Genomic DNA, 144,179 nt, shown 5'->3' with positions numbered 1-144,179 from the left:
CGGAGTTCCCTGACGAGTTAGGCTTCAAGGCAAAAAATAATTTACAATTTTTTTTGAAATTCAAAAATTTAGACCGATCCCCAAAAAACACATCAGGAGTAGGGATCTTTGGTTCAGCAGCATGTGAATGAGCAAGGTAGGCGGAAATTCCCCGCACTTCCGCAGCGAGCAGCTCCACACGATCAGACACTTGCTTTATCTCCATTGAGAGAAAAAAAAAATTCCCCCTACGGCTTCAGAGATATAGAGGAAAAAATATACACACTTGTTTTTTAATTCTTTCCTGCTATTGAGTACCCTAGGATCCGCGGTATGGCTGGTGATTCTGTTATGAATGAGTCACCATAGGAGGCAAAAACAGAAATACTAGCTAAGTCCAGAAAACCAGAGAAGTTGGCAGCTATCGGATTGCAGACCCCTGGACCTATCAACAACAACTAGCAGTAGCCATGGGGGGTTCCTACAGAGCCATAGACCCCTCGATCACAGCCGGAGAACTAAATAGCCTAAAGACAGAAAGGGAAATATAAACTGCCCCAGAGCAGACCCCAAAGCAATAGGCAGCCCCCAACATATAATAACGGTGAAGCAAGATGAAAAAACACTCACACAGATAGAAAGATAGGCTGAGCAAATGATGGGGCCAAAGCTAACTAAATAGGACAGGATAAAAAAGCTGCTGTCTGCAATCCGCCAAAACCCTATCAAAACAAGAGCCAACAGACTGATAGGGAAAAAAGCCCTGAAGACGCTAGGCTTCAAAAAGACTATATCAGTACTCAGGTATTTTCTGAAGACAGAGCAAAAAGGAATTCAGCTCACCCCAGCAGGGAATGGCAGAAATCCAGAAAAACAAGGCAAAACAAAACCAAAACACAAATGCAAAAAGCAGAGCAGAAAAACTTAGCTTTTGAGGAAAAGGAATCAGACTGGTCTCCTAGAATCCCTCAGGGAAATCACCAGCAAGGCAGAAGGGCGTCGGCTTCCTTATATCCAGTCAGCAATTCCAGTCACCCAGTCATCATCATCCTGCTCAGGTGCTTGGTAATCAGCCTCACTACCTTCCTTCACCAGAAGAGGGAGTTCATCAGACCTCAATGGTGAAGGGGAAAATGAACTCACAACAGACGACATCCACAACATCTTGGCAGGTAGTTGTGCCCGGAGCCCAACTCGGTGAACTGGCTCGGGAAGCCCATGAAAAAGGAGCCCATTTTGGAGCTTAAAAGACCTTTCAGTGGTTGCAGCAAATGATCTACCACCCTCTCTTACAAACGGCAGTGGAAGAAGCCTGCCGGATGTGCCGCCTGTGCGAGCTAGCTAAACCACCGGCGCTACGGGCCCCGATACAGACGATAGTAACATCAGCTCCCCTCGAACTCTTGATGATGGACTATTTAACCATTGGCCCCGGGCACCAGGGGTATGAACATTGTCTCGTCATGGTGGATCATTTCACCAAATTCGCCGTGGTAACCCCCACCCGAGATCAAACTGCGGAGTCCGCTGCCTATGCGATTTGCAGAAACTTCATCCAAGTGTACGGCTGCCCCCAACAGATACATTCCGATCAGGGAGTGTGTTTTGTGGGGAAAGTCATGGAGGAATTACACCGTCTCTATGGCATCGACAAATCCCGAACCACGCCGTACCACCCGCAGGGAAACGGGGCCTGCAAACGATTTAATCGAATGCTAATCCAAATGTTGCACACCCTGGAGAGCGACCGGAAGGCCCGCTGGCCTGAGTACGTCCCTGAACTCATGTGGGTTTATAACAACCGGATCCACTGAGTCACCGGCTATACCCCCAACTCGCTACTATTTGGGCGGGAAGCAAAGGGATCACGGTGGTAGAACTGAACCCGGAAGAACCACAAACCTGGACAGGGGTCTCATCGTGGGTCCGGAACCACCGGCACCGACTACAAACCTTCCACCGAATCGTCCATACCAAACTCCAGGACCTAGAACATCCAGGGGGGACGCTGCCTCCACCCATCGACCTCCAGGCTGGAGATCGAGTACTCGTACTGGACCAACGCCCTCAGAACAAGTTGGAACCCCGGGGGGAAGAGGGCCCCTATTGAGTATTGCGCCGAATAAGCCCCGATAGGCCCGTATACGAAATACAACCTGAAAAAGACGGAGCCCACCCTACTCGCACTGTGCACCGTAATATGTTGTGACTCTGTACGTCCACTGAACCCATACGACCCAAGACCACTTCCAAGGCCCCCGAACCCCTGCCAACGGTTTGGGACCTGGACGACGAGGAAGACTTCCCAGCAGTATAAATGGGCTCTCCAAGGAACAATATCTCCGCAGGCCCAGTCAACCTGCCAGAACCGACCAGCCCACCACCTTCCACCACCCCAGAAAGCTCCACCGCAGTCGAACCAAGACGCTCTGAGCGGTCAACAGCCGGCAAACCCCCGAACGTTACGAACAAGATCAGTTCGTATGGCAACGAGAACTTCCGTCTCAGAAGGCCAACCCAGGCCCACTCAAGCCCTCGCCCGGGGACTGGCGAGCATACAGGATGGGGAAGTTTCGGAGGACTGCCCCCTGCCGCGTTTCCAGGCCAGAACCAAGGGGACCATCACCAAAGTTCCTAAGGGGTCTGTTTCCCGGGGACAGAATAAGAGGACGGATGGCAGAGACTTTCAGAATGGTTGGGGGAGGAGCTAATATAAAAGGGGCGGAGGATGCTAGCCAGAGTGAGTCAGCAGATCGGCAGAGGAGAAGCAGGAGACCTCAAGGGCGCCAGAGAGCGAGAGCCTTCAGCAGCCACCAGAGAGGAGAACAGCGGCAGGAGAAACAGAAGAGAGACTCGCTGTGGACCGTAGGTAGACGGTGAAGAGCCGACCGACGGAGGACCGCCGCTTCACTCCAGCCCGCAACTGCGGCTTGCCCGCTGCCGCCCGCGGCCGTTGCCGCTTCACTCCAGCCCACGGCTGCGGCCTGCCCGCTGCCGCCCGTGGCCGTTGCCGCTTCACTCCAGCCCGCGGCTGCAGCCTGCCCGCTGCCGCCCACGGCTATTGCCGCTTCACTCCAGCCCGTGGCTACGGCCTGCCCACTGCCGCCCGTGGCTGTTGCCGCTTCACTCTAGCCCGCGGCTGCGGACTATCCGCTGCCGCCCGCGGCTGTTGCCGCCTCACTCCAGCTCACGGCTGGAGCCTGCCCCTCGCCATCCGCGGGACTCCTAACACAGCCCCAGGCTGCACCAGCGGCCTACCAGCCACTACTCAGCATCACTGCTGCCCGTCCCTCCCGGGGGCTGCGGCCTCCATCCTCCCGCTAACAGGCGGTATCCCTCTGCCTCCGTGGGGAGCTATCCCTCCAAAGGACTCTCCTAGGGCCTGCTGTGCCCTCGCCTTGCCTTGGCGTAGGAACACCCGAAGCCTTCGCCAGATCCTCGGCGGCTTGGCCCAGCGGCTGCGACGCCAGAGCACCATCGTACAGCATGCCGTGGGACGTCAGGACAGCTAAGTGACACATAGTAACTAAGGATCCATAGTCGGCCATACCACGGCCCTATAGTGACCGGCAGCGAAAGCTTGTTTTGCCATACGAACTGATCCTGTTCGTAGCGTTCGGGGGGCTTTCCAGCTGTCGTTCACCGTGGTCCGACTGTGGCAGTCTTCTGGGGTGGCGGAAGGTGGAGGATCGACCGGGCCTGATGGGTCGACTGGGTCCGCCGGAGTATCATCTCCCGAAGTGTCCGTTTGTACAGTCTGGAGTTCTTCTTCGTCGTCTTCATCCCAAACTTCTGGTGGGGGTTCCGGGACCTGAGGAGGGGCCTCAGGTCGTGCAGGGTCTGCGGACATACAGGGTCGTAACATATTGCGATGTACGGTACGAGTGGAGAGGTCCTTGTCTTTTTCTGATTGTATCTCGTACACTGGCCCATCGGGGCTTACCCTGTGCAATACCCAATAGGGATCCTCTTCCCAGCGGGGTTCTAACTTGTGCTGAGGGCGCTGATCACACATGAGTGCTTGATCTCCGGTCCGGAAGTCAAGGAGTTGAGGCAGCGCACCCCCCCGGGGTGTTCCAGGTCCTGAAGTTTGGTGTGTACAATTCGGAGCAAGGTTTGCAACCGATGCCGATGGTTCCGGACCCACGAGGAGACCCCTGTCCATGGTTGTTTCTCTTCCGGATTCAACTCTACCTCCATAATTCCTTTGCCTTCCCAGCCGAATAGCAGCGAGTAAGGAGTGTACCCGGTGACTCGGTGCACCCAGTTGTTATAAACCCATTCCAGTTCAGGGACGTATTCAGGCCAGCGGGCCTTACGGTCACTCTCCAGGGTGCACAACATTTGAATCAATGTCCAATTAAATTGCTCGCAGGCCCCATTCCCTTGTGGGTGATACAGAGTGGTACGGGATTTGTCTATGCCATACAGTCGATGTAGTTCTTCCATGACTTTTCCCAGAAAGCACGTGCCTTGATTTGAATGAATCCGCTGGGGGCAGCCGTAAACTTGGATAAAGCTCCTGACTTCCCACCTCGGAGAAAGCCATACGCGGGTTCACCCGGACTTGCTCCCGTAATGCCTGCTTCGTCAGAGGGTCTCGAAGTCCTGTCACTAACAGGTCACGTAGGGTAATGTCGATGGGTCCTACACCTATGCCGTCCTTCCACTCGATGGCGGTGTATAGCTCCTGAAGGACATTCATATACTGGGTGATGGTATCTCCCTCTCCCTGCATGCGACTGAACAACCGGGTCCTCAACTCCCCCACATTCGTCAGATCCCCATGGGTCTCTTCCAGGATCCACAGGACCCTACCAAAGGTGTTGCGGTGTCCCAGGGGCCTCAACATTACGAGGCGAGGTGAGGGCACAACAGGCCCTAGGAGAGTCCTTTGGTGTGATAGCTCCCCACGGAGGCAGCGGGATACCGCCTGTTAGCGGGAGGATGGAGGCCGCAGCCCCCGGGAGGGACGGGCAGCAGTGATGCTGAGTAGTGGCTGGTAGGCCGCTGGCACAGCCTGGGGCTGTGTTAGGATTCCCGCAGATGGCGAGGGGCAGACTCCAGCCGCGAGCTGGAGTGAGGCGGCAACAGCCGCGGGCGGCAGCGGATAGTCCGCAGCCGCGGGCTAGAGTGAAGCGGCAACGGCCGTGGGCGGCAGCAGGCAGGCCGCAGCCGCGGGCTGGAGTGAAGCGGCAACGGCCGCGGGCGGCAGCGGGCAAGCCGCAGCCGTGGGCTGGAGTGAAACGGCAACGGCCGCAGGCGGCAGCGGGCAGACCGCAGTTGCGGGCTGGAGTGAAGCGGCGGTCCTCCGTCGGTTGGCTCGGCGCTGTCTCCCTACGGTCCACAGCGAGTCTCTCTCCTGTCTCTCCTGCCGCTGTTCTCCTCTCTGGTGGCTGCTGAAGGCTCTCACTCCTTGGCGCCCTTGAGGTCCCCTGCTCCTCCTCTGCCGATCTGCTGACTCACTCTGGCTAGCGTCCTCCGCCCTTTTATATTAGCTCCTCCCTCAACCATTCTGGAAGTCTCTGCTGTCCGTCCTCTTATTATGTCCCCTGGAAACAGACCCCCTAGGAATCTTGGTGATGGTCCCCTTGGTTCTGGCCCAGATACGCGGCGGGAGGCCATCTTCCTACACACATACTTACACTGGAGGGCCAAGCACTTGCATACACAGTGTCAATGAGTCAGGGACAGAGTTCTCATCCCCTTTTCCTGTGTGTAGCAGCCACTTGCTAAGCACAGGATAATAAAGCAACAGCAGTTGATGCTGACGGGAAGGGATGAGAACTATAAATAAAATTCAGTGTGCATGTGTTCTTATCTCTCTCCTGTATGTAGCGGTCTTTTATGCTGTGTGATCCTGTGTGCAGTGAGAGAGTACTATACAAAGGAGGCAGAAGAGAGCATGAACACCCTGATATGTAGGGTGTAAGGGCATGCACACTGTGTCAGTGTGCTCTTGCTCTCATCTCCTCCTGTTTATAGCAGCTGTTTGCTACACAGGAAAGGGAAATAAGAGTGCATTTACACTGACATTGTGCACGATCTCAGCCCTCTCCTGTGTATAATAGCTGCCCACTGAACGCATGATTACACAGCAGCAAGTGGCCGCTACACACAATAGACAACACACAAATTGACATTGTGCAAGTTGTCATCCCACTCCTCTGAATAATAACTGCTCACTGCATGCATGATCATACAGTAGAAAGTGGCCGTTACACACGTGACCGCACACAAACTGACATTGTGCTCATTCTCCAGGTGCTGTACAGATGCAGTGCATCGCCCAGTTTACAGGCCCGGCCATGTGACCGGGACATGTGATCGAATGACACAGCACCCCTTAAGCGCCGTCCCTTCTGTGATGTCTAATGGTGGACACGCAGCGGTAGACATGTCCGGCTAATTAACTAATTTACAACAGTATTTAATGTGACTGACCACCGCGCTATTTTACTCCCGGCAATGCTGCAGAGGCAGTGAAACGTGCATAAAGGTGCATGTCAGCAGGTCATATACCCTACATATTATGGCGACAAATACTTCAACTGATTTGTTTACATATGACTCCATGTGCCCTATTATTCCATTGTGACATGGTGGTAAACTTTCATGGTTGTCTCTGTTGTGAACTCCCTTGCTCGGATTTCTGAGCCGAAGCTCCCTCTGATCCCTCTGGTGGTTACTAAGAGTAGTAGAGCTGGCCAGGTGGATGGAGGTTCTCCACCTGACGATGATAATTGGGAATCTGGGATTGCTGGCTGGGAGCATATAATGGAGCTGGCTGCTCTTGAAGGTTGCTGGTGATTTTTTCCTCTGTGTGCATTTGGAGTTCTTTTGTCCCCTGCCAGATCTGCATGTTCAGCTAAGTTATTCTTTTGCTAATCCTATGCATCTAATCTGGTTGTGTCTTTTTTTGCTTTCTGTTTTGCTGCTAGGGGTCAGCCTGCTCCCTGCTGGGGTCAGCGCTGGGCCCTGCTTCATATGTTGCAGCTTGTTCAGTCCCCTGCTATGTTAGTATCTTTTTGCTTGCTGCCAGTTTATACCAGAGTGCTCATCTAGCGGGGGTCAGATCGTGTGATCTCATGTATTTTGTATTTCAGAAGTGTTGGACTTTTTCAGAGTTTTGTGCATGATTGCAGACAGTATCTTTTTCTCTCCTGTCCTGTCTAGAAAGCTTGGGCCTCACCGTTTGCTCAGTCTGTTCTCTGCCTGTGTTTGTGTTTCATCTTGTCTCACCGACAATATATGTTTGGATGCTGTTTATTCCTTTGAGGATCTGCTCCGGGGCAGTTTAGATTTCATCTTTCTGTCTCTAGGCTTAGTTAGTCCTCCAGCTGTGACGAAGCGTCTAGGGCATCGTAGGAACGCTCCACGGCTACTGCTAGTTGTGCGGATAGGATCAGGGGTCTGCAATCCGCTTAGTTACCAACCTCTCTGGTCTTCTGGTGGCTTAGCCTGTTCCGGCCATCCTCCTCGGTGACCCATTCATAACATGTCTCTATACCAGTGACTCTATATGTTTCACTGTTTGACTTTAATGATTTTGTAATTTCTATGAGTGTCTGAGCTACTACATCAGTATAATCTTTTACCTGCACCATATACCCTTTGTAAATACACTTATACTAGTGCTAAATACTTTTATGTCTAGTTATTTTTTGGTGATATGTCTGTTTTGCAGTTTTTTGTTTCTATGTCCCATTGTTATTTCATAGAAGACTGGGCACACTCTATTATATGCAGTGAAAAAGTTTTAATGTGCAATACATACAGTAGTCACAAACGTTTCGGTCTGTCAAGACCTTCATTAGTGTAGTAATGAATATAGTGCTGGAGTGTATGATAAACACATACTCAATGGTAGATAGCAATATAGCGGGTATGGTGATGGCATGACATGCCGTTTTCCCCAGATGAAGGATCAAAATAGTGCGGGACCATGTGTCTAGTGATCGACTAGCGGTGGATATTGCGTCCTGAGACACACAGTCCCACTTTTCCTCTGAGGTTACCTACAGACTTTGCTAAGTTGCATTCAATACCTACACTGCGTGTTTATAGACTTTGATGTTTTTCCTGCATCTGTTTGAAACACCGTGTTATATAATATAGACTTTACCACCTATAAACTGTGTCCTGTAGTTGTCTTATTCCATGCAAACAGACTCCTGAGTCATCCATTATAATTATTACATCCAGAGTGCTCTGAACCTCAGACTTGGCGAAGCTTCACCTTCCGACATGACAATGACCCTAAGCACATAGCTAACATAACAAAGGAGTGGCTTCGGAGCAACTCTGTGACCATTCTTGACCAGAGCCCTGACCTAAACCCAAATGGGCATCTCTGGCGAGACCTGAAAATGGCGGCCTCCAACGATCACTATCCAACCTGACGGAACTGGAGAGGATCTGCAAGGAAGAATGGCAGAGAATACCCAAATCCAGGTGTGAAAAAGTTGTTGCATCATTCACAAGAAGACTCATGGCTGCACTAACTCAAAAGGGTGCTTCTCCTCAATACTGAGCTACGGGTCTGGATATTTAAGACCATGTGATATTTTTGTTTTTCTTTTTTAACCCCTTAACCCCCAAGGGTGGTTTGCACGTTCAAGACCGGGCCAATTTTTACAATTCTGACCACTGTCCCTTTATGAGGTAATAACTCTGAAACACTTTCATGGATCCCGGGGTTTCTGACATCGTTTTATCGTGACATATTGTACTTCATGCTAGTGGTAAAATTTCATTAATATAACTTGCGTTTATTTGTGAAAAAAACAGAAATTTCGCGAAAATTTTGAAAATTTCGCAATTTTCCAACTTTGAATTTTTATGCCCTTAAATCACAGAGATACGGCACACAAAAAACTTAATAAGTAACATTTCCCACATGTTTACTTTACATCAGTACAATTTTGGAACCAAAATTTTTTTTTCGTTAGGAAGTTATAAGGGTTAAAAGTTGACCAGCGATTTCTCATTTTTGCAACAACATTTTATTTTTACGGACCACATCACATTTGAAGCCACTTTGAGGGGTCTATATGATAGAAAATACCCAAAAGTGACACCATTCTAAAAACTGCACCCCTTAAGGTGCTCAAAACCACATTCAAGAAGTTTATTAACCCTTCAGGTGCTTCACAGGAATTTTTTGAATATTTAAAAAAAATGAACATTTAACTTTTATTCACAAAAAAAATACTTCAGGTTCAATTTTTTTTATTTTACCAAGGCTAACAGGAGAAATTGGACTGCAAAAGTTATTGTGCAGTTTGTCCTGAGTACGCTGATACCTGATATGTGGGGGGCAACCACTGTTTCGGCGCATGGCAGAGCTCAGAAGGGAAGGAGCGCCGCTTGACTTTTTCAATGCAAAATTGGCTAGAATTCAGATCGGACGCCATGTCACGTTTGGAGAGCCCCTGATGTACCTAAACAGTGGAAACCTCCCACAAGTGACCCCATTTTGGAAACTAGACCCCCCCCCCCAAGGAAATTATCTAGATATGTGGTGAGAACTTTGAACCCACAAGGGCTTCACAGAAGTTTTTAACGTACAGCGGTACAATTAAAAAATCATATTTTTTCCACAAAAATGATCTTTTCACCCCCAATTTTTATTTTCTCAAGGGTAACAGGACCCTAAAAGTTATTTTGCAATTTGTCCTGAGTACGCTGATACCCCATATGTGGGTGTAAACGACTATTTGGGCGCATGGCAGAGCTCAGAAGGGAAGCAGCGCCATTTGACTTTTTTGGCTGGAATTGAGATCGGACACTATGTCGCGATTGGAAAACCCCTGATGTACCAAAACAGTGGAAACCCCCCACAAATGGCACCATTTTGGAAACTAGACCCCCCAAGGAACTTATCTAGATGTATGGTGAGCACTTTGAACCCCCCCAGTGCTTCACAGAAGTTTATAACGCCCGGGCGTGAAAATAAAAAAATCGTATTTTTTTCACAAACATGATATTTTAGTCACCAATTTTTTTATTTTCCCAAGGGTAACAGGAGAAATTGGACCCCAAAAGTTGTTGTCCAATTTGTCCTGATTACGCTCATACCCCATATGTGGGAGAAAACTACTGTATGGGCACACGTCGGGGCTCGGAAGGGAAGTAGTGACGTTTTGGAATGCAGACTTTGATGGAATGGTCTGCGGGTGTCATGTTGCTTTTGGAGAGCCCCTGATGTACCTAAACAGTGGAACCCCCCCAAGTGAACCCATTTTGGAAACTAGACCCCTAAGGAACTTATCTAGATGTGTGGTGAGCACTTTGAACCCCCAAGTGTTTCACAGAAGTTTATAACGCCCGGGCATGAAAATAAAAAAATCATTTTTTTCCACAAAAATTATATTTTTGCCCCCAATTTTTATTTTCCTAAGGGTAACAGGAGAAATTGGACCCCAAAAGTTGTTTTGCAATTTGTCCTGAGTAGGTTGATACCCTATATGTGGGGGTAAAACACTGTTTGGGCGCATGGCAGAGCTTGGAAGGGGAGGAGCACCATTTGACTTTTTCAACGCAGAATTGGCTGGAATTGAGATCAGACGCAATGTTGCATTTTGAGAGCCCCTGATGTGCCCAAACAGTGGAAACCCCCCAATTATAACTCCAACCCTAACCTCAACACACCCCTAACCCTAGCCCTAACCCTAGCCCTAACCCTAATGGTAAACTGGAAATAAATACATTTTCTTTTAATTTTATTATTTTTCCCTAACTAAGGGGGTGATAGCGGGTGGTTTGATTTACTATTTATGGCGGGTTTTTATTTTTGGCAGCTGTCGCACACTAAAAGATGCTTTTTATTGTAAAAATAGTTTTTGCATCACCACATATTGAGAGCTTTAATTTTTCCATATTTTGACCCACAGAGTCATGTGAGGTCTTATTTTTTGTGGGATGAGTTGACATTTTTATTGGTACCATTTTCGGGCACGTGACATCTTTTGATCGCTTTTTTTCCGATTTTTGGGACGCAGAAGGAACAAAAACCAGCGTTTCATGAATTTCTTTTGGGGGGTGCGTTTACACCGTTCCGCGTGCGATAAAATTGATAAACCGGCTTTATTCTTTGGGTCAGTATGGTTACAGTGATACCTCATTTAGGTCTTTTTTTATGTTTTGGTGCTTTTATGCAATGAAAACAATTTTATATAAAAAATAATTATTTTTGCATCGCTTCATTCTGCGAGCTATAACTTTTTTATTTTTTTGCTGATGATGCTGTATGGTGGCTCGTTTTCTGCAGGACAAGATGACGTTTTCAGCGGTACCATGGATATTTATATGCGTCTTTTTGATAGCGCGTTATTGCACTTTTTGTTTGGCAGTATGATAATAAATCATTATTTTTTTGCTTTGTTTTTTATTTTTATTTTTTCAGGGGTTTGCTAAAGGGGTTAACTAATGGGACAATTTTATAGGGCAGGTCGTTACGGACGCGGCAATATCAAATATGTGTACTTTTATTGTTTTGGGTTTTTTTATTTCCAAAAAATGAATTTATTAGGGAATATTTTTTTTTTTTATTTATTTAGCGATTTTTAAAAAATTATTTTTACACTTTTTTTTTAACTTTATTGCATTGTCCCAGGTGGGACATCACTGTCCTGTGACAGATCGCTGATCTGTCACATCACAGATCACTTTGACAGATGAGCAATCTGTCACAGGCACTGCACAAGGCTTCCTCCTTGCCTGTGCTCTGCGGGCAGTGAGGAAGCCAGCTCCCTGCAGGCCCCCAAATGTCCCCGTCGCCATCTTGGATTCGGGGACCTGCAGGGATGGAGCCCCCTGCAGCAGCGCTGCACATTGCGCTGCTGTGGGGGGCTCAGGGAAGCATGGAGGGAGCCCCCTCCCTGCCAATGCTTCCCTTTAACTCTCGGTACACCGCGATCATGTTTGATCGCAGTGTGCAAGGGGTTAACGTGTCGGGGGCGGTCCGTGACCGCCCCTGACACATTGTGTTGGGTGTCAGCTGTGATAATCAGCTGACACCCGGACACGATCAGCGGCGCTCACCACGTGGGCGCCGCTGATCGCTGTGACGTACTATCCCGTCCCTGGGGATTAAGTCCCAGGGCACATGGACGGGATAGTACGTCACATGACAGAAAGAAGTTAATACATTTGCAAAAATTTCTACATTTCTGTTTTTTTTTAAGTCAAGATGGGGTGCAGAGTGTATTAATGAGAAAAAAATGAACTTTTTTGAATTTACCAAACGGCTGCAATGAAACAAAGAGTGAAAAATGTAAAGGGGTCTGAATACTTTCCGCACCCACTGTACATAGTTTGGGTGGTGAATTCCTGCTGACAAATTTCCTTAAAAGAGGACCGGTCACTTGTGATAATTTTGTAATTTGTTTTACCAAATGTACATGCCATTCTTACACTGAATCTGATGTGGTTTTTGTTTTGTTACTACATCTCTCCACTCCTAAGATGTGGCAGCCTATTTTTTCTTTGTAAATGGAGCCATATTGGCCAAGGGAGGGGTTTTCCTTAAGAAGAAGTCCATACAGAAAAGGATCACGAGGATCACGTCCCCTTGATTAACAAGAATAGATATACATATAATGAAGCGGGGTCGTATCTCTGGAATGGAGAGGCACAAGCACAAAAGAAAACAACGCCAGACAAGGAAGAACAGCAACATTTATTCCAGGTAAAAAAAATACATATGTATGGCAAAGAATATCTTGCTTTCCATGTTGATAAAATCTGAAGATTGGTTTAGTCCAGGGACTTCAGGAAGGATTATACTGCTCTCTAAATAAATCTGTCAAATTAATGAGACGTTTCCCTCCTTGATAACTTTCTTCCTTTCTTCTTAGCCATGGATGATAATGTCTCCAACCTCTTTATAAATCTCAGGTGCATATAGCCCTTCATACACTATACATGAAGATATTTTGTACCAAGCCTCTCCTGATGTGCGGATTTGCAGCGGTTGGTTATGTGCTCATGATTTATTCAAGATCCGGATGGACCCCTGGACAAGAGTAAGAGCTTCTGGACACCCACATACACCTAGAGCCATTAGTGTGATGCTAATACTACTAACAGGCAGTAAGCAGGCACGTCAACTCAACCAGTTTTGCTGGGCCTGGGAGTTATCCTGTTTTCAGCCTCTTCCATCTGATCACATTGTTATCAATAACTGTCAACCTGTTCCTGGGGTCCTACAGTTAACAATAAATACATAAAAAAATTAACAATAATAAAAGTTCAGGGCAGGACCCTCACAAAGAGAGAAGAATTTTCATTACCGCAGAACTGTATGTTTAGTTTACAGAATGGGAGGGCAGGAAAAGAATGACAGATCCCGAACTACACATAACAGGTAAGTACAGAGTGACAGCCCCAGCATTACACATGGCGGGGGTAGGTAGAGAGTGACAGACCCCTCACTACACATGGAGGGTAGGTAGAGAGTGACAGACCCCTCACTACACATGGAGGGTAGGTAGAAAGTGACACACCCCACATTACACATGGAGGCATGGTAGAGAGTGACAGACCACACACTACACATGGAGGTGAAATAGAGAGTGACAGACCCTGCACTACATATGGAGGGTAGGTAGAGAGTGACAGACTACGCACTACACATGGAGGGTACGTAGAGAGTGACACAACCCACAATACACATGGAGGGTAGGTATAGAGTGACACACCCCACACTACACATGGAGGGTAGGTAGAGAATGACACAACCCACACTACACATGGAGGCTAGATAGAGAGTGACAGAACACACACTACACATGGAGGTGAGATAGAGAGTGGCAGACCCTGCACTACACATGAAGGGTAGGTAGCGAGTGACACACCCCACACTACACATGGAGGGTAGGTAGAGAATGGTACACCCCACACTACACATGGAGGCAAGGTAGAGAGTGACAGACCACACACTACACATGGAGGTGAGATAGTGACAGACCCTGCACTACACATGGAGGTGAGATAGAGAGTGACAGACCCTGCACTACACATGGAGGGTAGGTAGCGAGTGACACACCCCACACTACACATGGAGGGTAGGTAGAGAATGACACACACCACACTACACATGGAGGGTAGGTAGAGAATGGCACACCCCACACTACACATGGAGACTAGGTGGAGAGTGACAGACCACACACTACACATGGAGGTGAGATAGAGAGTGACAGACCCTGCACTACACATGGAGGGTAGGTAGAGAATGACACACCCCACACTACACATGGAGGGTAGGTAGAGAGTGACACACCCCACACTACACATGGAGGGTAGGTAGAGAATGGCACACCCAACACTACACATGGAGGCTTGGTAGAGAGTGACAGACCACACACACTACACATGAAGGTGAGATAGAGAGTGACAAGTCCTGCACTACACATGGAGGACAGGTAGAGAGAGATAGGCCTCTACTACACATGGAGGGTAGATAAAGAGTGCAGACTCTTCACTACACATGGAGGGAAGATAAAGAGAGACACATTCCACACTACACATGGATGGCAGATAACGAGTGACAGACCCTGCACTATATATGGAGGACAGGCAGAGAGTGACAGACCCTCACGCTACACATGGAGGGCAGGTAGAGAGTGACACGCCCCTCAATATACATGGAGGGGCAGGTAGAGAGTGATACACTGTTGCACTACATATGGAGGCAGGTAGTGAGTGCAAGACACCTCACTACACATAGAGGGCACCTACAGAGTATAATGGACCTCTCAATAAACATGGAGAGCAGGTAGAGAGTGCAGCCCTTTTGATGTAACTGTACGGAGAAGGACACATTGCCCATATTCCTCCTTGAAAAATGTGTATTGTTGCGTAATGTGAATTTTGCTATGCATTAGTGATGTTTGTTGTTTGACAGTAGCGAAATTAAGAGTTAATGGTTGGGACTAGCCCAGAGTGGGGGGGCTAAGCTGAAGGGACAGAGGTAGTTGCCTGTTAGAATGTCAGAAATGCCAGAGTGCATAGAAAAAGACCTAGGGTCTGATGGGAGCAATGCTGCATGACTTGGGTGTCATTAACGAGAGAGGAGACAAAGTCACAGGATAGTGAGATCCTAGTGGAGAGTAAGGCTATGTGCCCACGTTGCAGAAATGCTGTGGAATTGTCAGCATTTCCGCAACTCCCCGCCGCGGGTAAAACGCATGTGGAATTCGCATGCGTTTTCCCGCAAAATACAAGCATTATGGAAGCGATTTTAGCTTGCAGAATTCAAGCGCTTTTCCAAGCAATTTGAAGCATCGCTTGGAAAAGTGATTGACGGGTTGGTCACACTTGTCAAGGATAGTGCTTGACAAGTGTGACCAACTTTTTACTATTGATGCTGCCTATGCAGCATCAATAGTAAAAGATAGAATGTTAAAATAATAAAAAAATAAAAATTATGGATATACTCACCTTCTGTCGGTCCGTTCCGCTCCCAAGCGTGCTTGGCGAGAATGACCTTTGTGACGTCATGTGACCACGACGTTGCAAAGGTCATTTTCTCGCAAAGCACGCCTGGGAAGCACCGCTGAGGGCTGGGAGGACTCCGGGGGTTGACAGAAGGTGAGTATATCCCTATTTTTTATTTTAATTCTATTTTTAACAGGAATATGGTATCCAGGGCATGGAGGAGAGTCTCCTCTCCTTCAGACCCTGGGTACCATCTGCACATGAAACGCTCACTTTACGCATGGTGGGCACCCAGCCTGGTGCAGAGCTACAATTTTGTTTCTGGTGTCCTTCGACAGATCTTTGGTCTTCACCATAGTGGAGTTTAGAGTGTGACTGTTTGAGGGTGTGGACAGGTGTCTTTTATACTGATAACAAGTTCAAACAGGTGCCATTACTACAGGTAATGAGTGGAGGACAGAGGAGCCTCTTAAAGAAGAAGTTACAGGTCTGTGAGAGACAGAAATCTTGCATGTTTTTAGGTGACCAAATACTTGTTTTCCACCATAATTTGAAAAATAAATCTTGCCAAATAAGACAAAATGATTTTCTGGATTTGTTTTCTCATTGTGACTCTCATAGTTGTGGTCTACCTATGATGTCAATTACAGGCCTTTCTCACCTTTTTAAGCAGGAGAACTTGCACAATTGGTGGCTGACTAAATACTTTTCCCCCCCTCTGTATATACTGTATATATACAGTGGGGAAAAAAAGTATTTAGTCAGTCAGCAATAGTGCAAGTTCCACCACTTAAAAAGATGAGAGGCATCTGTAATTTACATCATAGGTAGACCTCAACTATGGGAGACAAACTGAGAAAAAAAATCCAGAAAATCACATTGTCTGTTTTTTTTTTCATTTTATTTGCATATTATGGTGGAAAATAAGTATTTGGTCAGAAACAAAATTTCATCTCAATACTTTGTGATATATCCTTTGTTGGCAATGACAGAAGTCAAACGTTTTCTGTAAGTCTTCACAAGGTTGCCACACACTGTTGTTGGTATGTTGGCCCATTCTTCCATGCAGATCTCCTCTAGAGCAGTGATGTTTTTGGCTTTTCGCTTGGCAACACGGACTTTCAACTCCCTCCAAAGGTATTCTATAGGGTTGAGATCTGGAGACTGGCTAGGCCACTCCAGGACCTTGAAATGCTTCTTACGAAGCCACTCCTTCGTTGCCCTGGCGGTGTGCTTTGGATCATTGTCATGTTGAAAGACCCAGCCACGTTTCATCTTCAATGCCCTTGCTGATGGAAGGAGGTTTGCACTCAAAATCTCACGATACATGGCCCCATTCATTCTTTCATGTACCCGGATCAGTCGTCCTGGCCCCTTTGCAGAGAAACAGCCCCAAAGCATGATGTTTCCACCACCATGCTTTACAGTAGGTATGGTGTTTGATGGATGCAACTCAGTATTCTTTTTCCTCCAAACACGACAAGTTGTGTTTCTACCAAACAGTTCCAGTTTGGTTTCATCAGACCATAGGACATTCTCCCAAAACTCCTCTGGATCATCCAAATGCTCTCTAGCAAACTTCAGACGGGCCCGGACATGTACAGGCTTAAGCAGTGGGACACGTCTGGCACTGCAGGATCTGAGTCCATGGTGGCGTAGTGTGTTACTTATGGTAGGCCTTGTTACATTGGTCCCAGCTCTCTGCAGTTCATTCACTAGGTCCCCCCGCGTGGTTCTGGGATTTTTGCTCACCGTTCTTGTGATCATTCTGACCCCACGGGGTGGGATTTTGCGTGGAGCACCAGATCGAGGGAGATTATCAGTGGTCTTGTATGTCTTCCATTTTCTAATTATTGCTCCCACAGTTGATTTCTTCACTCCAAGCTGGTTGGCTATTGCAGATTCAGTCTTCCCAGCCTGGTGCAGGGCTACAATTTTGTTTCTGGTGTCCTTTGACAGCTCTTTGGTCTTCACCATAGTGGAGTTTGGAGTCAGACTGTTTGAGGGTGTGCACAGGTGTCTTTTTATACTGATAACAAGTTTAAACAGGTGCCATTACTACAGGTAATGAGTGGAGGAAAGAGGAGACTCTTAAAGAAGAAGTTACAGGTCTGTGAGAGCCAGAAATCTTGATTGCTTGTTTCTGACCAAATACTTATTTTCCACCATAATATGCAAATAAAATGAAAAAAAAACAGATGTGATTTTCTGGATTTTTTTTTCTCAGTTTGTCTCCCATAGTTGAGGTCTACCTATGATGTAAATTACAGACGCCTCTCATCGTTTTAAGTGGTGGAACTTGCACTATTGCTGACTGACTAAATACTTTTTTTCCCCACTGTATATACCTTGGTACGGACATGGTACTGAGGAGTCATGCATTATAGGGGACAAAGCATCCACAAAATACTGGAATCAAGTTTTCACAGTGATACATGCATGTAAAATGTATAGAACCTTAAAGGGGCATTGTTAGCCAATATGTTTTTTTGCTCAATTCCTTGAGGTTTCTAAAGAGCATCAGAGTTTCTCTGCATATACTTAATGCACAGAGGAGCTACCAACTAGTAATTTTCTATTGGTATATTTGACAACAAGTTCCCGTCCGATTGTAGGAGCTGTATATACCGGATACACGCTGGACTTAGAAGTATTCTGATGCACAGTGAAATACCAGCCCCTGAGAAAAAATACAATATCACAGGGTAATGATATTAAGTCAGCAGCAGGGTTCATTTGTTATATGGTGGATTCAGTTATGAAGGTCAAAGTTCAGGAAGAATTCAGTCACACTCTCCTTAAAGAGCCAGGTGCTGCACATTTTGTTATTACTATGTGGTATTGCCATACTTATTAGAAATTGCGTAACAAATTGTACCATTCATTTTCTCCTATTATTTCTTTTGAAAATTAAAAACTTGGGGCTAAAGCAACATTTTAGTGGGAAAAATGGTAATTTTCCATTTACGCCAATGTTATACAAATATGTGAATTGCCTGATGATTAAAAATACTCACTATACCTCTAGATGAATTCCTTGAGAGGTGTAGTTTCTAAAATGGGGTTACTTGTGTGGGTTCCTTTTGTGTTGGCATGTCAGGGGCTCTTCAAATGTGACATGATCTGCAATCTATTCCAGCCAAAATTGCGCTCTAAAATTCAATTGTCGCTCCTTACCTTTCAATCCCTGCCGAGTGCCCAAACAGTCGTTATCCGCAATTTATGGGGTAGTATCAGTGTACTTAGGAGAAAATGAACTCCAAATTGTAAGGTCCATTTTCTCCTGTTACACTTGTGAAAATGAAAAATTTGGGGCTGAAGCAACATTTATGTGGGAAAAATTGTATTTTTTCATTTTCATGGCTCAACATTATAAAATTCTGTGAAGCAGGGTCAGACTGGCCTGGCACGATATTGGGAAAATCCTCGGTGGACCCTTGCTGTGGAAGAGAGAGATAGAGCAAAGAAAAAAAAAAAGCCTGCAGTTTTTAGGAGCATTGGCCCTTTAAAAGCGCTGGCAGACTATGTGCAGGGACTTGCACACACGGCGTTCATTAACTGAACTGAAGCACCACAAGTCACAATGAATGCTGACGTTGGTGTGTATGATGCTGCCGGAACATATGGGGGCCAGGATGGGCAAGGGACATATGGGGGAAGCGATGGACAAGTGGGGGTCAGAATGGACAAATGGGGGCCAGGATGGACAAGGGACAAATGAGGGCCATGCTGGACAAATGGGGACCAGAATAGACAAATGGGGGCCAGGATGGATTAGGGACAAATGGGGGCCAGGATAGACAAATGGTGGCTAGAATGGACAAGGGTCATATGGGGGCCAGGATGGACATGTGAAGGTCAGGCTGAATATGGGACATCTGGGGGCCAGACTGGACATATGGAGGCCGTATGCAAACCTTAATTGTACATCCCAGTTATAGTGTGCGCACAGCAGATATGCAGGAGCCACCTGTGTTTTACAGTCGATGCTTTACTACAACAGGGATAACAGCTTACAGATATTTGCATATACTGCAGCTTTAGGGTCTGCTTCTAGAGTCTATTCTCCCTGTGGACCCCAGACACGCCAATCCGACTCTGCTGTGAAGCACTTGTGGGTTCAAGTTGCTCATCACACCTCTAGATAAGTTCCTTGGGGGGTTTAGCTTCCAAAAAAGGGTCACCTGTGCAGGATTTACAGTGTTTAGGCACATCAGGGGTTCTGTAAACGCAACATGGCATCCACTATCTATTCCAGCACTATTTGACTTTTACCCTCCAAAAGTCAATTGGTGCTCCTTCCCTGCTGAGCCCTGCCTTGTGCCCAAGTAGTAGATTTCCATCACATATGGGGTATCGGTGTACTCAGGAGAAATTGTACAGCAAATTGTAAGGTTCATTCTCTCCTGTTACATTTGTGAAAAAGAAAAATTGGGAGCAAAAAAATTGTGGGGATATTTTTCTTTTATGTCCACGGCTCAAAGTTACAAAATTCTGTGAAGCACCTATAGGTTCAAAATGCTCAACAGACCTCTAAATAAATTCCTTGAGGTGTGTAGTTTCCAAAACGGGGTCACTGGTGGGGTATGTCCACTGTTTAGGCACATCAGGGGCTTTGCAAGCGTGACATGCCAATTTTGAACTCCAAAAGTCAATGGTGAATGGTGCTCCTTCCCTTCCGAGCTCTGTCGTGTGCCCAAACAGAAGTTTTCCACCACATATTGGGTATCGGCGTACTCAGGAGAAATTGCACAACAAATTTTGGGTTCCAATTTCTCCTGTTACCCATGTGAAAAGAAAAATGTGGGGCTAAAGCAACATTTCTGTGGGAAAAATTAAAATGCTGATTTTTTTCCGTCCCCATTGCTGTAATATATGAAGCCCATAAAGGGTTAATAAACTTCTTGAATATGTTTTTGAGCACCTTAAGGGTTCAGTTCTTAAAATAGTGTCACTTTTGGGTATTTTCTGTCACATAGGCCTCTCAATGAGAAGGCTGGCAGTGCAATAAGAGACTGCGCTGCTGTGGTAGAATTCAAGGTATCTTTATTGCCAACGCAATTTCCTGAGCCAGTCCCAGCTCACTTCATCAGGGCATGTTACAGAAGTTCATTGCAGGGGTATATACACATAAAAAAAAAAAAAAAGGGGGAGGCGCCAAGAATAGTGAGGTGACACGTCAGCATGGATACATATACATCAATCATACAAAACAATAAAACTTTATTACAACCATATTAAAAACGATGTTTAAAATGCCATAAAAAGAGTGTTGGTATAAAAAACGTGATTAAAAAATAAAAAGACACGGGGGGGATCACGAGGTAAAAGATTAAAAAATGGCTCTCGAGTCCTGGGGTGGATTAGAACTTGCCTCAGAGGATATAACTCATGGTATTAGTTCTAATCCACCCCAGGACTCGAGAGCCATTTTTTAATCTTTTACCTCGTGACCCCTGCAATGAACTTCTGTAACATGCCCTGATGAAGTGAGCTGGGACTGGCTCAGGAAACGCGTTGGCAATAAAGATACCTTGAATTCTACCACAGCAGCACAGTCTCTTATTGCACTACCAGCCTTCTCTTTGTACCAAGTCCTTGGACCTCGTGCAGACTGCTGCAGCTGTTTTATGCGATTATAGGTGTTGTGACTCTCACAACCCTATCAGGTGAGCCTAACACTTGCTGTGCACTCATCTACTTTCCATACAGACCTACGCATTGGAAGCGCCCTGTCTCCCCCTTTTTTTTTCATAGGCCTCTCAATGTCACTTGAAATGTGATGTGGTCCTTAAAAAAATTGGTTTTGTAACTTTTGTTGGAAAAATGAAAAATCGATGAAAATCTTTTAACCCTTCTAACTTCCTAGCAAAAAAAAAAATATGTTTAAAAAATGATGCTGATGTACAGTAGACATTTGGTAAATATGATTTATTTTGTGTGGTATAACTCTCTGGTTTAAGTGCATACAATTAAAAGTTTGAAAATTGCTAAATTTTCACATTTATTGTAAATATTTCGATATTTTCATAAACTGAAATCATATTGGCCAAAATTTACCAATGACATGAAATACAACATGTCACGAGAAAGCATTCTCGGTACCACTGGGATACATTGAAGTGTTCCAGAGTTAATACCTCTTAAAGTGACACTTGTCAGAATTGTACAATTTGGAATGGTCAGAAAGGTGAAAACAGGCTTGGGGTGAAGAGGTTAATAAACATTTCCGACTTATTTATCCATATAATTTTGTTGCTATCATTACTTATTCAAATGTTTATTTCCTTGTAGTTTATGGTGGCGTTTGTGTTTCCGTGTTTAGTCATTTAAAACTACAGGAATATTTAAAGGCACATCAGCGTATACGGTGACATTTTATGTAAAGTGGCTAGAGCCCCTTTATCTGACAGCTGGACATAAAAGGGCTTTTCTTATTAAGACAATCCCCATCTTTATTCCACATTAGGGGTGATTTGTCCTACAGGAGTGGCTCCCTTCCTGGTAGTTTTTGGCCATTAATGTATTTAATGGGCACCATTAAATTCCAAACGGCTGTGGCCTTCACCCATGCAAACTCAGCTGTTCTGGGACCTGGACCATAGTGATCTCCACCAAGGAGCATAGTTGTTAATAATTAAAATTGTTGTTAGTGGAGTTCCCCTTTACGAAAATTTTGAAACATTAGTGCACATTGTTGAATTGTGTACAAAGGAAGTGACTGTGGTTCCTTTGTATGTCCTGCCATATTATATCTTTAAAGTCATACTTCTTAAATTTGGGAAACCACATAAGAGATGAGAAGATTGCATAGCACTGGTCCCCAGTTACTCACAGCCATCTGTTGTACTGTGGTTGGGCACCGCCCTTTACTCTAATATTATCCATCGCTACATTGCTGGATCGTTCTGTATATCTGAAATAAAAAAAAATGAATAATTTATATCCAGTTTCATAGAATTAAGGAATCATCCATATAACATACCGTACATGTTTACCCTCAGTCTATAAACCAGAGTGGAAAGTGGCTTAAAGAAAACAAGCACATACATGGACGGCACAGTAAATTCAACGACAACACTGTGATAGTGTAATGCATCTTGTGATGATAGCTGTCTAGCTATCGCCCAATATCGCTGCTCCCATTCGCTTCCAAACTCCTGGAGCAGCACGTCCACGCTGAACTTTCCTCCCATCTCTCATCTAACAAGCTCTTTGACAATCTACAATCTGGTTTCCGCCCCCATCACTCCACTGAGACTTCCCTGACCAAAATTACTAACCACCTACTTACAGCCAAAGCGAACGAACAATACTCTATACTCCTCCTTCTAGACCTGTCCTCTGCCTTCGACACAGTTGACCATTGCCTCCTAATACAGATCATCTCAACCGTTGGCATCAAAGACCTTGCCCTATCCTGGATCTCCTCATACCTCTCCAACCGCACATTCAGCGTCTCCCACTCCCACACTACCTACTCATCCCACCCTCTCTTTGTTGGCGTCCCCCAAGGCTCTGTTCTAGGACCCCTACTCTTTTCAATCTATACACTTGGCCTGGGGCAACTCATAAAGTCCCATGGATTCCAGTACCACCTTTATGCCAATGATACTCAGATCTACCTCTCTGGCCCAGACGTCACCTCTCTGCTCTCCAAAATCCCGGAGTGTCTATCAGCAATATCCTCCTTCTTCTCCTCCCGCTTCCTCAAACTGAATGTGGACAAATCTGAACTGATCATCTTTCTCCCATTTCACAGATCTTCCTTACCTGACCTATGTATAACAATTGACGACATCACGCTTTCCCCCATACCGGAGGTCCGCTGCTTCGGAGTAACCCTTGACTCTGCACTGTCCTTCAAACCGCACATCCAAGCTCTCTCCACTTCCTGCCGCCTCCAGCTCAAAAATATTTCCAGAATCCGTCCCTTCATCAACCCTCACTCTACTAAAATGCTTGTGCATGCCCTCATCATCTCCCGTCTCGACAACTGCAACATCCTTTTCTGTGGCCTCCCTGCTAACACCCTCGCACCTCTCCAGTCCATCCTTAACTCTGCTGCCCGACTAATTCATCTCTCTCCTCGCTACTCCTCCGCTTCTCCCCTCTGCAAATCTCTTCACTGGCTCCCACTCCCTCAGCGTATCCAATTCAAATTACTAATACTGACCTACAAGGCCATCTATAACCTGTCTCCTCAATATATCTCTGAATTAATCTCCCGATATCTTCCCTCACGTAATCGCTGATCCTCCCAAGACCTCTTTCTCTCCTCCACACTTATTCGCTCCTCGCCCAAGCACCTCCAAGACTTCTCCCGAATAGCCCCCATCCTCTGGAATTCTTTGCCCCAACACGTCCGGCTATCAACCACACTCGGATCCTTCAGACGGAACCTGAAACCCATCTCTTCAGGAAAGCCTACAGCCTGCAATGATCCCAGCTGCCCCCTCACCACAACTGGAGCCACCACCTCACTATCACTGGAGCTGCTGCAACCCCCCAACCTACTTTCTCCTTCCCCACCATCCTGTAGAATGTAAGCCCAAAAGGACATGATCCTCTCTCCCCTCTATATCAGTCTGTGATTGTTAGTTTGTTTACTGTAAGTGATATCTGTAATTTGTATGTAACCCCTTCTCATGTACAGCACCATGGAATCAATGGTGCTATATAAATAAATATTAATAATAATAATAATCTTGTGCCTTGTCTTGGCATAGCAGTCCCTTTAAATAAATTAAAGAGGCTCGTTGGCAACTGAATTAAAAAAAACAAAAGCGAAATGTCATTATAAATAAATTCGTGCATACTTTTAATTAGCAAATCAAAATTGTTTTGCATAGGGAGGTAATCGCTAGAGAATTAAAATGGCTGCTGACAGATGCCTGTCCTACTGTCCTAGAATGTTAGGACAGGAGCCCGTGTACATAAGCAGTAGGAAGCTCCACTGCTGTGACCTGGATATACCTATACCATGAACTGTACTTAAGAAAGATAAGGTGGACAGGGACAGCATTGTGAGTTGCATCGAATTTCTGCACCCCTTGTATCTCCAGTATAAAATCAGATAGAAAGGGTGGACAGCAGTGTGAGCAGCCTCTTCTTACCTCAGCATCCCTCATATCTTCAGTATTAGTTCAGATAGACACAGTGGACAGCAGTGTGAGCAGCTTCTTCTTACTTCACCACCCCTGGTATCTCGCATATTAGATCAGATAGTGGTGGACAACAGTGTGAGCAGCCTCTTATTACCTCAGCATCCGTCGTATCTTCAGTATTAGATGAGATAGACATGGTGGACAGCAGTGTGAGCAGCCTCTTATTACCTCAGCATCCCTCATATCTTCAGTATTAGATCAGATAGGCATGGTGGACAGCAGTGTGAGCAGCCTCTTATTACCTCAGCATCCCTCATATCTTCAGTATTAGATCAGATAGACAGGGTGGACAGCAGTGTGAGCGGCCTCTATTTACCTCAGCACTCTGGTATCTCTAGTATTAGATAAAAAAAATAGGGCGTAGTGTTAGCAGCATCTTCTTACCTCAACAACCCCGGATATCTGGAGTATTAGATCAGACAGGGAGGACAGCAGTTCAAGCAGTCTCTTCTTACCTCAAATAGACAAACATAAACCCCCCTTCTCTACATATAGCATAAGGTGCAAAATGCCCCATCACTCTTACAAGTCCCTGGTCACAGACGGTGGTGTCCATGACTGTCTATTTGTCACTCTCTGACTAACCATCAGGGTGAGAATAGTGAGTGCACTGTTTGTTTATTTTTAGACTATTAATAATTGGTTAACCCCTTAACGACCGCCGATACGCCTTTTAACTGCAGTAGTTTAGGGTACTGTGGAAAAAGTGTATAGCGCCCCCCGAGTCGGAATTTCTCTGGGGTCTCAGCCCCGGTGGTAGCCGAGACCCCAGAGAACATGATTCGGGTAGGTTGTTACCGACCCCGGTGTTGCGATTGGCGTTATTAACAGTATAATAGCGACCACAAAAAAAAAGTCTGATGTTCCATTTCATTTCTCTCTCCTCTTATGTGATCGCACATCAGAGGAGAGAGAAATAGGGCCTCCGATCCCCCCCTTAGTTGTGGAAAAATAATGAAATAAAGAAAATATATTTATTTTCATTTTCCCATTAGGGTTAGAGGTATGCTAAAGTGAGTTGGGCTAAAGTTAGGGTTGGGATTAGGGTTAGGGTTGGGATTCAGGTTAGGGGTGTGGTTAGGGTTATGATTAGGGCTGGGATTAAGGTTAGGGTTGTGGTTAGGGTTATGGTTAGGGTTGGGATAAATGTTAGGGTGTGTTGGGGTTAGGGTTATGGTTAGGGTTATGGATAGGGTTGGGATTAGGGTTAGTGGTGTGTTGGGTTAGGGTTCGAGTTAGAATTGGGGGGTTTCCACTGTTTAGGCGCATCAGGGGGTCTCCAAACATGACATGGCGCCATTTATTCCAGCCAACATTTGCGTTCTAAAAGTCAAACAGTGCTCTCTCCCTTCTGAGCTTTACTGTGCGCCCAAACAGTGGTTTACTCCCACATATTGGGCCTCAGTGTACTCAGAACAAATTGCACAACAACTTTGGGGGTCTAATTTCTACTGTTACCCTTGGAAAAATTAAAAATTGTGAGCTAAATAATCATTTTTGTGGAAAAAAAAACTATTTTTTATTTTCATGGCTCTGTGTTATAAACTTCTGTGAAGCACTTGGGGGTTCAAAGTGCTCACAACATATCTAGATAAGCTCTTTGGGGGGTTTACTTTCCAAAATAGGGTCACTTGTGGGGGGTTTCTACTGTTTAGGCACAGGGGGCTCTGCAAATGCAATATGATGCCCGCAGACCTTTCCATCAGCAAGTCTGCATGCCAAAATGGCACTCCTTCCCTTCCAAACTCTGCCATGCGCCCAAACAGTCGTTCCCCCCACATATGGGGTATCAGCGTACTCAGAACAAATTGCACAACAACTTTTGGGGTCTAGTTTCTCCTGTTACCCTTGTAAAAATAAAAATTTGGGGGCGAAAAGATCATTTTTGTGGAAAAAATATGATTTTTTATTTTCACGGCTCTTCATTATAAACTTCTTTGAAGCATTTGGGGGTTCAAAGTGCTCACCACACATCTAGATAAGTTCCTTAAGGATCTAGTTTCCAAAACGATGTCACTTGTGCCAGGTTTCCACTGTTTAGGCACATCAGGGGATCTCCAAACGCGACATGGCTTCCGATCTCAATTCCAGCCAATTCTGCATTAAAAAAGGCAAACGGCGCTCCTTTCCTTCCAAGCTCTGCCATGCACCCAAACAGTGGTTTACCCCCACATATGGGGTATCGGCAAATTCAGGAAAAATTACACAACAAATTTTATGGTTCATTTTCTCTTTTTTCACTTGTGAAAACAAAAAAAATGGTTCCGAAGTAAAATGTTTGTAAAAAAAAGTTAAATGTTAATTTTTTCCTTCCACATTGCTTCAGTTCCTGTGAAGCACGTAAAGGGTTAATAAACTTCTTGAGTGTGGTTTTGAGCATCTTGAGGGGTGCAGTTTTTAGAATGGTGTCACTTTTGGGTATTTTCATGTACACCCATCAAAGTGACTTCAAATGTGATGTGGTCCCTTAAAAAAATGGTTTTGTAAATTTTGTTGTAAAAATGAGAAATCGCTGGTCAACTTTTAACCCTCATAAGTTCCTAACAAAAAAAAATTGTTTCCAAAATTGTGCTGATGTAAAGTAAATATGTGGGCAATGTTATTTATTAAGTATTTTGTGTGACATATCTCTCTGATTTAAGGGCATAAAAGCTGCAATTTGGCTCTGTCACTAAGGGGTTAATGAAGGTTATGTTTTATTCCTTTGTCAGTGAGAAGCGCATTCCTAGTCACATGTCAGGACATGCTGCAGTCTGAAGATACATAGCTCTGGAGATCTGTGTCTCAACTGTTAGTGGAGCTGTATCATAAGCACACACAGCTGTGAGTGGAGGGGAAGTGTGTGACAGGAGAAGAAATGTATCTCCTCCTTGGCTGACTGAGGACAAATGATTTTTTCTACAGCCTAAGTATTTTGTGCTCAGTCAGCCAAGGAGAAGATATATTTCTTCTCCTGTCACAGCATTTCTACTGCAGCTCTGGTATGTGTGCTTATAATGCAGCTCCTCTGACAGATGACACACAGGTCTCGGGAGCGGCAGCTCCTCTGACAGATGACACACAGGTCTCGGGAGCGGGACTACTTCAGATTCCATCCCATTCTGATAAAAGACTACGACTTGAATTACATGACAGGTGCCATTTTATATTCTTTTATCACCCCTTTAATGAGGTTTCCTCAACATCTTTTGTCGTAGCACAACACTCCCCTTACTTCTGGATTCCTTGTTGCTGGAGTGGAGGGTGGTGCACTCCTGCTTTACTGACAGTTCGGTCCAGCGGCATCTTCGCACTGCTGGCTCGAACTATGAGCTTACATATCAAAATGGTTGCACTCAATTGCATTAAGGCATGTCAATGTGAAATACATGAAGTGTGAATAGCATAATGGCTTTTGAAATTTAGGAAAAACACATGAGATACTTAGCACAATATTTGGCCAAAAAATATGAGCCCATTCACCAACGTCAAGGTGATCTCATGATCGAATGGGTCCCTAATCTAACTGCCTAATGTGAACACTTACCTCTGGCTAATAACATGGTCAAGCCTATATTTATAGGAAGGTCAGAACCAAATGTGATTGGATTTAATTAAAACCACAGCTTGGTGAAGGGCAGAGTGCTCAGTCAGAATGCTAGCATACAAATAACAGACTGACGGCACATCTGAATAGGTGCATACCAAAAAACAGCTTACATATCAAAATGCCATTATAGAATGCTGTAGATAAGCCCTGAAAGGCGGTGGCCGCATCTTATAGTGGCCAAAACAGGTGACGGGTGCACTTTAAATACCTTTCTTTTGCTTTCTGTGTGACATTTAACATGGCAATTTATAGGATGTTAATTATTTGGGACTTTGCATACCCAACACATTGCACCTACTGAACTTGACTATGTACCTCATTGCCTATGCATACTGTTAAATATCTTTATATATACTTATTGTTGTGTACTTTAGGTGCTTGACATTACTGCACCTGTCCCAGTTTACATGTGGTGTCCCCAGTTTCGCCTACCATCTAGCTTTTGGGACCTACAATAGCCATATTATAGGCTACTGTTGGTGTTTGGTTCTTGGTAACCATTTTTGGCTCTTTTATATGTTTTTAATTTGTTTGTTTCCCTATATGTCGTCCAGGATTTAATTAAAAAAATCTTTGTATTTTCTTGTTTTTTGCATACCTCTTTCTCTCTCACTTTTTCATGATCACTTTTGTATGCATAAGGCTGATCCCGTTTTCTTATTTTTTTTGGGTGGTGTCTGCTTTTTTTTTTTCTTTTTTACTGTCATCAAAGAAATAACCCTTGTTCTATGACCTTGAACAACCCCTTTAAAAGTATGGCCATACGCACAATAGGGACAATGTAATGGTCAGCCACATATCCCAAGCATGTTTTGGGGAAGGAAACAGGAATTACCAGAGGAAAGAGGAGGAAAGAGAAGCTCTATGGTCTGTTTCCATCTCTAAATATTGTATAAGAACCCAACTTTACTAAATGCTTTCAACCTAGGATCATGCATGTACAGCAAGAAAATATAAGTGGATGCTACAAAGTTTATTCTTCTCTGATTAGATATTTCTGGAGATCCACTTTAATGAGGATCTTCTACCAAATGTTTCATGTTGAGCTCGACACATGATTTAATAGTGGCTGCAGGGCAAAATAAAACTTTTTTAAAAATGTAATTTTTCTGTTCTGAAGATATTAGCAATCAAAGAAATTGACACTTAAATAAAATCCAAGTGGGTGTTATCAGATAGTTTTCACTGGGGGTGTGTACTTCTTCTTCCTGTGTGATGCTGACCAATCATAAGCAGGTATCTACAAAGCAGAAAAATAACACGCCCCCACCATAGCTTAGAGCAGGTTTCTCAGCATGTGAGATATATGACATAGCCTTATCTCCTGGTCTAACCTCCTGCATGATTAGATAGTACAGATGACTTACACCTGTTGGGGAGAAGCAGTGCAGCTGAGTTTAGTTGTTTCACATTACAAACCTTTCTATCAGGTCTCCTTCTCTTACAACACTGTCAAATTTTCTGTACTGCCTTCCCCCACACCACCAGCACACTGCCTGTCCAGAATGTGTCAGCAATCATACTTAAGACTATTGTGCTCAGGGCACCTTTGTTTTGAGCAGGGTGTCATTACATCGAACACAGGAATAGCCCAGAACAGGCTGCTCCTGTGTGAGATGTAACGACACCCTGCTCTCACTGTATAGCGAGTACAAGTTGCTTGAGCACAGCAGACATGAGTGTCATTATATCTCATACACTAAGAAACCTGCTCTGAGCTATGGTGTGATCTTTCCTTTGAATGTTGCTACCTGCTTATAATTAGTCAGCATCATGCAAGGATAAGCATAAAACCTCAGGAAAACAGCCTGATAACACCCACTTGAACTTAACAAAGATTAACTTATTAGGTGCCAATTGCTAATATGCTCGCAACATAGAGGTGAAATTTAAAGAGAAGCTGATAGTAGGATCCACCCTCCCAAGCCATCTATATGTGCATATAGCTCTTAGAAAATTGAATTAAATGATACTTTGATATCTGCAATCTAATATTGTATTCCGGAGAAATCCACATTTTTCTTGATATGTAAATGAGCTGTTAAGATCTATGGGCCGAACATAGATCTCCCTGAGACTCTGCCTCCAGAGATTATTATGCATGAAAGGGGGCGTTACTAGCGTGAGAAATGTAGATCAGGAGAGCAGGTTGTCAGTCATATATCTCATACCGGTAACACCCTCTATAATTTCTAATAATCTCTGGAGGTAGATTCTCAGCGAGATCTATGTCCAGCCCATAGATCGTAACATCTCACTTATAGATCAAGAAAAATGAGGATTTCTCTGGAACAAGAGAGCGGATCACAGCTATCAAGGTATGATTTTATTCAGCTTCCTATGATGTACAAGTCCATATAAACGGCTTAGGTTGGTTGATCCTACAGATCCCCTCCCCCTTGAATCTCCTGTCCCATACATGTGTGACAATAAGTGTAGTGTCCTGTGGGTAGTAGTCATTGCAGCCTGTGAACACAGTGTGGATGGTGTGTGTGCACAGATTGTGAGTGGTGTGAAGTCTGTGACCAGTGTGAGAAGCTGTAACCCTGCTCTTCCCTCCCAGAACCCCCTCGTCCCAACTCACTCCCAGCACAGGCAGGTGCAGGGGACGCGGCCCCTTTAAGACAACCTGCATGGGATCTGTACCGGGTGTAAGGCAGAAGTTCACCGGAAGAATAGAGGGAGTGGAGGGGAGAACGAGAAGCCCGATGAGAGACTGGGAAGGTGGAAATGAGAGGGAAAGGGGCAGCAGCAGCCAGTGCAATGGGAGGGCCTGGCACAGGGTGCAAGGGCTGGAGGAGGGTCTGACAGAGGGAGGCAGGCTGTGGGCCAGCAGCACTCAGGTCTCACTCTGCAGGAGGTGACACAGGATCTGCACTAGGAAGCGATCTGCACTCATGGGATCTCCAACAGGCTGCAGAAATCAACTTTAATCTGCTGAGGATCTACCTGCAGCCAGCACTGGGGTCTGCACACTGGGGGCACCGGAGCCTCCCACAGAGGTCACTGATCCCAGAGCCTGCTCCTGATCAGCACCAGGGACAGAACCGGCAGGGGCTGACGCACCGGGAGCTGCAGGGATGAGCGCGGGGCCGGGCTGCCTGCTGCCGCTGCTGGGACTGTGCCTGGCGGCCGCCGGCTTCAATGTGGACACCCAGTTCCCGGTCATCAAGCAGGCGGGGGTCCCCGGAGGAATGTTCGGCTTCTCCGTGCTGTTTCACCGGCAGAATGAGGGGCAGCAGCGCTACCTGTGAGTGTAAGATCGGCAGAGGGGGTACATGAGGGCATCTCTGCAGCAGGGGGCTGCCAGTGTCTGTACAACAGGTGGGGGGAGGGGAGTGCTCGCTGTATCTATCTAGATATAACTGTCTATCTGTCCTATATCTATCATCTATCTGTCTGCATACATATTTATTTAGAGAATATACAACTATAAGTAAATACGTACTGATACATATTTATATTAGTGATCTGATATCATGTATATTATTACTTGGAGACAATGACCTTGCTATAGTCCTACTGCAAGAAAAGCTCTGCCCCCCATGCTCTCAATCCATCTATCTATATAAATATATACAACATGACATCTAAAGCGATCACTATAAGACCTCAGTATCAGACAAATATAACAATGACAGATATCAATAGATCGATAATATATAGCTGATAGATAGATAAATGGCCATAGGCATAATACAACTGATATTGAGGTCTTGTAGTGATAGCTTTAGATTTCATGTTGCTGCATCTATTCTTTTTATCTATTTATCTATGTATCTATCTCTATTTTCTGTCTATCTATCTATTATCTATCTATCCCATATCTCTCTATCTCTCTATCTATCTCTCTATCTATCTATCCCATATCTATCTATTATCTATCCCATATCTATCTATTATCTATCTATTATCTATCCCATATCTATCTATTATCTATCTATTATCTATTTATCTATCTTCATATAAAAAAAGTTAAAAAGAAAGCAGCATCATAGGAAAAGTAGGTGCCGGCCCCTGAACCCACATCTGTGCGATGCTTTGGCGGTGAGCACAAGCCTTTCTCGAGCAGCGATAGTTTGCACAGTAGGGTGAGATACTGAATCACATGATTTCTACAGCTGTCAATTACCATTAATGGTGCATAAATAAGCAATGGCTCGATAAAGTTATTATGTATGAAGTTTTCATATCACGTTTGAAACGCTACCTACTTTCTAATCGTTCTGCTTACCAATCTCCAGAAATTTGTGCAGGCAACTAGCCATATACATGAAACAACTAATATCGAGGTCTTATAATGATAATTCTAAACATTTATGGGACCAGCTTGATTGGATATGAGCAAGTGAAACTCTCAGGCCTTCGGTAAACCGTATCAGACGTGTAGCAATCTGGTGATTTGTGAGCAGCCGATCATGGATCTGATTTATGTGATTGATCCAGTCATGGAACCCTGGGCTTGGACACTCTGCTATGGAATGTTTTATTATACCAAGTGATGGATGAGAGCGGAAACATCCATTACTATAGATTATGTGTATGTAGAACGAGCCCTGGCGGTGTATGGCGGCTGCACATCTCATGCGCCTTGTACACCAGGATATATGGTGTCTGGAATAATGTGATGAGCAGATGTGGAGTGGGACAGTATCTGGTGTGGATGGGATTCTCAACCTGTGGCTCTCCAGATGTTGGAAAGCCACAACTCCCATCATGCCCAGACAGCCCCCTAGGAGTTGTGGTTTTGGAACAGCTGGATAGTTACAGGTTGGGAAACACTGGAATAACATTGACTATTAAACTTAGAGGAGATCCTTGCTGGAAATACCAATAAAGTGGTATTAGAAGCCATTGTAAACATGGAGGACATGTTGGTCTTTGTTGGGAACTTGCGTGCTTTTCCTATTCTAAAGAATTCTTCTAAGTATTGCACGTGGAGGAGGAGAAAGGGTTAACCTAGCAAGAATTTATGGCTTTTGGCAGCCCCATGGATTAACATTCTGCATTCTTACTCCTGAGGAGGCCACGCAAGAGTTAAGAGTAGGTATCTAATATTCTGGAGGTATGACAAATCAGCGGGAAAGGGGTTAACGTGTCGGCAGGCACGAGAAGGGTTAATGCGCATGGGAGGAGCAGTAGGAGCAATGTTCTGCTGAACATGTAACTGAAAGACTTTACTTTCCTCCTTCTTTGTTCATCTCACCTGCAGATAAGAAAGTTATAGTGCCTGCAGGGCGGGGTGTGCAAATAGCTGTGTACAGACCAATGGTACACACTGACACCGCAGTGCGCAAGTCATCCCAGGGTATGACGTGGCCATAATTAGTATGCAAGGCCATAATTAGTATAAACAAGCTCTAAAATGAACCTATAGAGCTATAGAACCTGTAACTATGATCTAAATTCACCCAATGTAGGGATCTGCGGCTTGTATGGATTCTGAACGGTGGCACATAGGCAGGGACCACATAAAAGTTCAAAGCAAATGTCTTTTACTGTCCAAAGAAACTCAATACTTGAAAACAAATGGTATCCTCCGGATCACAGCCGGGGCATCAAGACAGTCCGTATCTGAGAACTATTGCCGTGGGCGACTGCACTGCCGTGTCACGCTGGGGGGTGCAAGGCGTTTTGTTTCCCTTGGCGCCGTGCTTCTTCACACAAGCCGGACACTGCAGAGCCTCCTGCTCTGCAGTTTGCAAACCAAGACTGACACACCACACCCTTTGCTGCAGGGTTATTAAATAGAATCTGTGGCCATGGACCACTTGGGAAACCTGGCTGGAGGGAGCGAACGGCTCCATTACCATACTGTGGTACGCTCCAAAGATAAAAGCCCTGAACAGGTTTTCCTAAACATTGCCTTGGCCAAATAACTTTTATTTTGCATTTCAACCACAGCTATGCCTGTGACTGCAATGCACTCCAGCGGCCTCAATACACTTTGCATATGATCTCCCTCACTGCCTCACAACCGCTGTAGGGCGCCTCAGTGAATTATTATATTCCTCCCCGTGGATGTCATTGTGTGTATCAGACGTACGAATATGTCCCATGTGTATGAGCCCTAAGGCCTTATTCACACATGGGCCATTAGGGTGCCAACCCCAGTGCTACCAGCTTTCTTCTGTCTTCAGTGTGAGATAAGTGTTGGTAGCACACTCATGAATGAAAGCTGTCTCTCCCCACTTCCTCATACACTGTATGTGAATCATTGACTGAGTGTTTTCAATGGGCTGAGAGGAGAAAGACGCGGCCAGACACTTCAGGCGCTGCTTGTCTTACCAGAAAATGATAAAAAAATTGGACGTTTCAGTTTCAACTATCCAATAATTTTTTACCCCTGACATCTTCCGTTGAGGAGGGCCCCCATACACATAAGATGGTTGACCGGTCCTGTCGATTTCAGCGGGTTTGGATAACCTTCATCTAGCGTGTATGAAACTCTTTACCCCGGTGTCAGACCTCCATTGTACAAGACTATGGGTCTAGGTGACTTCAGTTTGCCTTAGAGCAACAGTGAAACAGACACTAAAATGCAGCTGTTAACTTCAAGTAAAATGAGAACAACACCTTTAAAGCATTAAAAGATAAAAAAAAGTTAGAAAACGTAGCTTTCGAGGTTCGAACGGGCAAGACAACTCCTTTCCATGTAAGAACAGGACAAACAGACATTAATATGGAGGCCTCCTCACTACAGACGTTGTCTATGAATTTAGAAGAGAATGGAGATTATAAAGAGTGGCTATTGCTCTGAAGGACCTGCCACACCTTTGTATTATGTTGTTATCTAGCCATTTCAATGAATGGCATGTAATTTTACCCCTAATACATGATATGAAGAAAACAATTGGGACGCCTCCACATTACACCTACAGGAGCATTTATGACGTCCCATTCTACAACCATTGATATGAATATGGAGTCGGTTCTCTCAGTGTTCTGGGAAGGGTTTCTACAAGATTCTGAATGGCATCTATGAGAATTTTGAAGACACTAATGTAAGACGAGAGCTCTGGGCTCACAATCATAGTTCTAGTTCGCCCAAAAGTGTTGGATGGGGTGGAGATCAGGACTCTGTGGGGTCGGTCGTGGTCTTCCACACTAATGACACCCAACCATGCTTTTATGGGTCTTAATTTGTGCACTGGGCACAGTCATGTGGTCTTCCCCAAACTGTTTCCACAATATTGGAGGCTACATTTGTCCAAAATGTCTTGATATGCTGAAGAATTAGGGTTTCCCTTCACTGGAAGAAAGAAGTTTATACTGTTCCCTGAAAAGCAACCTCATATTATTATCCCTCCTCCATCAAACCTTACAGCTGTCACAATATAGACAGGCAAATAATGTTCTCTAAACCAAGACTTGTCCATCAGATGCCAGATAGAGAAGTGTGATTTATGACTCAATAGAACATATTTCGTTTGCTCCAGAGTCCAGTGATGGCAGTCTTACCCCACGTCATATAATATGTGGTATTGTGCTTGGTGATGTAAGGCTGGCATGCAACGGCTCTTGAACTTTTTTCACTTCATGGCTGAGATGCTGTGTTTCCTAAACAATTTTGCTTCTCTATAAAGCTGGTCACAGTTGATCATGGAATATTTATGAGGGAAAAAATGTCATGATCTGACTTGTTAGCACAGGGCATTACCACTGTCAAATTCAGTAAGCTCTTTAGAATTAGCCATTCTTTCACATATGTTAGTAAAGCCAGACTGCATGCCGAGGGTCCGGATGTTATACACTAGGGGCAATGGAATTGAATGAAAATTATTAAGGCGTTTGTCCTAATACTTTTGTCCATCGAGTGTAAACATAAACCACAAAGACCATTGGGCCAACCCCTGGGCTGCCAGCTGTTTCCTCAGGCTAAAGCTGGCTATACAATGGAGATAGCTGTCGGCGTCACACTCGTGATTGACAGCGCTCTCTCAAAACTCCCTCATATATATGAATACTTGGCCAAGAGTTTTCAGTAAGTTAAAATGAAAGCTGTAAAAAAAAAAAAAAGCATTTCAATTGGTACAACTGCGTGATTCTTCACTTCCCTGAGAACAGCCTCCAAACATGTTTTTCTTATATATTGTTGGATTTTAAGGCTGTGTGCCCACGTAGCGTTTTTTTTAAGCGTTTTTTATGTGTTTTTCGGGGTCAAATCACATCAAAAACGCTTAATAGAAGCATCCCATTCATTTAAATGCATTTTGGCCTTTTTGTGCCAATGGATGCGTTTTTTACCGCTAAGGAAACGCTTAGCGGTAAAAAGCGCAGCATGTTCATTAATTTCCGCTTAGGTCCGCGTTTTTGGTTATTTCCTATAGTCCAAAAGATGCGCGGAAAAAAACGCATCAAAAACGCGCGTTTTCTGGGAAGGAGAACCCGTTTCCTGAGCGTTTAAAAAACGCTACGTGGGCACATAGCCTAATAGTATGGACTAAACCTTTTACAGCTATAATACAAGACTATGACTCCAAGTCAGGGCTGCACCACCTATGACCCTCAACTATCTGGTCAAAAACATGTATTCTCCATGTTAGGGAGTATAAGCCTGGCTACTAACGCTTCCTCATTTCATGAGGTCTATCTGGGCACTTGGAGAAGCGAGTCCTTAGAGTTAGGGACCATCCATATTGAGGTGTATCTTGGCACGCTAGAGTGGCTTTTACACTTTTTGATCAGTACTTTACATTTGAATACCTAATCGCTCCCCTCTCCGGCCGCTCTACTGCTCGCTCTCTGGCCCTCTTCTTCGCGCTCCATGTCTCTGGCCTCTTCACTATAGCCCAGGACTCGGAAGTCACTGTGTGTCGTAAGGTCTCAATGCACGTTTTAATGTCATGACCTTCGCAACCTTATAACCCGCAGTGACCTCCGAAGCCTGGAAGCAGCTGGAAGTTATGGGCTATAGTCAAGAGGCTGGAGATATGGGCTGTCGACAGTGGAAAGAAGTTGATCACATGGTGGTTAATGAGCAGTTGGGTGGCTAGAGAGGTGAGCAATGAGGCGTTAGATTTTAGGAATTTTTTTTACCAGCCCTGTACCAACTTACATACAAATTCAAGTTACGAACAGACCCAGAGATCCTTTCTAGTCCCTAACCCTATGACTGTCTGTATTCATTTATCTCAGTGTGCTGTGTATGTTTAAGGGACTGGAGGAGTGTGAGGTAGTAACGTAAGGATGGGTAGCTATTAATGATGCCCAGTGTGATCATGTCCTCATCTGAGCAAGGCGTAGATGAAGTAAAGAAGTGCCCATGCATGTGTAAGGGGAAGCAACTAACTAGGCATGTCTCCTCCGTGAAGGGTCCGGAACTGTCGGGGCTGTCACCTATATTGCGGGGTAGAAATCTTGAGACTCCAGACCATACTCTGGGTTTGCGCAAAGGGGGCGTGGCTAAGCGGACCGAGCTGCAGCGTGCGAGTGACCAGACAGTTTGGGCGGGAACTTCGGGCGCACGGGACGCCTGTGAGGTAAAATCAGCTGAGAGGCATCTGGGCAGAGCAGAGCCTGGGATGGCAGAGCGCCTTGACAGGAGACCGTCGACTGAGTACCGCTCAGACACCGCTGTCTCAGCCGATATCACTGCCCTCGCTGAGATTGTTGACGGTCTCCTGTCAAAGCGCTCTGCCATCCCAGGCTCTGCTCTGCTCTGCTGACAATGCTGCCACAGTCGCCCCCGCTGACAGTATAGACCATGAGAGACACGGTTTGTGAACGGTACTTAGGCATGTGTCGTTTCGGCACAGCGATCCGGGCTGCCTATTGTAAACTGTGTTTGGGCAGTGCTGCAAATCTCCTTAGTGTTGGGACACTCACCACTGAGGAAAAGGACATATCCCTCTTCATCAGCTCATCTGCTGGACCCATACCCGCATCAGGATCCTGAAGATTCGCCGCCATCGTCGGGACCATGGAAGGACACCGCCAACGTCAAAAGTTGCATCATTTACATCAGGATGGTGACAGACCCCCCACTGCGACGCAATCTAGGCAGCACCAGTCACAGCCAGAAGTTCATCCGTGAATGGCGTCTGAGTGATAAGTTTTATTGTATTGTCGGCTTTACTTGTCCCTGTTCCTTAAGTTATCCCCATTAGCCTTTTGCTGTATTAGGGAATATTATCCCTCCGTTTTCTCCCTGCGTGGAGTTTCTACTGTATAATAAGCCCCTATCACCCATGGTCTGTGTACAGTCCGTTACTGCATCCTACATGCCTGCAGTCTCCTCACACATGAGTGCTGCCGTAATCATTGTAGGGAAACACTGACTAGTCATGTCAGGATCTCATATAAATTACAATGGAGAAAGCTGAATCCAATGTCTCTTCCTTTCTGGATTATGAATGGGAGAGTGACGTATCCTCCTGATAGGTGGGAGTCCTAGAAATGGAATCGGCATATATTAGATATTCATATAATGAGATATATGATGTTTTATTGCGGAGTTGGTTCAGTCTGATAATGTGGCCCTTGGACCAAAAAAAAGTTGTGCGGCCCTGGACTAGGTGATCTAACCATTGCAGCAGTGTTGTGAATACTAAAATGCATTTGTTTTACAGCTATGTGAAAACTAACCTAATAAAGGGGGTTCTGATTAAGGTTCCCCCATACTCCCATTTATTACCTTTAAGTAAAATGAAGACAACACTTTTAAAAGTTTTGAAAAAAAAAAAATTCTATACATAAATTAGCTTTGAAGGGTCACTAAGAGAAGCCCTTTCCTTATGTCGTATTAGGACATGTAGATGTTATAGGGGTCTCCTTATGGACTCCTGTCTATCAGCTTCATCTTACAGCTGACAATGAAGGACTATTGCTTTGTCGGACTCGTCCCATCTGTACATTACATAGCCAGCTATATATTTAAATGGTCGACAAGTAATGCATATAATGCTACCACTCTGATGTATGGAGCTGTTTCGGGTGATTTTAGAATTTGAACACATGGTGTTCAGTCCATCGACCTCTTTTACAAGGAAATCAAGGAAATTTAAAAATCAGGTGCAAGTTCAAGAAATTCCCAATGGGTGCTGAAAATGTGAGGTGGCAACCAAATCAGTTTTGACTGTTACCTAGCAACAGTAGCTGTAATCAGCAGGTGACTACTCTGTATCTCCATGTCCGTGGGCAGAACAATGTAGTCACCCTCCAATCTGAAAAAGTGAGAGCCGTGCTAGTCTCTCTTTTCATAGACTAGAAATAATACGGTGTGCAACTTTTATCTGAAGTGTTGCTTTAAATATGTCTCCATTGCGCACAAGTAACATGGCAGACAGATTTCATTACGGAGAATGCACAGTTTGTCACATTTGACCTCACCAGGACCGATTTTGTAATTATTGTGTTAAGTTATTAGATTTCCCTTGCTTGCTGTTTTGACGGCCATGGCTTATTAGTATATTTATAGTCTCTGACCACAGTCCTTCTGTCTTACACATGATAATGGGTGATGCCATCCCATTTCCTGAGGAAAGTTTTGTCTGTCCTCCAGAGGTGTCGATAAGCTGTATACTTACAGTAGGTCTGGGCAGGACACGTTGTGGAAGAAAAGACCTAAAACCAAACCTTAAAATGAGATACAAAAGTCTATAGACAGTCTGTAATCATGACCTCCAACCTCTCCCTCTCCATACTACAGCTTCTAGCATTCTGACAGCCGTAGGTTGTCTATAATTACAGCTGACCACTCTAAACAATATGTAATTTTACTAATTAGCAATTTTTAAATGTGACTTTTTTATTTTTCCATTTTTCAATATCTAAATATCTATATCTGTATTAGTGTACCTGACTGACGAAATGACAGTAACCAAAGAGACAATCTCAGTGTCATTCTCCACTCCCTCTTCTGTTTCCTAAAGGGAACCTGTCATGCTAAAAAATAAAGTTAAACTGCAGATATACGGTTAATCTGCAGGTTAATAGTGTTTTTGCCTGGCCCTGGCACTGAGAGCCCCACTGCCGGGAGGAAATAAACTTTATTCCTCCCTATAGTGTTCCAGTTTTCAGTCACGTCCCCCCGCATTAATCGACAGTGCTTCAGCATTAGGGCCGTCCGTAAGTGAGTGCGGGGGTCACGGCAACAGCCATCACTTTCTATACAAATCGGTTAGTGAACCCGCGCCGGCGGAACCCCCTTGACTGAAACACTCAAAATTCTTAGTTCACAGTTAAAATCTGTATTCAGTGAAGACAGATTTTTGCATTACAGGGATGGGAGATGGCAGGTAACACTAATAAGATTCTACGAATGTATCATCTCCCCTCTAGAAGCCGATTTCTAAGATAAAGATATATTACTAAATTTCTTACTGTCGTTTGTCTTTTTGTTATGAAGTAAAACTTAAAACGATGGCTGCTCTTTAAACTTTAGCTCCACAAAAAGCTTAAAAATTCAGGTGTGAATGTAGTGAAAAGAGTTTCTTCCTCACAGAAAGTGGTATCACATCTCCAATGCTTGTACGCCTTAGATAGCTGTCCACCAAACCCTGTTGAGAGTCTATATGTTCTCTATAGGGGGGAGAAATCTTCTGCCAGACAACTCTGGCAGCGGCTTATCTGCCTATCTGCCTGGAGGACAAGAGGATCTGACATTTTGATTTAACAACTCCCAGTTCTTATCTCCCACACATAATCTATTGGTGGAGGATAGGGGATGCTGGCTCTGAAACACATCAGATGGTTGGCCTATCCCATTGAAATCCATAGACTCTGCTAACTTTACACTAATGTGTATGAGGGCCATTACTTTCTGTTGATTGTGCAGGTCAAACCTTTGGTGACTTCTCTGAGACGTAAGGAGCCATAGCACTGGTATAGCGCAGCAGCACTTACAGCGCACTCCGGGCCAACAGCAGTGTAGCCCCAAATACTTGCAGTCAGACATCCCCAAATATTTCTCTTATATCTCACAACATTTGTCGAGGTCTATCCTCCAGTCTTTGAATAGAAGACAATGCAATACATGGTTGAGTTCCCCAAAGTGTCCCAAACAGAGGACTATGACGTTTATGTGCCTTAACAAGGCAAAATTTGTGTATTGATGTGACAAACATCAATACATGTGTGCATATGTGTTATATCCCAATTTCATTCTGAGTATAGAGAATTAATTGTTAATATTATTTTTTAGTATGTGTTTGGTTAAAATCTAACATTTTAGATGAAGATCACGCAGGTAGTTACCGAATATAGCTGTGGCGCAATATTACCTGTGTTAGTAGGAGTGTGCCGTGTATAGCAGGAGTGAGTATATAGGTGTGTGAGTGTTTAGTCCTCATTTCCTGCCACGCATTCCATAGATTCTTGGTGTGTTCTCTCATCACCTCCCTTCTGTACATACCTCATCTTTTAGAAAATCTGTGCCCTGTGGGGGCAGAATTCATTCATTCTTTCACCCTTCAGCAAAAGAAAGTAACGCTGCTGAGGCTATACCAGAGTGCGGATCACACTCCTGGCAATGTCTACTGTACTTGGGAAAAATAGGACTGAAATCCCATAATCCTTGAGAAAAAAAATACAATAACCACGTGGCTGAAAATTGTTCCCTAAGTCCACAGGAATGCATCTGCTTAAAGGTCTCCTTTTAGAGTTATTTCCATCTTTACAAACAGATATTGTCTGATAGGGCTTGGAAAAACAAGCACTTTTGCAATGTACTGCTTATGAACATTTGCATCCTTTCCGGAGATATTAACACGTTTCATTTGTTTACATCTCGTTGCCTAGGAGACCGACCACTTCTGCTGTCAAGCTTGTAAGCACAATGCTGAAGTTGACTGGGTTAGGAGGTTAACAGCATACTCCAGCAATGTGGCTTGCTTTAAAGGCCCCGTCACACTAAGGCCTCTTTCACACTTCCGTTTTTTACAATCAGTCACAATCCGCCAGGTTTTGAAAAAAAACGGATCCTCAATTTTTTTTTGAGGATCCGTTTTTTTCCCATTGACTTGCATCAATGGCGGATTGTGACGGATTGCTGTCCGTTACATCCGTTTTTTGTGAGGATCCGCCAAAAGTTGCTCTCCGTCACCATCCTCAAAAATTTCAAAACGGAGCTTGTAACGTTTTTTCCTCTGGCGGATCCTGTAAACACTGATTTAACCCGAATTTGTTTCTGGATGCCGGACAAAAAAAAAAAATTCTCTCTCTCTCTCTCTCTTCTCTCTCTTCTCTCTCTTCTCTCTCTCTCTCTCTCTTCTCTCTCTTCTCTCTCTCTCTCTCTCTCTCTCCTCCCCCGGCCAGCGATTCCTTTAAATTTCTTCATTTTCAGGATCCGTCTAAAAACGGATCCTGTGCCATCCGTTCACATCAGTTTAGAACGGATCCGCTTGTCTGCCTTTTTGGCGGATTATAACTGATGCAAATAAACTGAAGTGTGAAAGAGGCCTAAGCGATCTCATTAGTGAGATCGCTGATGTTGTGACACATCAGCGATCTCTCCAGCGAGATCGCTGTGTGTGACGGGGATCAGTGACCAGCCCCCCTGCCGGTTATCACGTTCGTGTTCGAGCGGCCTGGGCCGTTTTTCGATCGCTGGTCTCCCGCTGCCCAGCACGCATCGCTGCGTGTGGCAGCGAGAGACCAGCGAGCAGCGACGCTAGACGCTGGTTGCTAATGTACACGCTGGTTTCTAAGGTAAACAGCAGGTATCCAAGAGCCGCGGCTCCTGGATACCCGACGTTTACATTAGCAACCAGCGTCCAGCGTCGCTGGTCCTGATCGCTGGGGCTGTCTATGTGTTAGCTCACCAGCGATCAGCCTAACGATGTCCCAGCGATCCCATCATGTCGGATCGTTGGTGGGATCGCTGGGACATCGTTTAGTGTGACGGGGCCTTAATACAGTGCTTACAAGCGCATTAGAATAGCATTATTAAGCCCCTGTGCATGTCCAGCCATCTAGCAGCGGTGGTCAGTCTCCAAGACAATGAATAGTAAACAAAAGGAAAGTGTTGATATCTCAAGAATGGCTGAAAATTTTAATAAGAAATATATTGCAAAATTGCTTATTCACATCAACTTTCCAACAATATCCATGAAGTTGGGAAGAACTCTTTAATACATTTATCTAAAATAAGGGAAGACAACTAATTATTTTATGGAGCTCATGATGGCATGTGTACTTTTGGATGTCTGCTTTGAGTCATTGTCTTGCTGGAGGACCCATGATCTTCGACTCAAAACAAGTTTTCTTACACTGGGTAGGACGTTTTGCTCTAAAATCTCTTGATAATTCTCTGATTTTATGATTCCTATGATACGGTCAAGGCCTCCAGTACTGGACGCAGCAAAGCAACCCCACGGCATTATGGATCCTTCACTATGTTAACTGTAGGTAGGGTGTTCTTTTCCTTATAAGCTTCATTGTGGTGTATTTAACTCCTTAGGGACTGGGTCAAATTTTTGAAATCTGACATGTTTTTCGTGACACATGATACTTTATGATAATAGTAAATTTAGGTTGATATGTTTTGCATTTATTTATAAAAACATTAGAAATTTTACACAAATTTCAAACAATTTGCAATTTTCAAGCTTGATTATCTCTTTAACCCAGATAGTCATATCACACAAAAGCATTAGTAATTAATTTTTCCCTCATGTATGCTTTACATCAGCACCATTTGTAAAATGTTGTTTTATTTTGTTAGTATTTTAGAACGTTTAACAATGTAGCAGTCATTTTTACAAGGAAATTTACAAAACTTATTTTTTAAGGAGCCTATTCAGTTTTGAAGTGACTTTGGAAGTCATATATACAAGGGTGTCACAGTCGCGGTAGAACCCTGCATAGGCCCGATACTGGATAAGGGAGGGGGTGGCATAGTCTTGGGGTAGTCGTTCTCCTATCCGTGAAGCTTGCACTTCTATTGCAAACCCTCATATGTTCTATTATTTTAAAAACTTGACGCCCCTCAACATATTCAAAATTGCTTTCAAGTAGTTTATTAACCCTTAAGGTGCTTTTCAGAAACTAATGCAAAGTGGCATAACAGGATTGAAGAAATGTATTTTTACCACCTAAATGTTTCTAACTTCTGAACAGGCCACTATAGCAGGGAGACTCTATGGCCATTATTTGGCCATGAAGGACCACACAATAATCTCAGGATGCTGATGGGGTTAAATAGGGAGCCCCCACACTCTGTTAACCATTTAGATGCTTTAGTCATTATTGACAGCAGCATTTAAGGGGTTAAACGACTATATTCGTTTCCAACACTGGTCGCGGCTGATGAAGCAAGTTGTCAGCCATATTGGACAGCCGTCAGCTGCTGGATTGTCACCTGCATGGGGAGGCTATTTTCTTATATCTCAGGTCAGTAAAAAGAAGTATTGGTGGTCACTAAGGGGTTAAACAGACTGTTGCTTTGCATTGCTAAAAAGCTTTATTTTTGTTTCATCTGTCCACAGAACATTTTCCCAGAAGGATTGTGGTTTGTCAAGGTACTGTTTGGCAAAGATCGGTTGTTCCTTTTTATGCCTTTTCTTCAGTAATGGTTTCTTCCTTGGCCATCGCCCATAAAGCGCTTCTTGGTTTAGTGTGTGGCATATGATACTTGTTGAAACTGTGATCCCAGACTGTTCCAGGTTGGCCTTCAGGTCTTTGGATGTTTGACATGGTGTTTTTTCCAACATTCGCACCAACCTTCAAAGACATCTCTTGTCAATTTTCCTCTTTCCCCGTGTCCATGGAGGTTCTTGACTGTTCCATGCTTGGCAAACTTCTTAAAAACATTGCACACTGTTGAAACTGGGATATCAAGGACTTTGCGGATGGCCTTGTACCCTTTGGAAGTCTTGTGGTTGCTAATAATAGCAGTTCTGATGTCCTCAGACAGCTCCTTTGTCTTCACCATTGTGACTAAAGCCCCCGTCACACATAGCGATCTCGCTAGCGAGATCTCGGCTGAGTCACAAGTTTTGTGACGCAACAGCGATTTCACCGGCGAGATCGCTGTGTGTGACACTTACCAGCGACTGGCCCCCCTGCCGGGTATCGCTGATCGTCTTGGAATGGCCAGGACATTTTTTTGATCTCTGGTCTCCCACTGGCCAGCACGCATTGCTGCGTGTGACAGGCGGGAGACCAGCGATCAGCGAGCAGGAGCTGGTAACTAAGGTAAACATCGGGTTTCTAAGCGGCGCGCAGCGCTTAGAAACCCGATGTGTACCTTAGTTACCAGCGCGCTGGTGCAGGGAGCTGGTAACCAAGGTACACATTGGGTTTCTAAGTGCCGCGCGCCACTTAGAAACCCGATGTGTACCTTGGTTACCAGCTCCCTGCACCAGCGCGCTAGTAACTAAGGTACACAGTGGGTAACTAAGCGATGTGCGTCACTTGTTACCCTCCTGTCGCTGGTGCTGATCGCTGGTGGAGCTGCCTGTTTGGCAGCTCACCAGCGATCATGTAGAGACACACCAGCGATCCTGACAAGGATGTCGGGATCGCTGGTGCGTCGCTATGTGTGATGGGGCCCTAAGGAACAGGGCCTATCATGGGGGTTTTTACAACACTGAAGTCATCATTCATTGGCTAATTCATGTCACATGGGCACCGACAATTAATCACAGGTGATTCTCATTTGTGATTTACCACAGGCGAGTCAAAATGTTTCCATACTTAGTTTCCATACTGATTTAATGTAAAGGGTGCCAATACCATTGCACAGCAGGCTTTAGGTTTTTTCTATTTTCCCTCCCATTATTTTTAGTTTTAAATTATTGTTTTTCATTTGCTCTTTTGTATTTAACCTCGAGTGCTCTATTCCACATTATGTACTTCATGGGTGCCAGTATCGATGAACAGGACTGTAAGGGTTAAACATGTAAATGCTTTGGTGTGGCCTAGTCAAGGCCCAGACCTTCATCCAATTGAGGATCTGTGGTCAGACTTGAAGATTGCTGTTCATCAGAGGAAAACATCTAACTTGAAGGAGCTGGAGCAGTTTTGCCTTGAGGAATGGCCAATAATCCCAGTGGCAAGATGTGGAAAACTCATAGAGACTTATCCAAAGCGACATGCAGCTGTAATTGCCACAAAAGGAGCCTCTACAAAGTACTGACTTTATGGGGGTGATTAGTTATGCAAACTAAAGTTTTCAGTTATTTTGCCCTGTTTGCTTCACAATAAAAAGAAAACCAAATATTTACAGTAGTAGACATGTTCTTTACATGACCTGATGCAAACCAAAACTGTGAAATTTCAGTTTGTGAGGTAACAAAACACCAAAAAAATGCCAAGGGGGGTGAATAGACTAGAACAACGTGGGAAGGGAAGCAAAAGACCAGAAAAAAGCCATACACCTGACAAATGCTATTGAGAACTCTGCTATTAGAAGTGGAAAGGAAGAACAAAGACAAAAGAATCTAAATAACAAAAATATTGGAGAAATAGAAACCTATCACAAACTAAAATGTTTCTATACTAATGCACAAAGCATGGGCAACAAACAAGGAGAATTGGAACTACTAACACAGGAAAAGAAATATGATGTCATTGGAATCACTGAGACTTGGTGGGACAATACACATGATTGGAATACAAGACTAGAAGGATACAACTTATTTGCAAGAAACAGACTTGATAAACGAGGAGGGGGTGTCGCATTGTATGTTAGAAACGCGTATATCTGCACAGAGATTGAAGCTTCAGAGACTGGGAGTTCTGTGGAAACTGTTTGGGTAAGAATACAAGGACAGAACAATGGAAAGGACACCATTGTAGGCATTTACTACAGGCCGCCTGTGCAAGCTGAAGATATGGATGAACTCTTTATGCATCAAATGGCCAAGTTCTCCAAAAAATATGACATAGTGGTCATGGGAGATTTCAACTACCGTGTTTCCCCGAATATAAGACAGTGTCTTACATTCTTTTGACCCCCAAAAGTCCCACTATGTCTTACTTTCGGGGTATGTCTTATATTAGAAAAAAAAAAATGACGATTTTTGTTTTAACCAAAAAATAACATTTATTAACAAGCTGAACAGTGTGGTGTTCACCACAAAACAGTTTTATTAAACCAAGTGCCCAAGAAAGTGCCAAGAATGTCTTGTTACAACCGTATCATGACGGTATTTCCATGTATAACATGTAAAACATTTAAAACAATGAAAAACGGTAACAATGAACAGTCTGAATAAGTTATACTGGAAGATAAAACAAGATTTATTCGATGACAACCATGTCATCATCTTCAGGAACATCATCGTAAACATCCACACTCTGAGGTTCCTGTGGATTTTCTTGGGACTCTCGGGAATCCATTTCCGCCTGAATCATTGGCCCATATCTCTCATGGGTAGCAATGGCACTGTCCTGAAATGAGCAGGCCTTGTCCAGGTAGCCAGCTCGCAGTGCATTTTCAATGCAGGTGTCACTGATCTTATCCCATGAATTCTTCACCCAGTTCACAATCTCAGGCAGTTTTGGCTTAACAAAGTTCCCACGTACGTTCCTCTCCATACGGTTTTCAATGTAGTCATTGATTTCCGCACGCAGATTGTCCTTGAAGGGCTTGTTTATGGCGATATCCAGAGTCTGGAGATAAGCCGTCATCCCTGCCGGAATCATGATCTGGTCGATACGTCGCTCATGAAGGAAGTTTTTCATGTCTTTAGCCCGGTGTGTGCTGGCTGCATCCCAGATCAGCATCCCTCTTTTGCTCCCTCGCATAACAAGCGGCAGCATTAAATCAAGCCACTTCCTTATAACCGCTTGTGTGGCCCAGGCTTTTTCCGTTTCCAGCACATAAATACCAGAAACCCGCTCTATCTTGTCCTTCTTGCCCTTTGAAATCAGCAAAGGTGTGACTTTAGTGCCATCCAGACGAATCGCCAAAATGCAGGTGACACGTGCACTTTCATAAGCGGTGGAGGGAACGTACACTGAGGAGGCACCTCGTTGATCAACGGTGGTTTGAGCTGCTTGGCCCATGAACACAGCAGTTTCATCCATGGCGATCATGTGGCAAAGATTGTATTTGGAGAAGTCAGTGTCATCCACAAACTTCTTGTAGGCAAATACACGTTTCACAATCTCTGCATCTTCCAGCCTAAAGAGGGTCGTGGATCTTCTCAGAGACAGGTCATTGCGTTCCATGAAGTTATCCACCCAGTGCTGTGACGCCTTGAATTGTTCAGGGGTAATGTCAAACTGTGGTGCCACAGCAAGGGCATACTCCTGAATCTGAGCCCTGGTCACCACCAATGTCTTCGCTCTCCTGTCAGCAACCCACTCACACACCAGGCTTTCCAGCTCGGGATACATTGGCTGCCGACCACATCCAACCTTACGCCTTTTAGCCATTCCACTCTCCGCTTTCTCACTCAGGTTAGTGTATTCTGCACGCCATTTTTGGAACAGTCGGTGATCCAACATCTTCTCCTTGCAGAACTCCACTACATTTTTGCCCCAAGATTCTTCAACCATGGCTTTTTTATACTCCACAGAGTAGCTCTTCCTTTTACTCGGACCGGAACCACTCATGTCTGGGGGCAAAAATATAGCGTATAAGCATTGCTTATGGTTCCGTATCACAGTCACCCATACAGTCCCATACAGTATCCCACAGCAGCCTGCCATACAGAAGGGTTGCTACCATTACAGTACGGTATCTCACAGCCTGCCATTGTACAGTATCCCACAGCCTGCCATTATTGTACAGTATCCCACAGCCTGCCATTGTACAGTATCCCACAGCCTGCCATTGTACAGTATCCCACAGCCTGCCATTGTACAGTATCCCACAGCCTGCCATTACGGTATGGTACAGTATCCCACAGCCATTGCTTACCGGATGGCGATTCCTCTGCGGTGCGGGACAGGGCAGGGCAGGCTTCTTCTTCCTCGTGCAGGGGGACACTGGCCAATGAGCGGTGACGTCAGGGCGGCGGCCGGCGGGCGGGCTCACAGAAGCCGCTGGGCCAATCAGAGAGGCCCTGACTTCTGCCCGGGGGACACAGGGGGACACAGGCACCGGTACCGGTATGTTAAACCTAATGCATTATACCGGTACCGCACAACGTCTTACTTTCGGGGCACCGCTGATCCGCTATGTCTTATAAACGGTGGATGTCTTACATTAGGCATCCCCCATTATTCCCCTAGTACGTCTTACATTCGGGGGTGTCTTATATTCGGGGAAAGACGGTATCCAGACATTTGTTGGGAATCTCTCTCAGGCAAAACTAACAGGTCAAGGAAATTCTTATCCTCTCTTGCTGACAACTTTATCTTCCAAAAGGTAGGGGAGAAAACAAGGGGAACTGCTACCTTGGATCTAATCCTTATAAACAGGGAGGAAATGGTTGAGGAGGTAAAAGTGGCTGGGACCCTAGGAGGTAGCGACCATGCTATTTTAGAATTTTGGATAACTAGAGGAGGAAGACCTGTGAAGATTCAGACGTCAAGGTTAGATTTCAGAAAGGCAGATTTTAAGGGATTCAGAAAGAGAATTGGAGGGATCCAATGGCTGGATATCCTTAAAGACAAAAATGTCCAGGAAGGATGGGAAATCTTGAAAAATGAAATTCTCAAAGCACAATTGTTAACAATTCCGAAAAGAGGGAAGAATAGGAAGCATTTAAGGAAGCCAGGATGGATGAACACAGAACTTAAGCACATGCTAAAAAGGAAGAAAAAAATGTTTATAAAATGGAAAGAGGGAGGCATATCTAAAGAAGAATATAATGCTGTCTGCAGAACCTGCAGGGCACAAATCAGATTAGCTAAAGCTGACAATGAATTGAGGCTTGCAAGAGATGTCAAAAGCAATAATAAAGGATTTTGGGGATATGTCAAAAGTAAAAGAAAAGTCAAAGATGCTATAGGATTTTTACAGGATAAAAATGATGAAATGGTAAGACAGGATGTTGAGAAGGCCGAACTTTTAAATTCCTATTTTGCATCTGTTTTCTCTCAGAAAGGAAATGTAACATCAACTGTTCTTCACTGTCCTATTAAGGGAATAGAAGAATCCAGGATATCTATAAACAGAAAGATAGTGAGGAAACACTTAGCTAACCTAAATGAATTCAAGTCTCCAGGTCCAGATGAATTACATCCCAGAGTACTGAAGGAGATAGCAGAAGAAATTTTTGAACCCCTCTCCATAATCTTTGAAAATTCTTGGAGAACAGGAGAAGTCCCAGAAGACTGGAGAATAGCAAATGTTGTTTCTATCTTCAAAAAGGGGAAGAAGGTGGACCCAGGCAACTATAGGCCAGTGAGTCTGACTTCTATACCAGGAAAGATCTTTGAACAAATTATTAAACAACATGTATGTCAGTACCTGGATAAGAATGAAGTGATTAAACAGAGTCAGCATGGGTTTGTAACTAATAAGTCATGTCAGACTAACTTAATTTCCTTCTATGACGGAATCACTGATTGGGTGGATCAAGGAAATGCTGTAGATATAGTATATCTTGACTTCAGCAAAGCATTTGACAAAGTATCTCATACAGTCCTTGTTGAAAAAATGACTAAGTATGGAATGGACAAGGCAACTGTTAGGTGGATTCATAACTGGCTTAGTGATCGGACCCAAAGAGTGGTCGTAAATGGCTGCACATCCAGTTGGAAGAATGTCTCAAGTAGGGTACCACAGGGCTCTGTCCTGGGCCCTGTATTGTTCAACATCTTTATCAATGATTTAGATGAAGGAATTGAGAGTAAACTGATTAAATTTGCTGATGACACAAAGCTAGGAGGGATAGCTAATACTAGAAAGAGAGAGAGAGGATTCAAAAAGATATAAATAAACTGGAGTAGTGGGCAGCAACTAACAGAATGGTTTTTAACAGGGAAAAATGCAAAGTACTACATCTGGGCAATAAAAATGAAAAGAGCATATACAGAATGGGAGGAATAGGCCTAAGCAACAGCACATGTGAAAAAGACCTGGGTATACTAATAGATCACAGACTGAATATGAGTCAACAGTGTGATGCAGCAGCAAAAAAGGCAAATGCAATTCTAGGATGTATTAACAGAAGCATACAGTCTAGATCACGTGAAGTCATTATTTCCCTCTACTCCTCTTTGGTCAGACCTCATCTGGAATATTGTGTCCAGTTTTGGACACCACATTTTAAAAAAGACATCAACAAACTGGAGCAAGTTCAGAAAAGGGCAACCAGAATGGTGACCGGTCTGCAAACCCTGTCTTATGAGGAAAGGTTGCAGGATTTGGGATTGTTTAGTTTGCAAAAGAGAAGACTGAGAGGACACTTAATAGCTGTCTACAAATATCTAAAGGGCTGTCACATTGTAGAAGGATCAACTTTATTCTCATTTGCACAAGGGAAGACTAGAAACAATGGGATGAAACTGAATGGGAGGAGACACAGAGTAGATATTAGAAAAAACTTTTTGACAGTTAGAGTGATCAATGAGTGGAACAAGCTGCCACGAGAAGTGGTGAGTTCTCCTTCAATGGAAGTCTTCAAACAGAGGCTGGACAGACATCTGACTGGGATGATTTAGCGAATCCTGCTTTGAGCAGGGGGTTGGACCAGATGGCCCAGGAGGTCCCTTCCAACTCTACAATTCTATGATTCTATGATTCTATGAATACATTTGTAAGCCACTGTATGTATGGCCCATTCTCACCAAACAAGACATATTAGGTAAATATATAAATCAAGTATCTCATCAACTTCTACATTGGATTAGACAACCCCATCATGTTACACTTATGCTGCAGTGAGGTACCTCTCTGTGGACCCCTTCTATTAGCCATTTCATGCAGGGCTCCTGACTTTCAGTGTCCATTCAATGTAGGGTTAGAACAAGTATGGATTACTGGTTGACACGCAGTGACAATCACTGGCCTTATTTGATACTCAATAGGTATAAGTTGTGTGATGCAGTGACCGCTGTGACAGCTAGGGGGCGCTGTCTGGGTCATGCACACAGGCATCTCCAATATTGTGATGGAGAAAGGATGGTAAATGACTGTTATGTATCCCAGGGTGGGTGGCCCTGGGATGGAAGGTGAAATATGTGGTAATCAGCAGTGGTAATGCTGAGTGTTTGTAACTATGTATCAGGGAAGGCTTTCAGGTGGCTTGGTGAGATGGGCGGGACCAATCACCTACAAACCCACCCAGGGGCATGTGTCTGAATGCCCAAAGTATATGTGTGTGTATGGTTGGATGTCTGAAAAGGACCTGCAATGAGGTCATAGCTATGTGATCACCTGTGAGTGTGGCTACGGACCATATTATGTGCCGGAGGTAGGTCACAGGGGGAGAGAGTGTGTACCTGAATGGTTCAGGGTGCAAGGTCCTGGAGGGTCAGTGTTGGGAGAAAAGATTGGATCCCTGGAGCACATGCTGCGACCTTGGACCTAGTGAGGCCGGTGTGTTGGGAGTGCCTGGGAGTAGGGACGGATCCCTAAATAGCACCCGATGAAGCGTGAGTGTTGGACGGTCTCAGGAGGGGACGGACGTCCTGAATAGCACCCTCTGAGGCCCTGGACCTGGCGAGGCCGGTGTGTTGGGAGACCCAAGGAGTAGGGTTGGATCCCTGAACAGCACCCGGATCGGCTACGTGTGTGAGCAGAGTCTGTGACGGCCTACGTTTGGGGAAGCCACTGCCCGGCTGTGGTTCTGGAACCGTGAGGCGGCCTAATGAATAAGGCACTGTCCGGAATGGTGAGCCCAGTGCGGCCGTTTCCCCAGGAGAAAGGACCAACCAAGAGTTGGCGTCTGGAGCAGGAGCTCCTCAGAGGTAACCCCAGACAGGGGGGAAATAACTGTGTTGAGGCTATAGAGCCTGTTATTGGACATGGCACAGCCTGTGTGGCCTCAGAACTGAGAGAGCGGAGTTCTAATGTGAACACTGATCTATCTGATACAAGACTGTTTTCTTTGTGTTGCCTTATATGGTTTATGCCATTCAATAAACCACATAGACTGTTTAACGGAAAGTGTTCCTGTGTGACGTGAATGCGCTGCCAAGTGAGTGTCCCCCAATACACTCAGTGAGCGCAACCTTACAGTTGATAGAAGATCATTAACTGGGGATATCGCCAAGACCCTATGGAATTGGGTGCCTTAGTCTGGACCACCTTATATGTAAAAGCCAAGAGACTAGTTAGAAATGAATATCTACTCTGGAGATCCATCAGTTTTAATTGAAAGCAACAGAAAATTTCCTTGCGTTCTAAGATTGGTGGAGGATCTCACCTTCAGATTTACTCTGAGAGGAACCATATTTAACTCTTGCAATGAGTCTTATTCCGATTGTTTTAGTTGACTCAGGAATTCCAGTAGACGAGTAAAAACCTGTGTGAAAATGAGTATGTAAACTGGAATTCCAACTTGTGATTCTCATTCACCTTGCGTAAGGACCGCTTGTAGACAACCTGCAATCTCCGTAAAATCGAAGTGTTAATTTACAGGCATGCAAATCTATAACAAATTCAAGATCCTCCCCATTTAACGTAGTATTGGAAAGAGAATATGCACCAATACCTTTTACAGAGTAGGCACTTTTATTAGGATTATAACAGATGTAATAGAGGGTGTAATATACATAGGTGGGCACACCACTGATTCTCTTCATTCCATGTTCTGAAGCTTAAAAGGGTGGTGCCAAACAGCAATTAAATTTAATTCTAAATGCCTATTTATTGCCATAATCTAATCTATTTTCTAATGTATTTTAATTAAAAATTCACTATCCTTCCCTAACCGCGTTAACTACTTTATTTTATTTTTCTACTTCTGTCTTTTTGATGACGCTTCAGTGTTCCAGTGCAGGTTGGAATACTCAATACTAATATATTTTAATTAAAAACTCACTATCCTTCCCAAACCACAAGATCTAACCATTTTATTTTATTATTTTACTACTTTCTTTTTTGATGATGCTTTGTTTGAGTATCCAAGTGCACTCTGGGATACTCAACCAAAGCATCATCAGGGGCAGTATAACTGCCTCAGTATCTGCTCATCAGTAACCTTCATTTCAGGGGCTGAGTTAGTCCCGGATAAACTAACCATGCGTCGGCAGTCAATTCCGACGGATGCTCAGTAGATTCTTGTCACTGTGCAGTGGGCATAATGACAGTGCGCTCTCTCGACAGCTCTGATCAGAAGTAACGACCCGGCAGAAGAGCGCAATGTCACTGCGTGTTGTAAGAATACCCAGCGTGCAAAGAGGAGCGCCGCCTCCACAAGTGATGTCACTTCCTCTAAACTGCACATTCATGGTGTATGGATGATAATTATGTATGCCTAAGACCCAGGTTACAGTTTGAGACTGGCTTTATCCAGATTGCATGTGTATTGTGTTCTCCATTTGTAATGGTTCATCTAAAGATTTGCAGGCCTCGAATATTTAAAGCATCTTTGTAGTTAATTGTGGACTCTATAGTATCATGTACAGCCTGTTTGTGTTGACCCAGTGGCATGTTGTCAAATTCCAGTAGACCAACTGGCACAACACCCAGTTCCAAATGAGCCAATGGCTTTGTCTTTTTCCCGTGTGAACCATAAGTTTTGTGTTCATCCATGGTGACTGGTTATGTAATGGCCGTGTCGTTCTGTATTCCAGTAGATATTGTCACAGAACATTTAAAAAAGGATGGAACAACTCTGCAAAATTAGCAGTTTTGCCCCAAAGCATCTATATTGTTCTGTATATTACGCAGAATCAAAAAGAAACACCGCATTTATGAATATACTTTCTTGTGAGCGCAACATTTTGTGTCACAGACCTTTCGTCAGGCTAAGCATGAACACAAAGACATTGTGTAACATATTAAAGTATAACGTGTATGAAATTAACAAAAAAGATGTGCTCAACAAATGGAATAGGTGATCAACCAGGTAAACCCGAAACCTGGCATACGGTACTACAGCTTGTAACAATTCAGTCTAACAGATACAGCAAGCAAAAAACAGTAAAGCTTAATAAGATTGGGGGAATGAGTCAAGAGAGATCTAAAAATATATTAGATGAGCCATATCAGAAGAGGAGCATTACTGTATTGTCTTTTGCCGGTTATGTGGTGACCTGAGTATGAATGAAAACACAGAAGTGTTCCATAAAACTGTAACATCTGTGCCGGTTATTGCTAGGTGGCACCTCATCTGTGTTGCTGGTGATTCCTGGGAATTATGCCTATGACCTGTCCATAAGATACGGGGTTAATCTTGTTAATTTGGGTTTCTATCTGCCGTCAGCTCTGGGTGAGGTTGTTCTATATAAACTCCTGAGAACCAGAACCCACTGCCAGTCAATAGTTCTGCTACCCTGGTATATACATCTGTGCTGTTTGCCTGTGTTTTGTCCTGATTATTCCCATTCTTTGATCGCCGCTTGACATTTGACTACTGTTTTATGATTTTGTTCCTGACGTGACCTCCTGGTTCTGACCCGCCTACCTGACTATACTTCTTGCTAGCTTGCGCCACTGAACAGCAGCTTACTCTATAGCTCTAGCCCAGGGCCCCCTGTATAAGTCCAGATCCCTTTACAGGGTGAAGGACAGGGCAAACCCTGGGTTCTAGGAAATGGAGTAGTTTGCGTCAAGCCTGTTCACGATAGCCATTTTGGAGCTGCAAGATGACGTTCTTTCTTTCTACTGACATATGTCCCTGGCTTAGGGTCTTGACTGGATACTATTACATTAGATGGTCATCAGTTCCCCATGACGTCGGGATATATAATATATAATGTATATATTTTTAGTCTGTGGATTATTATTTTTTCTTGGTGGGTTATGGGATTTTCATTACTGGCGTCACTGACAACATATTCACCTTGAAGTGAAACCATATTTGCTAAAACAGAACTTACAAACATTGTTGAGTTTCTTTAATAGACTTCTGTCTGTATTTTTCCTAGACCTAATAGTATCTGATGTCTCCTGCTGCGTTCCTATTGATCATTTCTCTTGGTTAGTGCAGTTATTAATAATGATGATTAGCCAGCGCCATATATTATTCCTTGGTTCATCGTTCTTCTGTACATTATATCAGTCTGACTTTTAACCATTGTGAGTTCATTTTTGAACCATTTTTTTTAGAATACTTCCAAAACCTTTTTTGGGACAGATAGTTCCTCCAGAACCTGCTTTTACAATTCGAGGGTATGTATTAGTTTTCAGCACATTATTTGTTGCTCCGCTGAATATAAAATAAAAAGTAAATACTGATAATTTAAAACATCTTACTGTCTTTTGTTCACAGCTCCTATGCAGAACTATTTGTCCCTATAGTTACAGAGCACAAACCTTTTGTGATCTGATCATAAATATTGCCTCTTCAGAGAGGAAGCGAACTTGAACTCTAGTGCCACCCATTGGAAGTAGCAATCCTAAAAGTCACTATTGGCCTGTAAGTCTCCTTACCTTGGCATGTCACTCTCCACAAGGAGAAACGTTACCCCGTAGAATCCAGTTAGAGGCCTCACATACAGCCAAATCAGATCTCATGCTTTGCGCTGAAGAGGGGTAACACCCTGAAACACGTTTGCAAATTGAGATTCCGGTTTGGCATTTTCCTAGGCTCCTTAAAGGGTCGATATTGACTTTTAGTATTGCTACTTCCAATGGACAGCACTAGATTTAAAGTCCTCTTCCTTGCTGAAGAAGTAATTTGATTGTAGAGTTAAGTGTAACGCTTCTCCCTCTGCCTACCTTTCAACTATCTGTAAAGGCCTTCAAACACATTAGGTTAACGTAAGCTGAAAAAGCTGATTTTGTTGGAATCTCTGAACCATGTGAATGGGGGCCTCCAGACTCCCAGTCAGTGCCGGGGTGCGGTTACAGCCGCCGCACAGTATGTACCAAGCGGTGACTGAGGTTGTGCTTCTGTGACTGAAAGCCGGAGGTTGCCGGAAGGAATAACGTTCATTTGCTCCAGTAGCTGGGCCTTCAGTGCAGCGGCCACATCGCTCATGTTCATGGGAGGTCAAAGATATGAGCTGAAGAAACGTTTGTCCAGCAGCTATTTAATATCTCTGGTCAACTTAATTTAGCAAGAAGAAGGCGCAGAAGGGGTGGAATAAAATCACTGCAGTATCAGACTACACTGCTTGAGTTTGTAGTCTGTTGCCATGGACAGAAAGGTTTTTTTTGTTTGCAATGGTTTTTTTTTAAATACATTAGTGAAATTAAAATAGTTTCGAAAGTATACCCATCCTCTAGGACCTCAACATGCTCATATTTATCTTAGAGGGTTTTCTCAGGAGTTTTAGATATATGGCTTGTTTCAAATGGTATCTCCAACCCAATTAGATTTGTGAATGTGTTTACTTATACACCTACTCAGTCAATGCCTATAGATATATATAGTAAACTACTGCCGCCCTTGCCGTCCTAGCCTAATGTCTGTCTTCGTAGCCCACAGCTTATTTCGGGCACTTCTCATGTTGGAACATGCAAGAAAGGAGGAGGCAGTAGACATTGTAGACTTCACTGGGCTCCCTTATCTCAGGGGTCAATGTGAGGTCCTACTGAGGGCTGCTGACACAACTTTTGTGCTCTGTGTGGCATGCTGCTGACTTTCTTCATAGGACATATCACGTTGCACCTATTACTGGTCCGTTCTTGCATGTTGTATTATATTTACATGTTTTTTAGGTATATTACCATTGTTAAGTACTTACACCCCCTAAAACCTGATAAATTACCCAAACAGTTACTGCCAGAATCACAGGAGTCCAGGCGTCTGAGATATGGAGTGTTGCTTGCAGGATATTTGCCTTGGAGACATATATTATCTGTCAGTGATATGGAGCTATCCTTCCCAACCTTTGACACACAGGCCCTGATTCATCATTTGCAATTTCTTCAAGTCACTTTTCTTTTGTTGGCTTATGGTATTCTCTGACATTTATTTGTGCCTAAATCTCCATACTTTACCACTAAAGCTTTGGTGGGAAAGAGCGCACAAAGTAGGGTAACCCTATGAGAGGAGGCTAAGAAATATGGTAAGGGTCACCTAGGAGATAGAGTGATGGTAACCCCTGGTTTGAAGGGTCCACCTGCTGCTGCCTCATGGCTTGTGGAGACCCCAAGTAATCACCTGAAAATAAAAAAAACACCTCCATCTGCCCAAGGAAATTAACTTTATTCCTCCCTGTAATGTTGCGGTTTCAGTCACAGGGGTTGGCGCCAGCACGGGTAAAATCACCGCTCTGTGTATAGAGAGCTGCGTCTGTAACTGCTCCCACGGCACTGACTGACAGCCGGCCTTAATGCTGAGCTGCGGACAGTCAGAGCCGGGGGCGTGGTTAGAGCCGCCGGCGTGGTTAGAGCCGCCACCCTCTATACACAAAAGGATGACTGAACACCCTCTGGCTCCGGCCCTGTGACTGAAATCCAAATAGTGGCAGTAGAAATAAAGATAATTTCCCCCTGGCAGCGGGGCTCTCAGTGCGGGCATCGGGCAGATTCAGAACGCTATTATCCTGCAGATTAACCCCATATCTGCAGGTTAGTAGTGATTTTTCACCTGATAGGTTCCCTTTAAAAAAGGTTGTGCGGCTGGAAGAACTCTTGCTGCAAAAATAGTACATGAAGGTTGAAAATAGGCGGAAAAGGTATAGAGAAAAAAGCACATATACAAAAGCCACTAATAAAGAGCAAATTATGCCAAAAAAGTGGTGAATCAGAGCCACAGACTTAGCTTGGTAACGGATGTGTTTTCATAGGGTAGAGGGGAATAAGCAGCTGATAAATTACAGTATGTTCACATGTTGCCTTTTTTTAGCGTATTTTTTATGCTTTTTTTACAGTACCAGCAAAGTACCAGCCCGATTCTCCTGGGTGCATTTACCTCTGACTCCCTAGTGTGGCTTTTACTTGGTCACTGCTCTAATGCCAATCATGGAATGTCAAAATCAGTGTCATACATAGTAGCATTTTGGCATTGCAGAGAAAAAGAAAATACCATATGTATAAGGTTAACAGACCGTGTAATAACAATTCCAGCTCACCGTTGGTAATCTCCCGACCCGTTCGTAGTCCAGACACTGGCTCTGCCACGGCCCAGAAATGCAAATAGAAATAAAGGAGTCCAGCTCAGCGAACAGGTTCAGATAAAATTCATACAAAGGACCTCAGGTAAGATGATGGAGAATGAATTGGCGCTAACATGGCGCTGGCATCTACGCGTTTCAGGTGCCGCAGCAACCTTAATCGTGATTACCGGATGTCCTTTGCATGAATTTTCTCTGAATAAAGCCGAACCTGTCTGTTGAGATGGACTCCTTTCCTTTTTATAAGGTTAACAACTCTGCTATCACTTTATCTAAGTGCCAACCTAGAAGGGGTCAGCTCAGTACTAGATTATAGTCGGTAGTTGTTGCCATATGGCACCCTCAGTGCCCACCCTAAGTAATATGAATTGGCACTATTGTATTGTGTATGCGGCTTTGCTGTCACTTTGCGGTATTATTACACATGTGATTTGGCACCTATGACATTGCTACATTCATTCATAGCAGAGCAGGCAGCGAGGGTGTGTTGGCACAGCCCCTGCCTGGTCTCTGTAGTACTGTATGCCTTTGCAGCTTGGCACAGTACCCATGTGTCCTGTCCATGCTCGTAATTATGCTGCAGCGTGTATGGAGGCTGGCGCTGCCCGCTGTGTGTCATTCCGGGTGTGGCATGATAAGTGTTCTTCCTCTGATTCACCGCAGACATGCCAGAAATGCAGGTAGCCTCCTGTTAGTCACCGACAAATTGATTTCCGTTAGCCGCCAGTGGAATCATTCGTCATTTAACCCTTTATCGAGCAGAAATTCATATGATATTCCCAGGAATCGTATCTATCCTGACTCACCCCACAGATCAGTGACACAACACTTACAGGTGCTGTAAGGCAAATGTTGAAATAATTCTGCTACAAAACCAGATATCACATCCCGCGGTGTACAGCCCCCTCCGGTCTGAAGAATTCTGTACAGATAGGCACAACACCCACCATCTCTGATATCTCCGGTGACAATCCTGCCGAAGGGGCACTACAAATCTCACTATGTCTTGGTATAGATCATCAGATAATAACTATTTAATTACAGCAATTACAACCTATAGAATACATTAGGTAAGGACTATACGACCCATTTGTTGTTAACCATCCAAACAGCCCACCAGAGCTATGCATCCCACCATGATTTGGCAACCAGTTGTACATCATAATGAATCAGATTTTGCAGCTGCTATGGGCACCATAGAAAGGGTGCTGGGCTTCTGTGGACCCCATACCTGCCCCCTTGGGAAAGGATCATCCTTTCTGTAGACCATTGGTCTGCAACCTGTCGTCCATCAGTAATGGCATAAACACAACTCCCAGCATGCACAGATCTTGCTGAGGGTTATAGTTTAACCCCAGGTAAGAGGAAGACAGACCTCTGTTATAGATATCGCCATGTTAGCAAACAAGGGAGCAATAAGGCATTGAAAGGGGCTTTAAACAGGTTCTGTGCAGCCCTCTACTAAAGTGGGTTGGGAGGGGATGAATGTTAAAAATCACCAGGAACTTTTTGAAGGGTTGATGCATTATTATTCAAGTCTCTTACCCAGACACATTCCCAGTTTGGTGATTGAAACCAGCCAACCTTAGTCTAAACATGGTATCAGCATACTGGTGGGTGATGGTGGAGGATGGTGGGTGTGTATAGATATGGAGGAAGGAAATAAATTGTAGCCTGCTATAGGATTATCTCGGTGGACTGTACAAATGTGATTTATTACTGCTATTTGAATATTACGGGGCAGCTGTAAGAAGCCATGATACATGACTGGAATACTTTACTGTAAATAGGTGCGTAGACCTACTGGGCAAAAGTGGGAAATGCTAAGTAGCTCATTAGAGGATTTCTAACCGATTGGGGCCTCCCTAGGAGTTGCATTCGTATCCTGTGGTTAGGGAGTATGTGTTCCAGGATTTATTCCAAGAATTGCTACTCATCCTTTATCCATAGGATAGGAATTAACTTACTGAGTGCTGTGGGTCCGAATGCTGGTCAGCTTAGCAATCCCGAGAATTGGGCTTCAGAAACAAGGAGCTCTGTAGAACCCTGTGTAAAATGTGGCAAAAGGCCACATGCTCGATCTCCACTCCGTTCATTCTCTGTGGTATTGCAAGGTAATAGCCAAGAGTTGTACTCGAGTTATTGGCAGTCTTCTAGAGTATGAATGGAGTGAAGGTTGAACACACGGTCAATTCTTGTAGCTCCAGATCCAAGTTTTCGGGATCGCTAGTGAGCCCAGCATTCTAATCCCTAGCAATCAAATTGTCACCTACCCTATGGATAGGGGATAATTTGAAACTCTGGGATTATCCCTTTGATACAAGAGGAATATGAACTTGGGACCTATTGGGGTGCCCGTTCCATGACCCGTACAACACCGGTCCAGTGCATATAGAGTTGAAATGGTCACTATTGTTTTGGAAAACATTGAATAAATCAATAGTGCAAGTGAAAATCGGAAACTTAGAAGCAGCTTTCTCTGATAAGATATTACTTTCTTCACTTATGATCCACTTCTCTTCTCGTCTGCCTCCTAAACTCACCATCCAATCTGAAAACCTGCTGAGCAGAGTTAGAGACACACATAATAATTTACTGTACTTTGACCTGTGTTGGTGCTGTCTTGTTTATCTCATCTCAAAGCTGTATTCACAGCCACACAGCTCAGTACTGCAGTATAATGCCCTTCATGCTGCTGCTTTTCCTGTGAGGCAGGAGAGCAGGATTCCCTCATGGCTTTGTGTACTGTGAATGGGAGACATCATAGTAGCGAGTCTCTACCCACCAGCTCAGTAACAACTGAAAACTAGAAATTAAATCTGAAAACGGAGAGATTGGAGAAAAATGCTTAAGTCATATGATGGCCAGAAATAGTCCTATTCCTGATGTACACAGACAGTTTTTTCTTTAAACTTGTATGCTTTAAATGTGAAGGCATTGTACTCATGCAGCACAATTCACACCTACGTCATTTGGCTCTATTCATATTCTTACAGTTGTGGCCAAAAGTATTGACACCCCTGCAATTCTGTCAGATAATACTCAGTTTCTTCCTGAAAATGATTGCAAACACAAATTCTTTGGTATTATTATCTTCATTTAATTTGTATTAAATGAAAAAACACAAAAAGAATTGTCCTAAAGCCAAATTGGATATAATTCCACACCAAACATAAAAAAGAGGGTGGACAAAAGTATTGGCACTGTTCGAAAAATCATGTGATGCTTCTCTAATTTGTGTAATTAACAGCACCTGTAACTTACCTGTGGCACCTAACAGGTGTTGGCAATAACTAAATCACACTTGCAGCCAGTTGACATGGATTAAAGTTGACTCAACCTCTGTCCTGTGTCCTTGTGTGTACCACATTGAGCATGGAGAAAAGAAAGAAGACCAAAGAACTGTCTGAGGACTTGAGAAACCAAATTGTGAGGAAGCATGAGCAATCTCAAGGCTACAAGTCCATCTCCAAAGACCTAAATGTTCCTGTGTCTACCGTGCGCAGTGTGATCAAGAAGTTTAAAGCCCATGGCACTGTGGCTAACCTCCCTAGATGTGGACGGAAAAGAAAAATTGACAAGAGATTTCAACGCAAGGTTGTGCGGATGTTGGATAAAGAACCTCGACTAACATCCGAACAAGTTCAAGCTGCTCTGCAGTCCGAGGGTACAACAGTGTCAACCCGTACTATCCGTCGGCGTCTGATTGAAAAGGGACTGTATGGTAGGAGACCCAGGAAGACCCCACTTCTTACCACGAGACATAAAAAAGCCAGGCTGGAGTTTGCCAAAACATACCTGAAAAAGCCTAAAGCGTTTTGGAAGAATGTTCTCTGGTCAGATGAGACAAAAGTAGAGCTTTTTGGGCAAAGGCATCAACATAGAGTTTACAGGAGAAAAAAAGAGGCATTCAAAGAAAAGAACACGGTCCCTACAGTCAAACATGGCGGAGGTTCCCTGATGTTTTGGGGTTGCTTTGCTGCCTCTGGCACTGGACTGCTTGACCGTGTGCATGGCATAATGAAGTCAGAAGACTACCATCAAATTTTGCAGCATAATGTAGGGCCCAGTGTGAGAAAGCTGGGTCTCCCTCAGAGGTCATGGGTCTTCCAGCAGGACAATGACCCAAAACACACTTCAAAAAGCACTAGAAAATGGTTTGCAAGAAAGCACTGGAGACTTCTAAGGTGACCAGCAATAAGTCCAGACCTGAATCCCATAGAACACCTGTGGAGAGATCTAAAAATGGCAGTTTGGAGAAGGCACCCTTCAAATATCAGGGACCTGGAGCAGTTTGCCAAAGAAGAATGGTCTAAAATTCCAGCAGAGCATTGTAAGAAACTCATTGATGGTTACCGGAAGCAGTTGGTGGCAGTTATTTTGGCTAAAGGTTGTGCAACCAAGTATTAGGTTGAGGGTGCCAGTACTTTTGTCTGGCCCATTTTTGGAGTTTTGTGTGAAATGATCAATGTTTTGCTTTTTGCTTCATTCTCTTTTGTGTTTTTTCATTTAAGACAAATTAAATGAAGATAATAATACCACAGAATTTGTGTTTGCAATCATTTTCAGGAAGAAACGGAGTATTATCTAACAGAATTGCAGGGGTGTCAATACTTTTGGCCACAACTGTATGTAGTACCAGTTCTGCTGTATATCTGTAGTGTGTATATATATACGGTAAGTTCTGTAATAGAATCCTTTATCATAGTTTAAAGTTGTAATATATTATATAATAATCCTATTGTCTGTCCCTACAGATTGCTGTCAGGAGCTCCCCAAGATGCAGCACCCCCAAATGTGAATGTTAACAGAACAGGAGCCGTCTATGCCTGTCCCATCTCCACGTCCAAATCTGACTGTTTCAGAGTCTCCATTGATCAGGAATGTGAGTCAGTCATGTGTTTGTATCTCACTCACCAGACGACTACATTATAGCAATGTGTCCACATTGGATCCTCACTGATTCTACAACGGGGTGTCGAGAGGAGTCTTAAATTTGGACAATTGATTATGTGAATGTAATACATGGATGGTATCAGTGCTAGGAAAACCTGGGCAGATACCAGAGAGGGCTTGGTGAGCCTTAAAGTGGTTTGCCCAATAGATCTTGGAATAATAATAATTTCCACAATTGGATGTAATTAAATAAAATGTTCCTGTTTTGAGATAATCTTATAAATGTTCCCCTGCTGTGTACTGTGTAATGTCTGTGTCTGACCATACAGGGACATGGTCTGATCATACCACAGCACCTGGGCAGGGGAGGAAGCAAAATAATATACACATAGCACAGCAGGGGATCACAGCTGATTCTTTTGGGACCTTACAACATTTCCCTGCCTGTTTATAAACAATGTTCTACTTACAATCAATTACGATCCCTTGCTGTAACGTTTATAAGATTATCTCAGCACAGGAACATTTTATTTAAACACATCCAATTGTGGAAATTATTATTATTCCAAGATGTATTGATTAAAATGAAGTTTTGTTCATGGGAAAACCCTTTTAATTTTTTTTTTTTAGCTGAGGATCTTTCACCTGTTTGATCTCTGTTAGTAAATTATTATATTCCCATAAAATAAGAACTCTGTGTTGTGAAGTTTCTCTATTACTCTTCCTGGAAACATATGACTAAATAGACAACTGTTCTGAGATTCCTATGTAGGGGACATGACACAATGACGAGGAGGTGGTAACAATCTGTACATTTCCGGGACGAATTGTGGAAGAACTGCTCAACACAGAGTTCGAAAATAAAGTGCTCCAGAATTGTGATATTTTTTTGTATGTATTTACTAAAATTATCATGTCAGGAGAGCGTATCCCCTTTCAAATAAAAGTGGAGGTATAAAAGGGTCAGTCGATGACTGTCAACCGAGATCTATGTGAAAAGGTGGTCTCTGACTGATGTCAACATCTGGCCGAGGTTTCTTTCTTTATTTAGATGTGCCATAGTTTAGTTAATAAGGCATTGCAGAGCTGAACATTAATATGTAGCAGAGCTGAGTTGGTCATTGGGTGTAATTCTGAGTTATATCACATTTTCTTATTTATGGTCATCATTTAGCATAAAAATGGTCCGATCACATTTACGCCCCTATCATATCTCAGAAGATGAACATAGGGATGGGTGGATATTGCCGAACCAATCAGACAACGAAGATATGACTGCCATTACATCTCCACCAGGGTTTGGTTACCCTGTTTTCCTAGATGTCTAAATGGTAAATCTGCTGAGTGGTGCTGCAATGCAACTAGGAGGATTTGTCATTCAGGACACTAGGAAAGCTGGGTACGACCTCTTTTCCGTATATTGTAGTTGTACATGAATATTTTATGGAGCCCAGTCCTGGCTTCTTTCAGTTGCACTTGAGAAAAGATTCAGTTATTATTGCTGTGTCCTGGAATTTCATGTGTCAGGGGTCTACAGACCTGATGTTTCTCGGCTGCTGGTACAACTTCAGCATGCCTCCAGTCCGGAGGAGGTACAGGATGGTGGGAGGTAAGGTCTGACAGCTGGAGAACAGCAGTAGTCTCCAACCTGCGGCTGACTTGCTTTTGCCCAGCAGATCCTGACTGCCGGGGCCCGGAGTCTGTGCTAATACTGCAGTGCAGCTGTGACGTGGAAAATAGTGATGCTACTCCCAGTAATCTGCATCTGTGCTGAGAATATAACTAGGTCTGAGGGAGTGATGGAAACCTGGTAATCTAATGGTCAGGCCATGGATCAGGGAATATACAGTACATGTTCTATGTAAAAGTCCTGTAGCCCCATTATATAAAAGTCATCCAAACCCACTTATTTGGGATAGATTGACTTTCTAATGTGTATTGGGGCCTCTTGACTGTCTCTCAAAAGATGATGTTGGGGAACATAAGGACATTTTTCGATCCTTTTAATGACTCCTTCAATGGCTGTCTGATGGCTGAGCCGAGCATTCCTGTGTATGGGGGAGTCTGGAGAGAAATTCAGCTGACAGCTGCCTACGCTGTATGACAGCCTAAAGTCCCGTCATACGCATTAGATAATTGTCAGCTCAATGATGATTTGGATGATTTTTCAGCCAGCAGCTGTCTGGACCAATTTTCCCATACCCAGGAGCACTCTCTTGGACTTGTGTTCCTGTGTTCTCTATGAGTGACAGTAGCATATGGAGAACAAAAGGATCAGCAGTCCAAAATTGTATATGCCGGAACCTTGCCTTTCCCGACAATGATCTGTCTGGGGACGAGTCCACCATACATATTAGACTGTCGGCTGACTTTACTAACTATAATGAAGGTCTGTGTCAATATGAAACACATGGGTCTGGACTTACTGGCCACCCATAATGGGGCTAAAACAATCCACTGGTCCCTTTTTTGTGCACTCTTGTAATGTTGCGCAAAGCAGGTGATACAAAATCTGGCCATTGCCCTCCTGTATTACCAAGGAAATATCTGTTGGCCGTTATTGGTTCTTGTGTAGATACTGGCGTAAAAGTTTGGGGGACCACCATCATAAAGTTAACTAGTTAACTTGTGTCTCTTCAGGAGTTCATCACTTTTGAGCCTCCCGATTTTTGAGCTGCAAGGGGGCGGATGCTCCTTCATGAGTGACAGTTCATGCCCACAGCATGGCCGCTCTGCTGGCCTGAACTGTGTTCAATCCCAAGGCTGCCATGAAGCAGCTTTGCCTCTCTAGCATTGGAAACAGTACGGCTGGAGAGGGGTGGTTAGAAATGGGTGGATTAATTCATGGGAAAATGGGAGGCTCTCGAGTCTCTTACGTTCCAAGAACCTTGACCCTTCATTGATGATGGTCGTACCAGCACGGCCCGGGATCCTAAAAAGTAAGAGATTCGTGATCATCCCATCCAGCGGCCAGAGACTACTGACCCAGCCGATGGACATCCCATCCCCCACTACATACCATTGCCTACATTGGACATTATTAATTTGTGTTTTTTAACCATTTTATGTGCAACAGTAGAGCAAAAATAAATTAAAAAAATGTATATGAATTACCCTTTAGAAGATTTTTGGGATTACAAAAAAAACTGTACAATGCTTGCCTGTAGGCTGTTTCTGGTATTGCAGCTTAGGCTCATTCACTTGAATAGCACCAAGCTGCAATACCAGACACAGCTAATGTTCTAGGGTGGCGCTGTTTTGGGAAAAAAAGGAAGACTTCATTTTATTATTCTGCCGTTTTTTTACATTACTAGATGGTGGCTCGATTCTAACGCATCGGATATTCTAGTATTTTCACGCTATTTTCATGTGCGGAATTCAAGCGCATTCCAAGCGATTTGTAGCATTGCTTGGAATGTGATTGACAGGTTGGTCACACTTGTCAAGCATAGTGTTTGACAATTGTGATCAACTTTTTACTATTGATGCTGCCCATGCAGCATCAATAGTAAAAGATAGAATGTAAAAAATAATTTAAAAAAAGGTTATTCTCACCTTCCGACGGCCCCCGATCTCCTCTCCACGCTCCCGGCATCTTCCGGTCCCAGTAATGCTTAGTGCGAAGGACCGGAAATGACGTCATCAGCGGTCTTTCGCGCAAAGCATTACTGGGACCGGAAGATGCCGGGCGCGTGGTGACAGGAGGGAAAGAGTACGGGGGCTGTCGGAAGGTGAGTATATTACTATTTTTTATTGTAAATCTATTTTTTACAGGTTTATGGTACCTAGGATCCGGAGGAGTCTCCTTTCCTCCGGACCCTGCGTACTGGCTAGCGCCGGTCATCTCCCGGCTGCGTCGCCGCTGACCTCCGTGCGGCCGGAGATGACCCGCGGCAACCGCCGGGAGATCAGCGGCTAGCTCCGCAGATCTCCCGATGGTAGCGGTGCCGTGCGTCTTTCGAATTCAGCACCAATTTGCGACGTGGGATTTTCGTTACAAACAGACAGACGCAATTAGACGATTATATAGTAGATATCCTTTATAGAAAATATGGATGGTTTATATGTGGAGAAAGACATTGTATTTTACTCACACTCTAGTATTCTTCTGCAGATGTGCCTGGCAGCAATGTAATTGAGAACATGTGGCTGGGAGTTACACTGGCATCGCAGGGACCTGGAGGTCGGGTTCTGGTAAGTGGGGTGAAGGCGTGAAGTATCTTAGATAAAAGCTCCAAAAAAGTGATAAAGTTGAAAAATATTCGAATGTTTTGCAGATGAATTATTTATCATTGCTTAATGATTCTAGGTAATGTTGCCCCATGTGAGTCATTATTTGTCGGATATTCCCTCTGTTACCAGCCTGGAGAGTGGGTGCAGAGGTAACTGTCTCATCAGGACCCTGGTGCCACCAATATACTGTATAAATGCCACATACGCGGGTGGGGACCTGGTACAGATGTTGCTATGGGTCCCAGGAGCTTAACGCTATGCATCTGGTCTGGAAATTAATTAAAATATTGACTAAAATAATTCCTTATAATTCACTTTATACTGTGCAGAAGCCATTTCCGCTCACGATGGCACTGTCCCAAGCGTGCTGGGCACACAAGGATATTGGAGGCGGCCTCGCATCTGTAATGCATCATAATTGTCACTGCCTGTTATTACGGGAGGACGCCTGATACAATTATCTAGATGCAATGTCATTGTGAAACCGGTGCTACTAGATTTGTCCTGGTGCTTGAGCTTCACATTTCTGTGTAGGTCATATGGTCTTAAAGGAACAGTAGTCCTAAATTACAATGTGGTTCATGTTATAAGAAATATATAAGCTCCCTCCCTCCCCAAAATAAAATGCATTCAGAACATACGGTGATTGTCATGGTCTGATCTGGGGAAAGCAGAGAGACGGCTAATAATGACAGCATTGCACTTATGTATCCAGCCTGTATGTCTATAGCGCAAGTGGCAGCTGACTGCAGTGCATAGTTCATGTAGCGATGCAGTTCATCCATACCCTGGATCAATAAGACTCGTAAGAAGGGTACAGAACAAGGTTCTCATCTTAATGTTTGTAGCATTGATTATTCTTAATGGATTAATATTGTGAAATTGTATCTTGTTTAGAGAAAAGGCAACGCAAACAGTGTGTGTGTGTGTTTATATAGTGCCTTGAAACACTATTCTTACTCTGTGAACTTTTCCATATTTTTTTCACCACGTTACGCCTACAAGCTTAAAGAAGCACTGCTCCTCCCGTAAAGTTTTTATCCTCTTAATATATTTCAATCATCATATTATTTAGCAAAGTGTACTTACAATTGCTCATTTTACCTTTCTACCCAGTTAATTCGTCTCTTTTCTCTGCTCCATGTAAAAACAGGAAATCTCTTTTCCCTGCAATTTTCATTGCCCTCTTTTGCTCCTGACCCAGCTACTTAATCTTCCTCCTGCCAGGGACTTTTGCAGTGACTTATGACTCACACAGGGAAAATTGATCTCCTGTTTGTATAAAGAGATTAGAAGGATTCAGCTCGTCAATTTTCAATCACTTGAATACTTAATGTCATAGACCTAATGGAAAAGAGAAGAATTAGCTGGGTAGAAATGTAAAATGAGCAATTGTATGTGCGCAGTGCTATATAATATGATGATTGCAACATATTAAAGAGGATAACAATTTTGATGGGAGGAGGGCTTCTTTATCTGCATTCTGTTGGGACTTTATGTGATATACCTACACAAAGTAGCAAGTATTTGTGAAGCATTAGGCTATGTGCACACGATGCAGATTTGCTGCTGATTTTTCCACGCAGAAACGCTGCAGAACCGCACTGTGATTTACAGTACAATGTAAATCAATGGAAAAAAAAAAAGAAAAGCTGTGCACATGGTGCAGAAAAATCAGTGCGGAATTGCTGTGGATTAAGTCTGTGTGCACACGATGCGAATATATAGCGGTTCTGCAGCGGATTTTACCGCGCAGAAACGTTGCATATCCGCATTGTGATGTACAGTAGCCTTAAAATCAATGAAAAAAAAAACCGCTGTGCAGACGCTGCAGATTTTTCCGCGCGGTTTTCCTGCGGTACAAAATCCGCAGCATGTTACTTCTTTTGTGCGGTTTTCCATCTCCCCTGTCTCCAAATCCGCAGGGGAGAATAAGCAGTGAAAAACCGCACAAAAACCGCAAGAAAACCGCAGGAAAAATGGAAGAAATCCGCAGGAAAAATGCAGGTCATTTGACCTGCGGATTTCTTCAATTCTGCGCGGAAAAATCCGCAGGGCCAAAAAGTCCGTCTGCACTCAGCCTTAAAAGAAGTGCATGTCACTTCTTTTGTGCGGTTCTGCAGCGGTTCTGGACCCCTCCATGATAGAAATCCGCAGTGACAAAAACTGCAGAAAAACCGCACAAAATCCGCATCAATTCCGTGGCAAATCTGCACAAAACCCACATAAAAACAGCAGCAAAACCGCGTCTGCGGATTCTGCCAGGAGATGCGGATTTTGTGCAGAAAATTCTGCACCACTTTTCCTACGTGTGCACATAACCTAAAGGAAATGATGCATGGTTTTTTAAATATGTGATAAATATGAATCTGAAAATTGTGACAATCATTTGTTTTCAGCCCCCCGTGAGTCAATACTTTGTAAGACCACATTTTGCTGCAATTACTGCAGCAAGTCTTTTAGGGCTCATACTCACTTGCGAGACATGTATTTCTATGTATCACCCAGAGCGGGGTACCCAGGTCGCCGGGCAGTGTTGGATTCAGGAGGTCACGGGGGGGTGGCAGCCGTGCCCGGGGCCTGTGCTCCGGGAACAGTGAAATAGGGGTTAAAAATAAATAAAAAGGAAAACAAAAGAAAAATTAGAAATAGAATTTGTGACGCCAGTTGGAGTGTTCGACTGTAAGACAGCCGGCACTGCAGATGATCCCTGGGGGGGTAGATGATGATGGCAGTGCAGGTGTTTAAACCCCCTCCAACTAGGGCTGGCCCCCAGAGATAGTGATAGAAGTAGATGGCACCGAGAAGCAAGGCAGGAGACAAAGAAAGTCACTTTATCATTTACTGGAGTTCAGATGCAGTTTAGAGGATAAAATACAACTCTCTCACCAGGTTTACAGTCTGCTCTGTGTGGTGGGAGTTATCCCTCTCTGCTGTGGTTCAGTGTAAACTTCCTGCTGTTCTAATCCCTTCAGGGACAAAGGTTTCCCAAAGTCTGAAACTTCCAGTACTACCAGTACTCAGAGCGTTTTCTACCCCGGCAACATGCAGCCTGAATCCTGTGCGAAGCAAGTGTTTGTTCTGGCACAATCCCTCACTGATTATCTGTTGCTGTAGTTTTCCTGGGAGAAGACACTCCAATGCTGGTTGTGTAAACCACGCAGCCTCTGAGCTTACCATCTGACTCTGGAAGCATAGATGGCCTAGGGGCTGAAGCCCTGATCCTTCTCAGCATTGTTCCTGGAGAGAGCACATGTAACTGGTCCAAGACCATTCTCTGTCTGTCTTCACACAGTCTTTTCCTCACACACCAGCTAAAACTCCTCCCCTCCTAGTTAGGGTATCTCTGCAAAGCTCTAAGCTTCCGGCAAGTAAGGGAGTGGCTAAAAATTGTGTGTGCAGTTGTCTCCAGCAGAGAAAGCATAACTCCCATCATTTACAAAACACATATAAAATAGTACATATTTGACCATTTTGTGGCGGCAAAGACACAGGGCGCCACACACGCTCCGGTCCAAGTGCCGGCGGCGAGAATCGTGCGAGTCTCTCGCAAGTGAGTATGAGCCCTTAGGGTAAGTCTCTACCAGCTTTACACATCTAGTGTCTGAAATTTGTTCCCATTCTCCTTTGCAAACTAGCTTTAGTTAAATGAGATTGGATGCAGTGTGTTTGGGAACAGCAAATTTAAAAACTTGCTGCAGATTTTCAATGGGATTTATTTAGGTCAGGACTGTGACTGTGACTAGACCAGTATCACACGTGAATATGCTTTGATCTAAACAATTCGATTGTAGCTCTTGCAGTATGCTTAAGCTTGTTGTCCTGTTGGAAGGTGAGTCTACTCCCGGGTCTCAAGTCTTTTGCCGCCTCTAACAGGTTTTCCTCCAGGATTGCCTTTTATTTAGTTCTATCCATCCCATCAACTCTGAGGAGCTTTCCTGTCCATGTTGAAGAATAACACCCCCATAGCATGCTGCTGCCACCACCATATTTGATGGTGGGGATGATGTTTTCAGGGTGATGTGCAGTGTTAGTTTTACGCCACACAGAGCGATTTGCATTTATCACTAAAATCTCTACTTATGTCTCATCTTGCCACGCTGTGACGGTCTTTGGTAAGGGAGAGAGGCCTCAAACTGTCCCTGGAACTGGAACCCTAACTATCCGTGTTCCGGGGATACTCTTGAAGTTAGAGAGGCTCGGGTCTCCGACTGTGCGCCTGTTAAACCCTAATCTCTCCCCTCCCCTACCCCATGAGGCATGGGACATAAATGTAAGGTAAACAAGACACAAAGACAAAACAAGGTTAGCAGAAAACCTCTATCATACAAAACCAGTAACCAACAATAGGGAGGAGGTTAGGGACAGGGAGCAATGAACTAAATGGAGATAGTGACCAGGAGATAAACACACAAATATTACAGCAAACTACAGATCATTACTACAATAACTCCACTCCAACCACTTAGCTTTAGCACTCAGCACAGGAAGACGAATCTTTGACTAGCAGTGACTAAATGCCCAGTGCCAGTATACTGTATATTGAGGGAGTAAATGTTAAGAAGTTGCTGCTGAGCACAACCAGTCTGTATGGTCTCAGCTAGCATGGAAATAATCCTTAACCCTCTCAGCACTTGGAGGAAAGGAAATCCATTTAAAATAGGACATAAATCACACATCTCTAAAGAAGACCTGCGATTCATTACCCCGACTTGACCGTCTGACTCCAGGTCTTCCAAGGGGTCGTGACACCCTTGTGACACATCTTGCCAGAGCACCTTCTAATACATGCTAGCCGTGTCCCCTAAAAAGTTTTTTGCAAGCTGCAAATGGGACATCTTTAGGTTGCTTTAAAAAAATATTGTCTTATTGCCACTCTTCCATAATGGCCAGATTTGTGCAGTATGTGACCAATTGACAGATTCTCCCATCTCAGTTGTGGATCTCTGTAGCTCTGTAGCTCCTCTCTAGAGTGACCATGGGCATCATGGCTGCTTCTCTAGTGATCTCCTTACTTGGGATGTCAGTTTAGGTGGATGGCCATTGGTAGGTTGTTCCATACGCCTTAATTTTTTGGATTATGGATTTATAAACACACAATTTTTCTCAACTACTTGTGAAACAAAAGTGGTATGGCAGCAGCTCCATTTTCTCCACCCACGACGCAGATTGCTGCAGCAGAAACCTCTCCCCATTGCTCTGTCTACAAAGGAGTAATGTAGGGCTAAGATGTGCCCCCTATACTTAACCACCATACTTTTGATTGGTTTCCAACCAAGGTATATAGGTTCTTGCTTCTCTGCCAAGTTTTAAGAGTTTGCTAACAGTATTGCAAATGACCATTGCTTTTTTGTTACTCCTGTTATTTAAAGTTTTTTGTGTCCCTTTAAAGTACTCATAACACAGTGTACAGATAAATTGGAATAAAATAAAAGGAAGTGGAGAAAACCTTCTTCGCACTGGCAATGTTTTCGTTAAAATTCACAATTCAGTGAGATCCTGTTACTCTTAATTTATATTTTGGAAGAAGAAGGCTTTAGGAATTTCATAGGTGCCTATAAGATGTGGGCTCATACTCACTAGTCAATTTGTTTATTAAAGGGCAAATTAGAATTTAATTTATAGTTTCATTTATTGGTTGACTTGATCCTGTGGAGATCTGAGAAGGACGATGGAAATTTTGACTCTCAAAACAACTCCTCTAGTAGTGATGTGTCATTCGTGAACGAACCGAGACAAAGAGCCGACTCTTTCATCATGTGACCGACGGGAGTCGGCTCACCACTGGGAGCTGAGCCCAATTTTTTTTTTTTCCACCTGCTTTTTGTGTAGCTACTTCCTGCCTGGCTGGGGGCTGGGAGGAGCTGAGGAGGAGACTTGGAGCAGTGAGCACAAGTGGGGAGTGACTGGCAAGGCTTTGATTTGCGACTGGGCTCCTCCCACATGAACACATAGCTGTACTGTGATTGGCTGCTCAGTGCAGTGAGTGCACACATGATCTGTGATAGATCACAATGTGAAGTCACACAGACTGTCACTGACATAACAGTGGATGTCCGGCAGCTGCAGGATGAGCAGAAGCGCTGAGGTCAGGCACTGACAGCCATCTTATACCTCTCATTATTTTCTGTAGTTCCTGCTGCTCTACAGTGAGAAAGTAGTAATATAAATCTGAGGCAGAGAAACTCTGTGGACAGATCCGGGGTACATCTGTAATATAACGGGCTAAGCGTCACTCTGTCCAAAGCCTTTATAGACTGCGCAAGCGCAACGCGCCTGCGCAGTCTGGCTCCAGACAGAGTGACGCACGCCCCCCAGGAGATCGCGCAAGACGCAACCCCCCCCCCCCCGGAGATCACGGTAGATGCAGCCCCCGCCGGCACGATACCTTACCGATTCAGTGTGACCGCGGGGTCTTGCTGTGATGACAGGAGAGGGCGGGTTTATGATCCGGAAGCGGCGCATGTGCAGTCCGCGCTTTCCGGCGCCATTTTTGGGGAAGACACACTACAGTGTGTCTTCAAGACAATGGCGCCGGAAAGAGAGGAATGCGCAGGCGCCGATTCCGGAGCAACAACCCGCCCTCTCCTGTCATCACAGCAGGCACAAAAGATTACCGGGGTATTCGCCATGCAGTCAGGAGACGGCGGGTTGTGGCGCCGAAATCGGGCACCAATTACGGCTGCACAATCCCACACTCCTCAGACCTGGATCGGGGGATGAGGGAGTACCATACATACCAGGATAAGGAATGAGGGGACCATGCATACCAGGATAGGGGGGGTGAGGGGACCATGCATACCAGGATAGGGGGTGAGCGGACCATGCATACCAGGATTGGGGGATGAGGGAACTATACATAACAGGATAGGGATGAGGGAGTACCATGCATGCCAGGATTGGGGGATGAGAGGTACCATGCATACCAAGATAGGGGGTGAGGGGACCATGCATACCAGGAAAGGGATGAGGGAGTACCATGCATACCAGGATAGGGATGAGGGAGTACCATGCATACCAGGATTGGGGGGTGAGGGGACCGTGCATACCAGGATTGGGGGATGAGAGGACCATGCATACCAGGATAATGGGTGAGGGGGCCATGCATACCAGGATAGGGGGTGAGGGGACCATACATAACAGGATAGGGGGTGAGGGGGCCATACATACCAGGATTGGGGGTGAGGGGACCATACATACCAGGATAGGGGGTGAGGGGACCATGCATACCAGGATAGGGATGAGGGAGTACCATGCATACCAGGATTGGGGGGTGAGGGGACCATGCATACCAGGATGAAGAATGGGGTGCCATGCATATCAGGATTGGGGGGGTGAGGGTACCATGCATACTAGGATAGGAATGAGTGGTGCCATGCATACCAGGATAGGAGGGTGGCAGCACATACCAGGTTGGGAGACCATATACCAATAAGAATGCTCGCGACCTGGGCGTAGAACGGGTTAATAGCTAGTGTATAATATAACGCTCTAAGCATCACTCTGTCCGAAGCCTTTATAGACTCCAAGTGCGACGCACCTGCGCAGTCTGGCTCCAGACAGAGTGACGCACCCCCCACGAGATCACGGTAGATGCACTCCCCCCAGGAGATCGCGGTATGCGTAAGCACTGAGCGCATACCGTGATCTCCGGCACAACACCTTACCGATTCGGTGTTGCCGCGGGGTCTTGCCTCTGGCGGTGATGACAGGAGAGGGCGGGTTGTTGGGCCGGAATCGGCGCATGCGCAGTCCACGCTTTCCGGCGCCATTTTGTGGTAGTCACACTGCAGTGTGTCTGCAAGAAAATGGCGCCAGAAAGAGAGGAATGTGCAGGCGCCAATTCCGGCCCAACAACCCGCCCTCTCCTCACATCACGGCACAAAAGATTATCGATCAGGTACTCACCGTGAAGTCAGTAGAGAGCAGGTTGTGGCGCCATGCATACCTGGATAGGGTGGTTAGAGGACCATGCATACCAGGATTGGGGGGAGAGGGGGCCATGCATTCCAGGATGAGGAATGGGGTGCCATGCATACCAGGATTGGGGGGGTGAGGGGACCATATATACCAGAATAGGGATGAGAGGGCCATGCATACCATTATAGGGATGACGGGGCCATGCATACCAGGATTGGGGGGGTGAGGGGACCACACATAACAGGATTGGGAGATGAGGGGACTATGCATACCATGATTGGGGGGGTGAGGGGTACCATGCATACCAGAATTGGTAGGTAAGGGGTGCCATGTATACAAGGATTGGGGATGAGGGGACCATACATCCTACGATAGGGATGAGAGGGGACCATGCATACCAGGATTGGGGGGTGAGGGGACTATGCATACCATGATCGGGGGGTGAGGTGACCATGCATACCAGGATTGTGGGTGAGGTGACCACGCATACCAGGATTGGGGGGTGAGGTGACCATGCATACCAGGATTGGGGGATGAGGGGTACCATGCATACCAGGATTGTGGGTGAGGTGACCATGCATACCAGGATTGGGGGGTGAGGTGACCATGCATACCAGGATTGGGGGATGAGGGGTACCATGCACACCAGGATAGGGGGGTGAGAGGACCATGCATACCAGAATTGGTAGGTAAGGGGTGCCATGCATGGTGCAGATATCAGAGTTACTCTGTAAGAACCTGGAACATGTCTTCAAGGATTTACTTATAAGGGTATGTGCACATGTTGCGGATTGCTGTGTGGAATTTTCTGTGCAGAATCTGCATCTCTTGGCAAAATCCGCAGGTCTAAATCCGTGAGGTTTTTATGCAGACTTATTGTGGATTTTGTGCGGATTTCACCTGCGTTTTTACACCTGCGGATTCCTGTAATGGAATGGGTGTAGAATTGCTGCGGAATCCGCACAAAGTATTGACATGCTGCGGAAAATAAACAGCTGCGTTTCCGCTTGGATTTTTCCACAGCATGTACACAGCGTTTTTTTTTCCCCATAGAATAACATTGTACTGTAAATCACTTGTGGATCCGCAGCAAATCCGCAACGTGTGCACATAGCCTTAGAATAATCAGTGTCGGCAGATGTCGCAGCACTGACTAATGTAGAACACATGGACAAATATCAGATATTAGAGGATAACACAAAACAGCAATACGGACAGGAGAGAGGGCCTGATCCCAGGAGCTTACACTTTGAGAAAATGGCTAAAAAGCCTTCACTAGACTCCTGTACAGCTGTATAATGAGGCCCAGGCTTTATAGTTAAGAGACTGGAGTGATAAAAGTGGGGAAAGTAGCACTTTTTGCAAGAAGAGCCGCTTTTTGAGCCAAAAAGAGCCGGCTCTTTTTGGTGAGCGGAGCCGAGTGAGCCAGATCACCAAAAAGAGCCGGACTGCCCATCATTATCCTCTAGTCAGATGACTAGAAAAATTGGTTGCTGGGGTACCATAGATTTTGCTCTAAGGAATTCCTAGATTAGAATCTACAGTGCCTCTAGTGGCTGATGTTGGAAGGAACATGTACAGATTTGACCATAGTAATAAAAAACCTTTCAATACAACATCCCTCTAACGTAGAATTACCTTCGTTTATATCGGCAAAAATAGTTTTCCTGACAAAACAAGTATTATCCTTTATTTTCAATGCTGGAATCGAAATTGTGGAGGTTGGCAACACTCACGGTATAATTACCATACTGAAATTTCAGGGCTTATTTCTTATAATATATTTGTGGAACTTAATTTAATTAATATAATAGAATATATATTGGCACACAGAACACCAATAAAGCAGTTTTATATTTTGACACGTTATTTTTATATTGTTAAGGTGTATGTTGGCAACTGGAAAGACTTGGCTCCTTTCTCCCAGAAACAGCGTCACTCTTATTTTCTGGCTCTGTCTTATACAGCAGCGGCCAAAACTTTTTAGGACAAGAGTGACTCTTTTTCTTAAAGAATGAAGCCATGTTTTTCTTATTTTTTTTTCTACCCTTTTAAAGACATCTGCTTTGGGCAATCCGACCCTTTTAGGAGGCTCTCTACAGTAAGTTGGAACACTCCTTAGGCTAGTTTCACACTAGCGTTTCCTGGAGCTGCATCGGGCTGCGCACAGCCGCCGCTAAGCTCCGCCCCCTGTCGTGCCTCCTCCTGTCAGCTCCGCCTATGGGCGCATGACGCTGCATGCGACCTGCGTACCCTATCTTTATCATTGGGTACGCAGGCCGTGCGCAGGTATGCGTTTTCCGGCGCATGCGTCTTTTTGACCAAAATGCAACACGGTGCGTTTGGCGCTGGTCGGCGCAGCGTCAAAAGGACGCATGCGCCGGTAAAAGCATACCTGCGCATGGCCTGCGTACCCAATGCTAAAGCTAGGGTACGCAGGTCGCATGCAGCATCATGCGCCCATAGGCAGAGCTGACCGGAGGAGGCTCGGCAGGGGGTGGAGCATCACGCCGAGCATGCGCTGCGCCTCCAAACGCTAGTGTGAAACTAGCCTTATCTGTGTGATAACCCAGCAATAAGGCCACTTTCACACGTACAGTATTTGGTGAGTTTTTTACCTCAGTATGTGTAAGCCAAGACCAGGAGTGGGTGATAAATCAAGAAGTGGTGACGTGTCTCTATTAGGTTGTGTGCACACACAGCGTTTTTTTAGCGGATTTGCCAATAAATCCACTATAAAAACGCTAAAAATAAGCTGCCCATTCATCTCTATGCATTTTGCACTTTTTGTGCATATTGATACGTTTTTTACAGCGAAAAAACGCAGCATGCTCATTAGTTTCGCGGATTTTTCCACATTTCTGGCCATTTCTATGGGTCTGGAACTGCGCAGAAAAAACTCATAAAAAACGCGCGTTTTTTGCGCAAAAACCGCGCAGAAAAAAACGCGCGGTTTCTGGGAAGGGAGTCCAGTTTTTAAGCAGAAATTTTCTGCTACGTGTACACATAGCCTTATACTTTTCCTCTGACTGTTCCACTCCTGGTTTTGGCTTACAGATTCTGAGGTAAAAAAACGTGTCAATGTGGCCTAAGTGTTGGGGACGGAGGAGATGTGCTGTGTGGTGGTGCTGCAGGTGAAGACTAGAGATGAGCAATTACATTTTATGCTACTCAAGTCCGGTTTGGTCTTTCAAGGCTGCCACAGTTGCACTGGCAATTCTCTGTTCGGCATCTCGGGCTTCTCTGCTGCTTACTTGGTCCCCATGAAGTTCTATTAATGAACAAGATGCCGGACTGAGGATCTTTGATGCCATAAAGGACTCCGGATCAGGGTATTTCAATTCTTTTTGATCATCTCCAGTGTTCAGTTTAGGCCTGTTTCACACATCCGTTTTTTGTGTCCGCCAAACGGATCCGTTTCCGTTTTTTGACGGAAACGGATGCAAACGGATCCGTTTTTTTAAAAAAAACGGATCAGTTTTTTGACGGATCCGCAGTAACCGCTAATGAAAGTCTATGGGACACAAAAAACGGATCCTGCAAAAAAATGGCGGATCCGTTTTTTAACGGAAACCAACGGATTTAGACGGATTTGAAAAAACGAAAGTGTGATCCAGGCCTTACCTGCAGCACCATGACAGGGAAATTAAAGTGGTTGTCCGTTGTAAACAACCCATCATCTATCCACAAGGCAGATGACAACTTATTGATTGGTAGGGGTCCGCAAAGACCAGCAGAGCGGTGAACTTTGATCCCCGTTAGAATAAAGCGGCAGCGCACATTCTCAACATCCACTCCATTCATTCCCTATGGGGCTGCCGAGCGCTGCGCTCAGCTTTATCTGAGAGAATGAATGGAGCATCTACTTTGCCGTTCCATTTGCAATTTGATATAAAGTACCCCATAAGGAAAAAAAAATCCCTGTTGTGGCAATCAGTGCAGGTCCTAGCAGTCGGACCACCACAAATCTGTAAGTTGTCACCTATCTCGTGAATTGGTGATTTCTTGTTTTTACTGGATAGCTCTTTTAAGCTTTTCACAGTATCCATTTAAATCAATAGGTTGTCAAAGTAATGCAGGACAGGATAGGTCTTCCACTGTTTGTACCGGCTCTCACTCTGCCAAGAGACGACAGTCAGGACTGCAGGCCGCCACATACTAGTCTTGGAGAGGATTGATTTGCTGACTATACAAGACATAAAATTACATAAGGACTTATAATGAGAAAACATAGGCAAATATGGCATGAAACCTTTACCAACATATTTCTTTGCCAGATGTGCGCCCATCGATACTCTGTGGTCCTGCCATCCGAAGACCAACCAAAGATGATAGGCAAGTGCTACATACGAGGAAACGACTTAGAATTCAATGACAATGATGACTGGCAGGCCTACCATTATGAGATGTGTGACTCTGGCGGTGACCACCTCAAAACTGGCATGTGCCAAATGGGCATGAGTGGAGGCATCACTGAAAACATGGTGTACTTTGGAGCTCCAAGTGCCTATAACTGGCAAGGTAGGATACCTATAAATATAACGATACGTGTTTATGACTAAATTGGTGATTTTCATGTTTGTGTACAAAAAACGGGCCTGCATAAGTGATTTTTTATTTTTTTTTAATGTTTCAGGTACAGACTATGTTGTACAGAGAGATAATTGGGATTTAACGGATTCTTCCTACCCTAACACGGACACCTTTAACATCTACTTGGGTAAATACTCCATCCTTGTCCTTTCTAATGATACATTTTTGATATTTGACCAAACTTTGCGCTTAATGAAAAGTACATTGTAGATAGGATAAGAGAGCATAGGTGGAACATTGACTAATGATAAGGTGGGTTAGCTTTAAAGGGAATGTGTCAGTATGTGGAAAATTGTATCATAATGACAAGCAGACCAGCAATTGACGCATCTCTGGATTCAGGGTCACTTCCCCTACATCAGGTTGTTTTCAGATTGCATAGCAAAAATCAGGTGACAGATTCCCTTTAAGAACTTGGAAGGTCTTGGTTACATCAGAACAACGGATGATAACCAGAAAAGTCAATATTTTCAGGCAGTCAAAGTCGATGATTTTTGTTTTTAGATCCCACCAATTTTGATACAAACCATCTACAATATCTATGGTGACCATCCCTATATGTCAACCCATGTGGTCATAAAATCATAGAAATCACATGCCCATTTGGTCAAGCCATATGTGAATGTTTGTAAGGTAATTAGGGAAGTGGTGCACTTTTGACATTTTTATATCTGGTTGTCACAACAAAATTCTCTGTACACATTTCTCATGAGGCTGTCTGCCAGGGCTTCCTTCACTTGTGGCAAAGGCTGCACAGGCTGCAGAACCGAACACTGACTTATAATCCACCAACATCATATTCTAAGTATGGACCTCTTGGTGGGACTTACATTGATAAAAAGAGTGTGAGGCATGGAAGTGTGCTCAAAGCTCTCTTGGATTGCTGAGGACCTGAGTCGGAGTTGGGGGGGACTGGTCAACTGTTGAAGGGCCCTCATCCCCAAAGGACCCCCAGCCTCTTCAAGCCATAGAGACTGGCATTATTAGTGCAGTTTCCAAGGTTAGAAGTGTAGAAAACCCTTTGGTGACATTATGGTCATGTGACCAAAGGTCCTTCACCCTAAGGAAGAACTGAAGAGGAGCAGGGAGCCTGGTATGTCATGTGCTGTGTGCATCTGAATAATGCAGTTTGTGTAGCATGGAATGTGTATGTGTGACATACAGTGTATATGTGTGTAGCATTCAATATTTATGTGTGACATATAGTGTATATGTGTGTAGCATGGAGTGTGTGTGTGAGACATGCAGTGTATATATGTGTACCATGGAGTGTGCATGTTTGTGTGACATGAAGTGTGTATATATGTGTAGCATGGAATATGTGTGTGACATGCATTGTGTATGTGTGTAGCATGGATTGTGTGTGTGACATGCAGTGTGTACATGTATGTAGCATTGAATATGTGTGTGACATGCAATGTGTAAATGTGTGACATGCAGTGTATATCTGTGTACCATGGAATGCGCATATGTGTGTAACATGCAATGTGTATATGTGTGTAGAATGGAATGTGTGTTTTTGTGACATGCGGTGTGTATATGTGTGTGAGACATGCAGTGTATATATGTGTACCATGGAGTGTGCAGATGTGTGTAACATGCAATGTGTATATGTGTGTAGAATGGAATGTGTGTTTTTGTGACATGCGGTGTGTTTATGTGTGTGACATGCAGTGTGTATATCTATGTGTACTATGGAGTGTGCATGTTTGTGTGACATGCAATGTGTATACAGTATGTGTGTAGCATGGAGTGTGTGAGAAATGCAATGTGTGTATCATGGTGTGTGTGTAACATGCAGTGTGTGTAGCATGGAGTGTGCATGTGTTAGTGACATGCAGTATGTGTGACATTCAGTGTGTATGTGTGTGTATCATAGAGTGTGTAAGAGGCATTGTTAGTAGCAAGGAGTGTGACATGCAGTGTGTATGTGTGTGTAGCTTGGCGTGTGTGTGGGACATGCAATGTGTGTAACATACAGTATGTGTGTGTAGCATGGAGTGTCTGCGTGCGTGTATGTAGCATACAGAGTGTGTAGCATGGAGTGTGTATTTGTGTGTAATATGGATTGTGTGTGGCATCCCATTTTATAAACCCCAGCACTGCAGCCAAACGTTCATAGGAATAAACATGACAGCGATCACCCAACGAACAATCAAATCGCTTATTTGTTGGGTGATTGGCTCATACAAGCTGTCACAAAAAAAATCATGGTTCTCGGCAGCACATCGCCGGGTGTAAACTGTAGATGTGCTGCTGATAAGATGATACTGTATGAGTACAGACCGACCTATTAGTGATCATTCTACCCCCTATCCTTCTTGGCCAGCCAGTGTAAAGAGGTCGGTAAACAAGCGCAGAGTGACTTGTATGTAGTCGATCTGACCTCGATAATGGCCTGAAGTTGGATTGTGTAAATGTGACATAAACCATTCTGTGACCGTGACCCAGAACAATTCTTCTCTTGTATAACCAACATGGTCACAGCTACCCAGCCGGTCATCCAGCTTAACAATGGCTGATGAAGCCACGACTAGACTCCTCCATTGTCCGTAAAGGGCATGCGGAAGGAGCTTTTGTCTTCTACTGTCCATATTCATGAGACGCTTGACGTGTGCCCCCGGTATACGCCCGCTACCCCCCCCCCGGTAGCAGATGATCCGACTGCAGTTGTGGTGTAAGCTTATTTCATTTGGATAGAAGGATCGCGCTAAGCTGTCAGGAATGCCAGAGATTTGGTCAGGACTTGTTATATGAGGAGCGTCCTCTGCGCTTGTCAATGTGAGTCATTACACTGGTTTGTTTTTCACTCTCTCTTTCTTAGGTGTGTTTTCTTAAAGGGGTGCTCTAGCATAGCACCCACCTCTAAAGAGGGTTTACCCTTATGGCATCATTTTCTGATGACGGCCTCTGTTCGATGTGTTCTGCTTTGGTTTATTCACTGCTTTATTGGACATTATAGAATATTTCGCCAGTCCTGTATTCCTTACATGGATGTAGGACATAGCCAAGTGCAGCCTGGGTCTTAAAGAGTCATACACCTAAATAACCTGCAAATAGGAGGTGTACACATACTTTCATCCAGGAAGATGAAGGAATATTATATTTTTCACCAGACAAAGGTATAATTCGTGTACTAATTTACTTTGCCGCAGTTTTTCCAAAGTTTTCAAGCTCTCTCCTTGCGATCATTGAATGAGAATCAATCAATGAATTTTAACAAGATGTCCACCGGTGGCTCTCAATGTCTGATATCGTCTGCAGCTCTCACATCACATTGGCAGCACTGCAGCCAATCAGTGAGCTCAGCGGCAGTGAGCTCAACGTTGCGGAGCTGATGAGCTCACTGATTGGCTACAGCGCTATCAGTGTGCTATCAGCTTTGCTTACAATAGCAAACACAGGAACTCCGCGTAGGACCCAGGAATGGTGAGTAAAACAGAGTTTTTTGTTTTTTTTTAAATACACTGCTGCCTGGATTGGAAAACCCTTTTAATTAAAAGTATGTGAACACATCATGATCTTATCTACTAAATTAAACATTTTTCTATATAGTGTTTTCAGGGTGTCTGTTATATGATGGTTGGGAAGAGCTCCACATCTTGGTTCTCCCCTTATTACCCATATTTATTAATACTCTGTGCTTTGTCTTGTCGCTGGGATGTTTGTCAGCAGACACCATGGCCGTTTTGGCTCATTGACCTTGTTCTCACAAGTCAGTTTTTTATGTTTGATCCATTTTAAATAAAAGCTGATGTGCCAGGGGCCCCATTACCTCTGCGACCCCCTGGGACAGCGCTGGCTCCAAGTTGTATCATTGTGGAAACCACATTGTGGCTAGAACTAACATAAAAGAAAGAATAAACAGGGAAAGCATTACACCAGATACACTCACTGGCCACTTTATTAGGTACACCTGTCCAACTGTGTGTTAAGACTTAATTTCTAATCAGCCAATCACATGGCGGCAACTCAGTGCATTTAGGCATGTAGACATGGTCAAGACAATCTCCTGCAGTTCAAACCGAGCATCAGTATGGGGAAGAAAGGTGATTTGAGTGCCTTTGAACGTGGCATGATTGTTGGTGCCAGAAGGGCTGGTCTGAGAATTTCAGAAACTGCTGATCTACTGGGATTTTCACGCACAACCATCTCTAGGGTTTACAGAGAATGGTCCGAAAAAGAAAAAAAATCCAGTGAGCGGCAGTTCTGTGGCCGGAAATGCCATGTTGATGCCAGAGGTCAGAGGAGAATGGGCAGACTGGTTCGAGCTGATAGAAAGGCAACAGTGACTCAAATTGCCACCCGTTACAACCAAGGTAGGCAGAAGAGCATCTCTGAACGCACAGTGCGTCGAACTTTGAGGCAGATGGGCTACAGCAGCAGAAGACCACACTGGGTACCACTCCTCTCAGCTAAGAACAGGAAACTGAGGCTACAATTTGCACAAGCTCATCGAAATTGGACAGTAGAAGATTGGAAAAACGTTGCCTGGTCTGATGAGTCTCGATTTCTGCTGCGACATTCGGATGGTAGGGTCAGAATTTGGCGTAAACAACATGAAAGCATGGATCCATCCTGCCTTGTATCAACGGTTCAGGCTGGTGGTGGTGGTGTCATGGTGTGGGGAATTTTTTCTGGGCACTCTTTGGGCCCCTTGGTACCAATTGAGCATCGTTGCAACGCCACAGCCTACCTGAGTATTGTTGCTGACCATGTCCATCCCTTTATGACCACAATGTACCCAACATCTGATGGCTACTTTCAGCAGGATAATGCGCCATGTCATAAAGCTCGAATCATCTCAGATTGGTTTCTTGAACATGACAATGAGTTTACTGTACTCAAATGGCCTCCTCAGTCACCAGATCTCAATCCAATAGAGCATCTTTGGGATGTGGTGGAACGGGAGATTCGCATCAGGGATGTGCAGCCGACAAATCTGCGCCAACTGTGTGATGCCATCATGTCAATATGGTCCAAAATCTCTGAGGAATGCTTCCAGCACCTTGTTGAATCTCTGCCACGAAGAATTGAGGCAGTTCTGAAGGCAAAAGGGGGTCCAACCCCTTACTAGCATGGTGTACCTAATAAAGTGGCCAGTGAGTGTATATTGTAATAAGCTGCCCCGTTAGTGGCGAACCCATATATTTTACTAGCAGATTTACAAGCAGAAACCAAGAGAATCATTAACTTCCAGCCAGACAGATGGAAGAGAAGATAAGAAAATACTTTTTAATTTACCGTTTTATTACAATACAAGAATGCATTGTGTGATGACAGTCACTTGATCAGAAAAATCAGAACAAGGACCGTCGCCCTATCCTCCTCTTCTTATGTGCCTAAGAGGTTTTTAAATTCTATATTTAAAAGCAAACTTTACTGTGGAGAAACGGGGTCAGTGGGTGCTCTCGTCAAGACTGCATTGACCAGGGCTCATACCACTGAACGCCCGCTCTATCTCCCGGTGGGCAATACACTACACAGACAGCACAGGATTAGGGTAAAACAGTGTGGCAATGCTTTATTGAACCACAACACTCAATAGCAAACAGAACAATTCCAGCAATTACCCCAACATGGTGCACATTACAGGGTCTCACCCTTCAGCTGACTCGCCGGGATAATGGTAGATGTCATGTCCGAGCTCCCAGGGTCATTATTCCACCTTTCAGCTGGGTCCGATGTACCCTCAGATGAGATCCTGAAGAGTTACACCAACCAGAAGAAAATACGTATCTTTTATACCCGAGGCATGTCATCTACTTTTAGATTTACCCAGTGTCCTTCAGTCCACCATCACAGCTTTTCCCTATCTACTCTCACAGTGAACAATCTGGTTCCAGAATACAATACTCAATTAGCATATCAACAGACAACAATAGTCAAAGATAAACGCACACTATGGTATATGGTATATCAGCTTGCAAGTCATTCTTCTTGGTTTGCAAAAACATGGTTGTCTGGGAAATTAAGATACAATCTGGTTTCTTCACACTTCCATTTACAGTAGAGCCCCTGCATTGAAAAATAACATGCTTATTCCCTGTAGCCACCTGTAGGGGGAGCTCACTACATAAATAAATAATAATAATAAATTTTATTTCTATAGCGCCAAGATATTCTGCAGCACTTTACATTTCAGAGGGGACTTGTACAGACAATAGACATTACAGCATAACAATAATCACATAGATCATAACAGATACCAAGAGGAGTGAGGGCCCTGCTCGCAAGCTTACAATCTATGAGGAAAAAAGGGAGACACTAAAGGTGGGTGGTAACAGTTGCCCTGATTGTATGGACCAGCCATAATGTTAAGTGTGTAACAGTACAGATGCAGAGGGCTAATGGATGCATAAAGCATGTGGGAACATGATGCGGGGAACCTGGTTATGGTAAAAACTTTTGGCTGTGCCACATAGGGATAGATTAGGTTAATGTGTTGAGGCGGTAGGCCAGTCTGAATAAATGAGTTTTCAGGGCACGCTTAAAATTGTGGGGATTGGGGACTAATCGTATTGACCTGGGAAGTGCATTCCAAAGAATTGGCGCAGCACGTGTATAGTCTTGGAGACGGGAGTGGGAGGTTCTGATTATTGAGGATGCTAACCTCAGGTCATCAGCAGAACGGAGGGCGTGGGTAGGATGGTATACTGAAACAAGGGAGGAGAGGTTAGGGTGGTGCTGAGCCATGAAGAGCTTTGTGGGTGAGGGTAATAAGTTTGTACTGGATTCTGGAGTGGATGGGTAGCCAGTGTAATGACTGGCACAAGGTAGAGGCATTGGTGTAACGATTGGCGAGGAATATGATCCTGGCAGCAGCATTCAACACAGATTGGAGGGGGGAGAGTTTGGTAAGAGGGAGACCGATTAGAAGAGAGCTACAATAGTTGAGACGAGAATGAATAAGAGAAACAATAAGAGTTTTTGCGGAGTCAAAAGTAAGAAAAGGTCGAATTCTAGAAATGTTTTTGAGGTGCAGATGACAAGAGCCAGCCAGTGATCGTATGTGGGGGACAAAGGAAATCTCGGAGTCAAGTATGACCCCAAGACAGCGGGCATGTTGCTGGGGAGTAATAGTGGAACCACACACGGAAATGGCAATGTCGGGTATAGATACATTAGTAGCGGGAGGAAACACAAGGAGTTCAGTCTTTGACAAGTTCAGTTTCAGATTTAGTAAGGACATGATGTTAGACACAGTGTTTAGACAATCGTCGGTGTTTTCTAGAAAGGCTGGCGTGATGTCAGGAGAAGAAGCATAGAAATAGTATACAAAAAACTCCTAAGCTCCACCTAGTGGTGGCTTCAGATGTCCACATAAAGATCAGCAGGGTCTTTGAAGCTGAGGATTAGAAAAATGAATGTCTGATAATCATAGAAATATGTCATAAAATTACTTAGCACCTAAATAGCACTGTCCATCAGAATTTGTTGAAAGAAGAAATCTGCACATGTATGCCTATTTATATTAAAGGTACAATATTTATAAACTCCTGTATGTATTAAAACCCATCAGGTCACAATATCTGCACAAAGCCCCCATATATTAATGTACATTAATTTGTTAGGTTATTGGTTGATCTCGATTGAATTTTGTCTTATTTTCAACCATAAAAACTATGAAACTATTTATTCAGCAAAAATGCTGCCAGCATAAGATTACATTACATTTCTATAGGTGAGACATTCTCTTCTGTATATCTTACCCCAGTATAATCTCAATTTACTGTATCGGCCCCTAAAAGGCCATAGTTTTCCCTAACAAAGCAAAGCCCGTCTCCAGGTGTCGTGGTTCATTCTTGGGCCTCTTGTGAGGATGGTAAAGTTTGGGTTGTTCCTGCTATGTTGTCACACTTTGTTCTTTAACGATAGATTATCTTTCTAGATGGCTCCATTCTGCTAAACAGTGAACTTGGTAAATGTCCATCATTTGCATTGATAGGAGCCATCCCAGACCATGGTCATCGCCTGCACAGATAGCATCTTTTTTGTTCAGATGAGGGTCAAGTTACCCCAAACTGAGTAATGTATTTTAGTGTAGATCTTATCATGTTCCTTCACCCCAAAGGCCCTCAGAGATTTTAGAGATTGTCGGAACTTGCCCATTCCGGAGGGATGGTCAACCATCTAATACAGGAGCTCACAATGTTTTCTGGTCCATAGGCCACATTGTCATGTTGAATCATTTCCACAGGCCAAAATGATACCATCTGAGACATTTTTGGCTTATCAAAAGTATATGCCATGATAGATAGAGAATCCAAAAAAGTGGAACCTAGTCATCTCTCCAGATAGCAGAAGGCCATGGGCTCACGTGGCACTGCATTGTAAACTCAACTGCCATAACCTACCATGGAGAAAGCCGCACAAATTAATATCACCTGTAACTTGTATACACCTTTCTGCCTTCAAGGCCACATAGGTCAAGAGAACCCATTCTCCTCACATTTATGGGGACATAGAGAGGGCTACCTACCACTTCTCTATTCTTTGGTATGGAAACTAAATTTAGCAGCCACACAGAAGCAAATATGTCTGTAACCAGATGGTTGGTGCCCTCACAGAATGGCAATGTGGTTCACAGGTTGTGCACCCTGGTCTAATGTGTATGGGGGCCTCCTGACTGGCCTTGGGTGACATAAGGATCATATGGTTGGAATTCATTCACCTAAGCTGCTTGTTCAGTGGTGAGATATGCCTCAGGAAAGGAAACCCATAGAGAACTTAGGGAACCGTCTAGCGTTCCTGTGTACGGAGTATGGAGTAGTCGGGGGAGATAGTCGTCGGCTCAACAGTGATTGTTGACAAGTAGCTAATGTGTATGTCCAACTTATATGGTTTCAATTCTTATGGAAATAATTTATGGACTTCCATGCGCTGCATATATTATTTCCATAAGAATTGATATATCAGCGGTTACTTGTTTGACCTTTGGATATGCAGCAGCTGACTACTAATCGTATATGCCTGATCTCCTGCAATAGGTGAGTGGATTTCTTATATATTTTATTATTAACCCGGATAAGACCCTATTTGCGCTTTTTTGTTCCTATAGTGTATTGTATTGCAGCTTAAATGGTTTGTCTGGTTAAAAAAGTTACCATTTATTTATAGTATGGATGGTAACTTAACGATTGGTAAGGGTCTGACCCCGGAACTCGCACCGATCAGCATAATCGAGAACTTTTTAAAATAGAGCACCAGTGCTCATGTGGACTTCGCTCCATTCATTCTTGCCTCATAGAGAAGGAATGGAGCTGTGGTTGTGCATCCGACCTGCCACGCCATTTTGTAACAATGATGAAAGTTCCTGCCCGGCACTAAAATTCCCTGATTTCCGATCAGTGTGGATCCCAGTGGGGGGACATTTGCCGATCAACAAGGATAGATGATAACTTGTTTTCACTTTAAGTTTCCTCAGAATGTATCATTTCTATTCTCCTCACCCACAGGGTATTCGTTACAGCTTGGCATAGATGTCCTGCTGAAAAAAAAGATCACCATTGTCTCTGGGGCTCCTCGCTGGAACCATAGGGGTGCTGTGTACCTGATGGAAATGGAGGAGAAAAATTTACAACTGAAACAGGTGCTAAGTGGGGACCAAGTGGGCTCCTACTTTGGCAACATCATTGCCCTGGCTGATTTTAATAATGATGGGTAAGTAGTAGAAGGACACTTAGTAGTATAATCGGGACCATGTTGCACAATTTGACCTTGGACATATATTGGTAAATCTCCTTATGCCCTGATTCACTCCTAGGTGGCAGGACATAGCAGTTGGCGCCCCTTATTATTTTGATCAGAGGAAGGAGATTGGAGGAGCGGTTTACATTTATATGAATGAAGTTGGAAGTTTCATTGATAAGCCATCTTTAGTGTTGCACGGTCCAACGGACTCTGGTTTTGGTTTTGCCGTGGCGAACATTGGTGATATTAATCAGGATGGGTTCACGGGTAAGTAGCATATATTATATAATGGATAATGGATTCAGTGAATTATAAACTATTGCCGTCTCAGCGAATGTAGCCTAATGCAAATTCTTGTCTGTTCAGATCTGGCCATAGGAGCCCCTTTCGATGAAATGGGCAAATTGTACATCTACCTCAGCAAGTCTACTGGTCTACAGTCCAAACCCAGCCAGGTAACGTATTATCAAGTCACTGATCACTCATGTGCCATGATTATATTAAAGGGGTTGTCCAGGTAGTCCAAGTTATCATCTATGCTTGTTGATCAATGGGTGTCCAAGATTTAATCCTCGCTATAATAAAGCAGGAGCACATAAGCTCCACTGCTACTTAATTCATCCCCATGGAGCTAGGCTCAAATCTTTCTTGCAGCACCATAAAAAATGAATGAAGTGGCGGTCGGGCGTCCGAGAAACCATAAAAATTCTTTGATCTGCGGATTCCTGCAGTAAGATACCCACCAATCAGCAAGTTATCATCTATATTGCAGATAACCCCGTTAAACGCAAAATACATTTTTTTTTCAAACTCCAATGTATGGAAAATGAAAAATGAAGCAACTTTGCCAATAGTCTTAAATCTCATATAGTTTGTGTCCACAGCTCCTATGCCAACTTATGTGTTTCCATGGTAACAAAAACGACAGACAAACCCTATTTATTAGCCTGATGCTGGAGTTTTTACTTCATCCCATCTATCACCTACTATAGTTCTTACTAATATACATTTTATTAGGGACAGCGGAACGCACTAAATATTAAATAACGGAAAGTGCGTTCGCCGCCCGGGGTCCACCGTGCAGAAGGTGTTAATCTGCTGCTAAGTAATGGCAGACGCGCTATATGGCGGTATATCGCACATGGGTTGAACGTCACCCGGTGTGTACTGGGCGCACTCTGTTAGCTTCACAGAGATGCCTAAGGCATTAACTTAAATACTGAGCCTGTTGGACTCACAGGCCTCAGAGAAGTGCACGCACAGTATATGGTCACAGGAGCTGCCTAGGCAGAAGGTCAGAGTCCACCTAGACCTACCGTGCATGCGGCGTCGCAACTGCGGACGCCAAGAGAAGCTGCAGACAGCAGCGTGGCGAGAGACACTGCCGCTATTCGACAATGCCCGGTAGCAGGCGCACTGTCGGACGCTAGCACTGTGGAGGATGCTCATGGTGGCTTGTAGCTTGCCACTGGCTGGCGCTGACTCTAAACCTAAGTCCCTATACACACTCATAATATCAGGGAAGGGGATCTTAATGAGTCATTCGAAGGGTCATGCTTCCATCATCATTCACACAGTAGCAACTAGAGACTATACTAGCGCATGGCCGAGCGGCCATGCGAACCTTTTATAGCGAGGACCTTCCGGAAGCTTCCAGATCCCTGAGATGGACCAATCATATCTGGAGAAGGACCTGGACATGAGACTCCCGATCTCCAATGGGAGATCGTCTTGTGAGCATGCTCAGTGGAGCGACAGAAGGATTTAGCTTCTGGAGCGATTTGCTGCTGAGCAGCCTGCATTGCTATTGCTGACCTAAAGGTGGTAGCAACAGCCAGACCCACAGAGCAGATCTGGGCAGAGCGTCTGGGACGCCGGGACTGCTGAGCAAACTCCTCTGCGGTCGATAGATAATGGGAGACCGCAGAATGTGAGGCTCTGGATTCCTGTTGAGCCGCTGCAGGAACCTGACGCCTAAAGGTACTGTCACACTTAGCGATATCGCTAGCAATATTGCTATAACTTGTGACGTTATAGCGATATTGCTAGCGATATCGCTATGTGTGATACTTACCTACGACCGGCTCCCCCGCTGGTTATCGCTGATCGCGCGAGAACGTCCAGGACTGTTTCTCGTTGTCATCTTCCTGTGGAGAGAAGAGCGACGCATGGACGCGGGCGGGAGGACGCAGGATCGGCTAGTGTGACAGGTAAGTAGCGACCCCCGACCCCTGCGATGTCGCTGGTGAGATCTGCCTGTGTGGCAGCTCACTAGCGACCACTTAGTGATGCACCAGCGATCCTGACCGCGTCATATCGCTGCTGGTCGGGATCGCTGGTGCATCGCAAAGTGTGACAGTACCTTAACACATTTGGTATATTATCAAGAAACTTGTGGAAAGGCGTAGAACTGCAGGGTCAGACTACACAGGACTCGGTTGTAGTCTGTTACCTTGGAAACACCTGGATCTGCATAGACGCTGTACACACGTACAAATATGATTTTTTTTTGTAATTTAAGGCTATTTGCTAAGTAGCTTTCTTTTTTATTTTAGATGTGGTGTGAAAAAATAGTGGCAAAGCTGAACCTTCCCTTTTTACAAAGGTTTTATAATCTCTATTAAACAATCAAACACCTGTGCCCCTTGTGGCCGGGGTCCCTCTTTGCTTCCTGTTGTAGTGATTTGTTGTCCAGCAACTCATGACCATGGTAGACAGTTTATGGTGGTGTTGATGGTGTGGTGACTGAGGGCCCGAGTCAGCGGCCCTGGACAGCACCAGACACTGAACAGGTGCCAAAATGTAAAAACTTAATTATGCCTTGAAGCCACATACAAGTGATGGAAAACCCCTTTATCGTGAAAAGAAAACTGCGTAGAAAGACATCTTTTGTGTTCTTGTAGATAATCGATGGAGCCCAGGTTGGCGGGATACAAATGTTTGGATATTCCGTCAATGGGGGAATGGATGTTGATGGCAATTCCTACCCGGATCTGCTGGTTGGCAGTTTATCTGATCGTATTGCTCTGCTCAGGTACTCCTTCTGTCTCTTGGCACTATGGTGATTCAGGGAACATAAGCCGGAGCTTGCGCTCTTAGTCTTAGATCAGGTCTGTAATGCCAGTGACTACGTCTATGACATGGTATACGAGGGCTTTCATGCAATGTATCAGGGCTATCATAGAGTTGTCTAGAGTGATAATACTACAGTCTAGGGATATAACACAATACTACCTCGGTCTATAATACAGTACACTATGGCTGTGATACAGCAGACTAGGGCTATAATACAACAGACTATGGCTATGATACAGCACGTTATGACTGATAAGGCACACTAGGGCGATTATATGGTAGAATATGGCTATGATAGAGCAGACTAGGGCTGTGATACAGTACACTATGGCTGTGATACAGCAGAATATGACTGATAAGGCAGGCTAGAGCGATTAAAGAGTAGAATATGACTATGACACAGCAGACAAGGGCTATAATACAGTTCACTATGGCTGTGATACAGCAGACTAGGGCTGTGATACAGCAAACTAGGGCTGTGATACAGCAAACTAGGGCTATGATACAGCAAACTAGGGCTATGATACAGCAGGCTAGGGCTGTGATACAGCAGGCTAGGGCTGTGATACAGCAGGCTAGGGCTGTGATAGAGCAGACTAGGGCTGTGATACAGCAGACTAGGGCTGTGATACAGCAGACTAGGGCTATGATACAGCAAACTAGGGCTATGATACAGCAGACTAGGGCTGTGATACAGCAGACTAGGGCTATGATACAGCAGACTAGGGCTGTGATACAGCAGAATCTGACTATGATACAGTAGGTACAGGAGGCCATGGTGCTGGTTTGGGCTTCCTTGCTTGGGTAATGTACTGAGAGTGACGAACTCTGTATATTATCATATACAACCTTATATCTTTGACCTCATCTCTCTTGATTCTGTTGTAGGTCTCGGCCCGTTATCAATATTTCAAAGACTTTCTCTGCGACCCCACTACTTGTTGATGCCAGTAAATGTACTTCTTCTTCTCCCTGGTGAGCATCATCTTGAGCAGTAATCTACGATTTAATGAAAAGTTCTGCAACTTTTGTGTTCCAATCTTTGTTGCAGTCAGTGAATGGAAGCATCTCATGTAGATGGACAAGCTAGTAACCTGTGCAGACTTAATAGTATTTTTTAGCCAAGGCTCCAGACTTTTATATTTACCAGCAGTGATACCTGCCAGTAAATTATTAGGCTGGACGAGAGATTTCTGCTGCCCACGTGTGGCCCACATAGCAGCCAGTAGTGACAAGTATTTAGATACATTCACAGAGGAGATTTGTGATGCAAAATTTCCCCAGTGGCAAAATCAGATGGATCAGACCTTGCTGTGGAAACACTGCACGTATATGTCAGGATTCAGCCTTTTGCATTGGAGAAGGGTGAAATATTCTGTGAAATCCAGCAGCAGAAATTGACACTTAGAATACATTCTGTACTAGGTATGTATTTTCGCCCAGTTCTGTACTGACACCTTCCTTCACTCCTGTCTTACAGCATCGATATTAATCTCTGCTTCTCGTACATGCTGAGTACCGGCAATGCCAGTTACACACACAATATTAGTGAGTATTTTGCATATATTTTGTGGTTTAATTAGCTTTTTGGTGGTGACAGACTCCCTTTAAAGGGGTCGTCCACTTTTCGGAAAACCCCTTCTCAATGACGATGTTTCCCCCTTAATAATAATGGTGTCAGTGCCTTCTCTACCAGGGCTCGTATGACATTGATATGTCACATAATCCCTGTGGCCAATCAGCTCTTCACTGTCCCCTCCTTCAGAAAAATCAGCCATCCAGATGAAGTGAGAGAGCAGCCACAACTCTGACTTCCTCCGGATGTTTGATTTGTCATAAAGAGTGGAGAGTGAATCAGATCTGGTTGGCTGCAGGGATCACCTAACATAAGTATGTCAGGTGAGCCTTGGGAGTGCCGGCACTGGCACTGCTGGAGATGACACCGGAGATGACTATATAGCTGTTATTATTTTTTAAGGGTGAAACATGGTGATTGAGAAATTTAATGAGAAAATTCTAGCTATCTGCAGTCTCCACTAGAGGGAGCACAGCCATTTACTTCCTACTTTTATTTTAATGTATAAACAGTATGCAGTAAGCTCCTTACCTCCCTCTAGTGATGTCTTCAGGCAGTCGTATATTTAGCAGATCCAAACAGGAAATTTATATAAATAAGTTGTAATAACTTTAAGATGATAACAATTATGTATTTTCTACCCCTGAAGCTCTCCAGTACACAGTGGAAGCTGACGTTGATAAACGTCCTACTCGAGTGAAATTCTTCGGGGCTGCTGGAGCTGTCTACAAAGGATTTTTCTCAATGCCGGACACCAAATGCCAAACCCTACAGCTTATGTTGTTGGTGAGGAACTGATATAGCCTTATTCTCTTATATTCATACACGTATTTCTTGTGCTTGTGTCATAATATGTTAATGTGATGGATGTGCTGCGTAAAAGGTCCAACAAATAACTTTTCACCATTACTGAATATTTCTAACATGAGCACATTTTTCTGCTACATCATCACTCCCTTCCACTGTCAGGTGCTGCTCTGTTCCTGTGGGTGTCGTTGACAGTGGAGACACTGATTGTGTCACCACCAGGAGATAACTCTCTCCTACCATTAGGTGGTCCGCTTGCTGCCCACCTAAATCACTTTAATGTTTACTCTATTAAAGGGAGTGTTTCCCCTGTTGCTAAGAATTGTGTGCTTCGCCCAATCATTTACTCAGTTCTGTTTTTTAACGTATGCCCTGCTATCTGGCTAATTAATGGAGCCAAACAGTATACTATAAGCAAGATGAGTTCGGTGACCAGTGGGGCACACAACATCCTAATTTAATTCTCTTGTGACCCCGGTCCATTGCCAGTTAATGTATTGTTTACTGCCCTCCTATATTGGATTGACTTTCTGTAATCTGGCCCTTGACTCTTCTACTCAGCTAAATAAATCCTAGGATTCCTTTTTTTGGATTTGACCCACGTTTGTTATCTTTTTACCTCGCGTCTCCCCTGGTCTTCTTCCCAACTCACCTCTCTGGTACTAACCTAGTTTTAAGACCATTTCAACCTCAACTCCCTCCACTGACCGGAACACATGGGATCTACAGCAAAGAATATATCTCTGTATGGGGCGAAAGGGTGAAAACCAGGGGGTCCATGGGACCAGCTAAGCGGGGGGTGACTTACACTACCGTTCAAAAGTTTGGGGTCACCCAGACAATTTTGTGTTTTGAATGAAAACTCATACTTTTATTAATCATATGAGTTGCCAAATGAATTTAAAATCTAGTCCAGACATTGACAAGGTTAAAAAAAAAGATTTTTATTTGAAATAATAATTTTCTCCTTCAAACTTTGCTTTCGTCATAGAATGCTCCCTTTGCAGCATGTCAACGTGACACGGCCAGCAGGCCGGTAACTGATACAACAGGACGCGGCACGTGTAATTATCACCAACCTTACTTTTTTTTCTGGTTAGCCTCAGGTCATGTTCAGACCTGTGAGTATTTGCTGCTGGGCCTCACTGAGGTGAGTGAGGACCTGCATGGTGTGAAGCAGTTCAGCAGCAATTATCAGGGTCTGGGGCCTCCCGTTTGGCTCAACCAGGAAATCAAATAGCGGCTGGCAATGAAGCCCCCTAGAGTCGCTGCTGGGGAGCGGGACTTGCTCTTACAGGCGGACGTACCCAGACAGGTGGGTGGAGTTGGTCCCCATGGTGCTGTCTGGGGTTCCCCGAGGTGAAGGGGTGCATCCCTGTAGTGAGCAGACTGGTGTGATAGTCCGTGGGGTTTACGCCAAATCTTCCATACCACCGAAGAAGCCGCCCCTCCTGGTCGTTCAGAGGAAGGCGACCAGGGAGTGTATTTGTCCTCCATATCCCAGTCCCCTCCCTCACCGGTGTGAGCAGCAGGTGTGCTGCGGGGGAGCAGGGGCATGTCTCAGCCCTCGCCATTGGCCAACCCAGGGAGGCGCAGACCTCGTGGTGTAAAGGGTTGGCCGGTGGTGTACCCCTTGGTGGAGTGCGGGGTTGTGAGTGTGGTGACACAGGGGGACGCCTCTGTTGTCGATCCTAGAATGAGTTCACCAAAATATGACAAACGAATGTGTGGCAATAAACGTTCAGGTCCGGACCTGTGTGTGAACGAGTGTGTATGGGTTCCACCAAAAAATATCTTGTGGAAGTGTGTTGCGGAGTCTTACCAGCTCATACCGAACATACACATACTCATACATATCTCGTACCCCAGGTCGACGCTTTGGAGATGAGTGGTGCCTCCAGAACTTATTTTGCCAATACCAGCGGTGCGTTTGTCATAAACCTGAGGTGCAGGTAGTTGCAGGGGTGAACTCTGGATATAGGCGTCTCCGCTGTAGCCGGTGCCTTGATGAGGAGTGGTCTTGAGGGTCCAGAGGCCCCTCATTAAGGGGAGGGTACTGTCATTATCCAGGTTGGATCTGACAGAGTAAATGCACAAAGTAACCTTTTTTTTTCCCTTGGCTGTGTGCCAAAGGTGGTTTTGCCCCCGGTGGCCATTTGGGTCATTGCACTGTGGTGATTTCAGTTGTAGTTTTCCCCCCCGGTGGCCATTAGGGTCAGTGCACTCTGGTTACCTTAGTTTGTGCACGTAATTATGTTACAGGTGTGATAGCTCTATAAGAGAGTATCAGGTGTGTTAATCATGGTTTAATTTGCAAGCAAGCCTGGGTGAAGGATGGAGCTAAAGGAGAGTCACGGGCAGCTCAGTGAGATTCCTGGAGTGTCAGCTATGGTGTCTGCAAGGAGTGCTGGCATGGCGTGGTGGAGTCGCAGTTATGGTGTCAGCAGGGAGTTCGTGCATGGATTGGTGGAGTGGCAGCTATGGTGTAGAGCTGCACTCAAAATGCTGGACGTTGTTGCAGAGAGCTGGACTCAAGCATGCTAGACTCGTTGGCAGAAAAGCTGGACTCATTGGCGGGACTCTGTTTCTGGACAGCTGCACGCAGGTGTGGACTCTGTGTGCTCCAAGGCTGCACTATGGTGCTGAGAAGATCCGTTTCTGGACAGTGCACCCAGATGATGGACACGGTGGAGGAAAAGATGCACGCAGGTGGTGGGCTTTGTTGCTGGGAGCGTAAGCAACAGAGCAAAGCTAAGTGGTGTTCCCGTTTTGTCATTTTTCCTTATGTGTGTTTAGTGCAGTGGTGGGATTAGTTTCTGCACCGATCAATTCCCTAGTGAGGGTTTAGGGGCAGGGCGAGTCAGGGTTTTGAGGTTCCTGATCGGCGCCCGGTGCGGAACCGGCCTAGGGAACGCTAGGAGTGTAGAGACACTGACTCGGGAGTGCAGGAGGTCTACACGTCCCCGCTCCCTATCGCAGGGCTACCATTGTTATTGTTACCCAGGTTTTCCCTATTCCCTTTGTCTTATTGTAGTAGTTACCGGCCTGCAGGCCGCGTCACAAAGGACTATTACACGTGCCGCGTCCTGTTGTATCAGTTACCGGCCTGCTGGCCGTGTCACTCGGGAAGGGGCACGTGACACAGCATTTACAGCATTGCAGACCTTTGGCATTCTAGCAGTTAATTTGCTGAGGTAATCTGGAGAAATTTCACCCCATGCTTCCAGAAGCCCCTCCCACAAGTTGGCTTGATGGGCAATTTTTGCATACCATACGGTCAAGCTGCTCCCACAACAGCTCAATGGGGTTGAGATCTGGTGACTGCGCTGGCCACTCCATTACAGACAGAATACCACTTGCCTGCTTCTTCCCTAAATAGTTCTTGCATAATTTGGAGGTGTGCTTTGGGTCATTGTCCTGTTGTAGGATGAAATTGGCTCCAATCAAGCTCTGTCCACAGGGTTTGGCATGGCGTTGCAAAATGGAGTGATAGCCTTCCTTATTCAAAATCCCTTTTACCTGGTACAAATCTCCCACTTTACCAGCACCAAAGCAACCCCAGACTATCACATTACCTCCACCTTGCTTGACAGATGGCGTCAGCACTCTTCCAGCATCTTTTCAGTTGTTTTGTGTCTCACAAATGTTCTTCTGTGTGATCCAAACACCTCAAACTTGGATTTGTTTGTCCATAACACTTTTTACCAATCTTCTTCTGTCCAATGTCTGTGTTCTTTTGCCCATATTAATCTTTTCCTTTTATTAGCCAGTCTCAGATATGGCTTTTTCTGCCACTCTGCCCTGAAGTCCAGCATCCTGGAATCGCCTCTTCACTGTAGATGTTGACACTGGCGTTTTGCGTGTACTATTAAATGAAGCTGCCAGTTGAGGACCTGTGAGGCATCGATTTCTCAAACTACAGACTCGAATGTACTTGTCTTGTTGCTCAGTTGTGCAGCGGGGCCTCTCACTTCTCTTTCTACTCTGGTTAGAGCCTGTTTGTGCTCTCCTCTGAAGGGAGTAGTACACACCGTTGTAGGAAATCTTCAGTTTCTTGGCAATTTCTCGCATGGAATAGCCTTCATTTCTAAGAACAAGAATAGACTGTCGAGTTTCACATGAAAGTTCTTTTTTTTCTGGCCATTTTGAGAGTTTAACGGAATCAGCAAGTGTAATGCTCCAGATTCTCAACTAGCTCAAAGGAAGGTTAGGTTTATAGCTTCTCTAATCAGCCAAACTCTTTTCAGCTGTGCTAACATACTTGCACAAGGGTTTTCAAGGATATTCTAACCATCCATTAGCCTTCTTACACAGTTAGCAAGCACAAAGTACCATAAGAACACTGGAGTAATGGTTGGTGGAAATGGTCCTCTATACACCTAAGAAGATATTGCATTACAAACCAGATGTTTGCAGCTAGAATAGTCATTTACCACATTAATAATGTATAGAGTGTATTTCTGAATCATTTAATGTTAGCTTCATTGGGAAAAACTGCTTTTCTTTCAAAAATTAGGACATTTCTGAGCGACCCTAAACTTTTGAACAGTAGTGTATGTCATACAGTATGGTTGTGTCAAAGCAATAGTTTTTTTGGATATTAGGTGATTACGCAGTCATTGCTCCATTCATAGCTTACTACTCGGCACTCTAGCAGATTCATAAAGAATGAATGGAGCGGTGCTCAGACATGCACACTCAAGCTCCATAAAACAGAAGTCCTTGTTCTGGCAATTAGTTCTGGGTCTTGGAGATCAGACTCCACCATTACAGAAGATATCATCTACCACGGGGACAAATGATAACATTTTTCCAAAATATTCAGGATTGAGAGTCCTCAGTAGTTGATACCTTTAAATGGCTAACTGAAAAGATGGTAATACATTGCAAGCTTTCGAGACTACTCAGGTCTCTTCATCAGGCTAGACTAATACAAAATCTGAAGTCACATATTTATGCACAATACAGCCTAGAAAAAATGCAATAGATAAGACAAGTGACGTGAAGCAGAACTATCAATATGGGAGAGGGAGAAACATAAATATAAATTTTAAAGTTTATAAATATAAACATAAATATAAATATTTATGTTTCTCCCTCTCCCATATTGATAGTTCTGCTTCACGTCACTTGTCTTATCTATTGCATTTTTTCTAGGCTGTATTGTGCATAAATATGTGACTTCAGATTTTGTATTAGTCTAGCCTGATGAAGAGACCTGAGTAGTCTCGAAAGCTTGCAATGTGTTACCATCTTTTCAGTTAGCCATTAAAAGGTATCAACTACTGAGGACTCTCAATCCTGAATATTTTTCTATCTACTGGCTAACACGGTACAAAGATATACATCTTTCCTGTATCAACATTTTTCCAGTTACCCCTTTAAACAGTTTTCATTGAACTCATTGGAACTCCATAATGCTGTGTGAAGTGAGCGCTACCTAGTGGTGACTTTAGGTAAGCAGCATGCGATTAAACAGAGTGAAGCAGGTCAGTGCCAGGGTTTTCACGAGGGGCCTCTGAGTGGTAAGTGGTAAATTGTCTGGTTACGCGATTGGTCATGTATGTTTTTTAGAACCTGTTTATTCAGAATTACTTATAATTTCTCATCCTATATTTCATTCACTTTTCCACTGCCCAGTTCTGTATCTTACTTTACTTCATTTATTTTCACCCCAGGACACTATCCGAGATAAGCTCCATCCAATCCATGTTTCACTGAAATATAATATTTTGGAACGTGAGCAGAAAAATTCCAGGAAACTAGTTAACATGATGAACTTCCCCATCCTTAACCAAGATCAGAGCACGGAGGACATGCTGGAGGTAATGGGATTAATTATGTATGGGAAAGTCCTGTAATGCGAGGCCTCCTCTTTATGAGCCGAGAGCAGCTAAGAAACAAAAGCTTTGGCTGTGATAGACTCGAGCAATTGATGTATTAATGGGCACTTATTGTAATGGCAGCATGTAATACTACATATCTCCTTTACTGGCTGCTACTTAGTAAACTTACAGCTGACTGTGCCATATTCTGCACACTGCAGTAAATTGTCCTGCCAGCAGTCTATGTTTAAAGGGAATTGTCAGCAGGTTTTTGCTATATCATCTGACATTAGCAAAATGTTGATCAAGAAAACCTGATTCCGGGGATGTATCACTTACTGGGCTACTTGGTGTAGTTTTGACAAAATACCTGTTTGGTGTGATAGCATAGATCAGCAACTTGTAATCTATCTCTAATACATAGTATTTAGTAGAATTTGTTGTAAGATACTCTATATCCAGGACAAGACTAAACGGTTATACACCCACCATTATATCAACTCTCATATAGAAAAACCACAGCATCTATATAATTATAAAATACATTTTATTGAAAAGCTTTTAAAAATTACATAAATAGTTAGCCAATACTTAACTAGCAAAGGTGAAGTATCAATATACCGTATATACTCTTATATAAGCCGACCCGAGTATAAGCCGACCCCCCCTAATTTTGCCACCAAAAAATAGGAAAACTTATTGACCTGACTATAAGCCTAGGGTGGAAAATGCAGCAGCTACTGTTAAATTTCAAAAATAAAAATAGATACCAATAAAAGTAAAATTAATTGAGACATCAGTAGGTTAAATGTTTTTGAATATCCTTATTGTATCAGGAGCCCCATATAATGCTCCATACAGTTCATGATGGCACCATAAGATGCTCCATACAAAATACGCCCCATATAATGCTCCATACAGTTTATGATGGCCCTATAAGAAGCTCCATACACAAAATATGCCCCCTATAATACTGCACAAAGGTTAATAATGGCCCCATAAGATGCTCCATAGAATAATATTCCCCATATGCTGCTCCATAAAGGTTATGGCCCCATAAAATGCTCCATAGATTATGCCCCATATGCTGCTCCATAGATTATTCCCCCATAAGATGCTCCATAGATTATGCCCCATATGCTGCCCTATAAGATGCTCCATAGATTATGCCCCATATGCTGCTCCATAGATTATGCTCCATAAGATGCCCCATAGATTATGCCCCATATGCTGCTTCATAGATTATGCCCCCATAAGAAGCTCCATAAGATGCTCCATAGATTATGCCCCATATGCTGTCCCATAAGATACTCCATAGATTATGCCTCCATAAGATGCTCCATAGATTATGCCACATATGCTGCCCCATTAGATGCTCCATAGAATAGGCCCCATATGCTGCTGCTGCAAATAAAAAAAAATGACATACTCACCTCTTGTCGCTGGGCCAGGTGCCAGTGTCCTGAGCAGGCGGAGACACTGGCGCGCTATGGGGGACAGGTGCCGGTGTCACCGCTGGCTCAGGGCCCCGGCACCTGAGATATTCACCTGTCCCCGTTCCAACGCTGCGCGCCGCTCTGTCTTCCTGGTCCTCTGTCAGTGACTGTTCAGGCAGAGGGCACGGCGCACACTAACTACGTCATCACACCCTCTGTCCTGAACATCACAGCCAGAGGATGCGGAGGACAGAGCGGCGTGCAGTGGTGGAACGGGAACAGGTGAATATCGCATATACCATATTTTTCGGACTATAAGACGCACCAGACCATAAGACGCACCCCAATTTTCAGAAGGAAAATAGGGAAAAAAATAATAATGTGTCAAATATTGTCCGTCTTACAGTCCGAATTCAGCTTACCTGGGAAGGGATCCGGCACAGATGGAGGAGTGGTCACAGGGGTCATTCAGTGGTCCAGGATCGTGCGGTGGCGGCTCTGTGCTGGGGCAGGTTGGTTGTGCTGGAGCAGCTGGGCTGTACTGGGGCAGGTGGGCTGTGCTGGGGCAGCTGGGCTGTGGCAACTGTGCTGGGGCTGGGGCAGCTGGGCTGGAACAGCTGTGCTCGGGCTGGGGCAGCTGTGCTGGGGCTGGGGCAGCTGTGCTGTGCTGTGGCAGCTGTGCTGGGCTGGGGAAGCTGGGCTGTGCTGGGGTAGCGGGGCTGGGGCTGGAGCAGCTGGGCTGGGGCTGGAGCAGCTGTGCTGGTGCTGGGGCAGCTGTGCTGGGGCTGGAGCAGCTGGGCTGGGGCTAGAGCAGCTGGGCTGGGGCAGGTGGGCTCTGTGGGGTGAGGATGGCCGCCGGTTCGGGGATGGCGCATGCGCAGGCTCCGATCTCGTCCCGAGATCTCGGGGGACGAGATTCAAATCTCGGCAATGAGATCTCGTCCCCCGAGATCTCGGGACGAGATCTGAACCTGCGCATGCGCCATCCCCGAACCGGCGGCCATCTTCCTGGTGTCCATGTTCCCTGAGGCCACCGCAACATGGCGGCGGCCAGCAAGGGATGTGCGGGGGCCTTCGGGCTTGGAGGAAATGCCCTGCACTAGAGCACAGAGAGCCGCTACCCCTGCACCGGAGCACAGCCCGCTGCCACCACCGCACTACAGAGCCCCGCGGCACCCGCACCAGCCTCGGAGGTCAGTATATTGCGACCATAAGACGCACCCCCCACTTTCCCCAAAATTTTTTGGGAAAAAAGTGCATCTTATGGTCCGAAAAATACGGTACTTAACCCCTCCTGGAGCAGTCTCTGCAGTCCCCCGGCTTCTCCCACGGTCTCCGGCAGCTATTCCTTCCTTCAGCAGTCACGTGGTACCGCTCATTAAAGTCATGAATATGCGCCTATTCATGACTTTAAAGAGCGGTACCACGTGACCACTGAAGGAAGGCGCCTGAGACTGTGGGAGAAGCAGGAGGCTGCAGAGATGCGCCGGGGGGGTAAGTATGATTTGACACTCCCGTTGCCCCTCCTCCACCGACCCCCTGGCATATATGACTCACGTATAAGCCGGGGGGGGGGACTTTCAGCCTTAAAAAATGGGCTAAAAATCTCGGCTTATACACGAGTATATACGGTAAGTATACAATCCTTGGTTTAAGTTAAATAGATTAATCCAGGAAAAAGTCACCATATAGAATAATCTATAGGTACACACTGATATAGTATGATAGAGTGATACAAAAATCATACATCGACGTGTATAGATATGTAAGTAATGAAATGGAGTGGCACTCAGTAACACATACAGTGGGTACGGAAAGTATACAGACCCCTTTACATTTTTCACTTTATTTCATTGCAGCCATTTGGTAAATTCAAAAAAGTTCATTTTTTCTCATTAATGTACACTCTGCACTCCAATATGACTGAAAAAAACAGAAATATCACATAGTCATAAGTATTCAGACCCTTTGCTCAGACACTCATATTTAAAGCGAATCTATCACCACTTTTTTGGCATATCATGTAAAAATATCATTCAATTTAGTGTCACCTCTGCGTTATACAAGTACTTTTGATACCCCTTGACTCCCCACCAATGATGCATAAATAAAGTTTTTATTCCTCTAGCGGTGTATGTAAATATGCTTTGTCTGGTCCGATAGTCGGGTCTTATTGTCCGTCTCCACCCCCCCCCCTCGTCTTGCTGTACGTATACAGTTACCGCGCGTGCGCATTCAAATGGTCCCTCGCTCGTGCGCAGTATGGTTTTCCCAACTGTGGGCAAAGCATAAAATCATTATTGCGCATGCGCTGGCATACGCCATGATTTTCCATGGCCCGGAAGTATACAAGTATACTTGTATATACTTGTACAGATGCAGTAGGGAGATGGGAGAAAGTTCCACAAAGTCAACTATCACTGCAGCCCTCTACCAGTTGGGCCTTTATGGCAGAGTGAGAACAAAAAATGCCCTAAATCATAAACACGGAGGACCGTGATAACATCAAACACCTATGTAGAGCAAAAATAAGTCTTCCAAACATAGTAATGCATAAAAAATAAATTTTATTGAATCATGCACCTAAAAATGTTAAAAGGAAGTGTTTTGGAGATATATACAGACCATACAGAAAAAAAACAAGCAAAACACCGGGCTCAAGAAATGGATGGATAATATCAAGAGTAATTATATTGCATCCATAATTATAAGCAATCTGCAACTACCTGCATAATGAATTTTAGTTACAAGGTACACTTATAAAGCAGTAGTCACCAATAATCATCTATAGAGAAAAGTGCAGAGTGCAAAAAATTTCACCAATAGGGTGCAATATAAGTAAATAAATAAATATACCTGGACAATACTGGGGTTACGTCCCTGGTTGGCCCTAATGAGGCTTGCAGAGGGTTAATACTATTAATGCAATGGGTAAATACCTCAAAACATAAATCAAATAAGTAAACACCCCATGAGGGAAGCCAGAGACAAGAGAAAAATGCATACCATGGCTCAAGGTGCAGAGTTGAAAAATCAGTATCAATCATAAGTATGTAATGAGCAGCCAGAGAGATGAATAGTTACCCAGAGTGTCAGAAGTCCCAGTGTACCTCTTCTGTGGAAGACAGACATCGAAATGCATGAGAAGGGGTATACTGGGACTTCTGACACTCTGGATAACCATCTCTCTGGCTCCTTATTATATACTTACTAGAAATAGGCCCCATGCTATCGCATCAGGAGTGCGGTGAAATTTAGACGTCACTGCTATTCCCCACGCAGGGTGAAATTTTTTGCACTCTGCACTTTTCTCTATAGATGACTATTTGTAACTTCTGCTTTATAAGTGTACCTTGTAACTAAAATTCATTATGAAGGTAGTTGCAGATTGCTTATAATTATGGATGCCATATAATTATTCTTTTGATATTATCCATCCATTTTTTGAGCCCAGAGTTTTGCTTGTTTTTTTTTTCTGTATGGTCTGTATACATCTCCAAAACACTTCCTTTTAACATTTTTAAGTGAATGTTTCAATAAAATTTATTTTTTCTGCACTACTTTATGGCAGAGTGGCCCGATGGAAGCCTCTCCTCAGTACCAGACATATGAAAGCCCGCATTAGAGTTTACTAAAAAACACATGAAGGACTCCCAGACTATGAGAAATAACATTCTCTGGTCCAATGAGACAAAGATAGAACTTTTTGGTGATAATTCTAAGCGGTATGTGTGGAGAAAACCAGGCACTGTGCTCATCACCTGCCCAATACAATCCCAACAGTGAAACATGGTGGTGGCAGCATCATGCTATGGGGGTGTTTTTCAGCTGCAGGGACAGGACGACTGGCTGCAACATGAATGCGGCCAAGTACAGAGATATCCTAGATCAAAACCTCTTCCAGAGTGCTCTGGACCTCAGACTTGGCCAAAGGTTCATCTTCCAACAAGACAATGACCCTAAGCACACAGCTAAAATAACAAAGGAGTGGCTTCAGAACAACTCTGTGACCATTCTTGACTGGCCCAGCCAAAGCCAGGACCTAAACCCAATTGAGCATCTCTGGGGAGACCTGAAAATGGCTGTCCACCAACGTTCACCATCCAACCTGACGGAACTGGAGAGGATCTGCATGGAAGAATAGTAGAGGATCCCCATATCCAGGTGTGAAAAACTTGTTGCATCATTCCCAAGAAGACTCCTGGCTGTACTAGCTCAAACGGATGCTTGTACTCAATACTGAGCAGAGGGGTCTGAATACTTATGACCATGTGATATTTCAGTTTTTCTTTTTTAATAATTTTGCAAAAATCTCTACATTTCTGTTTTTTTCAGTCAAGATGGGGTGCAGAGTGTACATTTAATGAGACAAAAATGAACTTTTTTGAATTTACCAAATGGCTGCAATGAAACAAAGAGTGAAAAATTTAAAGAGGTCTGAATACTTTCCATACCCACTGTACAGTTATTTTCCTGTATGGAGACAAGTCTCCAATCAAGGCATGGTTATAGAACACACTAAATCAAAGGATATGTATAGATGCATAGTAGGTAGAGCGGGAGTGTGATGCCAGGGTCCTCTACGCGCGTTTCGCTGTAAGCCCTTTCTGTGGCGGTGATAGAACTTAATAGGAATGCTAACATTGCAGGAACTTTAATTTGACTGCCCCTCCTATGGGAAGAAAGAGCTATCAAGTACCAAATGTAAGTGTGCTCACTTCCACATTGAAATTTGATCCAGATAATACCTAATCAATCTCATGTCCCGGCAGGGTAGGTGTCAGTAGCTGTGAGATCACCTACTCTGGTCAACTCTTGAAGCGGAAGTAAGGGGGCAGCTGGCACTAACTCCTTTATGTACTAGGAACCAAGTTATCTCCAAGTCCTGTCAATCCAGTCAGGTGACATCGGTATCAGATACACAATGCTTTTGTGCCCACATATGGGAGGAATGCATCCAACAGCGGGCACAGTCAGAATAAATGCCCAGGCAGCCATCCATCCTAGGGACCCACTGTAAAAAATTGTATATCGCATAGTATACGTTACTGTGCACTAGTAATCGGTATAGGAAAGCACAGTCTGCCGCAATATCCTGTACAGTAAAACAGATGATGAGCAGATGCCTAACTACAAGATGGAGGCTGAAAGACCCCCTGGTGAATGGCAACATTACAGTATATGTCTGGAAAAGGTCCCAATATATACTGTAGAATTGGTATATGGGGTAAACACAGATCCTAAATCCACTGAGTGCATTCCTCTATGCCTGGATGGTAATATATGGGGAATATCCTTTCTGCCATTGACACAATACAAGCAAATCCAAATGCTCTGTATATCAGATGCTGAATAATAAAAGAAGATCTTGTAACAACAAATGTGCTATTGTTTTCCAGATTCACTTTCAGAAAGAGTGCGGAGTAGACAATGTGTGTAGGAGCAACTTACAGATGCAGTATGAGTACCTGGGGGAAAACTCAGAGCCACTGCCAAGGTCCAAGCAATGTCTCAGTATACTCAGCATCCAATGAGATTCTATACATGATGTCTTATTAACTCTTTATTACTCCATATAACCCCCTATATCCCCTCCTATTAATCCATATAACCTCCCCATATCTCCTCCTATTACTCCATATAATCTCCCTATATCTCCTCCTATTACTCCATATATCCTCTCTATATCTCCCCCTATTACTCCATATTACCTCCCTATATCTCCTCCTATTACTCCATATATCCTCCCTATATCTCCTCCTATTACTCCATATAACCTCCCTATATCTCCTCCTATTACTCCATATAACCTCCCTATATCTTCTCCTCCTATTAATCCATATAACCTCCCTATATCTCTTCCTATTACTCCATATAACCTCCCTATATTTCCTCCTATTACTCCATATAACCTCCCTATATTTCCTCCTATTACTCCATATAACCTCCCTATATCTCCTCCTATTACTCCATATAACCTCCCCTATATCTCCTCCTATTACTCCATATAACCTCCCTATATCTCCTCCTATTACTCCTTATAACCTCCCCTATATCTCCTCCTATTACTCCATATAACCTCCCTATATCTCCTCCTATTACTCCATATAACCTCCCTATATGTCCTCCTATTACTCCATATAACCTCCCTATATGTCCTCCTATTACTCCATATAACCTTCCTATATCTCCTCCTATTACTACATATAACCTCCCTATATCTCCTCCTATTACTACATATAACCTCCCTATATCTCCTATTTCTCCATGTAACCTCCCCTTTATCTCCTCCTATTACTCCATATAACCTTCCTATATCTCCTCCTATTACTCCATATAACCTCCCTATATCTCCTCCTATTACTCCATATAACCTCCCTATATCTCCACCTATTACTCCATATAACCTCCCTATATCTCCTCCTATTACTCCATATAACCTCCCTATACCTCCTCCTATTACTCCATATAACCTCCCTGTATCTCCTCCTATTACTCCATATAACCTCCCTATACCTCCTCCTATTACTCCATATAACCTCCCCCTATATCTCCTCCTATTACTCCATATAACCTCCCTATATCTCCACCTATTACTCCATATAACCTCCCTATATCTCCTTCCTATTACTCCATATAACCTCCCTATATCTCCTCCTATTACTCCATATAACCTCCCTATATGTCCTCCTATTACTCCATATAACCTTCCTATATCTCCTCCTATTACTACATATAACCTCCCTATATCTCCTCCTATTACTACATATAACCTCCCTATATCTCCTATTTCTCCATGTAACCTCCCCTTTATCTCCTCCTATTACTCCATATAACCTTCCTATATCTCCTCCTATTACTCCATATAACCTCCCTATATCTCCTCCTATTACTCCATATAACCTCCCTATATCTCCACCTATTACTCCATATAACCTCCCTATATCTCCTCCTATTACTCCATATAACCTCCCTATACCTCCTCCTATTACTCCATATAACCTCCCTGTATCTCCTCCTATTACTCCATATAACCTCCCTATACCTCCTCCTATTACTCCATATAACCTCCCCCTATATCTCCTCCTATTACTCCATATAACCTCCCTATATCTCCTTCTATTACTCCATATAACCTCCCTATATCTCCTTCTATTATTCCATATAACCTCCCCTATATTTCTTCCTATTACTCCATATAACCTCCCTATATCTCCTCCTATTACTCCATATAACTTCCCTATATCTCCTTCTATTACTCCATATAACCTCCCTATATCTCCTCCTATTACTCCATATAACCTCCCTATACCTCCTCCTATTACTCCATATAACCTCCCTGTATCTCCTCCTATTACTCCATATAACCTCCCTATACCTCCTCCTATTACTCCATATAACCTCCCCCTATATCTCCTCCTATTACTCCATATAACCTCCCTATATCTCCTCCTATTACTCCATATAACCTCCCTATATCTCCTTCTATTATTCCATATAACCTCCCCTATATTTCTTCCTATTACTCCATATAACCTCCCTATATCTCCTCCTATTACTCCATATAACCTCCCTATATCTCCTCCTATTATTCCATATATCCTCCCTATATCTCCTCCTATTACTCCATATAACCTCTCCTATATCTCCTCCTATTACTCCATATAACCTCCCTATATCTCCTCCTATTACTCCATATAACCTCCCTATATCTCCTCCTATTACTCCATATAACCTCCCTATATCTCCTCCTATTACTCAATATAACCTTCCTATATCTCCTCCTATTACTCCTTATAACCTCCCCCTATATCTCCTCCTATTACTCCATATAACCTCCCTATATCTCCTCCTATTACTCCATATAACCTCCCTATATCTCCTCCTATTACTCCATATAACCTCCCCTATATTTCTTCCTATTACTCCATATAACCTTCCTATATCTCCTCCTATTACTCCATATAACCTCCCTATATCTCCTCCTATTACTCCATATAACCTCCCTATATCTCCTCCTATTATTCCATATATCCTCCCTATATCTCCTCCTATTACTCCATATAACCTCTCCTATATCTCCTCCTATTACTCCATATAACCTCCCTATATCTCCTCCTATTACTCCATATAACCTCCCTATATCTCCTCCTATTACTCCATATAACCTCCCTATATCTCCTCCTATTACTCCATATAACCTTCCTATATCTCCTCCTATTACTATATATAACCTCCCTATATCTCCTCCTATTACTACATATAACCTCCCTATATCTCCTATTTCTCCATATAACCTCCCCTTTATCTCCTCCTATTACTCCATATAACCTCCCTATATCTCCTCCTATTACTCCATATAACCTTCCTATATCTCCTCCTATTACTACATATAACCTCCCTATATCTCCTCCTATTACTACATATAACCTCCCTATATCTCCTTTTTCTCCATATAACCTCCCCTTTATCTCCTCCTATTACTCCATATAACCTCCCTATATCTCCTCCTATTACTCCATATAACCTCCCTATATCTCCTCCTATTACTCCATTTAACCTCCCTATATCTCCTCCTATTACTCCATATAACCTCCCTATATCTCCTCCTATTACTCCATATAACCTCCCTATATCTCCTCCTATTACTCCATATAACCTCCCCTATATCTCCTCCTATTACTCCATATAACCTCCCCTATATCTCCCCCTATTACTCCATATAACCTCCCTATTTCTCCTCCTATTACTCCATATAACCTCCCTATATCTCCTCCTATTACTCCATATAACCTCCCTATATCTCCTCCTATTGCTCCATATAACCTCCCTATATCTCCTCCTATTACTCCATATAACCTCCCTATTTCTCCTCCTATTACTCCATATAACTTCCCTATATCTCCTCCTATTACTCCATATAACCTCCCTGTATCTCCTCCTATTACTCCATATAACCCTCCCTATATCTCCTCCTATTACTCCATATAACCTCCCTATATCTCCTCCTATTACTCCATATAACCTCCCTATATCTCCTCCTATTACTCCATATAACCTCCCTATATCTCCTCCTATTACTCCATATAACCTCCCTATTTCTCCTCCTATTACTCCATATAACCTCCCTATATTTCTTCCTATTACTCCATATAACCTCCCTATATCTCCTCCTATTACTCCATATAACCTCCCTATATCTCCTTCTATTATTCCATATAACCTCCCCTATATTTCTTCCTATTACTCCATATAACCTCCCTATATCTCCTCCTATTACTCCATATAACCTCCCTATATCTCCTTCTATTATTCCATATAACCTCCCCTATATTTCTTCCTATTACTCCATATAACCTCCCTATATCTCCTCCTATTACTCCATATAACCTCCCTATATCTCCTCCTATTACTCCATATAACCTCCCTATATGTCCTCCTATTACTCCATATAACCTTCCTATATCTCCTCCTATTACTACATATAACCTCCCTATATCTCCTCCTATTACTACATATAACCTCCCTATATCTCCTATTTCTCCATATAACCTCCCCTATATTTCTTCCTATTACTCCATATAACCTCCCTATATCTCCTCCTATTACTCCATATAACCTCCCTATATCTCCTTCTATTATTCCATATAACCTCCCCTATATTTCTTCCTATTACTCCATATAACCTCCCTATATCTCCTCCTATTACTCCATATAACCTCCCTATATCTCCTCCTATTACTCCATATAACCTCCCTATATGTCCTCCTATTACTCCATATAACCTTCCTATATCTCCTCCTATTACTACATATAACCTTCCTATATCTCCTCCTATTACTCCATATAACCTCCCTATATCTCCTCCTATTACTCCATATAACCTCCCTATATCTCCACCTATTACTCCATATAACCTCCCTATATCTCCTCCTATTACTCCATATAACCTCCCTATACCTCCTCCTATTACTCCATATAACCTCCCTGTATCTCCTCCTATTACTCCATATAACCTCCCTATACCTCCTCCTATTACTCCATATAACCTCCCCCTATATCTCCTCCTATTACTCCATATAACCTCCCTATATCTCCTTCTATTACTCCATATAACCTCCCTATATCTCCTATTATTCCATATAACCTCCCCTATATTTCTTCCTATTACTCCATATAACCTCCCTATATCTCCTCCTATTACTCCATATAACTTCCCTATATCTCCTTCTATTACTCCATATAACCTCCCTATATCTCCTCCTATTACTCCATATAACCTCCCTATACCTCCTCCTATTACTCCATATAACCTCCCTGTATCTCCTCCTATTACTCCATATAACCTCCCTATACCTCCTCCTATTACTCCATATAACCTCCCTATATCTCCTCCTATTACTCCATATAACCTCCCTATTTCTCCTCCTATTACTCCATATAACCTCCCTATATTTCTTCCTATTACTCCATATAACCTCCCTATATCTCCTCCTATTACTCCATATAACCTCCCTATATCTCCTTCTATTATTCCATATAACCTCCCCTATATTTCTTCCTATTACTCCATATAACCTCCCTATATCTCCTCCTATTACTCCATATAACCTCCCTATATCTCCTTCTATTATTCCATATAACCTCCCCTATATTTCTTCCTATTACTCCATATAACCTCCCTATATCTCCTCCTATTACTCCATATAACCTCCCTATATCTCCTCCTATTACTCCATATAACCTCCCTATATGTCCTCCTATTACTCCATATAACCTTCCTATATCTCCTCCTATTACTACATATAACCTCCCTATATCTCCTCCTATTACTACATATAACCTCCCTATATCTCCTATTTCTCCATGTAACCTCCCCTTTATCTCCTCCTATTACTCCATATAACCTTCCTATATCTCCTCCTATTACTCCATATAACCTCCCTATATCTCCTCCTATTACTCCATATAACCTCCCTATATCTCCACCTATTACTCCATATAACCTCCCTATATCTCCTCCTATTACTCCATATAACCTCCCTATACCTCCTCCTATTACTCCATATAACCTCCCTGTATCTCCTCCTATTACTCCATATAACCTCCCTATACCTCCTCCTATTACTCCATATAACCTCCCCCTATATCTCCTCCTATTACTCCATATAACCTCCCTATATCTCCTCCTATTACTCCATATAACCTCCCTATATCTCCTTCTATTATTCCATATAACCTCCCCTATATTTCTTCCTATTACTCCATATAACCTCCCTATATCTCCTCCTATTACTCCATATAACCTCCCTATATCTCCTCCTATTATTCCATATATCCTCCCTATATCTCCTCCTATTACTCCATATAACCTCTCCTATATCTCCTCCTATTACTCCATATAACCTCCCTATATCTCCTCCTATTACTCCATATAACCTCCCTATATCTCCTCCTATTACTCCATATAACCTCCCTATATCTCCTCCTATTACTCCATATAACCTCCCCTATATTTCTTCCTATTACTCCATATAACCTTCCTATATCTCCTCCTATTACTCCATATAACCTCCCTATATCTCCTCCTATTACTCCATATAACCTCCCTATATCTCCTCCTATTATTCCATATATCCTCCCTATATCTCCTCCTATTACTCCATATAACCTCTCCTATATCTCCTCCTATTACTCCATATAACCTCCCTATATCTCCTCCTATTACTCCATATAACCTCCCTATATCTCCTCCTATTACTCCATATAACCTCCCTATATCTCCTCCTATTACTCAATATAACCTTCCTATATCTCCTCCTATTACTATATATAACCTCCCTATATCTCCTCCTATTACTACATATAACCTCCCTATATCTCCTATTTCTCCATATAACCTCCCCTTTATCTCCTCCTATTACTCCATATAACCTCCCTATATCTCCTCCTATTACTCCATATAACCTTCCTATATCTCCTCCTATTACTACATATAACCTCCCTATATCTCCTCCTATTACTACATATAACCTCCCTATATCTCCTTTTTCTCCATATAACCTCCCCTTTATCTCCTCCTATTACTCCATATAACCTCCCTATATCTCCTCCTATTACTCCATATAACCTCCCTATATCTCCTCCTATTACTCCATTTAACCTCCCTATATCTCCTCCTATTACTCCATATAACCTCCCTATATCTCCTCCTATTACTCCATATAACCTCCCTATATCTCCTCCTATTACTCCATTTAACCTCCCTATATCTCCTCCTATTACTCCATATAACCTCCCTATATCTCCTCCTATTACTCCATATAACCTCCCCTATATCTCCTCCTATTACTCCATATAACCTCCCCTATATCTCCCCCTATTACTCCATATAACCTCCCTATTTCTCCTCCTATTACTCCATATAACCTCCCTATATCTCCTCCTATTACTCCATATAACCTCCCTATATCTCCTCCTATTACTCCATATAACCTCCCTATATCTCCTCCTATTACTCCATATAACCTCCCTATTTCTCCTCCTATTACTCCATATAACTTCCCTATATCTCCTCCTATTACTCCATATAACCTCCCTGTATCTCCTCCTATTACTCCATATAACCCTCCCTATATCTCCTCCTATTACTCCATATAACCTCCCTATATCTCCTCCTATTACTCCATATAACCTCCCTATATCTCCTCCTATTACTCCATATAACCTCCCTATATCTCCTCCTATTACTCCATATAACCTCCCCTATATCTCCTCCTATTACTCCATATATCCTCCCTATATCTCCTCCTATTACTCCATATAACCTCCCCTATATCTCCTCCTATTACTCCATATATCCTCCCTATATCTCCTCCTATTATTCCATATAACCTCCCCTATATCTCCTCCTATTACTCCATATAACCTCCCTATATCTCCTCCTATTTCTCCATATAACCTCCCTATATCTCCTCCTATTACTCCATATAACCTCCCTATATCTCCTCCTCTTACTCCATATAACCTCCCTATATCTCCTCCTATTACTCCATATAACCTCCCTATATCTCCTCCTCTTACTCCATATAACCTCCCTATATCTCCTCCTATTACTCCATATAACCTCCCTATATCTCCTCCTATTACTCCATATAACCTCTCCTATATCTCCTCCTATTACTCCATATAACCTCCCCTATATCTCCTCCTATTACTCCATATAACCTCCCTATATCTCCTCCTATTACTCCATATAACCTCCCTATGTCTCCTCCTATTACTCCATATAACCTCCCTATATCTCCTCCTCTTACTCCATATAACCTCCCTATATCTCCTCCTATTACTCCATATAACCTCCCTATATCTCCTCCTCTTACTCCATATAACCTCCCTATATCTCCTCCTATTACTCCATATAACCTCCCTATATCTCCTCCTATTACTCCATATAACCTCCCTATATCTCCTCCTATTACTCCATATAACCTCCCTATATCTCCTTCTATTACTCCATATAACCTCCCTATATCTCCTCCTATTACTCCATATAACCTCCCTATATCTCCTCCTATTACTCCATATAACCTCCCTATATCTCCTCCTATTACTCCATATAACCTCCCTATATCTCCTTCTATTACTCCATATAACCTCCCTATATCTCCTCCTAATACTCCATATAACCTCCCTATATCTCCTCCTATTACTCCATATAACCTCCCTATATCTCCTCCTATTACTCCATATAACCTCTCCTATATCTCCTCCTATTACTCCATATAACCTCCCTATATCTCCTCCTATTACTCCATATAACCTCCCTATGTCTCCTCCTATTACTCCATATAACCTCCCTATATCTCCTCCTATTACTCCATATAACCTCCCTATATCTCCTCCTATTACTCCATATAACCTCTCCTATATCTCCTCCTATTACTCCATATAACCTCCCCTATATCTCCTATTACTCCATATAACCTCCCTATATCTCCTCCTATTACTCCATATAACCTCCCTATGTCTCCTCCTATTACTCCATATAACCTCCCTATATCTCCTCCTCTTACTCCATATAACCTCTCCTATATCTCCTCCTCTTACTCCATATAACCTCCCTATATCTCCTCCTATTACTCCATATAACCTCCCTATATCTCCTCCTATTACTCCATATAACCTCCCTATATCTCCTCCTATTACTCCATATAACCTCCCTATATCTCCTTCTATTACTCCATATAACCTCCCTATATCTCCTCCTATTACTCCATATAACCTCCCTATATCTCCTCCTATTACTCCATATAACCTCCCTATGTCTCCTCCTATTACTCCATATAACCTCCCTATATCTCCTCCTCTTACTCCATATAACCTCTCCTATATCTCCTCCTATTACTCCATATAACCTCTCCTATATCTCCTCCTATTACTCCATATAACCTCCCCTATATCTCCTCCTATTACTCCATATAACCTCCCTATATCTCCTCCTATTACTCCATATAACCTCTCCTATATCTCCTTCTATTACTCCATATAACCTCCCTATATCTCCTCCTATTACTCCATATAACCTCCCCTATATCTCCTCCTATTACTCCATATAACCTCCCTATATCTCCTCCTATTACTCCATATAACCTCCCTATGTCTCCTCCTATTACTCCATATAACCTCCCTATATCTCCTCCTCTTACTCCATATAACCTCTCCTATATCTCCTCCTCTTACTCCATATAACCTCCCTATATCTCCTCCTATTACTCCATATAACCTCCCTATATCTCCTCCTATTACTCCATATAACCTCCCTATATCTCCTCCTATTACTCCATATAACCTCCCTATATCTCCTTCTATTACTCCATATAACCTCCCTATATCTCCTCCTATTACTCCATATAACCTCCCTATATCTCCTCCTATTACTCCATATAACCTCCCTATATCTCCTCCTATTACTCCATATAACCTCCCTATATCTCCTTCTATTACTCCATATAACCTCCCTATATCTCCTCCTATTACTCCATATAACCTCCCTATATCTCCTCCTATTACTCCATATAACCTCCCTATATCTCCTCCTATTACTCCATATAACCTCTCCTATATCTCCTCCTATTACTCCATATAACCTCCCTATATCTCCTCCTATTACTCCATATAACCTCCCTATGTCTCCTATTACTCCATATAACCTCCCTATATCTCCTCCTATTACTCCATATAACCTCCCTATATCTCCTCCTATTACTCCATATAACCTCTCCTATATCTCCTCCTATTACTCCATATAACCTCCCCTATATCTCCTCCTATTACTCCATATAACCTCCCTATATCTCCTCCTATTACTCCATATAACCTCCCTATGTCTCCTCCTATTACTCCATATAACCTCCCTATATCTCCTCCTCTTACTCCATATAACCTCTCCTATATCTCCTCCTCTTATTCCATATAACCTCCCTATATCTCCTCCTATTACTCCATATAACCTCCCTATATCTCCTCCTATTACTCCATATAACCTCCCTATATCTCCTCCTATTACTCCATATAACCTCCCTATATCTCCTTCTATTACTCCATATAACCTCCCTATATCTCCTCCTATTACTCCATATAACCTCCCTATATCTCCTCCTATTACTCCATATAACCTCCCTATATCTCCTCCTATTACTCCATATAACCACCCTATATCTCCTCCTATTACTCCATATAACCTCCCTATATCTCCTTCTATTACTCCATATAACCTCCCTATATCTCCTCCTATTACTCCATATAACCTCCCTATATCTCCTCCTATTACTCCATATAACCTCCCTATATCTCCTCCTATTACTCCATATAACCTCTCCTATATCTCCTCCTATTACTCCATATAACCTCCCTATATCTCCTCCTATTACTCCATATAACCTCCCTATGTCTCCTCCTATTACTCCATATAACCGCCCTATATCTCCTCCTCTTACTCCATATAACCTCTCCTATATCTCCTCCTCTTACTCCATATAACCTCCCTATATCTCCACCATTACCTTATATGATATTTTGCTATAATGTTCTTTATCCTTTTACCACAGAGTGGATGGATCTCAGATTCTCTATTATGACGTAAATGTGAAGAGATTGCACCTTCGAATAGTTGTGACCAATGCCCCTACTCCCACCTCCTCTGCTGATGACGCTCATGAAGCCATATTAAATGTCACGTTTCCGAATGAACTTATTTTTGCTGCAGTGCGTCCAGTAAGTAGTAACACCACAGATTAGTGTAACGCTATATCACTAGATCTCTATACTAATTTCATTGTGTTATTGCTTTGACAGGTTGGCTCTTGTGTCTTTGAAGGTGCTGTGTTGTGTCTGCTCGGGAACCCTTTCCGCAGGAATCAAAGGGTGAGTAGTCTGTCTATAATCTTACTGTTTCTCTGACTATTTCCAGGTTGTTCTGCCATGTTTTTTTTATCTATTGTTGTACTTTATAGGCTGAGATTGACATCACATTTGAAGCATCTGGAATTGACTTGAAGACCAGAGAGGTGATAACTGGACTCCAGTTGTCCACGTAAGAAATAGCCACAGAATTTGGGACTAAACAATGTAAAAACGAAGGTGCAGTGTCTTTAGAAGTGGAATAAACTCGCTGCCAATAGGTTGTGACTGTCACTTGTAGCCAGAGCCCTGTGGCACCTAAATAGGTTTTGTGAGCACAAAAAAAAGTTTTGAAAAACAATCTGGCTGTCGTTGTAATGAGTCTGCACTTACCTTTACTTTATTTTTTGCTTCGATTGATCCCCCTCCAGCCATCCTTGTGGTTTGATTGTTTAAATCCTGTCTTCATGACAGTTCTCTTTCTCTGTGCTTCCAGACTACATTTTCCAAGAGGCAGAACTGTATGTGTCCCACAGCTCTCTCACTCGCACCCTTGGTGCTTGTCCATTCCATCTACAAGGCACCATCCTGAGACTCCTATTCAGTCTCAGGATGGATAAATTGCTGCACACTCAGTCACTCCCCCTATGTCATCTCATGTGTGCTACCCTGAGACTCTCCTGCAGGCAATAACGTTACAGGTGCTGACACTGGCGGCAGACAGGTTCAGTCTGCTGGGGGGAGTAACGAGTCATATAATGTAGTTGTTTATTGTAATGTAATCTAGCTCTCCTGAAGTCCAGCAGCAAACTCAATAGTTGACTGCTTACTATTCATCTCTATTGAGCCAACACTGCCTCCGTTGCTTCTGCGCTCCCTTCCAGTGAAACTTGTCGAGGGTCATAGGTCATTGTCCACCATGTCATCACATTCACAGCACACTGCAGAGCTACTGTCTGGGTACTGCTTTCTGCATGTAGAACTTTGCTTGACTGATAGCCGGCATTCCATTCAAAGCACAGATGGGAAATCTCTGTAGTCTGTGCTTTGAATGGACTTTAACTCGAAGCAAAGAGTTAGAAGTCACAGTGCAACATGTGACCGTTCAGGAACAGAGCTGAATTTTACCAGCAAGTACATTTGTCTTCATTTCTCAAAGGCTTTACCATGTTTTAATTATCTGTGTGCCCCTAAAACCCCTTTAACAAAGAGCTCTGCACATTAATCTTCACCCTAGTTTTATTTGAGAGAGAACTGAAAATGAATGACAGATTTGCCTAATTTTCCCTGAACGTATCAGGGAACTTTCAGATATGTACTACCTATTGGTTTTATCTGTTATAGGGGTGTCCGCAGACAGTCTGTTTTCCCATAAGGCTAAGTTCCCATGATGAGTTTTTGGTACGTTTTTTTTTTACGTTGAGTATTTTTACAAAATATGCAAGTAATCTGTTTCATTTGATGGGTGCAGAAAATGTACAGCATCAAAAATTCACCAAACATTTATTGTGGGAACATAGTCTAAGAAATTGTTGACAAACCCTGTAAAAGTGGACAGACCCTTTAAATCTAAGACCTTCTTTATAATAGTGACTTGGGGTAATTTGTAGCTGGTTACTGAGGTCACATAGGAGTAGAAGCATGAATAGTAAAATGTGGGATATCTTAAAGCTAAGTTTCTCTGTGTTTTCCTTTCAGTTTGAGCGAACAGGGCGGTCTGGAGGAGGAATATGCCGAATTCTTGGTAGACTACACATTAGAGATGTCATTATCTGTGTAAGTACTCCCTAAAATCTACTGAATTTTACAGGGTCTGGACGGAGCAGAGTTCCCCTCCAGTAGAGATCTACTGTATGATAAATGTTACATGTGTAACTTGTGGCTGCCATAGTGGAAGACGGTGCAGCAGTGGGTGTGCACTTTACGGCTGCTGGCATGTTGGAAGACAGTGCAGCACTGGGTGTGTGCTTTACGGCTGCTACAATAGCTTCCTGTTGTGAGTTCATTTTCCCCTTCGTCACTGAGGTCTGGTGAACTCCCTATTCTGGTAAAGGAAGGTAATGAGCCTGATTATCAGGCACCTGAGCCTAATGAGGATGACTGGCTGAGTGGAGTCACGGACTGGATATAAGGCTGCCGACACCCTTCTGCCCTGCGGGTGATTTCTCTGGGGACTTCTAGGACACCAGTCTGATTCCTGCTCCTCTAAAGCTAAGTTTTCTGCTTTACCTGTTAGCATTTGTGTTTTGTTTTTGTTTTCCTTGCTTTTCTGGATTCTGCCATTCCCTGCCTGGGTGAGCTGAATCTCCTTTTGCCTGTTGCTCTGTCTTCAGAATATTCCTGAGGACTGACATAGCTTTTTTGAAGCCTAGCGTCTTCAGGGCCTTTTTCACTGTCAGTCTGTTGGCTCTTATTTTCATAGGGTTTTTCACGGATTGCAGACAGCAGCCTTCCTGTCCTTACCTATCTAGTTAGCTTGGGCCCCGTCTTTGCTCAGTCTATCTTTCTGTCTGTGTTAGTGTTTTCATCTTGCTTCACCGTCATTATATGTTGGGGGCTGCCTATTGCTTTGGGGTCTGCTCTGGGGCAGTTTAGATTTCCCCTTTCTTTCTTTAGGCCTATTTAATTCTCCGGCTGTGATCGAGGGGTCTAGGGCATCGTAGGAACCCCCCACGGCTACTGTTAGTTGTTGTGGATAGGATCAGGGGTCTGCAATCCGATAGCTGCCAACCTCTCTGGTTTTCTGGACTTAGCTAGCATTTCTATTTTTGCCTCCTACGGTGAGTCAATCATAACAGAATCACCCGCCATACCGCAGATCCTAGGGTACTCTATAGCAGGAAAGAATTGTGTTTAAAAAAAAAAAAAAAAAAAGTGTGTGTATATTCTTTCCTCTATATCTCTGAGGCCGTAGGGGGATTTTTTTTTTCTCTCAATGGAGATAAAGCAAGTGTCTGATCGTGTGGAGCAGCTCGCTGCGGAAGTGCGGGGAATTTCCGCCTACCTTGCTCGTTCGCATGCTGTTGAACCAAAGATCCCTACACCTGATGTATTTTTTGGGGATCGATCTAAATTTTTGAGTTTCAAAAATAATTGTAAATTATTTTTTGCCTTGAAGCCTAACTCGTCAGGGAGCTCCGCGCAGCAGGTTAAAATTGTCATCTCCTTGCGTGGCGATCCCCAGGATTGGGCGTTTTCTTTGAAACCAGATGATCCTATTCTGACTAATGTGAACGCATTCTTTCAAGCTTTGGGGTTGTTGTATGACGAACCTAATGCTATTGATCAGGCTGAAAAGACCCTGTTGGCATTGAACCAGGGTCGAGATTCTGCAGAGTTGTACTGTCAAAAGTTCCGAAAGTGGGCGGTCCTTACTACCTGGAATGATAATGCCTTGGCTGCTCTCTTTCGGAAGGGTTTGTCAGAAGCCGTAAAAGATACTATGGTGGGATTTCCTGTTCCCCCTGGTCTGGACGATTCTATGTCATTAGCCATTCAGGTTGATCGGCGTTTACGTGAACGCAGGATTGCACGAGAGGTGTTGCCACCGGTTGAACAGACGTCTGAACCTATGCAATGTGATAGAGTTTTGTCTAAGGCGCAACGTCAGGAGTTCAGAAGGCGTAATAAGCTGTGTTTTTTCTGTGGAGATGCCTCGCATATTATTTCTGTTTGTCCTAAACGAGAGAAACGCTTTGCACACACGTTTTCTGTTGGTGGTGTTCAACCTAAGTTTCTTCTGGCAATTACTCTGATCTGCTCCCTGTCCACATTTTCCGCCAAGGCTTTTGTGGATTCGGGAGCAGCGCTAAACCTAAAGGACTTGGATTTTGCTAAACGTTGTGGATTTCCGATGACACCTCTGCAGACGCCTATCCCTTTGAGGGGGATTGATGCTACTCCTTTGGCTAAAAATAAACCTCAGTTTTGGACCCAGGTGGTCATGCGGGTCGCCCCAGACCATCAAGAAAACTGCAGATTTTTGGTGTTGCATGGTCTGCATGATGCCGTTGTTCTGGGGTTTCCCTGGTTGCAAATTCATAATCCAGTTTTGGATTGGAAATCTGTGTCTGTGATGAGTTGGGGTTGTCGGTGTGCCTTTAGTGAGGCTCCGGTTTTTTCCACCTCTCCTCAGTCGCATGATGTTCCTGACTATTTGGCGGACTTTTATGATGTATTTAGTGAGAATGAATCTGCGTCCTTGCCTCCTCATAGGAGTTATGACTGTGCAATCGAACTAAGCCCGGGGTGTAAATTTCCCAAGGGTCGGCTCTTCAATTTATCTGTACCCGAGCACGAGGCTATGCGGTCCTATATTAAGGAGGCGTTGGAGAAGGGTCATATTAGACCATCCTCTTCACCCTTAGGTGCCGGGTTTTTTTTTGTGGCCAAAAAGGATGGTTCTTTAAGGCCTTGTATTGATTATCGTGCCCTCAATAAAAGTACTATTAAATATCAGTATCCGTTACCCCTGATTTCGGATCTATTCTCTAGAGTTAGAGGTACTTGCTGGTTTACTAAGCTTGACCTCAGGGGGGCGTATAATCTTATCCGCATTAAGCAGGGGGATGAATGGAAGACGGCGTTTAATACTCCGGAGGGACATTTTGAGTACCTGGTGATGCCTTTTGGGCTCACTAATGCCCCTTCTGTCTTCCAGTGCTTCATGAACGATATTTTCCGAGACTTTGTTGATAAATTTTTGATTATCTATCTGGATGATATTTTGATCTTCTCCAAGGATTGGGATTCTCATGTGGAACATATTCGGACTGTGTTCCGGATCTTGAGGGAGAATTCCCTGTATGGCAAAGGATCGAAATGCCTTTTTGGAGTACAGAGGATTTCATTTTTGGGATTTATTTTGTCTCCGTCAACTATTGAAATGGACCCGGCCAAGGTACAGGCCATTTATGATTGGGTTCAGCCCACTTCTTTGAAGGCCCTCCAGAAGTTTTTGGGTTTTGCTAATTTTTATCGGAAATTTATAGCAAAATTTTCTAGTATTGCCAAGCCATTGACTGATCTGACTAAGAAGGGTGCTGATGTGTTGAATTGGTCTCCAGAGGCTGTTGCTTCCTTTCAGGAGCTGAAGCGAAGATTTACCTCCGCCCCGGTTTTGCGGCAACCTGATGTCTCACTCCCGTTCCAGGTAGAGGTGGATGCTTCTGAGATTGGTGCAGGAGCTGTTTTGTCCCAAAAGGATCCTGTAACATCTAAAATGAATCCCTGTGCTTTCTTTTCCCGAAAGTTCTCTCCATCTGAACGTAACTATGATGTGGGGAATAGGGAACTGTTGGCCATGAAATGGGCATTTGAGGAGTGGAGACATTGGTTGGAGGGAGCTAAACATCAAGTTGTGGTCCTCACTGACCACAAGAATTTGATTTACCTAGAGTCGGCTAAACGCTTGAACCCTAGACAGGCTAGGTGGGCCTTGTTTTTTACACGTTGATTTTGTGGTCTCTTTTCTTCCTGGAACTAAGAATGTCAAGGCAGACGCACTCTCTAGGAGTTTCTTTGCTGATTCTCCTGTGGTGACGAAGCCTGCTACCATCTTAGGCGAAGGGGTAGTTCTTTCTGCCATCTCGCCCGATTTGAGACTTGCTCTGCAAGAGTTCCAGGAGGACAAACCTGAGCGTTGTCCCAGTGGAAAGTTGTATGTTCCTGACCAGTGGAAGAAGAGAGTGATGTCTGAAGTTCATTGCTCTGCATTTGCTGGTCATCCAGGTATTTTTGGTACTAGAGATCTGGTGAGTCGCTCTTTTTGGTGGCCCACCTTGTCTCATGATGTCAGGAATTTTGTGCAGTCCTGTGGGACTTGCTCCCGGTCTAAATCTTGTTCTCGCTCTAGTGGGTTGTTGATGCCTTTGCCGGTCCCCAGGAGGCCATGGACCCATATTTCAATGGATTTCATCTCTGATATGCCGGTCTCTCAAAGAATGACTGTTATTTGGGTGATTTGTGATAGGTTCTCTAAGATGGATCATCTTGTACCACTCCCTAAGTTGCCATCTTCCTCTGAGTTGGTGCCCCTGTTTTTGCAACAGGTGGTTCGCTTACACGGGATTCCTGAGAACATTGTATCTGACAGAGGAGTTCAGTTTGTGTCTAGATTTTGGAGGACTTTCTGTTCCAAGCTGGGAATTCAGTTGTCCTTCTCCTCTGCTTTTCACCCTCAGACCAATGGGCAGACAGAGAGAACAAACCAGATCTTGGAGTCGTATTTGAGATGTTTTATTTCCGCTGATCAGGATGATTGGGTTTCATTTTTGCCCTTGGCCGAATTTGCTTTAAATAATAGAGCTAGTTCTGCCACTTTGATGTCACCTTTTTTTTGTAACTTTGGGTTTCATCCTCGATTTTCTTCAGGGCAGGTGGAGCCTTCTGCCTGCCCAGGTGTTGACACTGTGGTGGAGAGAATGCACCAGATCTGGCCCCAAGTGGTGGATAAGTTATCTCTCTCCCAGGAAAAGGCCCAGCGGTTTTCCAATCGACATAGGACCATTGGTCCCCAGTTTAAGATTGGTGATATGGTGTGGTTATCATCAAAAAATATTGCTATGAAGGTGGCTTCTCCTAAGTTTAAGCCTAGATTTATTGGACCTTACAAGATTTTGGAGATTATTAATCCGGTCTCTTTTCGTTTGGCTCTTCCTGTCACATTTAAAATCCATAATGTGTTCCATAAGTCCTTGTTGAAGAGGTTTGTTGAACCAGTTGTTCCTGGGTTGGCACCTCCAGGCCCTGTATTGGTTGAAGGTAACATGGAATATGAGGTAGAGAAAATACTGGATTCCCGTCTGGCTAGACGGAGACTCCAGTATTTGGTTAAGTGGAAGGGTTATGGTCAGGAGGATAATTCCTGGGTCTCTGCCTCTGATATTCATGCCAAAAGATTGGTGCGTGCCTTTCATCGGGCTCACCCTGATCGCCCTGGTGGCGTGGTTGAGGGTTCAATGACCCCTCCTCAAGGGGGAGGTACTGTTGTGAGTTCATTTTCCCCTTCGTCACTGAGGTCTGGTGAACTCCCTATTCTGGTAAAGGAAGGTAATGAGCCTGATTATCAGGCACCTGAGCCTAATGAGGATGACTGGCTGAGTGGAGTCACGGACTGGATATAAGGCTGCCGACGCCCTTCTGCCCTGCGGGTGATTTCTCTGGGGACTTCTAGGACACCAGTCTGATTCCTGCTCCTCTAAAGCTAAGTTTTCTGCTTTACCTGTTAGCATTTGTGTTTTGTTTTTGTTTTCCTTGCTTTTCTGGATTCTGCCATTCCCTGCCTGGGTGAGCTGAATCTCCTTTTGCCTGTTGCTCTGTCTTCAGAATATTCCTGAGGACTGACATAGCTTTTTTGAAGCCTAGCGTCTTCAGGGCCTTTTTCACTGTCAGTCTGTTGGCTCTTATTTTCATAGGGTTTTTCACGGATTGCAGACAGCAGCTTTCCTGTCCTATCTAGTTAGACTGAGCAAAGACGGGGCCCAAGCTATCTTTCTGTCTGTGTTAGTGTTTTCATCTTGCTTCACCGTCATTATATGTTGGGGGCTGCCTATTGCTTTGGGGTCTGCTCTGGGGCAGTTTAGATTTCCCCTTTCTTTCTTTAGGCCTATTTAATTCTCCGGCTGTGATCGAGGGGTCAAGGGCATCGTAGGAACCCCCCACGGCTACTGTTAGTTGTTGTGGATAGGATCAGGGGTCTGCAATCCGATAGCTGCCAACCTCTCTGGTTTTCTGGACTTAGCTAGCATTTCTGTTTTTGCCTCCTATGGTGACTCAATCATAACAGCTTCCATAGTCATTTACAGGCTCTAATCTGCAGTTATATAGTTTTGTCTTTCTAGTCTCCAATCTATTCATAGCTTCGTAGCACCGTCCAGTATTTAGGTTGCACTGCCGAGCACTGTTGTTTATTTCCCATTTATTTGCTTGCATCAAGCCGCTGCCGGAACAGATATCAGCTGATCTCTGGGGGTGTTAGACTGCACCTATCTCATAGTGACGATGACCTATTCCACGGATATGTCATGAATAGATTAGTCCTGGAAAACCCCTCTATGAAGATGCTGATCCAGTGGGTACAGTTTCACCAACCACTGGTGAAGAGCTGGTATCACCGGGTGGAGCTCCATACCACCACTCATTTCCAATCCAATTTTACATTTTGAGTCCAGAGTGGGATAAAATAATTGAATCCACTTTCTTTCTCCTTTATGATGGGATGCACAGGACACCTCAGAATCTACAGACCTATTTCAGTGGTGAAGTGATGGGTGAATCGGCCATGAAGACTGCACATGACGTGGGAAGCCCTGTGTCGTTCGTATTTACGGTGAGATATGGTTGCGTGGTGGCCAGGAGGTCAGTAATGTGGGACATAGACCTAACACATGTCAGCTTTTCATTGTAGGTTGAAAATAGAGGTGAACCCCTCAATAGTCTGGTGTCCCTGATCCTAGCTGTTGAATGGCCACATGAGGTGGCCAATGGGAAGTGGCTTTTATACCTTACAGAAGTGATGGTGAAGACTAAGAGCGTGACACGGTGCCAGCCGGCAGGAGACATAATTGACCCTTTAAATCTCACAGTAAGCCTCTATTGAGGAACATTTGGGAATATTGTTGGTAAACATCTCATACGTTATTCTATAAACATATTATTAGAATTTCTGGCCAATTCTCCGCAAGCACAGAAGCAATAGCCAGTGCATAGACATGGTCTCACAAAATCTAAACTGACAATTGGGCTTATCCAGCCACATCCAGGTAGTGGTCTCCAGATTTGACCTATGAGATTGGGAATGGCAGATATTAGGAACAATTGGTGCACATGTTTTCACTGATGTAGTAAGGTTAAACTGCGTCATGTTGCTTAGTAAGGGTTCGTTCACACTGCCGTAAAACATGGCAGAATGCTATCCTGATGTTTTACTATGGGCTGGTGCAAATCTGCAATTATTTTCTCACACTGATTCGACATGAGGAAACAATCGCAGCATGCTGCAAGTGGCTCCGATATTCATATATTCATATATACAAGTGTATGGGTGCGTGTGAAACATCAGACTGCACTCAGATGTCATCCGATTCCAGTCTGATGTACGCTCACAGAGACAATGGAGAAATTGAGTTCTCCATCTTCTCTGCATCTGTGATACAATTCTCTCATGTGAGAGAATCAGATCACAGTAAGATGACATTCAGACCAAGCTCTGACAGAGTTTGAGCCGAGTGTCATTATCCTAATCTGCCGATTCTCTAGCATGAGAGAATATAAGCTAGTGTCATCAGCACATCGGGACAATCCTGGGGCAGAGAACAGCAGTGATCACTTCAAGATGTGGGAAAAGAACATTAAAGTCACTGTTTGTTATGCGGGTCCCCTAACAATACGCTTGTCACATAATATGATCCTGCAGTGATCAGCTCTAATCTGTGGTTAGCCTAAAGGTCTGTTTACACTGACCAGCAGCACTACATGATGACTGATCGGCGATCATCATGTTTACATGAGACCAGAGCCAATGAAGCTCACTGAGCAATCTATACTAGATCATAGAATCATAATATGTTAGAGCTGGATTCACTAAACCATCGCAGACAGATGACTGTTCGGCCTCTATTTGAAGACTTTCATTGAAGGAGAACTCACTACCGCTCATGGCAGCCTGTTCCACTCTTTGATCACTCTGTCAAAAAGTTTTTTCTAATATCTAATCTGTATCTTCTCCCTTTCAATTTCATCCCATTGCTTCTCCTGTTTCCATGTGCAATTGAGAATAAGGATGATCCTTCTACAATGTGACAGCCCTTCAGATATTTGTAGACAGCTATTAAGTCTACTCTTAGCCTTCTTTTTTGCAAGCTAAACATTCTCCGATAATAAAATATAATTTTCTTACAAATGCTGATATAAAATACTTATGAAATCCACAGCGTGTGAACATAGCCTAAGTGTCAGGAACACTGGATTGAACTTGCTCACTGAGCCAGTGTGCGTGCCCTGAGTAAAGCGAATTGTGCTCAACGATACCTGAGGAGCGGGCAGCAACTGAATGGATGCGTACTTCAGAGCCGCAGGACCTGAAGCACGTGACTGCTAGGGGCGTGGCCTAAACTCCAGAGAGCTAGGAGCAGCAAGAGAACTCCTAGCAGGGTAACTGCGAGACAAAGTTACCAAGGGGCATAGACAGAGAGAATAGTCAGGACGTAGCCAATGAGTCATACACAGAGATAGCTGCAAGGTACAAGAGGGGCGAGCAGAGAGTAGTCAGGTCACAGGCAATGAGTCATACACAGAGATAATAACGCAGTACAGAATCAACAGGAAAACTCACAACGGGAAACAGAACCGGGTCAGAACCATATAAACAAGCTATAACAATGAACAGGCACAGGCACACAGAGGTCAGCACACTCGGCCAAAGGCAGAAGTATAACTGGCCGGGATTGAAGCTTCCCAGGGGTTTAAGAAGCTCTCCCAGAACCAGAAAGAGGCCACCATCATTAACCCCAGAGCTCCAGACATTAACCCCTGACGTGCAGCTCAAAAACCTGCACTGGGATCATGACAGTACCCCCCTCTCAACAGGGGGCCTCTGGACCCCCAGGCTTCCCCGGGTACTTGGCATGGAAAGCCCGAACGAGGCGATCTGCATGTACAGAACGAGCAGGGACCCATGCGCCCTCCTCTGGTCCATATCCCTTCCAGTGGACCAGGTACTGCAAAGAGCGGCGCACCCGCCAAGAGTCCACAATATGTCCGACCTCATACTCCAATTGACCCTCCACAAGCACTGGAGGAACAACAGGCTCGGAGTCCTCTTTGGCAGACCCTGCGGGTTTCAACAGAGATTTATGGAACACATTGGATATTTTTAAAGAGGCGGGGAGACGCAACCTATATGCCACTGGGTTGACTATCTCCATAATCTCATATGGGCCAATGAACTTTGGTCCCAACTTAGCTGATGGTACCTTTAAGTTGATGTTACGTGTGGAGAGCCAGACCTTCTCTTCCACCTGAAACATGTCTCCCGAAGTTCTCTTTTTGTCAGCAAAATATTTGTATCTCCCCTGGGCCCGAGAGATATTACGCCGGACTTCAACCCAGTGGTTTTTTAACTGTTGAACGGACCCCTCTGCCCCTGGACACATACACCAAAATGTCATCCAAATAAATAAAAACAAAACGGCCTATCAGGTCAGAAAACACAACATTGATGAAATTCTGGAAAACAGCGAGTGCATTAGTTAACCCAAACGGCATAACCAGGTTCTCAAAGAGTCCTTCTGTTGTGAGGAATGCAGTTTTCCACTCGTCCCCTTCCTGAACCCTTATCAGATTGTAGGTCCCCCGCAGATCTAACTTGGAGAACCATTGGGCCCCCGCTAACTGGTTACATAAGTCTGGGATGAGGGGAAGCGGGTAAGTGTTCCTAACCATTGTCTTGTTAAGTTCTCGAAAGTCGAGGCACGGCTGCAAACCACCATCTTTCTTCTTCACAAAGAAGAATCCTGCTGCCACCGGTGACACAGAAGGCCTGATATGCCCTTTGCGGAGACTCTCAGCTATGTACTCTTTCATGGTTTGGCGCTCAGGCCCAGACAAATTGAACAATCGAGCCTTAGGTAACTTGGCTCCGGGTACTAAATCAATGGCACAATCGTAGGGTCTATGTGGTGGCAGCGCCTCAGCCTCACTTTCGGAAAAAACGTCTTCGGAATCCTTCAGGTACTCCGGAATACCTTCCAGACCGACAGACGACACAGACACGGATTTAACAGTGTTAACAAGATGTCCCAGGTTATCACATTTATCATTGCATCCCCATTGAGTGATTTCCCCTGTAACCCAATCAATGGTAGGATTATGGCGTTGAAGCCAAGGCATCCCCAGTTCCAGGCCTGCAGGCAAGTTATCTAGCACAAGACAACTTAGTTTTTCCACATGAGTGGAACCCACTTTTAGAGAAAAAAGTTCAGACCTGCAACAGACACCGCCCTGGGTAAGAGGAGACGAGTCAATTGCCACAAGTTTAACAGGATCCTGAAGCCTGACTGTCCCTATCTTATTGAGAGTCATAACTTTGGTATCAATCAGATTCACAGCAGAACCACAGTCAACAAAAGCAGTAGTCTGAACAGGACCATAACCAAGTTCCAGTTCCACCTGCAGCACCATTTTTGCACGTGAGGAAAATTGTACCTGAAGGTCTGGGTAGCCTCCTCGACTACTACCCAGACCTAGTCGTTTCCCGCCATCTTGGAGGATGATGGACAGGAGGGGCAGTCCTTCTTCCAGTGTCCGGATTCCCCACAATTGAAGCACAACTGCTTCTCCCGGCGGCGTCTTCTTTCTTTTTCCTCACAGGTGACAGTGCTCACCTCCATAGCCACAGGAAGAGTCCGGGTCTCATCTCCACTGAAGAATAATGGTGTTTCCCGTTGCATAACGCCTCTAGCCCGCAGTCTGCAATCCATGCGAACCGCTTGGGTCATGGCATCCTCCAGGGAGTCAGGCGGAGGATGGAGTGCCAAAGCATCCTTCAGACTTTCACACAGGCCTCTGTGGAACAGCCCCTGATGGGCGGCATCACTCCAGGGAATCTCGGCTGCCCAACGTCTGAATTGAGTACAGAACCATTCGGCCGAGTGCTCCCCCTGACAGACACTCATCACCTTGTCCTCAGCCAACCGCACTCTATCAGGCTCATCATAAATAAACCCTAAGGCTTCAAAAAACGCATCCACAGACATTCTCTCAGGGGCAGAAGAGGAAAGCGAAAATGCCCAGGCTTGTGGGGACCCCCTAAGCAGGGACATAACTACCCCCACCCTCTGTTTCTCATCCCCAGAGGAGCGGGGTCTCAAAGAGAAAAAGAGCTTACAGCCCTCCTTAAATGCCCTGAAATAATCTTTGTTACCAGAAAACGTATCTGGCAATTTAACCGGGGATGCGGGTGGGACCAAAATGACATCTCTATTCCCCAACTGCTGGAAGCCTGCGGAAAGTACCCCCTGAACTGAATCCTCAACCCGCCGTTGAGACTGGGCCAGAGCTTGGTGTTCCAAACTAAGCTTCTGCAGTGACTGAGTCAAGCATTTCACCTGCTCAGATAAAGCACACATTGGGTCCATGCTGCAGAAGTGAGGAGAGAAAAAAAAAATTGCAGGCCAGTTATAATATCAGGAACACCGCACTGAACTTGCTCACTGAGCCAGTGCGCGTGTCCTGAGTAAAGCGAACTGTGCTCAACGATACCTGAGGAGCGGGCAGCAGCCGAGTAGATGCGTACTTCAGAGCCGCAGGACCTGAAGCATGTGACTGCTAGGGGCGTGGCCTAAACTCCTAGCAGGGTAACTGCGAGACAAAGTTACCAAGGGGCATAGACAGGGAGAATAGTCAGGACGTAGCCAATGAGTCATACACAGAGATAGCTGCAAGGTACAAGAGTGGCGAGCATAGAGTAGTCAGGTCACAGGCAATGAGTCATACACAGAGAGGGTAGCGCAGTACAGAATCAACAGGCAAACTCAACAACGGGAAACAGAACCGGGTCAGAACCCAAGAAACAAGCTATAACATCAAGCAGGCACACAGGGGTCAGCACACTAGGCCAAAGGCAAAAGTATAACTGGCAGGGATTGAAGCTTCCCAGGGGTTTAAGAAGCTCTCCCAGAACCAGAAAGAGGCCACCATCATTAACCCCATGTGTGCAGGTCAAAACCTGCACAGAGCTCCAGACATTAACCCCTGACATGCAGCTCAAAAACCTGCACTGGGATCATGACACTAAGTCCCCCATGCATTATTGCTTTTGAGCCTGTGTTTTGTCTACTTTTCTGTATTTTGCTCCTTTTTTTCTTTGTACTCAATCCATTATTCTTTTTGTGCCTTTTTGAAGTCTATTCTATATGTGCTCGTCTGTTTATTTTTCCCATTTTCAGATGTTTTTGCCTGAGTCAAGTTATATAATGGTACAGGTTTTGCACCTTTTTGCATTAAAAAGTAAAAAAAAAAAAAAAAAAACAACAGTTCAAGACAGAATTTTTTTACTGCCAAATTTATAAATTGTGTGCACCATTTTGAAGAATTTGGCACAAAAAGGCAACTAATAACCACAAGATAAAAAAGGAAAGTGACTTGGAAAACAACTGCAAATGATGAATTAGGGATATTTAAGTATCTATTTATCATTCAGTGTCTCTACTGGACAAATTAAGAATTACACCTCCCAATAAAATTTCAGTTAGGAACATGCTGGGTCCTCTATGGAAAAGCTGTTTTTTTTGTAGGGATCATTAACACTATCATAGGGGTCTGAATTGGGGTCACCCTTTGCTTTTATATGTTGTTTGTGTGTATTTGGCCCATTTTAAGACTATGACAAAATGAAGGTGCAGTATTTACTTTGCATTTTCACTTACCAAGCTATTAGACACACCATCTTAACAACTTTTTTTTTCTTTTCTTCAGTTGTCTGAGAGCAGAAGAAGGAGGAGAGAGGCTGTAAAGATTGAGTTGCCAGATGTCCAGGTCTTACCAGCTGTTAAAAGGCCTAACACTGTTCTGGTGAGAATCACAAGTAATTGTCAGCAAAACCCCCATAAAAGTTTTAGATATTTCAGTGTGTCATGGTTAGGTACGGGGGTTACTGAGATCAAGAGATGGTTATTGTTCCACCTTCTTGTTTCATTGTTCCTGCTTTAATTGCGCAGTTCCCCCCGAAAAAAATGGATTCTGGTGACACAAAACATAAAGGGCCCGATTCATCAAGACTTTGGTCATGCAGTCGATCAGGAGATGTTCTGGAGTCAGACACTCTTGACACGTATGCCTCTTTTTGAATCAGAAGCATTGGACGAGTGGTGTTCACCTCTGTGTGTTCCTCGCCACTAATCCTATTCCAGTCCCTGGTGGAGAAAGATTTGTGGCGTAGCAAACGCGATCGACTTTCATAAATTTGACGAGCGATCATTGCCATGCCCCTGTTTCGCCCCAGCTCTGCCCTCTCTGTCAGAGCTGGGCAAAAATGGCGTGTGTCCGCCAAAAATCTCAAAATTTTAGCACTAAAATTATGTGACGTTTTAAAGCTTTTTCCACCAGAATATTGGTGGAAAAGCTTTGATGAATCAGATCTAAACTTTTCAAGTGGAATAATGTATAAAAGTGCAGAAGATCACCAGCGAGCTATAACAAGTTTGTTATAGTTATGTCTGAACAGAGATTTTTCTTTAACTTCTCCATTTGAAAACTTGTTCTGTTTTTCTTGATCTAACAGACTAAAAAGATTTAATCATGGGGCAACCACTTTTAAGAAGTCACTAGGCATTTGATATAACCTAGATCTAATTTAGACAACTTTGAACATGAGGACGTATTTTTGATCCGAACCTCTATACCACATACTTCTTGTGGTCTCTTACGTTTTCATTGACTTTTCAAGAAAAGAAATACCTATTTGTTTGCAATGTTACAACCTGTACATTTGTTCTCAAAAGTTTACATACCCCGGCAAAATTTTTGCGTTCTTGGCCTTTTTTCAGAGAATATGAATGATAACACCAAAACTTTTTCTCCATTCATGGTTAGAGGCTGGGTGAAGCAATTTATTGTTAAACTACTGTGTTTTCTCTTTTTAAATCATAATGACGACCCAAAACATCCAAATGACCCTGATCAAAAGCTCATAAACCCTGGTGATTTTGGCCTGATAACATGTACAGACGTTAACACAAATGGGTTTGAATGGCTCCTAAATGTGACATCCTCACCTGTGACCTGTTTGCTTGCAATCAGTTTGTGTGCATAAAAGTTGAGTGAGTTTCAGAGATCCAGACAGACTCTTGAATCTTTCATCTAGCCACTGACGTTTCTGGATTGTGAGTCATGGGTAAAGCAAAAGAATTGTCAACGGATCTACAGGAAAAGGTAGGTGAACTGTATGAAACAGGAAAGGGATACAAAAAGATATCCAAGGAATTGACAATGCCAGTCAGCAGCATTCAAACTGTGATCAACAAATGGAAAATCAGAGGCTCTGTAAAAACAAAACCTCAGTCAGGTAGACCAACAAAAATTTCACCCACAACTGCCAGGAAAATTGTTCGGGATGCAAAGAAAAACCCACAAATAACATCAGCTGAAATACTGGACTCTCTAAAAACTAGCGATGTGGCTGTTTCAAGATGCACAATAAGGAGGCACTTGAAATAAAATAGGCTGCATGGTCGAGTTGCCAGAAGAAAGCCATTAATGCGCAAATGCCACAAAGTATCTCGCCTACAATAAGCAAAACTGCACAGGGGCAAGCCTCAAAAATTTAACTTTTTGGCCACAACCATAAATGTTTCATTTGGAGAGAGGTCAACAAGGCCTGTGATGAAAGGAACACCATTCCTACTGTAAAGCACAGAGGTGGATCATTGATGTTTTGGGGATGTGTGAGCTGCAAAGGCACAGGAAACTTGGTCAAAGTTGAAGGAAAGATGAATGCTGCTTGTTATCAACTAATACAGGAGGCAAATTTGAAATCATCAGCCGGAAGCTGCTCATAGGACGTACGTAGACGTTCCAACATGACAACGATCCAAAACACAAAGCCAAGTCGACCTGTCATTGGCTACAGCAGAACAAAGTGAAGGTTATGGAGTGGCCATCTCAGTCTCCTGACCTCAATATCAGTGAGCCACTTTGGGGAGATCTCAAACACGCAGTTCATGCTAGACAGCCCAGGAATTTACAGGAACTGGAGGCATTTTGCCAAGAAGAGTGGGCAGCTTTACCATCTGAAAAAAGAAAGAACCTCATCCATAACTACCACAAAAGACTTCAAGCTGTTGTTAATGTTAGAGGGTGTAGTACACGGTATTAAGAAATGGTGTATGTGAACTTTTGATTAGGGTTATTTGGATGTTTTGGGTTGTCATTATGATTTAAAAAGAGAAAACACAGTAGTTTGACAATAAATGGCTTCACCCAACCTCTATCCGTGAGTGGAGAAAAAGTTTTGGTGTTGTCAATCATATTCTCTGAAAAAAGGCCAAGAAAGAAAAAATTCTGCCGGGGTATGTAAACTTTTGAGCATAACTGTATACTAATCCTTTGCATTGCATTTACAGAGATGTGGGGGTGGAGGTGCCAACTGTGTGCGTTTTGAATGCCCCTTAAATGACATGGAGAAATTTGCAGAGATCACTGTGCAAGCAAGAGTCTGGAACAGCACGTTCTTAGAGGTAAGAAACATTAACTGCTAAATGCCTAATTTTGTAGGGTAAAGCTGTGTACATGGACTCTTGTGGTGGGACATGGAGTGGGCACCTACATAAGTGAACATTATAAGCCTGTAGGCACTCTTTGTGCTGTCATATAATGCCTCCAAGATTAATCATGTTCTGGTGGACACACAAAAGGACAGTGTGAGCCCAAATGCCCTATGGGTGCCATATTATGAATCATTGCACTCAAAGGGTGAGTATGTGAAGAAATAAACAGCCAGAAAAATCTGATAAATAAGCTCATCATGGGAGGTTGTGCTGTGGGTACAACTCCAATGAAGGCGGATAGCCGGATAGCATCACTGCTTGTGTCCTGAAATTATTGGGGAGATGTATGAAGCTTCAATGTGGTGGGAGGGGTGTGGGTGGATACTAGTGATGAGCGAACGTATTCGGATAAGGTGTCATCCGAGCATGCTCATGTGCGAACCAATTGTCTTTGGCGTACTCGAATAATATCTTGGAGTCCCCACGCCTGCATGTGTTGCGGTTTTCGAACAGCTGGGAGACTTGCAACTGCGGGGACTCAAACATATTTTTCGAGCACGCCGAAGTCAATTGGTTAGCACACAAGCATGCTTGGATGACACCTTATCCGAACACGTTCGCTCATCACTAGTGGCTACCCTTCCAATGGGACAATTAAAATTGTGTAGACAATCTGCTGATGCTGGAAGGATGTTGATGATTCTTTTAATGAGATATCAACAAATACAATGTGTTTTGAGGCTCCTGTCCCTCTTTCTCAATAACACAAAAGCGTAGGTGTTACTTGTGTTACTTGAGGTAGAGGCCCAGGAGCCTCAAAATGTGTTGTACTTGTTGCTACCTCAATAAAAGAATCTTCATCAACATCCTACATCATCAGCTGGTTGTCTGCACGGTTTTGAATGTCCCATAAGAAGGGTAGCCACCCATACCCCTCCCACCACATTGAAGCTCCATATTATGAATCCAGATCTCTCATATTCCTGGTAAGTTCATATCTAAAACATCACCCTTTCTTTATGTGCCTGAACTCCCTTTTTATCTTTGTTTCCTCAGGATTATAGATACTCTGACAGAGTTTGGGTTGAAGGAGCGGCAGAACTTTATCTGAAAAGCGATATTGACTCTATAAAAATGCGGAGCCAACATGTCTCAGTAGGTATCACTATGTAGTGTTAGATCTTTGGGTTATGAATCTGTATTTTACTCATGGATTAACCATATTTTCTTTTTATTCCTCCTCGTTATGTTGTGAATTCAGTTTTCAGTCACCATAGACTCTGAACTTGTAGAACCACCTCCGGCTGAACTCCCGCTCTGGGTGATCATTGTTTCAGTGGTGTCTGGAATTTTGCTTCTAGGAGTTATCATTATCATCCTTTGGAAGGTAAGAGATGAAATAACAACAAACAGGATCTCCTATGTATGCTCACGGAAGAGACCGGGACCAAAGGGTGCTATCAAGCCACTTTGCCTAGGCCATAATACCAAGCTCAAACAGAACCTTAGCTTTAGCTCTGCATTTCTTTCGAAGGATAGCTTTCTTATTGTAAAAGTTAAAACCTGACCTGTAGGAAGTAGTGTCCAGTTGGGAAGATTAGACATTGACCACCTAGTATGACTTTATTTGGTCAGTGGTTATCAGAACAAACAGTAGATGATGTAGATAGGAAGCAACAACCATACATTAACTTGCTAAATCATCAATCGGCACTCATTCCTGGTTAGTTTATCTGCACATGTAAGAGGAGCCTTAATCTGTTTTCATGGCCTACTATGTGACAAAATGGATTGATGGTGCTTCAGAAAGTAACTATTGCTGATGAATGTTCACCAGGTGAAGGATTTTTTAGATTAGATAAAAAAATGGACTCGACCTTCTAAACGTGTTACATAGCAATCATAGACATTTGCAAGCAGTGCTGGGGTTCATTGGACCCACCAGTGGAATAACCCATAAGAAATAGACTAGAGTGGCAAATGATTGGCTCCTGTCACCTCCATATGGGGTTGTTTCCTTCTGGGCCATTGGCGTCATGTTGCATCAAAGCATGGACCCATAGGAGGATTCTCTGGTGCTCCATTGGGCCAGTCCAATCACGGTTGCATGATGATAAGCTTCAATTATCCTTGAAAATGTCAAGTCTGTCCATGAAAACTACACCTTTTAGCCCCTGCTTGATCTAATTTCCCTTGCTTGCTTATATAATGGGTGAATTATTCATGCCCTCCCAGTGCACAGACACCTTCAACAGTTTTTCAGCCCAAGACAACCAAGGCTCTCTGGTCTCTTACACTGTTGTTTTTAAATAAATCTGTGACATTGCCCAATGATTTTTCCTGCTCGGCCCCTCATCAATCTCCTGCCTTGTAGTGTGGATTCTTCCGGAGAGCCAACACCCGTGCCAAGTATGAGGTCAGAGGTCAGAAGGCTGAAATGAAGGTGCAACCATCGGAGACTGAGAGATTAACACAGGATTCCTGAGTACGAACTCTGACCACTGACCTCCAACCCTGCCCCTCGGGTAACCAGACAATTTCAGCCAAGCTATTGCAAACCTTTCCAACCTCCTCCCGCTCTGTCTTTTTACGTAATGGTCTCCATGGTTCTTACTTACTGTATAATCTTAAAGCTCATGTCTCTTGTAGAGTTTATGGGTCTGTCATTACTCTTATCAATTTTTTGGGAGTAATGGTACAAAAACACTTATATTTTTCTACCTTTTATGTCTGTTTCACTCCTAACCATCTACAAATGTCACCCCTGAATTTTACCTACAACTTAAAAACTCTTCTATCTCTGCACTATTTTCTTCATCTTCACCACCATCTTAACCTGTTCTTATACATACTGTGTTCGTCTATGGGACTGTGACATACGAACACATTGCACTATTTGGTTACTCCTTTCTTCATCTCATCTCTACCTTTGATGTGTCAACTTTCTCATGACCTTTCATGTCCATCTCAACATATTCTAACGCCCATGTTGTTCCTCCCACCATATTTCCTTGCTTCTCATGATTCTGTAGGTTGGATTTTTCCATCGTGTCAGAAAATACAGCCTGGGTCAAACTCACTATGCAGTGTGTGTCCGCCAAGAAGAACGACAAGAGCTGTGCGGTAGGCTACCTAACAGCCAAAGACATTGGGTCACCACCTGGAAGGAAACAGCCAGATACTACTGAAAGCAATCTACTGCCAAGACTCATCGGGAGCTGGACTATCTCCTTCTATGACATTGGCTTCTCAATGACATTGAGGACATTACCAGACGGGTTGGGGGGATGCTAGGCTGCTATAGATTATTTTATGAATGACTTTATATAGGAATATTGTTATTTTACTATGCTGGAATGGAAAAAAAAGACCACGTTATCTTGAGGCACTGGAATACGTCAGATTTCTGTCTGTCATTGGTGCCATGAAAGGGAAGGTATGACCTAACACTGGACTAAAGACTATCCTGCAGCACTGGAATTAAGGAGACACTGGAGGAACATGAATTATCCACATCATGGGTACGGAGACCTGGACTCGTTCTATGATTTTTACGACTTTGGCACTGGAAAAAGAAATAAATTATGTATAAAATAAAGTTTTATCGTATTTTTGACCAAGAATGTCCAGATTTGAAGCTCTGGAGAAATCACTGGAAAACTTTTGGGTGACACTGGATGAACTGATTCCCTCACGGAGATGACACCTCGTATATATTGCACATAATGAAGCTGTATATTTTGCAGTGTGCCATAGAGATTTGATGGACCCATATAGACCATATGTACCTGGGGCGGTTAAAAGAAATGACAGCGTAATCTATTTCACAATGCTTGTTATTGTATAGCTTGGTTGATGTGATATACAGAGATATCATACTCTTCCAGTCCTTCCCTTACGTTCATTCAACCCCAAGATATTGTAAATAATACAGAATAAAAAAAATTCTTGGATGTGTAAATCTTCCCTCTAGGTTCTTTATGTTGTAAGCAATGTATTTTTTTTTTCTTTTGAAGGCTCACGATGATCTAACCACAGGTAATCCCACCACTGAGATTTTCAGGGATCAGCAGTGCCATCACAGGAGAAATAAAGCATTACATGACACTCACTGAAATCTATACCCTGTCTATGTATTGCATTGATGTGCATAGGTTATCCTGCTGCATTTTTGAGTTAATGAATTATGGAACCATCCTCTGTTAACTCTATTTCCTAATACAGTATGGTCTTTGAGAATATGTTTTCTAAAACAGAAAACTCTCCACATTCTCAGACGCATTTTTCATGTACCCATTATAGTCTATGGGGCTCTGGTGAAACGCGTTTCCAAAACATTGACACTCGCTCCATTTTTCTGTGTACATGAAAAAATCACGGACGTGTGAATGAGTCCATAGGATGTATCACGCAGGCATTAACATAGCCACATTTTAGTGTTCACATTGCAGCACTCGATGATGTTTCTGCTGAACTACATCTAGATAACCAAGATCCAAGATCAGTTCAGTACAACTTCTACAGAGGTATCTGGGTGTTATGACATACCAACTTTTGATCATAGAATCATAGAATCGTAGAGTTGGAAGGGACCTCCTGGGCCATCTGGTCCAACCCCCTGCTCAAAGCAGGATTCGCTAAATCATCCCAGTCAGATGTCTGTCCAGCCTCTGTTTGAAGACTTCCATTGAAGGAGAACTCACCACTTCTCGTGGCAGCCTGTTCCACTCATTGATCACTCTAACTGTCAAAAAGTTTTTTCTAATATCTCATCTGTGTCTCCTCCCATTCAGTTTCATCCCATTGCTTCTAGTCTTTCCTTGTGCAAATGAGAATAAAGTTGATCCTTCTACAATGTGACAGCCCTTTAGATATTTGTAGACAGCTATTAAGTCTCCTCTCAGTCTTCTCTTTTGCAAACTAAACATTCCCAAATCCTGCAACCTTTCCTCATAAGACAGGGTTTGCAGACCGGTCACCATTCTGGTCGCTCTTTTCTGAACTTGCTCCAGTTTGTTGATGTCTTTTTTAAAATGTGGTGCCCAAAACTGGACACAATATTCCAGATGAGGTCTGACCAAAGAGGAGTAGAGGGAAATAATGACTTCACGTGATCTAGACTGTATGCTTCTGTTAATACATCCTAGAATTGCATTTGCCTTTTTTGCTGCTGCATCACACTGTTGACTCATATTCAGTCTGTGATCTATTAGTATACCCAAGTCTTTTTCACATGTGCTGTCACTTAGCCCTATTCCTCCCATTCTATATATGCTTTTTCCATTTTTATTGCCCAGATGTAGTACTTTGCATTTCTCCCTGTTAAAAACCATTCTGTTTGTTGCTGCCCACTTCTCCAGTTTATTTAAATCTTTTTGAATCCTCTCTCTCTCTTCTCTAGTATTAGCTATCCCTCCTAGCTTTGTGTCATCAGCAAATTTAATCAGTTTACCCTCAATGCCTTCATCTAAATTGTTGATAAAGATGTTGAACAATACAGGGCCCAGGACAGAGCCCTGTGGTACCCCACTTGAGACATTCTTCCAACTGGATGTTCAGCCATTTACGACCACTCTTTGGGTCCGATCACTAAGCCAGTTATGAATCCACCTAACAGTTGCCTTGTCCATACCATACTTAATCATTTTTTCAATAAGGATTGTATGAGAGACTTTGTCAAATGCTTTGCTGAAGTCAAGATATACTATATCTACAGCATTTCCTTGATCCACCCAATCAGTGATACCGTCATAGAAGGAAATTAAGTTAGTCTGACATGACTTATTAGTTACAAACCCATGCTGACTCTGTTTAATCACTTCATTCTTATCCAGGTATTGACATACATGTTGTTTAATAATTTGTTCAAAGATCTTTCCTGGTATAGAAGTCAGACTCACCGGCCTATAGTTACCTGGGTCCACCTTCTTCCCCTTTTTGAAGATAGGAACAACATTTGCTCTTCTCCAGTCTTCTGGCACTTCTCCTGTTCTCCAAGAATTTTCAAAGATTATAGAGAGGGGTTCAAAAATTTCTTCTGCTATCTCCTTCAGTACTCTGGGGTGTAATTCATCTGGACCTGGAGACTTGAATTCATTTAGGCTAGCTAAGTGTTTCCTCACTATCTTTCTGTTTATAGATATCCTGGATTCTTCTATTCCCTTAATAGGACAGTGAATAACAGTTGATGTTACATTTCCTTTCTGAGAGAAAACAGATGCAAAATAGGAATTTAAAAGTTCAGCCTTCTCAACATCCTGTCTTACCATTTCATCATTTTCATCCTGTAAAAATCCTATAGCATCTTTGACTTTTCTTTTACTTTTGACATATCCCCAAAATCCTTTATTATTGCTTTTGACATCTCTTGCAAGCCTCAATTCATTTTCAGCTTTAGCTAATCTGATTTGTGCCCTGCAGGTTCTGCAGACAGCATTATATTCTTCTTTAGATATGCCTCCCTCTTTCCATTTTATAAACATTTTTTTCTTCCTTTTTAGCATGTGCTTAAGTTCTGTGTTCATCCATCCTGGTTTCCTTAACTGCTTCCTATTCTTCCCTCTTTTCGGAATTGTTAACAACTGTGCTTTGAGAATTTCATTTTTCAAGATTTCCCATCCTTCCTGGACATTTTTGTCTTTAAGGATATCCAGCCATTGGATCCCTCCAATTCTCTTTCTGAATCCCTTAAAATCTGCCTTTCTGAAATCTAACCTTGACGTCTGAGTCTTCACAGGTCTTCCGCCTCTAGTTATCCAAAATTCTAAAATAGCATGGTCGCTACCTCCTAGGGTCCCAGCCACTTTTACCTCCTCAACCATTTCCTCCCTGTTTATAAGGATTAGATCCAAGGTAGCAGTTCCCCTTGTTTTCTCCCTTACCTTTTGGAAGATAAAGTTGTCAGCAAGAGAGGATAAGAATTTCCTTGACCTGTTAGTTTTGCCTGAGAGAGATTCCCAACAAATGTCTGGATAGTTGAAATCTCCCATGACAACTATGTCATATTTTTTGGAGAACTTGGCCATTTGATGCATAAAGAGTTCATCCATAGCTTCAGCTTGCACAGGCGGCCTGTAGTAAATGCCTACAATGGTGTCCTTTCCATTGTTCTGTCCTTGTATTCTTACCCAAACAGTTTCCACAGAACTCCCAGTCTCTGAAGCTTCAATCTCTGTGCAGATATACGCATTTCTAACATACAATGCGACACCCCCTCCTCGTTTATCAAGTCTGTTTCTTGCAAATAAGTTGTATCCTTCTAGTCTTG

At 43.9% G+C, this 144,179-nt stretch overlaps 1 protein-coding gene across 2 annotated transcripts; it reads left to right on the top strand.

The window, feature by feature from the left end:
* Positions 1–30,881: 30,881 nt before the first annotated feature.
* Positions 30,882–140,873, top strand: ITGA3 (integrin subunit alpha 3). Of its 2 annotated transcripts, XM_073572813.1 has the most exons (26): positions 30,884–31,426; positions 63,951–64,078; positions 68,204–68,283; positions 80,520–80,763; positions 80,879–80,962; positions 90,294–90,498; positions 90,602–90,795; positions 90,895–90,983; positions 93,432–93,562; positions 94,492–94,578; positions 95,084–95,151; positions 95,829–95,965; positions 101,665–101,811; positions 108,647–108,744; positions 119,357–119,522; positions 119,604–119,672; positions 119,762–119,841; positions 121,347–121,424; positions 127,875–127,977; positions 128,056–128,232; positions 134,124–134,219; positions 136,769–136,882; positions 137,969–138,067; positions 138,174–138,299; positions 139,287–139,437; positions 139,945–140,083. In XM_073572813.1, exons 1-25 carry the CDS (start codon positions 31,257–31,259, stop codon positions 139,395–139,397), a joined length of 3,081 nt encoding a protein of 1,026 aa, XP_073428914.1. In that variant the 5' UTR covers positions 30,884–31,256; the 3' UTR covers positions 139,398–139,437; positions 139,945–140,083. The 2 variants fall into 2 exon arrangements, with proteins under 2 accessions (XP_073428913.1, XP_073428914.1); XM_073572812.1 differs by lacking the exon at positions 139,287–139,437 and having other exon boundaries at positions 30,882–31,426; positions 139,945–140,873.
* Positions 140,874–144,179: the final 3,306 nt, after the last annotated feature.

This window comes from Dendrobates tinctorius, unplaced genomic scaffold (assembly GCF_039654945.1).
Source record: "Dendrobates tinctorius isolate UK_male_01 unplaced genomic scaffold, ASM3965494v1 ptg000032l, whole genome shotgun sequence".
NCBI classification, from domain to species: domain Eukaryota; kingdom Metazoa; phylum Chordata; class Amphibia; order Anura; family Dendrobatidae; genus Dendrobates; species Dendrobates tinctorius.
Note: the sequence above shows the minus strand (reverse complement) of the source record. Positions and strands in the feature narration are given on the sequence as shown.

Coding starts and splice junctions, on each gene's coding strand:
- ITGA3 (XM_073572812.1), top strand. CDS start 31,257: ATGAGCGCGGGGCCGGGCTGCCTGCTGCCGCTGCTGGGACTGTGCCTG. Junction 119,673..119,761: donor CTTTCCGCAGGAATCAAAGG/GTGAGTAGTCTG, acceptor TGTACTTTATAG/GCTGAGATTGACATCACATT. Junction 119,842..121,346: donor ACTGGACTCCAGTTGTCCAC/GTAAGAAATAGC, acceptor TTTTCCTTTCAG/TTTGAGCGAACAGGGCGGTC.